This window comes from Schistocerca americana, chromosome 4, assembly GCF_021461395.2.
Source record: "Schistocerca americana isolate TAMUIC-IGC-003095 chromosome 4, iqSchAmer2.1, whole genome shotgun sequence".
NCBI lineage: Eukaryota > Metazoa > Arthropoda > Insecta > Orthoptera > Acrididae > Schistocerca > Schistocerca americana.
The window spans coordinates 190,966,995-191,111,173 of record NC_060122.1 but is presented as its reverse complement, the minus strand read 5'-3'; the positions used below and the strand labels follow the sequence as shown (position 1 = coordinate 191,111,173).

At 40.6% G+C, this 144,179-nt stretch overlaps 1 protein-coding gene across 2 annotated transcripts; it reads right to left on the bottom strand.

Moving 5' to 3' along the window:
- Positions 1-77,110: 77,110 nt before the first annotated feature.
- On the bottom strand, positions 77,111-138,864 carry LOC124612606 (glucose dehydrogenase [FAD, quinone]-like). 2 transcript variants are annotated; one of them, XM_047140899.1, is made up of 6 exons: positions 138,753-138,864; positions 111,911-112,221; positions 93,498-93,728; positions 92,291-93,367; positions 86,591-86,755; positions 77,111-77,481 (listed from the first exon to the last, which is right to left on the bottom strand). In XM_047140899.1, exons 2-6 carry the CDS (start codon positions 112,205-112,207, stop codon positions 77,221-77,223), a joined length of 2,031 nt encoding a protein of 676 aa, XP_046996855.1. In that variant the 5' UTR covers positions 112,208-112,221; positions 138,753-138,864; the 3' UTR covers positions 77,111-77,220. The 2 variants fall into 2 exon arrangements, with proteins under 2 accessions (XP_046996855.1, XP_046996854.1); XM_047140898.1 differs by lacking the exon at positions 138,753-138,864 and adding an exon at positions 131,711-131,732.
- Between the last annotated feature and the right edge of the window lie 5,315 nt (positions 138,865-144,179).

The window sequence follows — 144,179 nt, the reverse complement described above, 5'->3', positions numbered from 1 at the left end:
TATTTCATTGTATCTTATGTTGATCATTATGTGCTTTGACAGCTTTTCCTTGCTGTTGTCTTACATTATTAAAGTCATTAATTGTTATTTGTATTACCCCATTTTGATCCTGAAAATCCTTACTTTACGATTCGATTTCATGTTGATCCCTTCAATATATTAATGACTTACAAAACTTCTCGTTTTTAATCCCATTCCTTTGTTCCATAATCCATTTTCTTGCAACATCCCTCTGTTTTAGCTTCAAGACATGCGACATTTTGAACTTAGCGTTGAGGTATTCCTACATTAACTTCTCTTAGTCTCCCTCTTTATCCTCTAATTTTTCACACCCAGTAAGTATATTCTTTTGTGTTTTCCTTGATTCCTTCTTATTTTCTTTTTTTTACAAGTTTTTGTTTTTGCAAAATTAATTTTATCACGGACCTTATAACTGATCATCATCCGCCGGCCGGTGTGCCCGAGCGGTTCTAGACGCTACAGTCTGGAACCGCGCGACCGCTACGGTCGCAGGTTCGAATCCTGCCTCGGGTGTGGCTGTGTGTGATGTCCTTAGGGTAGTAAGGTTTAAGTAGTTCTAAGTTCTATGGGACTGATGACCTCAGAAGATAAGTCCCATAGTGCTCAGAGCCTTTTGAACCATTTGATCATCATCCAGAGTTGACAAAATACCAGTTGATGCTAATTAAAGTGCTTAACTCATCTGTTCGCTGATTGGTAATGACATCGTCAAAGTCATTTTCTCTGGCATCGTCATTCCGATCAATCACTTTATTTTTGGCTAGGTACCGCATATTCTGGGTTTACATTTTCAGTGTTATCATTATTATTTAACTCTACATTCCCTAATAAATCGTTCATGGCTACTTCAGAGTTCTTAATGATATCAATGGTTACTGAATTAACTATTTCGGATGCATCACTAAAGTTTGAACCTCCGTTATCCCTTGAATTACTTTTATTAAATTAGACACGTCATTAAACCCTTATCTGACTGCACACACCGAGCGAGGTGGCGCAGTGGTTAGCACACTGGACTCGCATTCGGGAGAATGATGGTTGAATCCCGTTTCCGGCCATTCTGATTTATGTTTTCCGTGGTTAGCCTACATCGCCTCAGGCAAATGCCGGGATGGTTCTTTTGAAAGGGCACGGCCGACTTCCTTCGCCATCCTTTCCTAATCCGATGAGACTGATGACCTCTCAGTTTGGTCACCTCCCCCTCAAATCAACCCCAACCACACTGACCCATTTCTTTGTATTTCACTTAACGGATCGTTACTACTACTGTAACACTGAACTCATTCTCCACTTCTAGTAGCGTATCTCACTTCCTTTTCCCCAGGCATTTTACTAATACTGATGTCCCAGTTACAGATCTTAGTCTGCTACATATGTACGCGCAACGCTTAACTCCACTTTTCTTCCTCGACGTTCTGCCGATGATTCTCGTAGCTGTGAGCTGCGCCGCTGGTTGCATCTCCGTTGTCGTTGTGTGCTGAATGTGACAGTCCAAACGCGCCCTCTACTGTTACCTGCGCCGGCCGCTGCTCGTTGCCGCTGCACGTGATTGTCCGCGGCCGGCTCGCGCTGTTCTGTGTACTGCACCTTCTCGTAGCACGAAGAAACTTGTAGTGATGATTTTCATCTTAATCCCACGGACAGCACAAACGCATTAACTTTTATTATTTTAGTACTTGAGAACCCTCTATTCCTGCTTTACAGCGATACTACATTCATGGTAATAGAAACTTGACCTTGTGGCGTTAATTATTATAGTTCAACCAAAGTTAAAAAATATTTCAAACACAGTTTACAGCCTATTTATCATAATTCTTATAGAAATCCCTAGTCATTTAGAGTTCACATGTATCACACTCATTACACATTTCGATGGTCGTTTACAGTTCACATTTCTCGTTAGTAAAATCTACCCTCATAATTGGAGGGTCCTATGCCAGAGTGAACCAAGTACAAATTACATGTCTCAAGATATTCAGCTCTAAAGTTCAACTACAGAAAAAAAATCTGATGAGATATTGAGGGCAGTAAATGATCAACAGATTGCCAATATATACTGAATCTTGTTTATTGGCATTTCAATCAAAATGCACCTATTACAGGTCTGAAAAAATGATGGTGATTGTGAGGAAGTGAAATAAAGTTTGAATAAGTACCTTGTCTCAGCACGGATGTAACTAATAAAACACTTATACTTCATCACACATGTTGTGTTTATAGCAGTCGTGTTTCATTCTTCAACAGAAAACGTCATACACTATAAGGAAACTGTGTCTGGTACATTTTATACAGAATTTTCGGGAATGTCATTCATCTTCTGATAACCTATCTTCACTGCAATTTCCAGCTATCTCTGCAGCACATCGCATGTTCTTGTAAAAATCATGGTAGATAGGGGGAATGAAGCACAGCATTGACTCAAGATCTTTCTTCTTTGCACTCGTAAGTGGTCTTCCTCTGGGATACTTGAGATTCAGTGCTATGTGGTGAAGATTGGGTGTCTGACCTCTAGCTCGTTTAGAGAAACTAACTTCATAGTACTCCACATCATCATTGTGTGTGTACTTGAACTGCATTACGTTGGGCGTCTCTTTGCTTATTCTGATGCATATTATTTTCATCCAAGCGACAGTTAGTCCATCAAATTTTTTCCTGTTTCTTAAAACTGATGTTAAGCTGTCAGAGCTGAAGAAATCATCACGTTTCATTTCCACCACACCGAACTTTTGTTTCTTGACTCTGCATGTTTTCATTTTGTTCTGGATTTCATGCATATGATAAATGTTTTGGTTGCATCTCATCTTGTTCTCAATATGACTGAAATCAGTGTCATTGGGCAGATAACTGTGGCCTGGGATTAAAACATTTTGAATTATTTCTTTGACACGCTGAGCAGGATCTTGAACGATACGCATTAGTATTGTTACCAGTTTGAAATTTCTATTTTGGCCACCACATGAGTCTGACCAAAACACAACAGTTTCTTCAGTAGTATTAGCATTTAGGTGTTTCATAAGACACGATCCTATCTCATCTGGTCTTCAACCTGCTACTCCCTCATGCCAAAGGTGCATAGTTCCTTTGGATGTACCCATATCATGGATACCCAAATTGAAGCAAGAAAGTTGACGTTTGTAATACACAACACAAGTGGCAACATTTGGGAGTGAAATTGTCTTTTGCAGATCAAACGCAAGGACTGTGCATTCACCATTTATTGCTTTCTCTTTGTCTTTTCGTAGTGTTGCCTTTGCAGGGTCAACCTGTCGGTGATGTAGCTCCCTTTACATGTTTATATCTTCAAGAGCTTTCAAATTGTCAGAAGTGTTCTCCAGTTCTTTTAGAGAGTTGGTTTTAATTTGAAAGATATCACATTTCTTGCATGTGTCTTTGTGTATCAATTTAAAAGAGAGGTTGAACATAGTTTGGAAAACTTTTGCATACAACGATAGTGACACAATGTCAGACTCTGCATTTCCTGCTATCAGTTGCTCTTTATACAGCCTGTACATCAAGCTCAAATTGAAGTGACAGGAGAGATACTTCCTATCGGGACTATCCTTCCGACAATAGTGGTTCCTACGGCATGGAAGTGAATTAATATGATCTCTGATGCGACGAACTCTTTCTTCGGGAAATTTATAATGCGGCTCATGTTTTCCTCTTCTGTCTTGTAGTTGACCAGACCTCACTTTCATAAAAGCTCTGTGAATCTTTGCACTGTTAACACAGAGTGTGTTTAGGAACATATTTTTGAAAACCTTCACATCACTTGATGTGGTAGGAATAAAGTAATGTTGAGTAAATATTCTTAGGGGATCTTCAGCATTTGATCTTCTGTCCTTCACAATGAAGGACTTTACAGTCCGTCCAATCAAAGCTGTTGGTGTTTCATACCGTCCATCACTGTAATACACATCCAAAAATAATTGTCGATCGTGCAGTGAGAGTTTTTCATAACATTTGCGACGACATGTACAGCGGTAGTACTTTAACGTTTTTCCCATTACTGTTTGTCCTGTCGATGATGTAAATGCGTTTCCGCTGTTTTTGCGAGTCTTCCGAACATTCTTGTTCCAGTTACCTGGATTACTTTTCTTTCGCTTCACCCTAATTGGTTCTTTGGATTCTGCAAAAAATAAAAATATTTCTTAATGTAAAACTATGGCGTACATATTCTCCACTTACATCATTACGAATACAATTTAGCAAGTAAAATAGTTAAATAAAAGTTGGCAACGGATGTGCAGTCAAAACGATGCGTTTTCGTATATTTCATTTGCCAAAGTATACCAACTACGTTCCTAACGCTGACGGCGTTCTCGATGTTCAGCGACTGTAATAATCGATCAGGAACATGTCCCTATCGGCAGTTGTGAGTATTCCACTACGTAGTTCGCAGTTTACTCCCTAGATGGTAGCACAGCACATCATCATGTAGTTAGTTCACTTTTGCATATGACAGTAGCCTTCAATAATCGCATGGTGTTGTACACCATTCTTAGCCAAATTTATGCAGTTTTAAGTACAAAACATACCTTCACTACTTGATTGACTTGAGGATGGCACATATTCATCGCTGGAACCACACTCAATGTCAACATTACTGTCATTTGACTCTTCTGAACTCCTGTATGCAACTTCGTCTGCCATCTTGTTACTGGATTTAGTTCACTCTGGCACCAGAGATAAATGTAGATCTGAGGCACTCCAGAAGCGCCAACATAAAAAACATCGCTCAGTGTCCCTCAACAGTCCTGGTTTGTTTTGCCATATGGATCTTTATAATTTTCTGCACCATTATCAAGAGCTAACCTAAAATGTCAAAATTTGTAGTTGGTTCACTCTGGCATAGGACCCTCCAATTCCGAAGGCCCTCGACTTCAAGATATTCCCACCAGGGACGCCATGTACGTCAAGTGAAAGTCAGTAAGAGGGAATTTATGATCAGTATCTTGCCACGAATATTTCCTGCCTTCATACATCCTATGTGCTACCACAGATGTTGTGTCACTTGTCATAATTGTACTTAGAATCGCGCGGTGCCTAGATGCTTCCACCACCCTGAACGGAATGTATAAGTTCTGGATAATGTTTACCAACCTACAGTCTTTTATAGTTGACCCCTATTCAGAAAACAGCACGTAGATAGTGAGTGCATTATCTTGAGGCTGTGATAAACTGTTAGGGAGGAGCTGGTATTGAAAAGCTAGGTAAATTTAGAACTGGTTTGTTTATATGGGACGCCACTGGCTTTTTTATTAACAGACCACTAGAAACTGCAAACTTACTTTTCGCTTTACGAATCTCAAATAATTTCCCTTCTTCGCACTTTCGCAAAGAATAAACAAAATAATGAACTGTGGATTTGCGTGATTACTATCAAACTAGTATGTCCAAAAAAATCAAAGACTGCTAATCAAGTTCTTAACCAGTACCGACCGCGGCAGACACGTCCGTCCTCCGAGACTGTCTTTTCTTACAGCCACCTCGCCCTCCAAGTTAGGCGCGAATCGAAGATCTCCCAAGTGCGTCGTCTGCCCTTTCGATGAGCAATTGTTTATTATTCTGTTGGTAATTAACAATTTTCAGATAATGTAATGGTAGCCTGCTGATGAGAGATGCTTTTGTATGAAATGCAGGTAAAGTCACTGTTCAGTTTTTCTAATAATATTAACAGAAGGTAATGTAAGTAGGCTGTTTAGGTTTTTTTATTGGTAACGCCACCTCTGTGTGAGAATCACTGGCTGTGCTGTGTGCAGTCTGTGTCTAGTTTGCATTGTTGTCTGCCATTGTAGTGTTGGGCAGCGGCAGCTGGATGTGAACAGCGCGTAGCGTTGCGCAGTTGGAGGTGAGCCGCCAGCAGTGGTGGATGTGGGGAGAGAGATGGCGGAGTTTTGTAATTTGTCATGAACTGCTATATATATTCTGACTATCAAGGTAAATACATTGTTTGTTCTCTATTAATATCTTTCATTTGCTAACTATCCCTATCAATAGTTAGTGCCTTCCGTAGTTTGAATCTTTTATTTAGCTGGCAGTAGTGGCGCTCGCTGTACTGCAGTAGTTCGGGTAATGAAGATTTTTGTGAGGTAAGTGATTTCTGAAAGGTATAGTTTAATGTTACTCAGGGCCATTCTCTCGCAGGGATTTTTGAAAGATTGCGTTGCGCCAAAAATATTCTATGTCAGTTTGAGCACAGTCATGTACAATTGTTCAAAGGGGACGTTTCATATGTCGACCCTTAGCCGAGGATACCTCACTGGAATCTTCTGATTTTTCCTTGTAGTTTGTGTAATTAGTGTAGCTTTTGTTTATTGCTAGCGCGTAATTATAGAGAGAATTTCCTTTGTAGTTGTAGTGTTTCATTGTTGTACACAGTTGTGGCATGAATGTAGATTTGCACCAAGTATTTCGCAGCTGCAATTAACTAGATATTATTTTCAGTGCTATGTTAATGTGTTCTCTTGTTTTTGCTCTTCAAATTGTGCTTTTCTGTATTATCGTGTGAAATATTGTGACAATAATGGCGTGTGAAAAACATAACACTAGGCTACAAAGTAAACTGAGAAATAATAGTGACGACGAGTGTAGCTTATCAGCACCACTGTGTAATGAATTAACAGACATTCAAAGTAGTAATTTGGTAATTGTGCATAGGGAAATGGAGCGGGCGGCAAACAATGGCGTAGGCAGTGAAACAGGTAGTGAACAGGGAAGCATTATCGATCGATCGATCGGCAACAGCTCGCCTCAGGAATACGAAATGACAGGACACAATCTTGCAAATACTGCAGATTCAGGTTTTGGGTCCCCACCGTTTTCTCAAATAAGTCAAGACACATTTTCTGCTTGTCAAAATGTGAATGTTGCCGGTGCAACTTCACTGCCGAAAAGCACTGAGGAACATGTTTCAGAAACCAGTGCTTTGTTATTACAATTAATGCAACAAATGGGACAACAGCTCAAAAAGTTAGACACAGTGGAACAAAACTCAAAAAGTTAGACACAGTGGAACAAAATCTTAAAAAGGTAGACACAATGGAACAAAATCTTCAAAAGTTAGACTCATTGGAACAAACTCTTGAACAAACACGTGAAGATTTAACTACTGAGTTACATAACATTGAATCGATATGTCAAAAAGTCTGTAATGACGTAAAAACACAAATTTGTGAGCATTTTCAACCTATTTTTTTGCGGCATGAGAATGCATTACAGAATCAAGAAGCAGCCATAAAAGAACTGCAAACTATTGTTCATGAAAATCATGAGACCTTGCAAGCTAAATTTGACTCAGTTGCATCTACCGATTCGGTTACGCAACTTGCAAAAACTCAGGAAAACTTAATTGACACAGTAGATACTCTGAAACTTGGTTCAGAAAAACACACTGAGGAAATAAGTACACTATCGGAGAAAGTAGCCGTACTTTCATATCAATTCACAAATTTATCTACGAAGGTAGATGATAATCTGAATGACACAAAACCGGCAGTCTTTAATGACACAGAAGAGAACGAACAAATTAGGAAACTGAAACAAAATCTGAATCAAATTAATACGCAACACCAAAGAGAAATCCGGGAAGTACAAGATCAGCTGACACAGGTAATACAAGAATTACGTATTTCAAAGGACACTCACGCTCCAGTACGGGAAGAGGGACATAGAAATACGGAAAAGCCGCAAAATAATAACACAGGGAATTTCGGAAGTTATGAGAGAAATTGGCAATGTGCACCGAATTTTGAGATGGAACGGCCGACACGACCTAACAATGACCGATATGCAACTCGCCGACATGATGATTTTGACTATAAGCTGTTCATTACTACAGGTAAATTAAAAACATTTAAGAATTCTGGCAACAACATTCATCCACAAGCATGGCTCCATCAATTCTCTCATTGTTTTCCTCCCAACTGGTCGTTAGAACACAGGTTAGAATTTACGTGTGGCTACTTAGAGAATGAACCAGCTGTAAGAATGCGATCGGTCATTCACGATTGCCACAGTGAAGGAGAATTTTACCATGCCTTCCTCTCAGCATATTGGTCTCAAGCCACACAAGACCGAGTAAAACATGGCATCATAATGATGAAACATTTCGAACAATCTGAATTCTCCAGTCTTGTGAAATATTTTGAAGACATGTGACACAAGAATCAGTATCTGTCAAACCCATACAGCCCCTCAGAACTCCTCCGCATTTGCTTAATCAAATTACCTGAACATTTACGACATATTATTTTGGCAGGGCGTTGCAAAGACGACATTGAAGCTTTTCAGGGACTCTTACAAGAATTAGAAATTGACTCTGACAGTCGCGGGATGCGAAAACAGGAAAACAATCACTACAGGTCACATCCGTCACAATTCCATGACGACAGAAGCAATAACTGGACACGACAAGGCTATTCTTACAACGCAAATCGTGACCCAAACAGACACCATCCATATGACAACCACTGGCAGAGTAATAATAGTTACAGTGAAAGATCGCATTTCCGTAGTAATGAATATGACAGAGACAATCATAGAAACAGACAATATGGTAACCAGAACTATTTTTATCAAGGGAGACAGAATACTTTCAGACGCAACAGTTCAGCGCGCAGTTACGATTCAGGAAGAAATTCTCCACCACATGACCGACAAGAAAGAAATTATGAAATCTTCCGACATGACGACAGACGAGATAATCATAACGACAGAACTGAATTTCATCAGAACTGGCGGGATTCAAACAGAGCAGGGCACTTTCGACATTGTGAATTTGTAGAAGCTAGGTCTCCTAATCCCAATAACGACGCGCGCCAACAAAGGAACAGACAATGACTCGCACCGCAGGCAGCCACCTGCGCCCGCCAGCTGGCTCAGAGAAAAATAACACAGACGCTAACCTTGAGAAAAGATTTAACATTCCTTACCGACGTATAAAACATGACAATTGCTTTTTAGTTGAAACTCTGCGTACTAGGAAGAGTAAAGGTTTACACCACATTTCACATGTAAAACCATTTATTGAGAGATAATCTGCTTTTTAACTTAGTCTTTGGTATAAAACTTTTCACTTCACATTTCTAGTATGCTTTGTCAGACTTAAGAAACTGTTAACATGCAACAATGTTTGAAGTTAAATATCCAGTCTAGAACCTAGGGAACATTTTTAAACAGAAATTACGAATGCATTGTTATAGTGAACAGACGTCACAGTGTTATTGTGTGTGTACATTCTTGCTTATTTGTTGCACGATTACGTAATGACTATAAGGTTCACATACTTAGAACTTTTACCAGTACTGCTAATGAGATTTTAATGCAACATTTTGGTTTACTTGAAATTTGGTGTATCATGAGGTAAGTACATTGGCTTCTGCAGAACGTAGCTTTCGGAGGAAAATAACTACGACACTTCCACAGAGATTATCTTACAGCAAGACGCACATTTAGCGCTACAGGACACGTATTTGAGTGATTAATTTCGCACTTAAAACATGCATTTTTTAAGATATTTGAAGTACAATGATAGAAGGGTTTTCTGTGATATATTTCATTCCATTGCTGTAATCTGTAACACCTGAGGGTATAATTACATTAATCCTCAGGGGGGTACATGCCTACTTTGTGTACCATGTGTTTGGCAAGCACAAGGAACCCTAGCTAATATGGTATTTGCTTATACAACTTTACACATCGGTACCATATTTCTCTAACATGTAAATTACACAGCTATCTGATCATTTAACTGAGAGAGACAAACATTTATTTTACTATATCAGTGAGAGATGTTTACGTAATTACACAGTTGGATAACTTCACACTTATGAAACTGTATTTTGTCTGTACTTTGTAAACTGTTCATATTTTTTCGGAACCATTGTGATACTATGAGAGCTTTGAATGATGTATTTGGTATGGGATCATGATTTTTAAAGTACGTTTGAGGCAGATGACACTATTGACATGAGCAGAGAATTTTTTTAGGTTTTGAAATTATTGGAGGAAGCTACGACGATTTTGAGAGTTGACTAAGATGTTATGATATTATTATGACGACGATGTGTATTATACTGTTGAGGTATGTTTATGATTAATAAGATGATGATACTGTATATGAGGAGTTTGATTATGCTACGTATTTCTTATGATGAAATACTGAAGAAGTGTCGATGAACAAGGTAAGGAATAATGAGTAGTGATAAGGGACTCTGATTTGTGAAAAAGGTTGTTGGAAACCAAGAATCGTACTTTAAGAGTTATGAAATGTGTGTATATGCGTGAATGTATCATAATGCTTGAGAAAATTTGTTGGACGCTGTTATATTTATAGGATTTTGTTTCTACACATTTGTAACGCAAATTTTCGACCTGTGAAATTTTTATATGAGACTGTCACTGTAGCGAAAACTGCTGTCGTAAATATTTCGGTAAGAAAGGTAAGTGAACGTGACGTAATTCGTTGTGAGCGGCCAGGTGTGCCAGCCGCCTTGAGAAAAAGCAATTAGGTGGTAGAAAAAAAAAGGGGGAGGCCATTATCCTCGCTATCGACATTCCTTTGTAGAAAGCATCGTAAATACGACACCCTCAAACTTGAAAACATGATTACACTGTAGAGTTCGTAATTTATGATATTTACTAAATTGTCTAATGAAATGACGAGAAATAGTTTGTCTACACACCTGACTATGACTACTGTCTCTCTAGTTGAGAGATTTTTCTACTAACTTATGAAATGCCTAATGACTACTGAATGATGTTCTTATGCTTTACTTTGTACATAGTTGCTTATTTCATTTGATATCTAGTTTCTAGCTGCACTGCAGCATTGGTTAAAATAAAATTTTATAGATGTACCAATATAAATATTTTCTGTCTACAGATCGAGTAAATAATAATTTATTAAAAAAAATGAGGGAGCACAAAATGACATTTACCTTCACAGGAACTGCATTCATAATTTTCTTTGGTAGAATAACTTCTTGTGGTGCACCACTTTAATGACATAGATATTAAGATGTGAATAGACATTTCCCTTATCTGCTTTGTTCTCTTTAGTGTACTATTTTCTCTGCGTAAGTTTTGTCATGTATAGGGATAAGTTTTTGCTTTCGCTTCTGCTGTTTGCCAGGCATAGTGCTACTAAATTTCACTTTACATTACTCTGTTAAGCCAGTTTTACTACTGATTTATTTTTCTTGTTTGCTGCGCATTGCCTCATATTAGTTGTAATGTTGAATTGCTTGGTAATTTAGATTTACTGTAGCTTGCTTTGCAAATTTCCATTTTTTTTTCATTGCTGTTTGTGTTAATTGTTTTGTACTGCTGCATTGCCTCGTCCCTTAGTTTAGCATCTGAGCTCAGTAGATTTAAGTTAGCTTAAGAGGGGTAGACTATATAAGAAACTGACTATGGAGAATAGGTAAAGAATGCGTTGCGAAGTTATATGAAAAAGATTTAGGCCAAAATGAGTATTGTACACTGAGAAATAATTATATTGAAAGAAATATGAATAGAATACAGAAAGCAGGTATAGATAGGACTTTTTGGGAATAATGATGAATGAAGAGAGATCTCCAAGAAGTAAAGGAAGTTTTGTTTGCAAAATACTGCAGTTAAACAAACCCTGTCCTTTCCTTTGGTATTATTCCGCTATATGTGTGTGTACTCTTGTGTATTTGTGTTTTTTCTGTCTTTATGTGTTTAGCTAATACGATTTATGTTGTAGAATTTTTATAGTACTAAGCTATATTCACTATGAGGAGGAATACTGTTATCCTCAAATATAAGTTGCATTAATAATATGTTATTTTCTTTGTAAAGTTGTTTACAATTCTGTTCTGTTTCAATGTTCATATGTGAAATTAATGTTTCGAAAACTATTCTCATTATTTTGTATATTTACTTATGTCATAATTCCTGTAACTCTGATGGATATGTTGTTTCGATTCTTTTGTAAACCGGTACTACAAATGTTATCTGTATTGTTATGTTCTTTAATGATGTATTTTGTACCTTTGTAATTTTATTTTCATGTTGTAAATTTATAATTGTATAGACACCAGTTCTTCAAATTAAGTTACATTTCACTGCACACATTTCTGTTGGTCATAGTATATGGACAATATGTGAGAAGTAGGGACTGTTAGTGTTTGCACGTGTGTTGATAATTCAGCAAGGGACTGGATAACAGCATTGCTGGTTCTAAGGACATTTCAAACAAATTTTTTGTGAGTGGACAAGTGGTGTTTTATGGACTTACTATATTATCTGCAAGACTCTTCAATGGTGATTGAGCACCTGCACAGTCACAGCAGATGGCTGCTTGCCATCTCTACAAGGACCACAGTGGGTCCACACGTTTGCTGACTCACCAGTACCATTATCTCTACAAGGACTGCAGTGGGTCTGCACCTTTGATGACCCACCAATACCATTATTTCTACAAGGTCTACAGTGGGTCTGCACCTCTGGTGGCCCACCAGTACCTTAATCTCTACCAGCACTACTGTGGGTCTGCCCTGTGATGACCTACCCACCAATACTCTTCAAAACTTCGACTGACTCCGCTGTGGGTTTGCTCTGGTGTGGCCCATGACCTGTCTGCATGTCGACAGTTAGCACTGTCTTTCCGTTGGAAGGACAACGCTACTTCTTCAAGACTGCATGGAAATCCACTAGTTCCGCGTGCATTTTCCTTTACTGCTCAGACTTTGAGAAAAACACTGCAACGTTACTGTGATGAATGATCAGGACTGTCTTTATGGACTGTGAGAAAATTTTAGCTTTTGACCAACATTGTATCAATAAGTGTGTGCATTTGATTTTTTTGTTATTGTAATTATGAAAAATTTTTTCAAATCTGTATTGGCCACTGCCCAAAACCATTTGTAAAATTTTTTGTGGGGAGCATGGGGGCTATGTAAGTAGGCTGTTTAGGTTTTTTTATTGGTAACGCCACCTCTGTGTGAGAATCACTGGCTGTGCTGTGTGCAGTCTGTGTCTAGTTTGCATTGTTGTCTGCCATTGTAGTGTTGGGCAGCGGCAGCTGGATGTGAACAGCACGTAGCGTTGCGCAGTTGGAGGTGAGCCGCCAGCAGTGGTGGATGTGGGGAGAGAGATGGCGGAGTTTTGTAATTTGTCATGAACTGCTATATATATTCTGACTATCAAGGTAAATACATTGTTTGTTCTCTATTAATATCTTTCATTTGCTAACTATCCCTATCAGTAGTTAGTGCCTTCCGTAGTTTGAATCTTTTATTTAGCTGGCAGTAGTGGCCCTCGCTGTACTGCAGTAGTTCGAGTAATGAAGATTTTTGTGAGGTAAGTGATTTCTGAAAGGTATAGTTTAATGTTACTCAGGGCCATTCTTTCGCAGGGATTTTTGAAAGTCAGATTGCGTTGCGCTAAAAATATTGTATGTCAGTTTAAGCACAGTCATGTACAATTGTTCAAAGGGGACGTTTCAGTAATACTTTTGGCGCATACACATACCGAGTAAATCGACTTTCACCCATACCTGACACCACATTACGTCATCTTCCCACTGCTGCCATCTCAAGAGGCTCTCCTGGTAGTGAATATGATGACTGTCAAGCCAGAAATATTACAGCGCCTTTGTATGGAATTGCCGAAATGCGTTTTCTTATTAGATGAAACACTTCGTATCTTATTCAATCACGAAAATAGTGACAAGGGACTTTTCTAGTGTATTGCTTGCAATGAGTATTTTATGTCTGTATGCACGTTTCTCAAAAATTTTCACATTCGTCACTTCAGCTGTAAAATAAAAACTGGGCGAGGAAAACCATGTCAAAGGTAAAGTTCCTGTGAAATGTATCGGTAGGCAACACGCTCTTTAATAAGCGTGGGATAGAAGATAGAATGTCTCCAACGAACTGTTCGATCATTAACTTCCGATCGGTAGCAAAATGGGTATCGCAGTGACAGTCAGTGACATTTCATCGGCAACACGTAACTACACCTTCCGCCTACTTCTCTGCATAGTCGCCACTTCGACTTAGACATTTGTCGTAGCTTGGTGCCAACTTTACAACACCCTTGTTATCGAAGGGAGTCGCCTGTACATCCCGCCAATTCTCTATGCTAGTCTGCAGCTCCTCATCTGTGCCAAAATACTGTCTTCGTAGCCAGCGCTGGATGTGAGCAAGGGCGAAAACCAGAGAGAGCCAATCCGGGCTGTATGGTGGTTGATCAAACACTTCCCATCGAAAACCCTGCTGGATTGTCTTCATTGTCCCTGCTGTGTGCCCCTGCCAACTGTCTCGAAGAAGGTAATGCGTGACAGTTACGTTAAGTGGGCTGCGTGAAATTGCACCAGATCCATCAGCATGTAATCGTACCTGGCAAAGGACATTACTTTCTAGGCAAATTTACGTGCTATTTGTGCACTCAGAACTGAAAAGAGCGACGTGACGCGATCGATCGTCATACCAGAGACACTTTTCAACCCATGTGTGCTAAGCTTCATCGGATTTTCACTGTGTTTTTCATTTCGCGACCGGTCGGATCTTAATAAACAAATAGCCCTCGTATTTTACGAACCACTGTTATTTTGCTGATGTTTCAGCTTTTTACTGTAGGGAAAAAAAGATAATATACATCACGTACAACAATCTAGAGGGAACAATGAGGATGAATAACTGTGAGCGGAGTGCTCAGATTAACTGTGACATCAGACAGAGAGGTAGTCTTTCGCCTCTAGTGTTCAATTAGTACATCAAAGAAACGACGACGGAAATAAAAGAAATTTTCAACAGTGGGATTATAATTCAAGGCGAAAGAATGTAAATGATATGGTTCGCTGATGACATCGCTAACTTCAGTAAAAGTGAGGAATAACTACAGGGCATGTTGAGTGGAATGAACACTCTCTCGAGTAGACTATGGATTCAGAGTAAACTGAAGAATGACGAAGGTGATGTGGAGTACCAGGATGAAATTGGCAGTGTACTTAACCTCAAAATTGTGGACCATGAGGTAGACGGAGTGCAATAAATCTGTTACCTTGGATGCAAAATTACTCGTGACGAACAAGGCAAAGAGAATCTAAAGAGGGCACGCCTTGAGAAAACGTATCTACTAGTACAAATATTAATAAATTTGAGGAATAAGCACGTGAAAATGAAGTTTCGGAGCACAGCATTCTTTAGAAGTAAATAAATGACTGTGGAAAAATCAGAAAGAAAGATAATCGTTGCGTCTGAGACGTTGAACAAGTGAACGGTGGTGAAAACTGGATGGACTGGTAAGAAACGGGAAGAAGTACATGTGGAAAGCATTAACAAAAACATGTGACGAAATGGCAGGACAAGTATTAAAATATGAGGAAGTAACTTCCATCATATTTGAGGGACCTGTAGACGGTAAAAACTGAACGATAGACATTGGAATATATCCATTGAGGACGATTAATGCTAGTGGAACTTTGAGAAGAAGAGGTTGGCACTATAGATGTATTAGTGGTGGTCTGTGTGAAACCAGACAGATGTCTTACGAGCCATAGAAAAAAGGAAAGGGGTGAATCTGTGTTGCCGGCCGCTGTGGCCGAGCGGTTCTAGGCGCTTCAGTCCGGAACCGCGCTGCTGCTATGACCGCAGGTTCGAATCCTGCCTCGGGCATGGATGAGTGTCACGTCCTTAGGTTAGTTAGGTTTAAGTAGTTCTAAGTCTAGGGGCCAAGTTTGCTCGTCCAAGACTCGGTGGGAAATTTGTATTTAATCTGTTACATTTCCGCGTGATACGTTTATTTCGCATAGCAAGAATTAATTTACCAAGACACTATGTCGTCATTTTGATGTACAGTTCTCGCGATGACGTCACAATCCTCAGCAGTAAAAGAAATGTCCTCCCCTTAAGACTGGAACTGAATCTTTACATACTATGTACGCGAGTGGCTGCCAAAATGTACATGAGACAGAATTTTCAAATTAACAGCAGTAATACAAGTTATAGTAATTTTGAAGATAATATCGATCTAAGCGTTTGTCTTTTGAACGATGAAATACACGTGTCACTTGTGCGATGTATTTCAATTATTCAGTCAGTGGCCTTAGTAGAAAATAAAACGCCTAACTAGAACTTGCAGGCACGTGCCTCTAGACGAAACACCGTTTTTTAATAGCCGAAGCTAAGTATTGGCTGTTACGTTGGGCTTACTTCCACTCGCTTGATACAGGAAAATTTGATAAACGATAGCAATACTTTGGTTATTCTAAAGTGAACGAAACTAATTCGTTTCTGTTAGTATCACATTTTACCGATCTCAGTAGGTAACAATAATGCACTGACAAGAAAGTGTTTGCCAGTAATTCGAAATTCTTTTCATCACACAGATTTAGCTAAATGTACATTGAAATAAAAAATGCACCAGATTGTGATTTTATCGCCTGTCACGTTAGGAATTGAATATACGATGTGCTGCTCATTTACTGCTTTTGTGCTAATGCACAAAAATTCACGTACTAGACATGCAAACCCGTTACGTAAATCGTAGAACACAGCTACAGAAACGAAGCGCAGCTGTTGATACCATCTGGAACTGCGCATATTGCTCGCAGGAAATCGCTTCGCATTACTCGCCACTAGTCGTCACCCACTCACATATTCCGACTCTCGTAGGGTTTTCCAACACAGAGAAAAGAGATCGAGGTGATACTGACAGTCATGTATTGCAGTACTTCACACGACAGGGCATCGATAATGTTACATTTGCGTGCTCCATTTTCGTTTACGTGAAATACTGCGGTAGAGTCGGAGCATTCAGATTGCTGTCAACGTGGTACAGTATCTCGATCGAAGTTGTGGATCGAGCACCCGATACCGTGTCTATCCAGTGTCAATGGCTCAGTATCCTTTGCGCTATATTCTTAACGTAGACAGCACCTTGCATTTGCAAGCACACTTAATCTCCCACCAACATATTGTATGCAGTAACACATTTCACGGGAATCAGATCAGGAAACGATACACTTAAAGTGGTGGATGAGTTTTGATATCTGGACAGCAAAATAAATGATGATGGCCGAAGTAGAGAGAAAATAAAATGTAAACTGGTAATGGCAAGAAAGTTATTTCTGAAGAGAGAAATTTGTTAACATCGACTATAGTTGTAAGTGTTAAAAAGTCTTTTCTGAAAGAATTTGTCAGAAGAGTAAGCGTTTATCGAAGTGAAAAATGGACCATAAACAGTTTAGACAAAACTTTCGAAATGTGGTGTTAGAGAAGAATGTTGAAAATTGGTTCAAATGGCTCTGAGCACTATGGGACTCAACTTCTGAGGTCATCACCCCTAGAGCAGAGAACTACTACAAAACCTAACAAACCTAAGGACATCACACACATCCATGCCCGAGGCAGGATTCGAACCTGCGACCGTAGCGGTCGCGCGGTTCCAGACTGTAGCGTCTAGAACCGCTCGGCCACTCCGGCCGCCAAGAGTGTTGAAGATTAGATGGGTATAGGTCACGTAACTAATGAGGAGGTACTGGACAGAACTGGGGAGACAAGAAATTTGTGGCGCAACTTGACCAAAAGAAGGGATCGGTTGACAGGACACATTTTGAGACATCAAAGGATCAGCAACTTAGTTGTTGTTGTTGTGGTCTTCAGTCCTGAGACTGGTTTGATGCAGCTCTCCAAGCTACCCTATCTTGTGCAAGCTTCTTCATCTCCCAGTATTGGAGAGAAATATAAGAGATAAGAATTGTACAAGAAGACCAAGAGATGATTACAGTCGGCTGATTCAGAAGAATATAGGTTGCAGTATTTATTCGGAGATGAAGAGGCTCACACAGGATAGCCGGCCGGTGTGGCCGAGCAGTTCTAGGCGCTTCAGTCTGGAACCGCGCGACCGCTACGCTCGCAGGTTCGAATCCTGCCTGGGGAATGGATGTGTGTGATGTGCTTAGGTTAGTTAGGTTTAAGTAGTTCTAAGTTCTAGGGGACTGATGACCTCAGATTTTAAGTTCCATAGTGCTCAGAGCCATATTTTCACACAGGATAGAGTAGCATGGAGAGCTGCACCAAACCAGTCCTCGGTTTGAGGACCATAAGAGCAACAACAAGATAGAAAATTTAATACAAATGCCATTCATTCAGGGAGCATTCTTGCTTACCACTCAATCACTAACTCAATTAATTCTTTCATACGAACGTTCAGAATTAAAACCAAGCGATATGACGAATGTCATCTTAGATTCTGTACTTGCTGAGACTTATTTACGAAGTACAAACATCACACCACTTCGTGCACATACTTTGTTATCCAACATTTCCTTTTGCAGCAAGACTTTTAGTAACACTTTTCTAATAAATACTGCATTTCCTCTTCAATTTTCCTCATACTCAGAAGTTCGTCTAGAGAAATATCGGCAGTTACCACTCCTCTTGTAAACTTTCTCTATGTCATCGTCAATTACTTAGGCGCAAGACTCAAGTTTCTAAGCACTGTCTCGCTTATGATAAAATGAAGGTGCTAGGCGTATTGTTTTGTTATTACCATAGAGGACTACACTTCCGGAAGAGTCGTCTCATATAGCTTCCAACGTATTAGTCGTAGGTATTGTTAGTCATACTATAGCTAATCTCCAGGTATACATGTGATACACCCTTGTATCGTGTTCTTCCGTTCTTTATTTCTTTCATACTACACTTTTAGATTCCTGATTTCCAATCTACACGTGTATCTAAAATTGTTCTGTGCTCTTCCAAGAGTTGAAATACTTCCATTTGAATTTTAGGATAAAGAGGGAGCAGCTGTTCATAGTGGCAATCGAAACCAATATTTAGATATAATATAATCTTCTTTGTATTTCCATCTTCCTACAGCCGTCCTTACGATGTTATTTATTACATAGCCATCAGTTTCGGTGTTTCAGTACTCTATCTTCAGACCTTAACTCGACGCTAACGGGGTTAACTCCAATCGTATGCACGATCTGATCAGTGACCAACATCTATGAAATGGTTTTCGCCTACTACCTGCAACAACGATGTTGTGTCTTCAGCCATTAACCGCGAACTGATAATTGTAGTTAACCCCTTCAGCGTCAGTCAAGGCCTGAAGATGTACTGAAGCATCGAAACTGCCATACAATAAATAACATCCTAAAGACGGCTATAGGTGTTCCGTTTTCTTACATAAAATGATCTTGTTAACCAGTTAGAGGTGGCCCGCGCTCTTCAGAATAGGCATCACGAACTGGTGACGTAGAGAAAACACATAACAAATATGGCAACACACGATTATGTTACTGCAGTTTAAATTAAATTTTAGTAAAATACGACCAGAATCAATATGTTCACAATTGTGTTCTCGGCTATACAATAACATTGTTAGAGTACGGTTCATGTATGTTACGAATTGAAGCCGTCGGGACATTTATATTTCTGCTAGGTAATAGCCTTTGTACGACATAAAATGTTGTAAACTGTTTTTCTTATACAAATATTCTTTGACTTGTAAATAAAGATTGTGTTAGAATGAAATTCGCTGTTTACTACTATCAGTCCACGACATAAAAATTGGTGCCTAAGCTCGGGATCGAACCAGCGACACAGAAACGTCCGCGGTGCCTGTGCACTGATCCAAGATGACAGTGCAGAAAATTTCGGCGACATGTCGATTCAGACGTTTGAGGAGACAAACCTCTTAAATGCTCGGAAACTGCAGCGAACATATGAAACTTTCTTCGGGAGAACAAAGCCAATTGACGGACAGGTCGCGACGATGGTCAAGAATTGATCGGTAACACTGCACAGCCGGCCGTTGTGGCCGAGATGTTCCAGGCGCTTCAGTCCGGAATCGCGCTGCTGCTATGGTCGCAGGTTCGAATCCTGCCTCGGGCGTGGATGTGTGTGATGTCCTTAGGTTAGTAGGGTTTAAGTAGCTCTAAGTTCTAGAGGACTGATGACCTCAGATGTTAAGTCCCATAGTGCTCAGAGCCATTTGAACCATTGTTTTGAACGCTGCACAAACATAACTACGAGAAGGAGAGCTTCGGATTGGCGGTGAGTTGAGATACTCGGCGCGCACTGAAGACGAGTGCATGGTGAGACCACACAACGTAGCATGAGTAAAGTTGTACGCTACTTACACTGTTGAAATAGTAATAGTAATCGTGCTTCCACAAACGCACCTAGAAGTGAGACGTGGCTTTGTTATCCTTTTGACCGGTGGTACTCTCTTCTTGCTACAAGCGAAGTGAATCATTGTGTTGCCGTGTAATACATTGCGGATGTACAGAGGTGCACGATACGCTCGTTCCGAAGCATCACAGAACACGTGAATCTGAACGTCGCGATCTTTGGTAGCTGATAACCATTATGGAATACTACTGCAAGACAATCGAGGTAAGTGGACACCCATGTATTCCACTGTGTTGCTAGATTGTTGGGTAGCAGTTCATTCCAATCAGGTCCAGTACACCAGATTTCCTGGAATAATAGTTTTGCCATATAACAAGGGAGAGAATAGTCCGAGAAGATTGTAAAATTTAGCTAAAGTTTGTAATAGTTTCCTTTTGGTTGTAGGTTCACCAGATATTTTTTCTGTGACATCACCCGTGTTAATGCAGGAGCTGTGCATTGCTGTGTTCCAGTATACGCCTAAAACTTGAGTAGATGAAGTAATATCTAATCCTTTGCTTCCCCATATGTCCTGTTGCTGATCTGAAATAGTAGCTGATTTCTCTAATTTAAAGTTCAATAGTTTCACAAGGGCCGTTAGCGCGTAATACATACCAACAGCTTCATTGTCGTCATCCGCACCAAACACGAAGTCATCCATGAAAACATTGTTGGCTAGTATCTGTGCGGCAACGGGAAATGTGGTGTCATGTCTAGAGGCGTGTTCTTTCAGCGTTGCCGAAAGTAGGAATAGACTGCATGTCAGGCCGTATAGAAGGCCAATGAAACGGTAAGTCATTACGTCGTTCTTCACACGGTAGTTTCCGTGACTATCTTGACAAAATTGTGCCATAGGAATCTTGTCACGTCCCAGTTGTGATTGTGCAAGATAAGCTGCAGGAATGCTTGCGTAATGTCGCTAATAACCGCCACAGAGTGTACTCGGAACCGTATCAGAACAGCAAGTATTTCTTGCAAAAGATTTGGTCCAGCATCTACAGTGTTGACAGAGTGAGCGTTGATCTTGTGAGAAGACGCATCGCAAGTGATCCTCCACTTTATTTTACCAATTTTCTCCTTCCTAACGCCATGATGTGGAAGCTAAAATATAGTGTTAGATGGGTCTTCGGAGGAGCGAGCTCTACGTGGTTCTTTGTAATGTACTGCGTCCTAAAGCGGTGGTAGGTGTCCTTTAAGCAATCGTTGCTAAGAAGTCATTTATGTGTACTTGAAATTACTTTTTGCGTTCAGTCGGTTAATAAAATATAAAATAATATTTTGTGCCTTAGGAAGACTATCGACTCTTCGATGATGCTGCACAAGATGATTGAAATTCTCGAAGGAGGGCAGTATCTTTACTAGTCTTTACCACATCATGATGCGCAGTTATGTAAATAGTATTTAGATCCCAGAATCGTCTCAACTGGTCATCTGCGGGAATTTGAGTCTGTTAACAACAGCTAAATTCGCAGAGACGACAGATCTGCCGTCACAGAGGATCGAACCGATTATATTGGAAAACAGAACGATGGATTTAGGAATACGGATCGGTAAATCATCGGTGACAGTCTTCCAGTAATGAACGCTGCAAGATAAAAGCGATGGGTATACTTTCTTAGGAACTTGCCTGTGGATAGGCTAATTGTACCGTGCAGACATGTGCTACATTCTCAGCGTCTAGTGGAACCCTGGGCTGAGGTGTGAAGTAGTGGTCACTTTCATACGCATTGATGTGAGTCGTGGAATTACTCCACACCCCTCTAATTTCAAACTGAAAGGGCTGCGCCTTGATGAGGAGCTAATATGAGAATCTAACGTGCGAACACTAAGTTATTGTTGGTCTAGGGCAGGGAATTTCAAATCTTCTACTAACGAGTTTGCTATGAGGGGTGCTTGGCTCCCATTATCTGGTACACATCGAGTGAGTTTACATAGTCCTGTTGGCCTTACGATGCTCACCTGAGAAGTTTTCAAGATGTTAAAGGTGGGTGTAGTTGCGTCTATTTTACTCACAGAAGTGACAGTACTCTGTGCTGTATTCTTAGACGTCGTACCTTCTATCAATATCGACTTGTGATTTTTTTTTTTTCAAGGCAGCCCTACCCTTCTTCCCGCAAACAGACATTTTATGTCCTCTGGTTATGCATGGAAAGCACTGGTTAGTGCATTTAAGTTTCTGTTTTGTGTCAGTGAGGTCAGTGGCTTTTTTACATCCTTGGGCCCAAGAGATAGGATCTTCGCAAAAGACGCAAAATGGACGGTAGTTTTAATTTCCTTAGGTAGTGTTTGTTTCTGATTAACGCGGATTAACGCGGAATTGAATTGCTGCAGTTGTGGGAGTGTAAATCAACGTTTTATTCACCCACTGGATCCTTCGCGAAGCAAATGCTGCGTCTATTTCCCTTGCTATAAATTCCATCAACTGAAGTTAATGTCCAACTCTGAAAGAATTGTTTGCTTGACATGAATGAGACAGTGTCGGCAAATGTCATCAGGAAACGCTCTGAGAATTTTTGGTGCTAGTAGACGACCATAAGCATTTATGTCTTCACCTAGCGAGTGCGAAAAGCTTCGTTTTGGCGGTTGCACTCGATAAATGTAGAATTGACGGATTCTGAATTCGGAAATTAAATGAATTTAATACATTCTAAATAATCCAGATGAGCTTGTACAGGTCTATTTTTATCGCCATAGCTTGCTGTGAGCATTCTCTTAGGTTTTTCATATGTGTCGGAGATCGCAGTAATACCGTCAACTAAATACCTTGGTTCCCTTTCTCAACAGCCACGCAGAAATATGTGTTTAGGAATCGTGGATATCGTGGGACCTTGATCAATCGATTGCTTGAATTGTTCCCAGTAACGAGACCAGTTCTAAACATTTCCAGCAAACGTCTCAAGTTTTATAGCGGGAGTCTGATATTAGGTGGTGCAACAACTGATGGTGGAGTTAGTTGATTTGCGGGAGGGAAGCAAACAATGAGGTCATCGGCCCCAACGGCTGAGGGAAGGATGGGAATGGAAATCGGCCGTGCCCTTTTGAAGGAACCAGCCCGGCATTTGCCCGAAGAGATTCAAGGAAGTCACGGAAATCGTGGCCGACGTGGTTTTGAACCGCCGTCCTCCCGAATGTGAGTCCAGTGAGAAGATGGAACAAGTGACGGAAGTAGCAGGTTGTTTATCACTGATGGTTGTGTGAGCCAAGGAATTCTTGTATCCTCTGTATTCCCCGTGACGCGCGTACAATAGCGCGTTTGCTTGCGTCCCTGTATTCGTCACATTTGAGCACATCAGCAACGTCGAGAAGATCGTGTATTTCGTTATGATTTGTTAGTACACACAATCGATCTCTGGAATATCATAACCTTGAATAATAGTTGTATAATTAAAATTGTGTACTTCATTCAAAATAGGTGAAATATTAACTCTCGCTCTCGCCCGTATTCTGTTCAAGCGTTGTAACTGATCGTTGCTATCAGTGCTTTCCGTGTCACCTATCGTGGAGTAAATTGCAGTTGTCTAAGCGGATCAAGATAGTAGTTTCGTAAACAAATAAACAATCGACAGGCATAGTGCAAGAATTGATAATCCGTTAAAGTGAGAACTGAGCACCTGCAGTAACAGTATAGAGCACAATAACGTAATAAACTGCCCTAAAAATGACTCTACAAAATGTGTTGCGCTATAATTTAGTTAATTGTGTGCGCAGATCGTTGTCGTCGGAAGTTTTTGTTGCCTGGAGTGACAAATCATTGCAGTGAGCTGCTCGTGGTAACGCCGAATGAAGTGCGCTAAAAATAATGTTGTCTGAGCGGCATTCCTGGAAATCTATCGGGTTCCGGCACCAATTTTTGTGCAGTGGAATGACAATAGTAAGCAGCAGTTTTCATTCTAACACATTCTTTATGTAGAAGTCAGAGAACATTTGTATAATAAAAAGAGTTTACAACATGTTATGTCTTACAAAGATATTACTAATAAGACATATAAATATAACAACGACTTCAATTCCCAATGGCGTATTTTTTATGAGTTACAGAGCCTAAGAGTAACGATCACTTCGTTAATGATGTTTATGTTTTTTTTTCGTAGGCGTCACTTCATTTTAGGTCAAAGGCTCCCAATAAATTACACAATGGATTTTTGCCGGCATTTTCTTAGCCGAACGAAGAGTGAGAAATGAAAAAATTGCGTATCAAGTACCAGCGTAAGATCTACTTTCGTAAAAAATATCTTTCATTGCCTGAAAGTAATCTGGGCTTCTTTTCGAGTTGTTAATCTTCTGACTGGTTTGGTGCGGCCCTCCCGGAATACCTCTCCTGACCTTATCGTCTCCGAGTAGCTGTTGCAACATACGTCCTCAACTATTTGCTGGGTGTATTTCAGTCTCTGTTTTCCTCTACAGCTTTTCCCCTCTACATTTCCTTTTAGTACCAACGATGTTATTCTCTGAATTGTTAACAGACGTTCTATTATCCTATCACTTCTTTCTGTCAGGTCCCATACTACACGTGGAAATCCATTACCATAATGATAGAATATAACTAAAGAAATGAAGGGCAGCTTTTCACGCCATCTGGAACTGCACATTTTGCTCGCAGGAAATGACTTCCCATTAATCGTCAGTTCCTATTCCTTTCCTCGTCGGTTCAGCGGAGAATCTCCTCATTCCTTACCTTACCAGTACAACTAATTTTCAACATTCTTGTGTAGGACCACATCTCAAATGCCTCGATTCCCTTCTGTTCCGGTTTTCCCACACTCCATGTCCCACTACGCTAAAAAGCTGCGCACCAAACGCACATTCTCAAAAATCTATTCCTCATATGAAGGCCTATGTTTTGTACTAGCAGAGTTCTCTTAACCAGGAACGCCGGTGTTACCAGTGATAGTCTGGTTTTTATATCCTCTTTGGTCTGTTCGTTATGAACTACTTTGCTGCCTAGGTATCAGGATTCCTTCATTTGATTTACTTTGTTCCTGTTGTTAAATTTCTCGCTGTTCTCATTTTTGCAACTCCGCATTACTTTCGTCTTTCTTCGATCTATTCTCAGTCCATATTCCATATAATTAGATTGTTCATTCCAATTAAAAATCCTGTATCTCTCCTTCACTTTCACTGAGGATAGCAATGCCATCAGGGAATCGTGAATTTTCATTCCACTCTCGAATATGTCTTTTATTTCCAGCATTGTTTCCTCAAGGTATACATGGAACAATACGGGTAAAAGACTACATCAGTGTCTTAGACCCTTTTTAATCCGAGCTTTTCGTTCTTGGTCTTCCAATCTTATTGTTCCCTCTTGGTTGTTGCATATACTGTATATTACCCATATTTCCCATCTTCCGTCCCATTACATTCTCAAACGCTTTTTTCAGGTCGGCAAATAATATGAAAGTGTTTTGATTTTTCTTTCTTCTTGCTTCCATTATCAACCGCAACTTGAGAAATGCATCTATGGTGCTTTCACATATCCTAAAGCCAAACTGATCGTTGTCTAACAGTTCCACAATTTTAGTTTCCTTTTTTCTGTATATTATTCTTGTCAGCAACTTGGATGGATGAGCTGTTAAACTAATGGTGCGATAATTCTCGCCCTTGTGGGCTCTTGCAGTCTTGAGAGCTATGTGTATGATGTTTTCTCTGGAGATCTGCTGACATATATCATACTTTCTGCTGACATATATCATACGTTCCGCACACAAACGTGAATAGTCGTTTTGTTGCCATTACCCCCAAATTAGAAATTCTGATGGAATTTTATCCATTCCTTCTGCCGTATTTGATCGTAAGTCTTCCAGAACTCTGATACTGGCTCCCCTATATCTTCACTACTGACTCCTGTTTTTTCTTCTGTAGCGTCAACTGACAAGTCCTCCCCCTCATAGAGGCCTTCAATGTACTCTTTTCACCTATCCGTACTTTCCTTTGCATTTAGCAGTGGAATTTCCATTGCACTCTTAATGTTTCCGTCCTTGCTTTTAATTTCATCGAAATCTGACAATCATTTGTTTTTCGAGTTCATCTTGTTTATCATGGAGTCATTTCAACTTAGCTTTCAGGCACTTCCTATTTTTTTCATTCCTAAGCGATTTCTATTATTGTGTTCCTGAATTCCCATGAACATTTTTTTATTTCCTTTTTTCATCGATCAACTGAAGTATTTCTTCCAGTACCTATGGCTTTTTCCCATCTACCTTCTTTGCACAATGTTTTTCTTTCCAACTTCTGTGGCTACCTTTTTAGAGACGTCCATTCCTCTGCAACTGAACTGCCTACTGAGCTCTTCGTTATCGCAGTATATATATCACCAGAGAACTTCTCCCGTATTACCACATTCCTTAGTACTTCCGTATCCCACTTCTTTGCTCATTGATTTTTTCTCAATATTCTCTTAAACTTCAGCCTACTCTTTATCAATACTAAATTGTGATCTGAGTCTACATCTGCTCCTTGGTACGCCATACAAACCAGTATCTGTTTTCGGAATCTCCGTATCACCTGAATGTTACTAACTGGAAAATTCATGTATTGTAAGTAGGCTGTTTAGGTTTTCTTATTGGTAACGCCACGTAGCGCTCTGTATGAAAATCACTGGCTGTGCTGTGTGCAGTCTGTGGCTAGTTTGCATTGTTGTCTGCCATTGTAGTGTTGGGCAGCTGGATGTTAACAGCGCGAAGCGTTGCGCAGTTGTAGGTGAGCCACCAGCAGTGGTGGATGTGGGGAGAGAAACGACGTAGTTTTGAAATTTGTAAGACTGGATGCCATGAACTGCTATGTATATTATGATTTTTCAACACTATTAAGGTAAATACATTGTTTATTCTCTATTAAAATCTTTCATTTGCTAACTATGCCTATCAGTAGTTAGTGCCTTCCGCAGTTTGAATCTTTTATTTAGCTGGCAGTAGTGGCGCTCGCTGTATTGCAGTAGTTCGAGTAACGAAGATTTTTGTGAGGTAAGTGATTTGTGAAAGGTATAGGTTAATGTTAGTCAGGGCCATTCTTTTGTAGGGATTATTGAAAGTCAGATTGCATTGCGCTAAAAAATATTGTGTGTCAGTCTAAGCACAGTCATGTACAAATTTTTTAAGGGGACGTTTCAGTATCTCCTGGTCTTTTCCAAGTATATCGCCTTCTTTTGTGATTCTTGAACGGATATTCGCCATTACTAGCTCAAATTTACTGCAGAACCCAGTTACTCCTTTTCCGCTCTGATTCCCGCTCCTAAACCCATATTATCTCGTAATCCTTTCTTCTAATCTCTTGCCTCACAGTCACATTCCGGTTCACCATGGATATTAGATTTTCATATCTCTCTTGCTGATACACTCGTCTGATATCCTCATTACTTTCTCTATCTCTTCATCTTCTGGTTGCGACTTTGGCATGTATACCTGGATTGTTGTTGTAAATATGGTTCTCGAGCAAGACGTCGGATGTTGTTGTCAAAGGTCCACACCTGAAGATGTCGGTCAGCTGCGATGTCGAAATATTGTGGAACTATCACAACGATGTCCGACATCTTGCCCGAGAATCACATTTACAACTAGAATCTTATTTATAACTAGTCCCTTGGGAAAGCCTCAAGCAACACATCCTATACGAGGATTGTTGTTGTCGGTCTTGGTTTCATATCGATTCTGATGAGAAAAACGCTATCATTGTATTGTTCGTACTAACTCACTCTCTACCTTATTCATTACGTATCTTAGTCCCGTTACACCATTTTGCTGTCGATGTTACCCTATACTCATCTGACTAGCAATCCTTATCTTCTTTCCCTTTCACTTCTTTGAATTACTCCCACTACATTCTGATTGAACCATAGCATTTTTCTTCACAGATTTTCTAGCATCTCTAACATGTTCAAACTTCCAACATCCCACGTCCCGATTCATAGAACGCTATCTTTTCGTTGGTTATTCGGTCTGCTTCTGATAGTCATCTCAATTACAGGCCTTATGTCCCGTGGATACACACTTTAACGTAGTGGTTTCGTTTGCCTTCTGCATCCTCATGCCGTTGATCATAGCTGACTCTTCCGTTATTAGGGGCAGTTTCCGAGCCCAAGGGCAGGAGAGTGGGCTACACATCTGTCCGCTCCTCACCCTGTTTTACCAGGTCGTTTACAGATGTCGTGAGTCTTCAGCCGTCTTTTTGCTAATGATTTTATTCAAAATTTATTCAAAATCATTCTTAAGATTTATGTAAAGAGGGTTTTAAAATTATTTATTGTTTGCGGTGGGCTTTGACATCGGTAGACATATTATCTCTTTGGTAATGTTTCAGTTTTTAAGGCATTTATGTATATTATTCTGGGCTAACAGCAGTTTTTGTTGTCATGTAATTGTTACATAAAATCTCTTGGAAATTACAAGCCACAGTTTGTGTTTGATTGATAATTATTGCCTTGCTTTTATTGAGTTAAAGTATCCTTGAGCGTGTGTACCACGTCTCAACAACAATCTGATTTTCACAACGCTATGTAATTATTAGCTGTGTTTAAAAATTTAAAATGTTATCATCCGCACATTAAGACTTTTAATGTTACGCTAAAAGCTTAAGACAATATGTGAAGTATTTAAGTTATAAACTGTGTGCGTGTGTTTAATCAGCCCATAGACCCGTGGTCTAGGGACAGTGCGTTTAATTAGCAGTCAAACCGAACCGTCTACGCTCCCGGGTTCTGAATCGGTCACTGCTTAAGTTTTGAATAATAATCAGCACTGGCAGCCGAAGACTTCCCGCATAAGAAGTCACCCTCATTTTCCCAAAGGCCTTGTCAAAGAGGGCAGAGTAGTGGACAGGGGTCCAGAGCACTCTCTCGCCCTTGGGGTGGGAAACTGCCCCTTAAGGCGAAAGCATCAGTAATGACCAACGGCATGAGGATGCAGAAAGCAATGGAAGCCACTGCATTACAGTCTATCTACAGGACATGTGGCCTGTAATTGAAGAAGTGTCATGATGGTCTCTCCATTGGCAAAAGAGTCCGGAATAGCGCCCCATTCGGATCTCCGAGAGGTGACTATGAGAAAAAGATCGAACAGCCAACGAAAGGATAACGTCCTACGAGTTGGGGCGTGAAATGTCAGAAGCTTGAACAAGGTAGGGAAACTAGAAAATCTGAAAAAGAAAATGCTAAGGCTCAGTGTAGATATAGTAGGAGTCAGCGAAGTGAAATGGAAAGAAGACAAGGATTTCTGGTCAGATAAGTATAGGGTAATATCAACAGCAGCAAAAAAATGTTATAACTGGAGTAAGATGTGTTACGAATAGGAAGGTAGGGCAGAGAGTGTGTTACTGTGAACGATTCAGAGATACGGCTGTTCTTGGCTATTCTTATCATAATCGACAGCAAACTATGTTCCATGAAAGAAAAACAGTTCATTTGACAATACCACTGTTGCTGAAAACATAAAAGTTGTCATTCGATTTCATGAAACTTTTACCATTCTGATGAAGATAGTCTTACAGCTGTCGAAACGTGGTTAATGTGTTTCTTAAAAAAGTAGTGTGCAACCGGTTGGCTGACGGTTACATTTTATATAATTACATACACTGTTGCTGAGCGTACAGCCACAAAATGTTTAAACCATGTAGTCATGTGGTAGACCGTTGTTCTCGTATTGTTAATCTCTAGCTTATAATCAGTATGAACAAGTCCATTTGGCAGAGCTTCTTAAATCATTACATCATAATAGCATCCCCTTTAAAATTTATTTGCACAATATACTCCTTGCCGCTTCATTGCGATAAACCTAGATAGTAGTATTGCACTTTCAGAATCCGACAGTGACTCTGCGAGGAGGCATAAAATTAGAAGAGCATATCAACATAACAGGCAAGAAGAATTCCTACTCGGCAGCTCACTAAGTCAGTTCAAAGACGGGCTGGATTAATCATCGCAAAAGTCGTGTGGGGAAGCGTGACCAGTTATACTGTATGAAATTGTAATGAAATCTAGACCTTTAGCTGCTTACAGGCGTTGATAAATATCAACGGGGACAACAATTGAAAAGTGTGTGCCACGACCGGGACTCGAACGCGGGACCTCGTGTTTACAGGGCAGACGCTCTATCAGTCTTTTTTTTTTTTAATCTCATTTAGTTCGTTTTCATTCGTTGCGTTTGCTCGAGGCGGACCTCGTAAGACATACGTTTAAGTTCGTCGTTGATTCATTAACTCAGTTTTTTTTTCTTACAGAGGGCAGCTAATACCGTCTGAGCCACCGAGGACACGGACGCTCCCCGTGAGACCCCACACTTTCCAACTATCTGTCCATGTACTACATTTGTAGTGCCCCTGCTCGTGAGTCTGCAGTCGCACTAACGTCTGTGTCCTCGGTGGGTCAGTCGGATAGAACGTCTGCCATGTAAGAAGGAGGTCCCGGGCTCGAGTCTCTGTTGGGGCACATATTTTTCAACTGTCCCCGTTGATATTTATCAACACCTGTAAGCAGCTAAACGTCTAGATTTCATTACAATTTCATTGTTCTAGAGCTGCAAGATCACCAATTATATCTGTACAGATACCAGCTTCATCTAGTTATACTGCACGCCCTTTATACCACCATGTAAGGACTCACTGGCTAAACTGAGACATTTCTGGCGGTTTTGTGCTAGTGGGTGGTTATTGCAACCTACACAGCCTTATTGTTCTCTTCCTGCACGTCTCGCAACAGAGAATGCCGCAATAGTTGGTTGTTAAGGCTTTTGACATGTGGCCACATTAATCTGACTGGACAGTACAGTTATCGTTGCACGGCGTGTGACCGAACTTGAGGGTGCAATTTATCAAGTAATGTCACCTGTGTTACATCACTGTGGAGTCAAGCAATTATTGTCTGACAGTTAATAACAACTGGAAGCTTGAAATAGCTACTTGCATCTGATTAACATTCACATTGGTTATACTGACACAAGCTCTGTGATCCAAAACTAATTTCGGGCTTATACTCCTGTGACCATAACTCTGCGTAAGTTTAGCGCTTGTGGCCTGGCAGGCTAGTGTGTCATGGGTAAAGACTCACGCGATTCTTCATATGTTAATGTACATCGTGCCAGAGACTAAGACACACTGCTGGCATTAGTCTCTGGCAAGATGTACACGTAACTGAAGCAAATATTTTATCCTGTGACTCCTATTACAATTCGATGTTGACAAGAGCCTCTACCTGGTGGTATTTACTAGTGAGCATTCATTCTGAAGTACGAATTATGTAATCTGCCTGCAGCCTCAAGCCATGGCTTGGGATAACTCTTCTTTTGTCAGTTCTGTATATTGTGACGCCCACGGATAGAAAACCCCAATTAATCAACTTTGTGGAAGCTTAAAACAGGGAAGTGAGTCATCTTGACAGTAACGGCAGCTGTTGATCATAAAATCTACACTGTTAATATTTTCATTGACACCTATATCATTCAAATACTGAGAAGAGCATACAAAAATGGGAGATAAAAGGAAAGGATTATCAGGGATTCTTTATCAAACATCTATAGAATAAATTTAAAATCCAAAGAAACGAAGTTTAAATCCAAGAAAGTAGTTCAATCAGTGATAACATTTAACATGGAAGAGAGTTGTAGACGCATCGAAAAGGAAATTCAACGCGACAACAATGAAACTCGGATATGCAAATGTTCAGTTAGTTAGTTGCTCTCGAGTCGCTCTAGAGTACTTTTGCGATAGTTGTCTGGATGCAAAGGCTATTAGATTGTTTCAGTTTTGGAAGTCTGATAATTCGCGAGATAGAGATTGAAGTATTGCTCAGTCATTCGACTGAAGAAAGTTAATCTTTACTGTTGTCAACGCGACGGTATAGAAAGACGAGTGTTACACTTCAGTTGAGTGATGTTGGTTTATCGGACTTTGCCTTCGTACTGATAAACAGCTACAAACCTTGAGAGCAATGGATCAACGACGGACAACAATTCGTAGTCTTGAGTAGGACACAATAAAACGAAGACACGAAGAAAGACAAATACGCCGATTAGTCTAAAGTTGCCGTCAGCGTGACGATTACTGAACTGAACAGAAGTTAATCTTGAATGACATATCGGTGTGCGTGTGTTCAAGGGACAAACAATTAAATACAGAATGAACAATAAAATCTGAGTCAAAAGATAAATCTTACGGGTCGCCTAACTCATTAAACGGGCATTACAATGTGTATTAATGCAAGTTGATTGACTCGTTAAACATTTTAAGTGACTAAATAAGTACATGAATAATGGGCAGTGAAAAGTGATTAGTTTAAAGCAATATTAACGGCGTATTAAAAAAAACATTTACTCCAACATAAGTTATCTCTGGACTTCCGTTGGACCGTTGTTAATAACTGGACGTAGCAACGGCATAGCAACGGAATAGTAGACAGCAAAATTTCATCCTCGCTATGTACGATGTGAAAAACGACAGTAATGATGAAATCAAGAATCAAGATTTCATTTCATCACATAGCTAACCGGGCATAAAAATAAAAATAAACGACTGCAGTTTACCAGGTCGCACAAGCAGAGAAGACTGTTGCCGACAGATCACAGAATATCTCTAAACCACGCGAGGAGTTGTGTTCTTACGAGAGTTACAGGTGCTGTTCTACGTCACACCAACGGGGACGAACATCGTTACGACTCACATCTCTTCCCGGTGATTGAAGAAGGTGGGAAGGGACGTCACAATACGGCAAGCGCTGCTCGGCTTGATCTAAAGTAATGTATCATCATGTGGCGTAACAAGGCCCACTCTTTCTGAAGAAGATATTTGTACAAATATCGAAACCTAGGTCAAGGGTTAATAAACCTTTGTTTGCAACTGGATGGCTCATTTTTCACCCTCTTCAGATTTACATATTTGCTGTTTCGCAGCCATGTTTAAGATTTTGAAATACGTGGCGTATGAGGAGCTGCTCAACCATTATATCGCATTATTTTACACTCGCAACGGACAGTCCACACGTTAGCTGAGCTGGACTGCTGGTAGCACTTCGGAAGACGCGTGTGATCCCTTTACGTCATTTCACATGATCTTTATACAACGACCGTTCGCATTGCTTGAAGATCCCTGTCGCACAGCACATGAGGGACGACTGGAGTTGATTTACCTGTACTTGCTCCTTCGCTTCGACACGGCTGAAACATACTTGATGGATTGGTTACTCAGATGACATCCATTGAGTAGCTCACATTTGAATTCACTGAGCCCTCCTAGCTACCTCGTTCAGCTGTTTCTGCCTGACTACTGACAATACAATACTCCCCGCCTCATTTTATACTTGCGGGTATTCCTGACCTGACATCCAATGGTCAATTCAGCATTGTTAGCCGTGTTGGGATACTTTTTTTCATGAGATAACATAGTTCCGTGCATGAGATAGATCAGTAAAATATTAATAACATGAAAAAGACATTTAACGAAATACTGTTGCAGGGAAAGAAACTGGTGATTTAGCGCCGGCCGGTATGGCCATGCGGTCCTAGGCGCTTCAGTCTGGAGCCGTGTGACCGCTACGGTCGCAGGTTCGAATCCTGCCTCGGGCATGGATGTGTGCGATGTCCTTAGGTTAGTTAGGTTTAAGTAGTTCTAAGTTTTAGGGGACTGATGACCACAGATATTAAGTCCCATAGTGCTCAGAGCCATTTGAACCATTTTTTTGGTGATTTAGCAAATTGAATGACCAGTACTAAAGTTTATCTTACCACAGGACAAATACTCGTGAAGATGGTCCGTTTCTTGTATTACTTAAAGGGACGCCTTGCTATGTGTATGTGTATGTGTATGTGTATACGCCTGTGTGTCTGTGTGTGAGAGAAAGAGAGAGAGAGCTTAAAGGAGATGGGCTGGTTGTAGATGTGTGCGTGCGTGCGTGTGTGTGTGTGTGTGTGGCTCTCATTTTCGCAATATCCGCCCACTTCCGCTTTATGTACATACCCGCGGTGAGCCTGTGCCGCTTCCATCCTCCGGGCCGGTCGCTCTCCGGCCTCTTAGCCTGATGGCAGGAGCGTGCAAGTCTCCCCCAGCCACATTCCTCTCTGAGTGCACCACTCTACTGCTCCAGCTGGCGTCGGGCTTCTGCTGCAACTTCAGTCCCGCGCTTAGCGTCTCTGTTGTCGGAGGTGGCGCTGAGCTCAACATCAGTGGTACCAGTGCCAGACACAACGTACTGGACGAGTGCTATTAAAGTGTCCAAAAATCTACGGTTAGAAACACTTATTTTTTGGCTCATCAGTCTTGTGGCTGGTGTGACGTGTTCCGCCATAAATTCTTCCCTTGTGCCACACCTTTCATTTCAGCAACTGATATTAAACTCTTGGCCATTAAAATTGCTACACCAAGAAGAAATGCAGATGATAAACGGGTATTCATTGGACAAATATATTATACTAGAACTGACATGTGATTACATTTTCACGCAATCTGGGTGCATAGATCCTGAGAAATCAGTACCCAGAACAATCACCTCTGGCCGTAATAAAGGCCTTGATACGAATGGGCATTGAGTCAGACACATCTTGGATGGCGTGTATGGGTACAGCTGTCCATGCAGCTTCAACACGATACCACAGTTCGTCAAGACTAGTGACTGGCGTATTGTGACTAGCCAGTTGCTCGGTTATCATTGACAAGACGTTTTCAGTTGGTGAGAGATCTGCAGAAATTGCTGGCCAGGGAAGCAGTCCAACATTTTCTGTATCCAGATAGGCCCGTACAGGACCTGCAACATGCGGTCGTGCATTAGCCTGCTGAAGTGAAGTGTTCCTCAGGGATCGAATGAAGGGTAGAGCCACGTGTCGTAACACATCTGAAATGTAACGTCCACTGTTCAAAGTGCCGTCAATGCGTAAAAGAGGTGACCGAGACCTGTAACCAATGACACCCCATACCATCACGCCGAGTGATACGCCAGTATAGCGATGACGAATACACGCTTCCATTGTGCGTTCACCGCGATGTCGCCAAACACGGATACGACCATCATGATGCTGTAACAGAACCTGGGTTCATCCGAAAAAAATACGTTTTGCCATTCGTGCACCCAGGTTCGTCGTTGAGTACACCTCCGCAGGCGCTCCTGTCTGTGATGCCGCGTCAAGGGTAACCGCAGCCATGGTCTCCAAGCTGATACACCACGCTGCTGCAAAAGTTGTCCAACTGTTCGTGCAGATGGCTGTTGTCTTGCAAACGTCCCAATCTGTTGACTTAGGGATCGAGACGTGGCTGCACGATCCGTTACAGCCATGCGGATAAGATGCCTGTCGTCTCGACTGCTAGTAATGCGAGACCGTTAGGATCCAGCACGGCGTTCCGTATTACCATCCTAAACCCACCGATTCCACATTCTGCTAACAGTCATTGGATCTCGACCAACGCGAGCAGCCATGTCGTGAGACGATAAATCGGAATCGCGATAGGCTTCAATCCGACCTTTATCAAAGTCGGAAACCTGATGGTACGCATTTCTCCTCCTTACACGAGGCATCACATCAACGTTTCACCAGCCAACGCCGGTCAACTGCTGTTTGTGTTTGAGGAATCGGTTGGAAACTTTCCTCATGTCAGCACGTTGTAGGTGTGCCACCGGCGTCAACCTCATCTGAGTCAGTTAAATTTCGCGTCTGTAGCACGTCATCTTCGTGGTGTAGCAATTTTAATGGCCAGTAGTGTAGTTGGACGTATTCCACTCTGTGTCTCCCCCTACAGTTTTCTCCTTATACTGCTCCCTCTTGTGGCATGAATGCTTTTACGTGATGTCTTAACACATCTGCTATCAACGTGTCCCCTTTTGTCGTCAGTGTTTCGCACACGTTCATTTCCCCTCCGGTTCTGTGCAGAACCTCCTCAATCCTTTACAGTCCACCCGACTTCCCACATTCTTCTGTAGCACCACATATTAAACACTTCGATTTTCTTCTGCTCCGTTTTCCCAACAGTCCATCATTCACTACCACGCAATGCTGTGCTCCAAATGTACTTTCTCAGAAATGTCTTCCGCAAATTAAGTCCTGTATTTGATACTAGTAGGCTTCTTTTAGCCAACCACGTCTTCTTTACCAATCCTACTTTGCTTTTTACGTCCTCTTTGCTTCGTTCGTCATGTATTGTGATTCCAAGGTAGTAGAATGCTTTTACTTCTTCATGATTCAACAGTGGAATTAAAATTCAAAGTGAAAGGATCTCAGTGACAAGATACGCTGATAACATTGCTGTCGTCAATGAAAGTGAAAAATATTTCAGGATCTACTGAATATAATGAACAACCTGTTGCGTACAAAATATGGATTGATATCAAATCGAAACAAGACAAATATAATGAGATGTAGCAGAAATTTAATTTTCCTTCCCTTGTCAAAACACACGATAATGTTCACAAACTCACCTTACTAATATATTACGCTGCAATTACTGCGACAGAATGCAGAAATAAAGATGTCACATTAAATAAGCATCTGCTGACCAGTGAATACCATATTTTGTTAAGTTACAATAACATACGTGAAGAAATGTCATATTTATTATCATACTAACAAATTTTAGTCTACCATACGTCGATAATTCGTGAAAATTACGCTACCACATTGAAAATGAAAATAAGAACTGCAATTACTGCTGTATCAAAATTGGTGAGAAAGTTTCTTGCATTAATTGTAAGGAAAAATACTCACCTCTTCGTATAATTAGTTTTCCAAAACTCGTTTCAGTACCTTGAACCGTTGTAGAGATGCAACTGATGAAACGAATATTACGTTCTCGGTCTATTACAGACATACACAAGAAGAAATGAACGAGCTACAACAAATCCATTTTCTTGAGATTGGATGGCACGTACAGACCTCCTCCCACGTTTAAAGAAATAGAAATTTTCTGTACGTCTAATATGAACATACACAAAATTATAGCTACTACCATTTTATAATGGCAAATTTTTCGAACTTCATGCAGTCTCTTACTTACATGAGAAATATGACAACGAGCGTGGCAATTAGCTGAAAGCTGTGCACTTGAGTGTGAAGACATACAGAGCTGTACACTGAGATGACAGAAGTCGTGGGATACCTTCTAGTATCATTTAGAACGTCCTTTTGTCCGACATACTGCAGCAGCTCGTTGTGGCATGGTCTCAATAAGCCGCTGGAAGTCCCTGCAGAAATATTGAGCCGTGATGAATCTACGGTCCTCCATAAGGGCGAAAGTGTTGTCAGTGAATGATTTTGTGCACGAACTGAACTCTCATTATGTCCCATAAATGTTCATGTAGGACTATATGAGTGAGCAAATCTTTCGCCCTGGGTGGCTAAATCACTCGCTCGAATTGTTCAGATTGTTGTTCAAACCTATCACGAACAGTTGAGGCCTGGTGAAAAGACGCATTATCATCTATGAAAATTCCGTCGTTGTTTGGGAACATGATGTCCATGAATGACTGGAAATGGTTTCCAAGTAGCCAAACGTAACCATTTTCATTGAGTTGGACCACAGGACCGAGTCAGTTCCATGTAAAATCAGCCCACACCACTGTGGAGCCACCACTAGCTTGCCTCGTTGATAACTTTGGTCCCTGGCTTCGTGGGGTTTGCGCCACACTCGAACCCTACCATCAGCTCTTACCCAACTAAAATCTGACTAATGTGTTGAGTCCACGGTTTTCCAGTCGTCTAGGGTCTAATTAATGTGTTCACGAACCTAGGAAAGCCGCCGCAGGCGATGTCTTGCTGTTAGCATAGACACCCGCTTCGGTCGTCGGCTCTCAATGTCACTGCGGTGTCCAACGGAGTAGTTCGCTGTACGTCCCATACTGTTTTTATCGTTATTAATTCACGCAGTGTTGCCAGTCTATTAGCACTGTCAACTGCTGCTGCTCGCGGTCGTTAAGTGAAGGCGGTTGGCCACTGTGTCGTCCCTGGTGAGAGGTAATGCCAGAAATTTCATATTCTCGACACATACTTGACACGATGGATCTCGGAATATTGAAATTCCCTAACGATATCCGCAATGTAATGTTCCATGCGTTTAGCTCCAACTACAATTCCGCTTTCAAACTTTGTTATTTCCCGTCGTACGGCCACAATCCCGTCGGAGAGCTCTTCACATGAATCACCTGATTACAAATGACAGCTCCGCGAGCTCACTGCCCTTGAGTACGCGATACTACCGGCATTAGTATACGTGCATATCGCTGTCCCTTAACTTTTGTTACCACAGTGTAACTAACAACTTTTTTTCCTGAATAGTTTCTGTAAAACCTTTTGAGAGAGACTGCAGTGCGCAACGTCTATTTGTCATGGCAATGCGTCGTCGCCGATGCTGTAAATCAGTGCCCCCTGCTTTCACGCTCGCTGGCAGACACGTGTCTGCACCAGACGGCGCCGCCAAGTGCTGCCATTGTGTGCCGCTCAGTTAGATAACAAGGGGTCATTCACAGCCCAGTTGCAAGCGGTCTCACGCTGGCCTATACTACGCATGTGACTCACCTTCTTTGAGTGCACATCCTAGCCAAGTCAACGGTGACCGAAAAAGGTAGAACACGGCAAAAAAAAATCTTGTAGTCGCAAATTTTTATACAGTGGTAAGACGTAGTGTCATGAACAGCATATTAAAAATCCTAATCGGTTGGGTACATGCGTGGAGTGTGGCGGGCGTTCAACGGCGACTTTTTGAAAGTTTTTCATTGATAACTCGAAAGCCGCTGATCCTAGTGAATATAATTCTCTGTACAAAATTAAAGCGCATCAAAAAATAACTAAATCTTTGTTTCTCTAGGACTAATAGGCAGTTCCCGCTCTGCAGGGAATGGAAAAACAGCAAATAGTGTTCGAAGCGTATAAAATTACTGTTTTTCGTTAAATGGAGTGTGTTAAAAACATACGTTCAGTATGTGAACCTCGATTGAGGGCAGTTCAACAGTATTATTGGACGTAATATGTTCTGAGACTTTAACAGGATGGAGACGCATGAGGGTGGAGAGTAGAAAGTCGAGGGAATGTAGGTCACCAGACTGTCACAGTGCACATCCCTCCATCATAAGTCTGCAGACCGAAGAGTGAGAAGGTGAGTCCCCACTATATGTACCGCAGTACGTCACAAGGAGCAAGTACAGGGTGTTTCACAAAACTGTACCGACCCCCAACAGCACGCACTGCGAATGAATGCCGAGCAGTGCACAGACACGCACAGTGTGGTGGGAAACGGGGGGGGGGGGGGGGGGAGGGGGGGGGGTGTTCGTTTACTTTACTGGCAAGGGGAGACCACGACGTTGGGATCACGGGATCACTTCAAATTTTGTACACGTTTTGTAGGCCATTAAAACAACACGATGTGCAAGAACACTACTGGCCATTAAAACTGCTATACCACGAAGATGACGTGCTAAAGACGCGAAATTTAACCGTCAGGAAGAAGATGCTGTGATATGCAAATGATTAGCTTTTCAGAGCATTCACACAAGGTTGGCGCCAGTGGCGACTCCTACAACGTTCTGACATGAGGAAAGTATCCAACCGATTTCCCATACACAAACAGCAGTTGATCGGCGTCGCCTGGTGAAAAGTTGTTGTGATGCTTCGTGTAAGAAGGAGAAATACTTACTATCAGGTTTCCGGTTTTGATAAAGGTCGGATTGTAGCCTATCGCGATTGCGGTTTATCGTATCGCGATATTGCTGATCGCGTTCGTCGAGATCCAATGACTGTTAGCAGAATAGGGAATCGGTGGGTTCAGGAGGGTAATACGGAACGCCGTGCTGGATCCCAACGGCCTCGTGTCACTAGCAGTTGAGATGAGAGGCATCTTATCCGCATGGCTGTAACGAAACGTGCAGCCACCTCTCGATCCCTGAGTCAACAGATGCGGACGTTTCCAAGAAAACAACCTTCTGCCCAAACAGTCCGACGACCATTGCAGCAGCATTGACTATCAGCTTGGAGACCGTGGCTGCAGTTACCCTTGACGCTGCGTCACAGACAGGAGCGCCTGCGATGGTGTACTCAACGACGAACCAGGGTGCACGAAAGGCAAAACGTCATTTTTTCGGATGAATCCATGTTCTGTTTACAGCAACATGATGGTCGCATCCGTGTTTGGCGACATCGCGGTGAAAGCACATTGGAAGCGTGTATTAGTCATCGCCACACTGGCGTATCACCCAGAGCGATAGTATGGGGTGCCATTGGTTACACGTCTCTGTCACCTCTTGTTGGCATTGACGGCACTTTGAACAGTGGACGTTACATTTCAGATGTGTTACGACCCTTGGCTCTACCCTTCTTTCGATCCCTGCGAAACCCTACATTTCAGCAGGAAAATGCGCGACCGCATGTTGCAGGTCCTGTACGGGCCTATCTGGATACAGGAAATGTTCGAATGCTGCCCTGGCTAGCACATTCTCCAGATCTCTCACCAATTGAAAACATCTGGTCAATGGTGAAAGATCAACTGGCTCGTCACAATACGCCAGAAACTACTCTTGATGAACTGTGGTTTCGTGTTGAAGCTGCATGGGCATGTACCTGTACATGCCATCCAAGCTGTGTTTGACTCAATGCCGAGGCGTATCAAGGCCGTTATTACGGCCAGAGGTGGTTGTTCTGAATACTGATTTCTCAGGATCTGTGCACCCAAATTGCGTGAAAATGTAATCACATGTCAGTTCTAGTATAATATATTTGTCCAATGAATACCTGTTTATCATCTGCATTACTTCTTGGTGTAGCAATTTTAATGGCCAGTAGTGTAGTAAGACGCACTACTGTGGCAATTCCGAGAAAATCGGAAGAAATTTGTTACTTGTCCATTATTTGACTTATCTATGTATGCAAAGTAACAGTTTCTAGAAAATCATGTTGATGTAGCGGTTAGCTTTTGTGCGTTACAAACGGTTCGAGGAGGAGTCCGCGGTTCGAATCCCTCTTCTGCTTAAGTTCGTAGTTAATATTTTCGGTCCGTGGTCTCATTTAATTTACATGTCATTTGAGAGCTAACGTAAGGAAAACAAACGCCCGAATTTTTATGAAGTTGTAGTGAATTTCATACGTTATTTATTTACTATTTGTAATTAAATTATCAAGGACGAAGGACAGGCTAGGAAAGCTCAAGTCAAACCTCGATAAATGGGAATGGAAGTGCCGCGTGGCTGGGACGTCCCGTCGAGTAGGCCGTCCACCTCGTCTTTCGAGTTGACGGCACTTCGACGACTTGCGTGTCGATGGGAATGAATTGATTGTGATAGGGGCAACACAACACCCAGTGCTTGAGCGGAGAAAATCTCCGAAAGATCGGTAAGCGAACCCGGGCCGTGATGAGGTATGACATTCCGTCGTGCTGACCACTCAGCTACCAGGGGCGTACTACCTCGATAAATAATGATGCGAATGGAGTTATTCGCAATTAGTATTATAGGACGTCACCATTCAGCAGATCGCTAGAATAGTGTAGAATTAGTCGTGCGATGTGCTCTATACATAACACGTTGCAGGATGGTATTTGTCATACGGACGTGGAAAACACAGAGATAGATGTGATTTTTTTCCAATATGTTATCTCAGAAATCTCATAAAAATTAAATAATGTTACGAGTGAAGAAAAAATTATTGATTACGAACGTATGTATAAACCGGACTTTACCGCCGCCCCGTCTACCACCCGCGTGTACTGGCGAACGCTAACCGTTTGACCAGTTTCACCTCTGGCGAAGGAACCCTCCGTGCAGATACATTAGTTACGTAATAGACCCGGAAAACTTCTGCGATTTTCTTGGAACTGCTAGAGTGGTGGGCCTTACTACCTGCGCATTTTCTTGTTTTAATGAATTACAAGAGACATACGAAGCTTGAAGTAAATTTGTGATCCCAACATCGTGGCCTCTAATTGTGAGAAGTCTATTGCAGGAGATACAGGCATGAGTTATAAATAATAATAGTAATAATAATAATAATAATAATAATGCAAGAGACCTCATAAGGAAACATCCGCAGTAGTATATGGGGCAACTGAGTCGCTTTTTTGATATTCCACTTCAACCGTCCGCTAGTGCCAGCTAGGCTAATATCGCAAATCAGCTGGCATACCGAAAAAGCGACTGGAACTGCCCACAACGTGCTCATGTACTACTTGATTTAGATTTTTTTGGGTACGTTGACCGCTTGTATATGCCAGCGGTAGCCTAAGAGAAACTTGCATTGCCCTTTGGCTGTGCAATAAATTTTTCGGAGTTTAGCTTGATAGTTAATGGAATATCTATAATCAGTTTCAACACAGGAAAACTGTCAGCAACCTTGCAGTCCGGTATTTTGAGCGACAAGTCAACTGGGGTTTAATGGTCAAAGTTGGGTCATCAGAAAAAATTTACTCGTTTTTAACCTATGGTATATTCAAGCCAGACATGGCCACTGCTGCTGTGGCAGTCGCCGGTAAATCGATTAATGTTTTATGCGAAAATTTTTGCATGTAGAGATTTCAACATCGTGACATTTGTTATCGCTTTTTTATGAGTTTTTTCCGTCCTTTATGTCTCAATTTAATATTCCGTTCTTTAAAAAAGCAGAAATCCAATTCGCTTGTTATTTTTCAATATCTGTTCAGTAAAATAATTTTAAATTCATCATTGAGTTCCAGAAAGGTTTCCCTCTGTATTGTGTACACAAACATTCCACCCTGTAATGCTATATAAAACATTTACTTGAAGCTCCCTATTCTTTTGAAAATAGTGTTCTGATTTATATTGAATGACATTTATATATGATAAAATTTATAAATAGCCATACAGTATCATGTCATAATTTTTGAGATCAATTTTTTTGTCATACTGGAATGAAAATTCTTTTTTAACTTGTTTTTTTTGACAGCTTTTTCGTTTTTATATCTCTAGTAATTTGGTAGAACTCTAATGATATTTGGTTCTTTACTTCATCCTCAGTTAATCTTATCATGGATTTGTCATTTAATTTTTGTAGATTTTTTTAGTTTAAAGTGAATCCCTTACCTGTTCTTATCTGTTTCTCCATCATTTTTCCCAAAACGATAGCTTTTAGGTCTGCCTGAAGCCCAATTTGTAATAGATTTATCTTCTCCTAATTCAATTCATCACCCATTTGCCTAACATACAGCCAGTTTCTACCGTATTTTCACTGTTCTCAGTGTATACTATACTGTCTGTGTCATAATGTATAACAGCTTCTCTGAAATTATCTGTCTTTTTGTGTAATGTTATTCTTGGATTTGCTGTAGAAATAATATCACGTAAAATCGTTGTAAATCTGTAACATATTCAGTTTTACTCACATTGTGGCTTTGTCCTAATTTTCCTCATAAAGAATTCAGACATATCTTAGCAACAGCTGATTTTTCAGAATTTATTTGATTGAGATCTTACTCAGTAGCAATTTTTTCTTTCACATATTTTTTATGCACCTTACATCTTCTAAATTGTGTTTACTGGTTTCTAATTTTCTTGTCATAAATTCTTTCATATTATCTTTAAACTAAGTATCACTTTTTGTATCAAAGTTACACACTTTGTAGATATATATAGTTTTTATATCTTTTTTATTGCTTTATTGACTTCATTAGCTGGCCTTTCTTCATCCTAGGATTACATTTATTTATTACTTTTACTGCACATTTGACATACAAAGAAAATAACAGTTTTCCATTTTTTGAATTTTTATTCAAGCTGTCAACACTGGTTGATAAAAGCCTTTTGGGGCCAATATTTTACATTTTATAAAATCATATGAGTCATTATTAAATTTTTGAGGTTTGTGTATTTTTTCTGGAGGATGTATGGGATAATAATCATAAACTGTTCAGTCAGATAAATACCACAAATATCAAAATACAGTATCTTCTTTTTATGATAACTGTTTTCTTTTCTTAAGTTTTTTATACACAGCAGAGTAAACCCAATTACATCCCCACATTTCTACTCAATTACATCCAGCTTTGTGTATTTTGGCATTTCTGATTATTATGTTTTGGTATCATTCACCCATTTTTCTTGAATTTGATTGTTAATTACCTCATTTTTAAAACATTTTTTTGAACAGTGCCAAAAACAGCTGTGATACTGGTAACCACTATTTGTTTCCTTATGAACTCCATCTGCATTTGTTCTGGCTATTTTTACTTCTCTGCCATTAAGTACATGTTGAATATTTTTATTGGTTAAACTATTTAACATAGCTATAGATTCATCACTGTAATTTTCTTTTTCTTCTTTATCAAATGCAGTGGTTTTTTTTTCAAGCAAATATTTTCGTTAGTAAATTGCCATACAAATTCCAGCAATCGTTAAATAACAGAATGGATGGATATTCGATATTTCTAGAAATAGTTTTCTTAGTTCTAAGCAACATCTTCTCAAAATATCTACGTCAGAATAATAATATTCGACAATTTCTTTTTTAATATTGACTACATAATTTTCTTTGACTTTTGATTATACCATTTCACAAATTCATCTGCATCTTTTGGTTTCATAGTGTCAGCACAGTAATGTTCGACACCAGGAATCAGTCCTACATAATTTTCCATTTCCTTTGCATTGAACAGATGTTCTTTCGAAGCAAACATTTTTGGAAATTTAATAAGTTCTGCTTGTACAAAACCGTTACTATCTATAATGTTCAGACCAAACTATCTGATCTACAATAGCATTGTTTAGTTCCACATTAGACAGTATATGGTTTCTTTGGGTTTTCAACACAATGCTTCAGATTGAATTATTAATCATAGCCTTGAGTATATGGAGCAATGAAGGTAAAATTTTTGTTTTCTCTAGAAATCAACTACTTACAGAATTCGTCATTTCATTTAAATTTATAAGCAGTATCACCATTAAAATTATAAGGAATTATGACATGTGGAAATTGTATTCCTGTTTCTTGTTGAATTTCATAATCGAAAAAGATGTATTTTTCAGTATACATGTTCTTAATTGTCTTCTGCTTTGCCTCCTCATGATTATTGTGTCATAATTGCAACATTTGAATACATAATATTTCTTAAATTCATTGTTAACAAAACAGCCATTTTTCCAACATTCTGTACAACGTTTGACTTTATATTCCTAAAATATTTTTCAATAAAGTCTCTTTTGCAAAGACTGCCATTTTAAAATTTGTATTGCAACTAACATGTATAATTTTTAATTTCTTCTTGTTGTTTGGAGTTTCTGTAAAATTTAAGACAGAATTGATGTTCTTTCAATCTTAAACAAAACTTTTTATCACTTTACATTTATAGGTTTTGTCACAAGCTCTTTGGTGATTGCTTAAACAGTCGTTATTATAAGAGAGTTTCTTACAGTTTTCACAATATATTTTATTTTCCACAGTTTTGTGTTCAAGTGTCTTGCATAACATAAATATTTTTTTCTTATATTTTGCACTCGTGTTCCTTCTTGTTGAAGCTTATTACACTTATCACAGAAATATGATGATCCTAAGAACAGTAAATATTATACAGATGTATAGAGTGTTTCATAAGTGACAGTCATTGTTAAGGATATGATGGAATTATCATTTGAAACAAAAAAGTCGAGTTAACATTAGTTCTAAAACATATACCTTAAGTGCTATGAGCTATTCTTGAGCTTCTATACTGCAAAACAAATCTGTTCTACTGCAAGCTCTTTCTTTTCCATATTTTGGAAGGTGGTAGATAAAGAATGTAGTCTAAATAAGGTCATGCTGAGGGAATTAGATTAGGAAATGAGACACTTGAAGTAGTAGATGAGTTTTGCTATTTGGGGAGCAAAATAACTGATGATGGTCGAAGTAGGTAGGATATAAAATGTAGACCGACAAAGGCAAGAAAAATGTTTCTGAAGAAGAGAAATTTGTTAACATTGGGTACAGATTTAAGGATCAAGAAGACTTTTCTCAAAGTACTTGCATGGGTTGTAGTTGGTAACTATTGAGGAGGTACTGAATAGAATTGGGGAGAAGAGGAATTTGTGGCACAACTTGCCTAGAAGAAGGGATCGGTTGGTAGGACATGTTTCAACGGATCAAGGGATCACCAATTTAGCATTGGAGGGCAGTGTGGAGAGAAATAATCGTAGAGGGAGACCAAGAGATGAATATGCTAAGCAGTTTCAGAAGGATGTTTGGTGAAGTTGTTACTTGGAAATGAAGAAGTTTGCACAGGATAGAGTAGCATGGACAGCTGCATCAAACCAGTCTCTGGACTGAAAACCACTACAACAACATCAACTTGAACAACTTGTCTAGCATTATTTGATGCTTTATAGCTTGTATAAATTGAATGAGACATTCTCCGAATTGACACTTTTATGTTCAGCTCATCTCCTTTCCGAAAATTCGTTGTTCCTTTAGCTACTATTGCCACAGAAATAAGTGCTTTCATCATTTCATCTGTTCTTTTGCTAAAAGATTTGAGTTTACTAATGTAATTGCAGTTAAAAATTAGTTTATATTCAACAGTCACAGCTTCAAATTTGTCATTAAATCTTGATCTGATAATTCAAATTTCGGCAGCTTGTTCTTTTTTTCTTATTTGAATGGTTTACTAATGAATGGATAAATTTGATCAAATCACACTATTTTTTCTTGCTCGCTGAATGTGTTTTTCCGAAAACGTGATCATCAAAACTGTAAAAATAATGTATATTTGGCACTTGTTTTGTTCTTGTTCTTGTCTTTTTGAATAGTTCTCGATGAAATGGAAATTCTTGTAACAAATCTGAAGTAATTAATTCTGACTCAGTCATTTTGAATAAATCTTGTAACATAAGTGAATTACTTAATTCTGGTTTATTTAGTCTGTAATAGCCACAATTGTTGAGATTTTTCTTATCTCTGAATTAGGTAACTTTGAAATTACTGAAAGTTCTTGTTGGAATACAAAATTTATTTGAAGTAACTAAATTAAGTGAATCATCTTTTCTTTATGTGGTTTAATTAGTTAAATTATAACTTCCCCAATAATCATAGAGTTGTGCAAGTGTGAGTTTGCACCACATGTCATCCATTTTAGTCTTCTATTTGTAATAAAAAATTATAATTAAAAATAGAAACAAATTGAGATTCTTTTGAATTTTTGTTTTTCACATATTATAAAATGAATTATTTTTATTTGTTACAGCGTTTATCTATATGAGATGCCTTTCAATCAAAGCAATTCAGATGTTTAACTTGTTGACAAACAATACATTTCTTTCCTGCTATTTCATTTTCTTGTTTTTCATCTCTGTTTATCAACAACAATATCTTCGAATGTTCTTCACTCTGAACTCACTGTGAGTGAGTTTTATAATAATATACAGAACTGCTATTTTCTGCAGATACTACAAACTCATTTACCATTATACACTCTTATTTGATACTCATTCATACATTGTCAACACATTCTTCCATCTGCAGAATTTGGGTTGGCCACAGGCCAGAGCTTGTTTCAGCTGGCATTTGATGCAATCTGAAGAGCAGTATTGCTTCTTTAGCTGACTTCTGTTGATATATAAAAGATTTCATTTATTTAAATATAAAAGTGAAGATTCAACTGCTTTTTCCATATTTAAATTTTATACAGCATTCTTAACGATTTTTGTATACATCTAACACACAAAACTGATTCACACTTTTTTTGGAAGGTGACTAACAACAGCCATTAAGTAATGTATGAAACGCATATTTGACCATGAACCACTTTTATTTTAGCCCCAGCCATTGACCTGTTACAGTCATAGACCACCTTCAAGGGAAAGAGTTAAAATGGATTAAGATACAAGGTTACATTTGTCATTACATAAATGAAGCGTAGAGCATGTCATGAATTTCAAAATACCACACAGGACTTTTAGAAGCAAACATACTGACAACAAGTGTACACAGAGCCACTTTTCTTATTAGTATACTTGCTTCTGAAAGTACTTCAATTTCAAATATTTCTGATGATCAGTCGGCTGTTTATCCATTCTTTGAGAGTACCTTTCATTTTTTGATTTTCACTTTGTCACCTATTTTATATTTAGGCCAAGTATATGGAAAATTACATACATAAACAGTGTTCTTTCAGTTTGTTTACTCATAGCTTTCAGTTTCATTTTTATCATTTAATGTTTTGTATTGCTATATTCATCAATTACATTATTAACTAAATCGATCCATTTAAAATTACGGTTAAGAGGAAGTTTTTTCCACATTCTTTCTTTCAATGTAGTGTTAAATCTTTCTACACCATACACTTTTAATTTAAGAAAAGTTGAATAGTTATTAATGCTGTATTTTTCACAATTTCTCGAAACTGTATATTACACAATTATTTTCTAATTTTCGAAAGCATCAACTACATCCTTACATGTTCAATCTTTAGCCATAACAGCCCAAACAATGTGTGGAAACACATCAATAATGGTTGTGAAATATTTATATTCTTTATTTATTTTCGAAACTCCTTTTAAATTGACTGAATCCATTTCAACAAAATAAATCATCAGTACCTACAGAAATGACACTTCCTCTTTTAAAATTGGTTTGTATAATTCACTAAAACAGAGGTCATGCCAAATGTAATGCCTCCTATTTTTTGTAGTGACTTTGGAGCTCTGTGCCAGATGTCATTAGTGTAGTGCTGAAGCTTCAACTTCACTCTTTCATTTACGAGTGGTCCTGTTGTGCTGTGGTAGTTGGTGCCAAGAGAGGAGTGGTCCAAAATGATGTCTCATGTGGACACAGGCATAAAACATCGATGTGTGATTGAATTCTTCACTGCTGAACAAACTGCAGCAACTAAAATACATCGACCTTGCTAATGCTGTAAGAAGATGACACAATAGATGTGAGCAATGTGAGGCTATGGGTAAGGCAGTAAAATTGGTGGAAAGTGTGTGAATGACAAGCCACAGCCTGATCAATGCTGAACAGGTGTCATCGCTCGAAATGAACAGCATCTTGATCAGAGCGTCTGTGATGATGGCGGATAACGACCAGAGAATTGTGTTGAAAAGCTGAATGTCGGTTGTAATGCCTTGGAAACAATGTTGGAACATATTGGTTATCGCAAAGGCTGTGCAAAGTGGGTTCCACAGACGTGTTGCGGCCACATGTAGTAAGCATTGCTTCACACAGTGGACAATGGCAAAATAGAGGCACGCCGGCGACCGAGGCGTTGCGAAATGTGCACGTGCAGATAGCCTTGCTGACAGCAGCAGTCTACCAACAGACTGATGCAAGGACGCACACACACCAAGCGCCGAGCGAAGCCAGGAGAGTGCTGAGTAAGGGGAAGTGAGGCCAGCACACTAAGTTACGCCGCAGTATACTGTGGGAGTAATAACAAAAAGCTTCCACTGAGGGTAAAAAAGTCCTCCTGCCTCATATAAATAGTGGAGGGCATGTAACAACAGACAGAAGCCATTAGGAAGCATTTCGGATCTGAGGACGGACGTGGTCCATGTCCGAATGTTTAATCTTTGTAGGTGACGATTCCGGACGTCTATTCCAGCTCACAGGAGTCATCCTTTCGCCGCCAGATGTCAACTTCAGCTGTGAAGGTCGGTCAGAGATAGGTCGGTACTATGCCTGATTAACTAACTTCCAGCAGGACCGGCCGCAGCGCGGTCTTGGTCACAGGCACCGCCAGGGACTGACGCCAGGACTTAACGGTAACCCGGCCCTAGGCCACGTGGTCCGTCCATGACGGGTCCTCGCGGACATCTCAACTGACGGCTTTCCAGCCGCCAGTGCAGCAGGCGTTGGCAGCAGACCTCACGGCGACGCGGCTCCATGGGTATGCCATACTGGGCGCCGAGCGGCGACGAGTTCATCTCAACCACAGGGCATCCTGGCTTCAGTGGAGCACTGGTGGCCTGAGGCTCCCGAGTGCGATCAGCGGCGCACGTTGCGCGCATTGTCGGAGAATCTACACAGCAGCACCCAGGTGGAGGGAAGCGACAACGAGGGAGTCTTTGGCGAAACCACTGTGTCTGCTGCTAACAAGTGCTGCAGAAATCGCAACAGATGTTAACAGGAAAAAAAACTCATTGAATGGAATTTTGTCATGACCTGCTGGACCAATCTGAATCAGAAGAAATTTTTTCTGAGTTGTATCATCACCAGAGATGACACATGGTGTCTCCACTGCAAACCGAAAACCTAATGACAGTGCATGGAATGGCGACATGAGCATCCTCTGTCAAAGAACAAGTACAAGTCACAGCCATCTGCAGGCAAAGTGATGTGCACTCTCTTCTGGGTTACACAGGGTGTGGTACTTCTGGATATCCTTGAGCCTGGACAAACTAATTCCAAGCACTACAAGACGACACCTGTGACATGATAATGTCAGGCCTCACATAGGTTTTTCGACAACAGAACTCATTGAGAAACTCGGCTGGACTGTCTTACCACATCCGCTATTAGTGATTTCCGACTTCCATCTCTTTGGGCCTCTGAAAGAGGGACTACATCTCAAACATTTTCAAGACTCGAATGCTGTATTCATAGATGTAAGGAGGTGGTTGGCCACACCCAGTCCAAATTTTTACAACCACAGCATGCAGGCTCTGGTTCATCATTGGCAAAAGTGCATAATGAATTATGGTGACTATGTGGAAAAATCATAGTCTGTGGCTGAAATATTCCTCTATTTAGCTGTACTGTTGTGATTTATGTATCTCTTGCAGTTTCCATGAATAAAAATGAAGGCATTGCTTTTGGAACAACGCTCATAATTTCTTCTCAAACAGTAACGGTTTTCAGGACACCACCTACAATTTTTTTAACGAATTTACTTTCTGTAGTTTTACATAATCTGCAAAGACATTCAGTTTTTATCTACTATTCTTCGATGTTTGCGTATTATGTGTGTCAGTAAATTTTGTGCATTTCAGACGCTATGTGGTATAGTAATAAGGAACTCACAGACTGTCCATTTACACAGATTAAAAATTAAGTAATTATTGTCACAGTCGATCATCATCACTTGATCCTAAAATCAGTTCACCAAACATGAGTAATTCCCTTGGAGTAGGTACAATTTTAACAGATTCATTTAGTCATATTAATGTTTTATCTTACATTCCCATTTCAAGTAATGGATTATTTAACTTTGTCAGTTATAATATTTGTGTCGAATGTAAAATTTACTTATTTATGGTATTATATCTTTTATCTACTTTAAAATCATAAATCGATGGGCCAACATCTATATTGGATCCAGATAAGATAATTCGATTGACTTTTACCTTGTATTCAAATGTGTTTTTAAATATTTCACCACTCTTAGCAAAATGTAACTTTAGACTGAGTTCGTCATACATTCTTTTTTGAAGATCGCTTGATTTACTAAGTTATGGTGCTAAATGTACCTCTGAGAAGTGTCTGACAGCACTTTAAAATAACCTTTCTTTGTAAAGTACTTAGTTAGATTAGTTTTGAAAAGTTGTTGTTATTAATTTTATTAAGTTCATTACTGCATTAAAATATGCTGTAGTGACATTATTACTGAATTTGTTAGAATACGTGAGTATTCAATTTTTTATAAAAAGACTGGCTGACCAGTTGCTGACTGAAGTCTGCTTTAGCTGACACAAAGTCTCCTTTAGCTGGTGCTAACTCATTTTCTAAATATTGTTTAGTAATAGCATCATAACCACTAATTGATCATTCACTTCTACTAATCATCTATCTTTAAAAGAAATGTCATCATAGTTGCTTTGAAAAACTTACATAAACAATTTGGAAATTGTTTAATGATATTTACTATTTTTGGATCTATTTTTATTAATACCTGAATCTAATGAATTTAATCATTTATTAATGTTTGATTCCACTTGCTCATTAAACTTAGTTCTAATAAATGTACTCATTCATTAACATTTGGTTCCACCCCCTGACTAAGTCAGAGATAAAAGTATGTTGTAGCTGTTGCTAGGTCCTATTTTACATATTCTAGTGGCTGACTGAAGTTGTCAGTAACTGATACAAAGTCTGCTTTAATTAATGCTTATTGTTTATTGATATTTGATTTTCAGGATTCTTCTTGCTGACTTCATTTCTGACTAAGTCGCTAACTTAAGCCTGTAGTAGCAGATGTTAAGTCCCCATTAGTTGACGCTAATGACTGAAAAAGTCGCAGATTTAAGTCTGTGGTAGCTGATATTAATTCTTGATTCATTATTTTATCCACAAAATTCATTAAAGTTGTAACCATTTGATAATAATTTAAACATGAATAAACACAGATGACCTAAAATAAAATCGTTAAAATTTTCTATTCCTTATATTGTATATATCACATTTCCCTAAATAATTAATTAATTCTTCCAGTAAATTACCATGAAATGAATCAAAAACTAAATTTGTATTTTTCGATTTATAATAGTGAGTACTGACATTATCAAAGATATCTAAATTAACTACCTCATGTTCATATTCTGTGAGTCGAATAGGCAGTTCATCAGTCATGAAAACACCACAAAAGTGTTTAGTTTGTAATTCCTTAACAAGGTTTTCTATATCAAAATCACATAATGCATTACGATACAAATGGATTATTTCTTCGATTTTTTTTTTTACTTTTTCAGGCCAGTTCTTCTACACTGTTGTATTATGTCTCTTTTTTCCCATATTTCTTTATGAGCTTTTTGCTTATTGGTAACAGATAACACAATAGCAGCTACACCACGATCTAATGAACCAATTACTTTCATTGCCGCCAATAAGAAAACAACATTCATGTGTTTTTATCCCCTAACCTTCTCTCTTTTTCATTAGATATTGAATATTCTTTTCACAACAGTAATACCAAATGTTATAAGCAAATATCGGACAATTTTCTCTGTCTTTCCATTCTGAGCTTCAGATAAAAATTATCAGTGCTCTGTAACTGTTCATCATTGAGTTTAATTTTAATTCCCCTGAGTTTTGCTGTGCCATTAGGTAGCAAAGTATAATCAATGCTGAAGTTATTCATTTATGTACATTAAAAATTAATAAAGAATTTTTATACCCCCATCAATTTTCATCAGTTCCAATACACATTCCTAGTGTTCATTTTCCGTACATTATCCGTCTAACCGCAGTTGCCGATACTATTTCACCAAATGAAGCATCTTCAGCATGCATTCCGCCTTTTGCAGCTTATTCAAGTTCTTTACAGGCCTTGTGTCTTTTTCGAAAACCTTCATTATCTCTGTAGGCAACATCATGGTTTTATAACCTCCATCTAATTGATTATTTGCTTGATCACCACAGGCCAATCTTTCTTCTAATTTTGTTCCTTAACCACAATAACTGCATTTCAAAAGCCAATTTGTGAATTAAAGTATTAACCTCTTCACGGATATTGGCACATATGAGGCCATTAACCTTATGCTATATATACTGAAGAAAATGAGGTCCTGGAATGGGCAGTGGTTATATTTGTGGCCATTGTGTTCCAATAAGTTGGCTACCCTGTCCATACTTCATTGTCCCTTATTGTTATGGAGTGAGATATTTTTATATCTGTGGATAGTCAGTGGCTGCCTGTTGTTTAGTATGTGCATTTGAAATCATAATTTACACTTTTTTACAGGACAAGTTTTGGTCTATAATTTTTTATTTTGTGCTTTTCACATTTATTATTGTAGTGTTACTTTTGAAACAGTGATATCTGGGAACTATTTTGTATAACTCGACTGTTTACAAACGTGCACATTTGTGGACACAGTGCAATAGGTAACACAACTTGAAATACAACATAAGCACCCTGTGTGTCAATTATAAAATACAGTTTTTGTCATTTTGTTACTTTCATTTATTTTACAGCTTCTCTTCCAACATTGTTAAAAGTGAATCTAAGGAAAACATTGAGCCCAGAGGAAATTATACTCTTATTAGGTTCTATTGATGATGCCAATTGTTCTGATTTGGATGTAATTACAAGTGATGATGACAGTGATATTCCTGATGACGATTCTGATGATGATAGTGTTGTTGGTGATGACGTTGTTGCTAGTGGTGATATAGCTGTTGATAGCACAATTCAGTCAATAATGGTAACGATAAATAGTGCAACTATGAGTATAAGTTCCAATTCTCCAACATCTTCACATATGGTATTCAAATAAGGACAATGAGTTCATTGACAACATTCCGGCAACATTCTGTGGCGTATACAAAAGTAACAGTGATCCTTTAGTAGAAGAGACATCATATTTTTACAACTGCAACATGTTCATTCCTGAAGCACTGGATGTGATTGGTAGAGAGACAACACAGTATGTTTTTTCAAATGGTGAATGCAATTTCTCTGCTCAGTAAGTGAAATTCATTGCTTCTTAGCGATTAATTTGATTATAAAATATAGATGAAGTACCCAATCTGCCGTATGTATTTGTCAAGTAACCCGGATTTGAGAATGGATCTTATTCCAGATATTTTGTCAGTAAAGAGGTTTGAGAAAATAAAAGCGTACTTACATTTTGTGGACAATGACGAAATCTGTGAAAACAACACTGACGTTTTTGTGAAGGTGGAACTCATTTTGGACATACTGAAAGAGACATTTTCAGGGACAGTAACTCCTACTGAATATCCAACTATAGATGAAATTATTATCCCCTTCAAGGTTAGAAGCAGGGCAAAACAGTATACTGAGTCCTAACCCAAAAAGTGGGGATTCAAGGCATTGGTACGATCTAGCTCAGATGGATACGTGACATTTTTTGAGATGTACCAAGGGAAAAGACAGGAACAGAGTAACTAACTTTGGCCATATTAGGAACACTGTCGTAAAATTGTGCCAGGGGCTAGAAGGAAAGAATACCAAGATTCTGGACAATTTATTTACTATAACCCCATTGCTTTCATATCTGAAGCCAAAGAAAAGTCGTGTATTGGGGACCATAAGGTCGAACAGAGTGAAGGATGCATAGAGTAAATTGACCAACAGCAAAGCTCTAATGAAATTAGGTCGAGGTTTGATGTCTATTGCTGCTTCTAAAGACAATATTACAGGTGTGCGATGGGTGGATAGAAACATTGTCCACATGGTATCCATCTATGCAGGAGGACACCAACTAATACTGTCAAAAGATGGGCCATGAGGAACCATGCTCACATAGATATAGAGAGGCCATATGCTATAGAATGCTACAACAAATTCATGGATGGCCTAGGTGTTGAGATAAAAACTGTAAAAGAAGAACAAGATACATTTGCAAAAAATGGAAGGCTCCTGTTTTCCCAGGATGTATCTAGTTCTTTCATAATACATGATCTGAATTTGAATTTTTCCATTAAGTATCACATTTTTTGGTTTCTTTATGTTTTCACCATGTTTTCTCTTATGTAACCTACTATGCACCATGTACACAAACATGGTCATTTCCTATTTTCATTGTTGTACAGTAAACTGAAGCAATTGCTGAGAGAATATATTTGTAATGACATCTCAAAAATAGTGTTAAAATAATTGTCATACTTGAAATTATTAAAAAATGCATCACTGATGAGGTTAACTAATTCTTTTCCATTTTTCTTCAATTCCCAAAACGTGTGAGGGAGACTATTCAAATATCTAATGAAATGCAGAATTCATTTTGGATTATTAATAATACAATAGTTAAATTCATTTTTTAACATTTTATCAACATCTTTTTCATTGCAATTATTATTATTGCCTGCTGACTCTTCATCAGAAATTACTGCCTATGTATCGATTAATTGACAGATATCATTCATCCAAACACTTTTGATGGGCTACTCTGTATATTTTTGGACTAAGCGCATGCCTGTCCTTTTATTTGCATTTGATTACTTCATATTTTGTACCAAAAAAGACATAATATATTCATCCATTTATATTCCTTACTTAATTGTATTTATTCCTGTCAACATCATATTTGTCATAAAATAAATTTGTGTTGATTACATTTTCTTTATAGTTATTTAAATCATATTATGTTAATCACTATTGTGTATAATCAGTATCATTCAATTATTTTCCTGTTACCAGTTTCAATACTTCATCTGCAATAATCAATTTTTTATCTTTAATAATTAAATCACCATAATCAAATGTAACCTTCGCATTTCCAACAAAATAATCAACACTCACAGGTGTAATTCCAAAAATGGTACCTTTAGCATTCATCAGACATTTATTTAAATTTGGCCCAATATATACAGCACTTGATGAAATTTTTAACTGCCCTTTTTTCATCATTTTTTCTTTCTCCCTTTGTTCAGTTTTTTCTGATGTTTTCTCCAAATGCTTCTTTGTTGTTGCTGGTATTAAATCATTGTCATCAATTGGAAATAAACTGTTTTCAAATGATGATTCAGATGGTGCTGATGGGATTGAAAACATGCCATCATAATTTTCATAGTAACAAGGAACCATTCGTTTTTTAACTTCTCCATGTTCTTAAATTGCTTGTAACATATTATCAGCTCATCCTTCTATCCCTTGTTTAACTTGCTCAGTTCAACCAATAATGGGTTGATCTCCTTTTTCAAATTTTTCATGTTCTGTTACTATTTCTTTTTTCAATATTCCTTTAATTTTTCTATTCCTTTTCTATTTCATTTAAATTTTTTGACAATGTCTGGGTAATATTTTGCAAACATTTATTAAGAATAAAAATTGATCAACATTTACAATTCATATTCTGCTTAACATTTTTTGGCTTGTATCTATTTAATGGTCTTGTTCAAAATTCTTGTTTAAAGTTCTTATTTAACATTCTTGTTTAATGTTCTCACATCAGTTTTATATTCAAGGCTCTATTTTAAAAAATTCAATCTTACTTCTGTATTTACCAGATATATATTGTAATAAAGCCAAATTCATCATTATTCTTGGATTTACCATGCATTTCTTTAAAATCATCAAATATTAAATCGCCTCCAACAAACATGTGACAAATATGATTTGTGTAATCCTTTCTAAAAGTATTTAATAAATTGAGATCACTTTTGAGGTTAGAATTGCATGGAGAGCTGCATCAAACAGTCTTTGGACTAAATACCACAATAACAATGTCTTTAAGCTAAATAAAAACAATCTATTCCTTTTTGTTGTCCTCTAGTAAAAAATTTCTAACTACATCTTAATTTTCAATAACTAAATGATCAAATAAAATAACTGAATTATACTCACATTCATCTAACAGAATAGTTTCATCGCTGTTTTAATGAAAGTAACAGTCTTCTCATTGTAATTATCTTCAATTTGTTCACACCTTTCCATAAATTATTGATATTTTGGTATATCTAAACTTTTAGAATAAACATACAAATGACTAACTTTAGTCTAATTCAACCAACCAGAAGCCAAACTATCATTGTTGATCATTAATGTCGTTTTTCCACATTCACCTGGACCAATTATAAAACATTAAATAGAATTTGGCAAAGGCTTGCCAGGTTTATTTTTTGGTCACTGCTCTGGAATTCTTATTTTCGGTTCTCGATCTGGTTTGCGACTGCAATAGCAGTCTTGGTTGCATTTCATTTGTTATTACTGTGCTCTTCAGTCCAAAGACTGCTTTGTTGGAGCTCTCCGTGCTACTCTTTCCTGTGCAGGCCTCTTTATCTCCGAGTAACTACTGCAACCTACATCCCTCTGAATCTGGTTACTGTATACATCCCTTAGTCTCTGTTTACGAGTTTTACTCCAGCCCTCACCTCCATTCTTCCCTCCAGTACTAAACTGATGATCCCTTGCTGCCTCAGAATGTGTCCTACCGACCAATACCTTGTTTTATTCAGGTTATACCACGAATTTTCCGTCTCCCCAATTCTGTTCAGTACCTCCTCATTATTAACATGATCGACCCATCTCATTTTCAGCATTCTTCTGTAGCACCACATTTCAAAAGCTTCAATTCTCATCTAAACTGTTTGTTGTCCATGTTTCACTTTCACACATGGCTAGATGCCATACAAATACTTCCAGAAAGGACTTCCTGACACTTAAATCTATATGTGATGTCAACAAATTTCTCTTCTTCACACTCCCTTTTCTTGTCATTGCCAGCCTAGCATTTCATTTTTGTTCCATTTAATTACAATAATTTTTATTAATGACAAAAGTGGTAAATCATCCATTCTCAAAAAAATATTAACTGTTCATGTAAGAGATACTTATAAAAATGTTGCACTAGGCGCTTTTTATGCAACTTTTTAACACCTCAAACAATAAATTATATTGTAATGCAGAAGTAATAAAAATCCCTGTTGGTCAATATAGCTTGAAAAACTTGGATATACTGATTCAATCATTGAATCCTAATATACACATTACAAAGAATGAAATTTTAAATAGAGTTACTATTGGAAGTGTTGTTAAATTATATATGGCAAAAAAATTAGTATTGCAAGTGCTCTTTGATTTACTAACCAAGTTGTTGGAATTATTAAAAATACTGTTAATGATGTCCCTATAATTAATCTGTTCAAATTAATTGACATAAAATTTTATTTGACCAGCAGTATTATTATTCATTGAGAAAAAATAGTTATTGCTTCATTCAAGTTAAATATGGAACCAATAATTTATTAATTATATTATCTTGTGTATGTTGGAATTTTTCAAACTGTGCAGGATTGACTTTATCACAGTCACCCTAACAGGTAATTTAAAAATGTCTTAATAATTGTTTTCTTTTAAAAATGAATAAGATTGAAAGTTACCAGTTTGATTCATTCCCAGCGAATAAGAAGATAATTTAAATGTCACTTGTAAATTAGTGGAGATTAATATAAATATTGCAGACCATTAGATTCACACTAATCATGCATATTATTGAAGCTGATGGTACAGATGGTGCAGAATATGATGGAAACTCCAATAAAATTTAGCCGCTAATTATGTAGCAAAGTTGTTTGAAGTTATCACAATAAAAAAGGGAAAAACATTTTGTCTAGAATCGAACATCCGTTTATTTCTACATCCACTGTTATTTGATTAACTGTGAAAGGTCATATTCTTAATAACACAATAATAAAAAGAAAAAAAATGGAAGTAACTTATCCATTAGAATTATTCTGTGAAGTATTTAAAGAAATAATTTGGAAAGCTGATTTAAGAGCAATTTTTTCTTGGAGTTTAAGGGCTATTCTAAGATGGCCTGATAAAAATCAGACAGGTGTTGAAATAAATGATACGCTTCCAAAAAGAAAAAAAAATGTTGTGGAATCAATGGAAATCCGTGTTCCTGTGGTTAAATATGAAGCTAAATATTCGCTTGAACTGAAACAAGAAAGACCAAAAATCAAAAAATCCATATCTTTCCTTGAATCTGAAACTTTGGAGATTGCAGGATTAAGTGGAAAAGGAAATTGTAACAGGGATATCACTAATTACTGTAGTTCCACAGAATTTGAAATGCTGCATTTCAACTTCGTTGTTTTCCAGAAAAAGTGAAGAATAATCAACTGACTGATTCTATTATTCAGATTACAGAATATCTATATAAAGAGCTGTACAAATAAAGTTTTCCTTCAATAATTATGAAATCTAGAATGGCTAAAAATTTTTAGAAAATTACGACACTTTTACTGATTTTAAAAGAGTAACATAATTCAATGCTGATATTAATGTAAACCCATTCAGTTTTCTAGGAAGTTATCCGATCTGTGTTATAAATATGACTCAAAGAATGAATGTTCTGGCCTTACAGAAAACAACAATGAAATCATGTGCCATTTAACGATAACATTTTCCGGATGACACAATTGTGTCTACAATTGTGTATCGTAATAAGAATTTAACTTACGATTCAAAACACATCATTGTAACTGAAAATTTTTAATTATAGTAACTTTTTGAATTATTAAAATCGAAATATTTCCCAGCTCAGCGGCGCAAATAGTATAGCTTCTGCACGGCGCAGCTTTCTCAAGCGAATGACGACTGTGAGATCTGTAATCTGTAGTTATCTGCATGTGACCGATCGAGCTCTGTTACCCCTGCCCTGTCGCACCTGAAGCGCAGCCAATGTCCTAACGGTCTGCCGCTGGTAGTTGGTTAGTTTATTAAGAGATGGCGCAGTGGCTGCAGTTGTTCAAAACAGTACTGTAATATACTTCGCTTTTCACATAAAATACTCTTTTTCAATGTTCAACTGAGTGTTGTAACTGGCATTTACGTGTTGGTTACAATTCATCTCTTCAAATAAAGCACAATACCAGCGAGACTATCATCTATTTACATCTTAAATATACTGATAAAAATGTAACTCGAATACCAAATATATACACAAGTCGCTGACCCGTTTCCTTTCACCTTTTTTTTTCTCTTACTCTACATGGGTACGTGGAATGAAGGATTGTTGCTGTTATTAGCAGGCCGGAGTGGCCGTGCTGTTCTAGGCGCTATAGCCTGGAACCGCGGGACCGCTACAGTTGCAGGTTCGAGTCCTGCCTCGGGCATGGATGTGTGTGATGTCCTTAGGTTGGTTAGGTGTAAGTAGTTCTAAGTTCTAGGGGACTGATGACCTCAGCAGGTAAGTCTCATAGTGCTCAAAGCCATTTAACAATTTTTTTTGCTATTATTATAAATACGAACTATGTGCTAGCCATTCAACAAAACGTTCTCTGTCCCTCGCTTATGTGCGATTCATCGCCATCTGCCGTGTTTGTTACCTGCGATAAAGAAGGAGTGGTGTGTTTCAGCCCGAATTAAGCAACGTTAAATCAGAATTGGTCTCCATGAGGCGCTGACGCGCAGAAGACCAGAGGCTGGTAGCTCAGTGAAGGAGTTGGTGATCACTGAGTAGAAGAGTTCGATAGGGAACGTTTTGCGCTTCTTGAAAATAAATCTAACTCAATAAATTCATTTCGTTAAATATTAAATTTTATCAGATTGGGCCTCAGAAAACCGATGGGTTACTCCTAAAAATACTGGGAAAATAGTATGTGGGGTTGCTGTGCGCAGTTGCAGTCGCTTTTTCTATATTCCAACAGATTATCGATATTAGACTAGCAGGCGCTAGCGGATGGGTGACATGGAATATCAAAAAAGTTACTGCGATTGCCCTGAAGTGCCCCATGTGGTACTATCCACCTCTGCGAGCATTTCTCGCTTTACATTTTGCAGCATTTACTGACTAATTCTGTTTCGTGTGGAGAGGAACTATTTTCAGTTTCAGTTTCTGAAATGAGTATTTGTTTGTAGTTGATATGTGAGTTGCTATGTAAAAAAGTCCAACAGCTGGAGCTGTCAACTGTCTACCATGCTGAATAGCCTGTCACAAGTGTATATCCTCTTGTCAATATGTATTGAAAAATGCCTTTTTCACTGTCCCTGCCATCACCGGCGGGGATACATTTCACAGCATGAATGTATCAAATGCATTACCCCAAACTCAGCTCTCAAACGGCCCACAAGTTTTATATATCTCTCTCTGCAAAAGAAAGAGACTGAGGTGACATTCAAATATACAGACGGCAGTCACATTCCCGTACTCGAGTTATAAAAGGACAGTGCCTTGGCGGAACTCTCATTTGTACTCAGGTGATTCAGGTGAAATGGCTTCTGATGTGAGTATGGACGCACGACGAGAATTAACAAATTTTGAAAGCAGAATGGTAGTTGGACCTAGACGCATGGTACATTCCACATCGGAAAGCGTTAGGGATTTCGATATTTCGAGATCCACAGTGTCCGGAGTGTACTGAGAACTCCAAATTTCAGGCATTACCTCTCACTACGCAGTGGCCGACGGTCTTCACTTAACGACCGAGAAAAGCAGCATTTGAGTAGAACTGTCTAGCTAACAGACTAGCAGCACTGCGTGAAATAACAACAGATATCAGTGTGCGACGTACGACCAACATATCTGTTAGGACAGTAGGAGAAATTCGGCGTTAATGGATTATGGCAACAGACGGCCGACGAGAGTGCTGTTGCTAATAACAAGACATCGCTTGCACTCGCTGGAATAGTAACCATATCGGTCGGACAGTAGACGATTGGAAAATCATGACCTGATCAGATGAGTCCCGAAGCCATGGACCCAAGTTGTCAACAAACACTGTGGAAGCTTGTGGTAGCTGCATAATGATATGGGTTGTGTTTACATGGAATGGATTTTGTCCTCTGGTTACGTTCGGCTTCTTGGAGACCATTGGCACCCATTCATGGACTTCATATTCTCAAAAACAGTGAAATTGTCACCGGCCCAGAATTGGTTTGAAGAACATTCTCGGCAGCTCGAGCAAATGATTTGGCCCTCCTGATCGCGTGGTATGAATCCCATCGAACATTTATGGGACGTAATCGAGAGATCAGTTCGTGCATTAAATCCAGCGCCGGCAACGCTTTCGCAATTATGGATAGAGGTATCATGGCTGACCATTATGGCTGACCATTATGGCAGTGACCTGTTGCATCCATGCTGCGTCGAGCTACTACTGTACGCCGGGCAAAAGCATGACGGATTACACTTGTAGACTCGAACAAGAAGTCTAATTCCATGATCCATATTCACACTCCCTTTAGAAGGTATACTGTGGACGCAGCCCACCTAACAAGTGCCGGCAATTCCTGAATGGAAGCGATTTATGCGGTCTACACAACTAATGACGAGATAAGTTCAGTAATTTTCTGCCCAGACCTTAAGTCACCAAATAATTCCACAACTTGTAAAGTTTTTTAATTGATCTTCTTTGTCTGTGCGTTGAATGCAATAAGTGTAACTTTCTTTAAAAATCTTCCTTGTAATACGTTTGATGACCACTACGGTCGCCGGTTCGAATCCTGCCTCGGGCATGGATGTTTGTGATGTCCTTAGGTTAGTTAGCTTTAAGTAGTTCTAAGTTCTAGCGAAACGATGACCTCTCAAGTTAAGTCCCATTGTGCTCAGAGCCATTTGAACTATTCTATAGCGTTATTCTCTTGTCTTTCATGAAGAAGAAAAAAATATACTAGCTATAAGATCAGCGGTGTGCAATGCTGTCAGTAATACTTTAAAATGTACATGAAATTCTTTGACTGATAAATGAAAACATTTAAGGAAAATTCAATGTCTTTGAAAAACATATGACCTGGACAGGGAGACGGTATTGATTTGGGTCCATTTCTAACACCGCCTTTTCAATAGTGAAATTGTATTCAAAGTTAAGTTTGACTTTCCAAAATATCTGACAGCTGAAATTATATTACTGAGAAAAATGACATTCTTTTTACTAATTGAGTCACAGACAATGTGATTCATACAGCACGTATTATCTAACTTCACTAAAAAACATAAAGACAAATCATAAAATAATGTATACCTGTGTTAAGAAATCTTACAAACATTACAAAGGGGAAATATCTATAACTAGCCTTTACATCAAATCTGTTTACGAATATTATGGGGCTTCTCAAGAATGGCCGATTATAAGCCTACTCATCTACATTAACGCGCTGGAAAAACGAAAGTAAGAAGTATTTGACATATTGACTTTGCTTGCGAGAACACTTCTGCTTCCACATTTGCATTTCCAGTAATACATGTACTCGTAATTCCTGCATTATAATCTAACACTTGGTGGCTTTACAGAGCACACCATAAAAACTGCCTACCCCATCCTCTTTCGCTCACAGTGCGCTCTCTTACACCAACACAACAATCTCAGACCGGAAGCATCTTTGGAGTTGTGGTGCTGCTGTCAGGGATCCGCTTTATAGAGCCCATCTGAGATATACATCGTTTATAATATAATGGTCTAGTTTTAGTTTACATTGGTATTGTAGAAATACTCTGGCGCCACATATAATTGTACCCAAGTAGACTCTTTTCAGACTTCACAACATGCTGTCAGCGACAGGCAGCTGCAGGGAGCCACATTTACCAACCCGATTCCTTTCCCACCAACACTACAAACCTACAATGCTCACTGATAACATCGCACTTACAAGTTACCTTTCTCAGCCGTTTTATCAGAACATAATTTAGATAAGATTTCACTTAATAACTGCAGCTAAGGACTCGTTTAACAAAAAGAAAATAACTCGGGTATATGAACACCAGCTCAGTGAAGTTACTGAGTGAGCTCACATAAGAGAACTGGACTGGAAATGCTGGGGATGTACAGTGTGTCTGCAAAATGAAAGGCAAGCAGAGCTCGTGATTGATTGCCTTTCGAGCAGGAATGCTGCAGCTGTCGTACAGGATGATTATGAACTAATTTCTCCTCTAGCAATGCAGAACAGTGTGCAGAGATTTAATTAGTTTCTGTCCAGATACGTTTCTTGGCTACCATTATCAGTAACTCTTGTCTTTATACGTTGTAGTGTTAATGCATGTTGTGGAAAATAAGGCGAGTACACCGTTCGCTTGTTACACATTTTTGCGAGCTTCAAACAGGTACAACTTATTTTCAGTTATCTGGGTAGTTACTATTTTATTTTTGTAATTTCTTGCGTGTTTGAGTGCCTACTAGACACAACCGTTTATTTTAATAACAGTGTAGTGTACAGTATCGCCGTTGCTATCGACCCTCGTATCGTACAGGCTTTTGTTTGTTTGGTTAGAACAGCTCAGTGTCGGTTAGACCGTCAGTGAGAGAGCACTTCGATTTCCCGCTGCTAATAAGGCGAGTACACCGTTCGCTTGTAGGGTAAACATAGTCATGTGTAGGGACTGTGGTTGTTGTGAGCGGACGCAAGGAGAATTGGCCACTCTTCGGGGGCAGGTGGAGGCTTTGTCTGTTAGGCTCATCGAGCTCGAGGCGCAGGCGTTGGCTCGTAGTGGCGTTGGGGCAACTGTGGTGAGACCTATGCCTACTTCGGTGGCCTTGGAATCGCATGGAACCCCCGATGTCGCTGCGTCTTCCGGCAGTGAGCATCTTAACGGTCAGCCATCACTCCAGGGTGAATGGCGGACAGTGGTGGGCTCACGCGTGCCTGGCCGAAAGGCGAAGGTGGGATCTGGCCGCGTGGCAGCTGCCTTACCCCTTTCCAACAGGTACGGGGTGCTTCCTAGTGGTGATGACATCGTTTCCGAGCCACCACAGGATGCCTCGCCTGTTGGGCCAGTGGCCGATTCTCCGGCAAGGTCCCGACAGTCACAGAGGGCGGGCCTATTAGTTATAGGGAGCTCCAACGTTAGGCGGGTTATGGAGCCCCTTAGGAAAATAGCGGGTAGGTCGGGGAAGAATGCCTGTGTGCACTCGGTGTGCTTGCCGGGGGGTCTCGTCCGTAATGTGGAGGAGGCCCTTCCGGCAGCTATTGAACACACTGGGTGTGACCGGCTGCAGATAGTAGCACATGTCGGAACGAATGACGCCTGCCGCTTGGGTTCTGAGGCCATCCTTGGTTCCTTCCGGCGGCTGGCTGATTTGGTGAAGACAACCAGCATCGCACGCGGAGTGCAAGCTGAGCTTAATATCTGCAGCATAGTGCCCAGAGTCGATCGCGGTCCTCTGGTTTGGAGCCGTGTGGAGGGTCTAAACCAGAGGCTCAGACGACTCTGCGACTATAATGGTTGCAAATTCATCGACCTCCGTTATTGGGTGGAGAACTGTAGGGCCCCCCTAGACAGGTCAGGCGTGCACTACACACCGGAAGCAGCTACTAGAGTAGCAGAGTACGTGTGGCGTGCACACGGGGTTTTTTTTAGGTTAGAGGGACCCCCCCTTGGGCGAAACGATAAAATACCTGACGGCTTACCAGAGAGGACATTATCATCGTCGATAAAGAACGTCCGTCCTCAGAGACCAAAAACAGGAAAAGTCAACGTAATATTGGTAAACTGCAGGAGTATCCAGGGCAAGGTTCCTGAATTAGTATCTCTTATTGAAGGAAATAGTGCGGATATAGTATTAGGAACGGAAAGTTGGTTAAAACCGGAAGTGAACAGTAACGAAATCCTAGACACAGAATGGAATATATACCGCAAGGATGGGATAAACGCCAATGGTGGAGGAGTATTTATAGCAGTAAAGAATTCAATAATATCCAGTGAAGTTATTAGCGAATGCGAGTGTGAAATAATCTGGGTTAAGTTAAGTATCAAAGGTGGGTCAGATATGATAGTCGGATGCTTCTATAGACCACCTGCATCAGCAACCGTAGTAGTTGAGCGCCTCAGAGAGAACCTGCAGAACGTCGTGAAGAAGTTTCGTGATCATACTATTGTAATAGGGGGAGACTTCAATCTACCAGGTATAGAATGGGATAGTCACACAATCAGAACTGGAGCCAGGGACAGAGACTCTTGTGACATTATCCTGACTGCCTTGTCCGAGAATTACTTCGAGCAGATAGTTAGAGAACCAACTCGTGAAGCTAACGTTTTAGACCTCATAGCAACAAATAGACCGGAACTTTTCGACTCCGTGAATGTAGAAGAGGGTATCAGTGATCATAAGTCAGTGGTTGCATCAATGACTACAAGTGTAATAAGAAATGCCAAGAAAGGAAGGAAAATATATTTGCTTAACAAGAGTGATAGGGCACAAATCGCAGAATATCTGAGTGACCACCATCAAACGTTCATTTCTGAGGAAGAGGATGTGGAACAAAAATGGAAAAAATTCAGAAACATCGTCCAGTACGCCTTAGATAAGTTCGTACCGACTAAGGTCCAAAGCGAGGGGAAAGATCCACCGTGGTATAACAATCATGTACGAAAGGTACTACGGAAACAAAGAAAGCTTCATCATAGGTTTAAGAGTAGTCGAATCATAGCTGATAAGGAAAAGCTGAACGAAGCGAAAAAGAGCGTAAAGAGAGCAATGAGAGAAGCATTCAACGAATTCGAACATAAAATATTGGCAAACAATCTAAACAAGAACCCTAAAAAGTTTTGGTCATATGTAAAATCGGTAAGCGGATCTAAATCCCCTATTCAGTCACTCGTTGACCACGATGGCACCGAAACAGAGGACGACCGAAGAAAGGCAGAAATACTGAATTCAGTGTTCCAAAACTGTTTCACTGCGGAAAATCGTAACACGGTCCCTGACTTCAGCCGTCGCACGGACGCCAAAATGGAAAATATTGAAATAAACGATATCGGAATTGAAAAACAACTGCTATCACTTAGTAGCGGAAAAGCATCCGGACCAGACGAGATACCCTTAAGATTCTACAGTGATTATGCTAAAGAACTTGCCCCCTTTCTATCAGCAATTTATCGTAGATCGCTGGAAGAACGTAAAGTACCTAGCGACTGGAAGAAAGCGCAGGTCGTTCCCATTTTCAAGAAGGGTCATAAATCAGATGCGAATAATTATAGGCCTATTTCGCTTACGTCAATCTGTTGTAGAATAATGGAACATGTCTTGTGTTCTCGTATTATGACGTTCTTAGATAATACAAATCTCCTTCATCATAACCAACATGGATTCCGCAAACAGAGATCATGTGAAACTCAGCTCGCCCTATTTGCCCAAGAAATTCACAGTGCCGTAGACACTGGCGAGCAGATTGATGCCGTATTCCTGGACTTCAGGAAGGCATTTGATACGGTTCCGCACTTACGTTTAGTGAAAAAAATACGAGCTTACGGAATATCGGACCAGGTTTGTGATTGGATTCAGGATTTCCTAGAAGAAAGAACACAACATGTCATTCTTAACGGTTCAAAATCTGCAGATGTAGAGGTAATTTCGGGAGTACCGCAGGGAAGCGTGATAGGACCTTTATTGTTTACAATATACATAAATGACTTAGTTGACAACATCGGTAGCTCCGTGAGGCTATTTGCAGATGACACGGTTGTCTACAAGAAAGTAGCAACATCAGAAGACTCGTACGTACTCCAGGAGGACCTGCAGAGGATTAATGCATGGTGCGACAGCTGGCAGCTTTCCCTAAACGTAGATAAATGTAATATAATGCGCATACATAGGGGCAGAAATCCATTCCAGTACGATTATGCCATAGGTGGTAAATCATTGGAAGCGGTAACGACCGTAAAATACTTAGGAGTTACTATCCGGAGCGATCTGAAGTGGAATGATCACATAAAACAAATAGTGGGAAAAGCAGGCGCCAGGTTGAGATTCATAGGAAGAATTCTAAGAAAATGTGACTCATCGACGAAAGAAGTAGCTTACAAAACGCTTCTTCGTCCGATTCTTGAGTATTGCTCATCAGTATGGGACCCTTACCAGGTTGGATTAATAGAAGAGATAGACATGATCCAGCGAAAAGCAGCGCGATTCGTCATGGGGACATTTAGTCAGCGCGAGAGCGTTACGGAGATGCTGAACAAGCTCCAGTGGCGGACACTTCAAGAAAGGCGTTACGCAATACGGCGAGGTTTATTATCGAAATTACGAAAGAGCACATTCCGGGAAGAGATGGGCAACATATTACTACCGCCCACATATATCTCGCGTAATGATCACAACGAAAAGATCCGAGAAATTAGAGCAAATACGGAGACTTACAAGCAGTCGTTCTTCCCACGCACAATTCGTGAATGGAACAGGGAAGGGGGGATCAGATAGTGGTACAATAAGTACCCTCCGCCACACACCGTAAGGTGGCTCGCGGAGTATAGATGTAGATGTAGATGTAAACACGTCCCCCCCCCCCCCCTTTGGCATGTATGTGCAGTGTCTATTCCGCTGCGGAGGCTCGGTATAACTTTATGGAACACTCTGTACTTGCTTCTTATTACGAGGCGGGGTAGATACAGTGGGAAACCAACTGAATATTCTTCAGTTTGCACACCTGTAAAGGACAGAAGTGAATTACGACAATCCGTTGACCTGTATTCCCTCACTCTCGTATCTTCCAACCCCCCCCCCCCCCCCCTCCACCATCTTTCACACAACCAGAACACATTTTGTCATTTAATATAGCTCTACTGCAGTTAGACGTGGCATACACATTTAGTGTTTGTTCATAACTCACTTCATTTAACAACAAGCATTCATTTTATACTCTTAAAACCCTATTTTTAATATATAGAAAATGCATGTTTAACCACCAGCTGCTTTAATTTTAAACCCAAATATCGACCGTTTTCAGTCATGAACCATCTTGACGGATAAGGGTTATAACCGTTTAAGCCACAGCATCACACCTGCCATTACTTCAGTACTGCTCTGTTCACTCTTGGTATTAGTACGTGTACTGGAATCAATGACATTTCCTATAGAGTATTTAAGAAACGACAGGTATGATGCTGTGGCTTAAACTATTCTAACCCTTATCCATGAAAATGGTCCATGACTGAAACCGGTCGATATTTGGATTTAAAATAAAAGCAGCTGATGATCAAACTTCAATTTTATATATTACTTGACGGCTGTTGTTAGTCACCTTCCAAAAATGCTATTTTTAATAATCTGCTCTTTTTACATTGCCCTTCAACACAGAAATGTTAGTGCTAGAGATAATACGATTAGAACATGTTTTGTAGGAATGATTAGAACATGTTTTGTAGGAATTTAATGTAATTTAATTTTGTACTGAGATACATTATCGCTAGAGGCCGGAATTGTCGAGTTATTCAAGAAAAACAATAAAAATTGACCTAAAATCCCCACCAGCCGCGACTCTCACACTCCTCGAGTGGGTATTGGGGATTCTTTGTGTGTTGTTCACGACCCACTCTCCTACCATTCTCCAAAAATTTGCGACTGCACTATCTTTATCCCCGAATTTTCCTTCTTTGGTTAGACTTTTGTGGGGGTTTTCACCGATGGCATGGCGAGATGGGACAATCATGAAGGGAAGCAAATAGTGACCAGAAACAGAAACCAACCTAGAAAGGCGCTTTGCGATTTTCCCGGAAAAGGTACGTTAGTTCTCTTACCCGCCCTGTTCCTGTCTTCTGACTACGAGAAGAAGTGTGTCTCTCGGTCCACAACTATAACGGACAGCGTTATTTCCTTAGTGTCATTTCCTCAATGTATATTCGTATAGAAGCGCTCGTTCATGTTTAAAAAACTTACCTGACCTATCCAACTCATCTCACCGGGGATGGGACACCTACCGTTTATCATGGAATCCGAACCTCATATTGTATCTACTGACTTTACACATCTTTGAGAGGTGGAGTTTTGCTTAGAACGAAGACCAAAATATCCGTGGCCCGGCCGGGATAAGATCCCGTGTGCTTGCGGGTTCCAAGCACGGTGTACACCACTAGCCCACGAGCTCCGACATTTACACAAGATGGTAAGAAACAATTTGGCCGGCTTGTAAGGGTGTTGCAGGTTAGCATGTGCTGAGAAAAAATTCGAAACGTTGCACTGCTTCCGAATGAATTAAGAATGAAGTTAGCCAATCAGACCGTTGCGCGCATATTCACGTTATCCGGTAGATAAAATTAGTGTCAGTTGTTCTCATGGCATAGATGACAGCGCACGAGACGTCTCATCCTTTTTCTCGTGTTCGATTCTTACTACCGCTCCATGTCCAATTTTAGTATCGCCTTCTTATTCGGTTTAGCGACACCGTCTATGGTGGCCGCCTTAATTTTCGCGCGCAACGGCCTGATTTTCTAACTTCAGTGCTACTTAACTCGCAAACGGCGCAAGGTATCGATTTTTTCTCTTAATAATTATTTCTCAGGACAACCTCAGCCGCATCCTTAGAAGCGTTACAGACTGTTTCTGCCTGTACTTGAGAAAAAGCGGTCTTCACATACTGATAGACAGACGAAAGGACAGCAAATGGAAAAAGAAAATATTTCATGTGCAGTACGAGGGCATGCCTCCCAATTTTCTAAGGGAAAGCGAGGCTTTTTAAATAAACGCTGTTAATGCGCTATATCGCCGTTCTTCATGTCTGCATATTTATTTCTCAGACGATGAATACAGTTGCCCCAACGAGAGATCAGTTTGTTATACCGTTGCTTTAGAATGTTCGATTTTGTTGACGGAGGCAACAGCTTCATCACTATCAAAGTGAATCTTTCTAGGACGATCTTTAAATTTTGGAAACTTATGAAAGTTCGTTGGGGCTTAGTTGGCACTGTATGATGGATGATCGATGATAGTGAACCCAAGGTATCGGATTTCTGCGGATGTCTCAGCGCACGTGTGTGGTCTGACGTCACCACGATGATGAAGAGGGTGCCCCATGCGCTGACGAACTATTCGAATACGAAACTCGATTACAGCACGCTGTTCCTCGCGTGCCGACGCACTTACGTTAACATCGACATGTTGCACGCTACAGCACGGAGCCCACAAGCGGAAGAGGGCTTCAGATGTGTAAAAATGAAGAATAAAGATGTAGGAGTTATTAACGTTTGCTTTATTTATTTTTTTACATAACGAGTTCTGAGCAATTATTTCCCACACACCCAAGTAATTATAATTAAACAGTTGTCGGATGTTTTTCTTCAATTCTACTGTGAAACCTTGTTTACTGCTAAATTTTATGATTCTTAGTCAATTGGAAGTAACCTATAAGTTTTGATGAGGGAGTTTGCCAGTGTCCAAATATATTACGTAAAAGGCGGTATCTTTTTATAACACCGGCAGAGAAGCTTATATTTATACATCGTCAAGGAATCATAGACTTTAATACCTGATATAAATTTCAACTTCATACCTCTATCGGTTTCTGAGAAAAAGGGGTCTCAATAGTCGGACAGACAGACAGACAGACGGACAGACTGACTGAGGTATGCAATCATGAAAATTGACGCTTTATTCTGTCTGAGAACTGATTCAAGACTGTTTGACCCACAGTGCTTCAAAATATTTGACAGAATGATAAGTGAAATAGAAAACGAATGTAAGATACAGGACGTTTCACAATTCTTAGTTCAGTCTTCTAGGGTTTGTAGATGGGGCTTAGCAAATAAAGTATCGAATTGGAAGTCATGTGCAGCAATGTATAGTTTTCATTCAAAATACGTTTGACTATTTGATCGCTTTCAAAATGATTTACCATTTTCACGGAATGGAAGATGAACTCTGCGCTCAATTTGAGACCCTGGCAAGGACAATGTTTTGAGTACTCGTCACCAAGTTGTCTTCTATGTGACTAAGAACGACCTCGTCCACGTCGGGAGTGTGGTACGACCCCGGAGCGACATAGTTAATCTTCATAACTGTACAGCCCCCCCCCTCCCCCAAATTTTTATGTCAGTAGGGGTAAAAGATTTTTCCCCATGCAAGTAATTCAGAAATTTTGAATACATTGTCATTTCCTTATCATTTCCCCCTACTGGTTTCTAAGACATACCTTTAGTACCCGATCAGTGTGATAAACATACACAATGTAACTAAATAAATATTACATTTATAGTAAAACTTATTTTACATTCCCAGAGTTCTGTACCCTATGTAATCGGTTCTAGGTTGGGATGCTTTTTGGCTGCAAGAAAGTCAGAACGATAGCGTAATATAGTGACTGCCATGTACCTGTAGAGATCCGAACTAATCCTTTTAGGACTGCCGAATAGACTATTAGTAGTCCAGTTTTCATTAAATGACTGTATTACATACACTCTAACATTCTGCGTGATTTCTGTTTGTTCTAAGTCGTGTCTCCCTACCACTTTCGCGCAACGACGCTCTGAGCGTGTTTTTTAGGGAATTGACTAGTTTGAACCTGGGATATGTTGCCGGTAAGGAGACGCCAGACCACACATGACATATAGAGTTCAGCAGAGTTCAGTGAGACTAGAGATGATATAATCAAATACTTAATGATTTCAGCGTCAGCTCCACTGCACTCCCTGTAAAAGAATCTTAATACTAACTACATTTAGTGGAAGGGGTTCAAGGCTTTCCTATTTTTGGTTAGCTGGTAAAATAGCGTCGAAAAAGCAGATAATTTTACCATTGGAATTTTTATTCTACGCAGTAAACATTGTTTATAAATTGCACTATTGATAAAAGGAAATATTTTAATACAGGATGATAAAAACCAACTGCGTTCAACAAAAATGTGAACGAATATTCCCTGAATGGGTTTCCAAGTTCTATAATGGATCGAAGGATGAGCTATGCCATATCACATCTATTATCCAGGTTTAAGTTAAGTTTCATAAAAGAGAAAACTAACAAAATGGTCAACAGTGACCCTCAATTATCTTTAATTACTTATTTAACTTGTCGTGAATTAAAGTGGCTGATGTGGCATCTCAATAGTTATATAATAGAAAAATCATCGCGTTTCAGATTTTATCTTCTAGTAACAAATGTAAATACCATGAGCTTTAATTGACGATCGACTCTAGTATTACGCAAAAAGGGGATTTATCAGATGAGACTTGTGCACTTGTGAGTGAATCCTTATGCACTCTTATGCAGCATCGCGTGCGTTCATACCTTGTCGGTGGTTAGGCAGCGTCAGGGAGCAGCGGGCGGCGCAGCTCCACACACCTTGTCATCTCGGTAGCAATTCTCTCTAACCTCACCTTACTACAGTTTACTGAAGTGGGTTTAAGAAAAAGGTATCTGGCTGTGTTTTCAACTGACCAATCAGGGTCTCAATGTTAACCTTAAGCTCCGCCTACAAAAATTCTGTCTATCCAATGAGAAACGTTATACTTTTCGTGGTGGGGCAATGTTTTTAATATTTGCTACGTAAGAGAGACACGTATAGTCTCACGATAAAACTGTCAGCCGGTGTGGCCCTTTTAGTGTTATCGTAAGATCTATATTGTTCTTCTGGAGGGCTCTATCTTTTAACATGCGCTGGGGGTGGTCTTGGCGGTCGGCGGGCGATGTGTGTGTCCGTCCCTTATCGTAGGGCCTTGTAGCTTACACGATTCTCCTCTCGGCTTCTGTTCTCGTTTCTCCCCTCGGCACTGTTTCACGGTGGGGAGGTATGACATGCATAACGGCGTTCTTGTGTTAGTCTGTGGTATTCCATTTGCTCACTCGCTGATCGTATTACTTTGGTTAATTTAATGTCAGAATTTATTCGGAGCTATGTGACATAATGCCGGGTTTGCTATCATGTCAGGGTTTTCTTGGAAGGTGCTGGATTTGCCTGACACCTTACAATATGTATGACATATATTATGCTATCATCTAGTTCCATTATGATAGATATTAAGGAGATTGTGGGCAAAGTTTAAACAGAGTGTAAAGTATACTCTGGAGAAGAAAGTGACGAGTGGGTGGATGAAGGACGGAAAATACCCACGGTAGCTCAACAAAGAGAGAAGGTGCTGGGAGGGGAGGGGGTAAGTAGCGGAAAGGAGAGATATTCGGCCATCCTTACACAACCCATGCTCCCAATCCCTTATCTCATGGCTCATACCCCTGTAATAGAACTAGATGCAAGACCTGATCCATACATCCTCTGACCACTACCTACTCCAATCCGGCCACTAACATCACCTATCCCATCAAAGGTAGGGCTACCTGTGAAGCCAGTCGTGATTTACAAGCAAAGCTGCAACAATTGTGCTGCATTATATGTAGACATGACAACCATCAAGCTGTCTGCCTGCATGAATGGCCATCGACAAACTGCAGCTGATCTGGCTGTCACTTTATACATTAGAGGTTTAGTCAAAGAATGCCGAGATTGTAAGAAAATACAACCAAGTACCTCCCTGGCTAGTGGATTCAAACAATGGTTCAAATGGCTCTGAGCACCATGGGACTTAACCTATAAGATCATCAATTCCCTAGAACTTAGAACTACCTAAACCTAACTAGCCTAAGGACATCATACACATCCATGCCCGAGGCAGGATTCGTACCTGCGACCGTAGCGGTCACGCGGTTCCAGACTGTAGCGCCTAGAACCGCTCTGCCACCCCGGCCGGCGCTAGTGGGTTGCTGCAGTCGGAATGGAAAGAGCATCCGTTGGACAAATTGTTTGTTGATTATGTGGACCCACTTCCCGGATGGAAAAAGGCTGTTTGTGTATTCTCGTAGTGGTGGACGCCTTCTCCAGGATAGCTTCGTTGATACCTAGCCGGGATGCGACCGCTCTTATCACCATCTCTCATCTCACTAATATATTTAGGTGCTTCAGGCCACCGCAGGCGTTGGTTGCCTCGCTGGCAAGGTCGTTTATACAATTCTGTTTCGGCAGTGGGATAAAACATCTTACCACCACACTGCATTATCCTCAGGCTTCATTCGCGTAAAGGATTAACTGAAACTTGAAGTCAGCATTGATTATTTACCACCATAAATCGACCAAGAAGTGGGATACCACCGTGCCCTGGTTAAACTTAGCGTTTAACTCCGCGCGGCATAATGCATCCCAGGCGGCTCCAGCTAGCCTAACGCTCGCATAACCCATGAATTCACCACTCTCCAATTTATGGGAGATAAATGATCTTTTACCTTCATCCATCACCCTGGAGATTCTTAGGGAGAAATAGGGGTGAGCTGAGGCAAATATTAGGAAGGCTCACTAATGTCAAGTCTGTCGTTATAATGGAAACAAGCGCTCCTTTCAAAAGAGAGACAGGAATTCATTTCAACATGAGGAATGTCCCTGGGAGAACAATCCGAGATAAACGCTTAGGGAAACTTGCCCCTCTTTTCCTAGGTCCATATTCCATTGTCAAAATTTTTAGCCCGGTCAATCTTTTGGTCCTTGAACCGGGAAAGGGGAAGCTCATAAGGGTTCATCTCAGTCAGATCAAACATTCCAGTGGAATGAGGGGTTCTTAGCCCCGTGCGAGGCTTGTTTAGGTTTAAGAGGGGACGGTATAATCGTGACGACATTGTGTTAGTAGACCATAGTTTCCGGTGCCACTGGCTCATATCGAATATCCCTCTTGCAGTCCCTTTGCCATATCTGTGAGGAAGAGTTGGTTCTGTGGGTTGTGTCCTTAGGAAGTCTATGCTTGGTGATTTATATATGGGGTTCACTGGCCCCAGAAGGAGCCATGAAGTTTGAGGATTTCGGTAGCGTCGCGACAAGACGTGGTCACGCTGTCCGAGCGGCTGAAGCCATGAGCTGTGCAAGAAGGGGCCTGCGCAAAGCGAAGCTACAGTAGTACTTCACCGAGGTTGGCGTCGATTACAAGCAGCAGGCTGACATCCCGTCGGTTGGTTGGCTACATTCGTGTCGGACGACCGCTCGTGGTCTGGCTGCTCTCATCTACCTGGCTTCCATCTGCACCACTTAGTAACCGCTGCGACGCACTGTAAATCCAGGGAACTGCAAGCTCATAAAGGGGAGTATAATTCTGTAATCCTCGTGGTGATTTGTTTCATTGTCTACTACCATCCTTATTTTTTCTGCTTTGTACCCGACCCCTAGTTTTACTCCGTCGGCTCTTTGGTCGTAAATACAGGCAGTAGTATTGTACTAAGACACTAGTTGCCATTTGAAAATTAGTCCAGCTATTATATTGCCTTTCCTTTCTGTTTTTCACCCGATCATTTAAGTTCTGGTTTAATGTCAGAAGTTTTGCAAATTTGTTCATTTTGTTAAAGAAAATTTGATGGTAAAATGCTTCGATTATCTGTAAAACACAGTATATATATTGTTAAATAAACAGGTTGTGTGAAAAGAAATTTATATTGATGGGCCCTCCCTTCCACGTTTTCCGTATTTCCAGTATGTGCCACGTATCAGTATTAATCCAGAGTGTACTTTCCAGGAAAAATAAATAAGGACGTGTGCATATGTGTGTGTGTGTGTGTGTGTGTGTGTGTGTGTGTGTGTGTGTGTGTGTCTATGTGTGTGTGTGTGTGTTTGTGTGTGTGTGAAAGAGAGTGAGTTTTTTCCAAGAAGAAGTAGTGTAGGATCCACTCACACATACACATACACATACATTTATACGATATTACATAGTGAAAAAAGATGCTGTTAGCAAGATGAACAAATCCATACCACTTAGCAGGAGGCAGTGTATGTGGAAACGGTGTTTACCAATATACCAACAAATACTACAAGTTTAGCCTTGAAAACATGATTATTGACAGTATCGAGGACGTTCACGTTAGATCTTCGTCGAAAAGAACGAAATGACATCCGTAGACTTGTCCCAAAGGTTTCCTGGAAACGAGCAGACCTTACAATTTCGAAATACTGGAAGGGCAATAAATCATTTTACTTTTCTCTTATCCAGCTGGAACAAATCAGCAAACAGAATGTGTTCCGTATGTTGAAACATTTTTATTTTCGCTGTTCCCATTACAATAATAGCTATGTTACGTAAGACCGATACTGAGCATCCTCCCAACGTCTCTGTTGATGCGAGAAGTCAAATTGGATTCCCCCGGTGCTTTCGCTGCCTCTTTCCCTGCTGTTTTCCCAGTCGTTTCCGCTGGTGATTCTGCTGAGTTCTTCCCTGTCGACTCCGCGGCGGACTGGCGGTGCTCGAGCTCTGCTGGCCGCTCCAGTCGCTCTTCACGTAGTCCGCGGCCTTCTCGGCGACCATCGTGACAGCGGCGTGGATGTTGCCGCTTATGGTACTGGGAATCACCGACGCGTCCACAACACGTAGGCCTTCCACGCCCAGGACCTGCGTGACAGGACACGCCCGCTTCAGAAACCTAAACTCCAGTAGTTTAAAGCTCCTCACCTTTACAAGGTGTCCACAAACCATTAGAACAGTGATTTAAGGCTAAGACAATGCAATTCGCCATTCAATAAGGTTTAATGCAAGAGTATAGCTGTAAATCATTTAAGCAAAAAGTTAATGATTGTGTACATACACTACTGGCCATTAAAATTGCTACACCACGACGTTGACGTGCTACAGACGTGAAGTTTAACCGACAGGAAGAAGATGCTGTGATATGCAAATGATTAGCTTTTCAGAGCATTCACACAAGGTTGGCGCCGGTAGCGACACCTACAAAGTGCTGACGTGAGGAAAGTTTCCAACCGATTTCTCATACACAAACAGCAGTTGACCGGCGTTGCCTGGCGAAACGTTGTTGTGATGCCTCATGTAAGGAAGAGAAATGCGTACCATCACGTTTCCCATTTTGATAAAGGTCGCATTGTAGCCTATCGTGGATGCGGTTTATCGTATCGCGATATTGCTGCTCTGGTTGGTCGAGATCCTGTGACTGTTAGCAGAATATGGAATCGGTGGGTTCATGAGGGTAAAACGGAACGCCGTGCTGGAAGCCAACGGCCTCGTATCACTAGCTGTCGAGATGACAGGCATCTTATCCGCATGGCTGTAACGGATCGTGCAGCCACGTCTCGATCCCTGAGTCAACAGATGGGGACGTTTGCAAAACAACAACCATCTGCACGAACAGTTCGACGACGTTTGCAGCAGCATGGACTATCAGCTCGGAGATCATGGCTGCGGTTACCCTTGACGCTGCATCACAGACAGGAGCGCCTGCGATGGTGTACTCAACGACGAACATGGGTGCACGAATGGCAAAACGTCATTTTTTCGGATGAATCCATATTCTGTTTACAGCAACATGATGGTCGCATCCGTGTTTGGCGACATCGTGGTGAATGCACATGGGAAGCGTGTATTTGTCATCGCCATAATGGCGTATCACCCGGCGTGATGGTATGTGGTGCCTTTGGATACACGTCTCGGTCACCTCTTGCTCCCATTGACGGCATTTTGAACAGTGGACGTTTCATTTCAGATGTGTTACGACCCGTGACCCTTCATTCGATCCCTGCGAAACCCTACATTTCAGCAGGATAACGCACGACCGCATGTTGCAGGTCCTGTACGGGCCTTTCTGGATACACAAAATGTTCCACTGCTACCCTGTCCAGCACATGCTCCACATCTCTCCCCAGTTGAAAACGTCTGGTCAATGGTGGCCGAGATACTGGCTCGTCACAATACGACAGTAACTACTCTTGATGAACTGTGGTATCGTGTTGAAACTGCATGGGCAGCTGTAACTGTACACGCCATCCAAGCTCTGTTTGACTCAATGCCCAGGCGTATCAAGGCCCTTATTACTGCCAGAGGTGGTTGTTCTGGGTACTGATTTCTCAGGATCTATGCACTCAAATTGCGTGAAAATGTAATCACATGTCAGTTCTAGTATAATATATTTGTGCAATGAATACCCGTTTATCATCTGCATTTCTTCTTGGTGTACGATTTTGAATGGCCAGTAGTGTATAAATTATAAGTTTTACTGGAAACAGTTTCCTTCAGTTTCTGTAGCATTCTGACACATACGCGGAACAGAGTGTTGTCATGGTACACTGTAAAGACTCTCGCTACTACTCATTCTTCTAATATAAGTTTAATATATTTTGTTATTCAATTTTTCTATGTCCTGCAGTCTTTTCCTGAAATTATTCAGGAAAATTAATGTTTCTTTTTTCAAATTTGAAAACACGTTCCAAGGGACAATATGGTCATGCACCTAGGAACAAATATTCAACTGAAAATTAAAAGTGCCGCTATCGATAAAATATTGTCAACACTCTATTCAATTGTCCATAACAATATTACTGCAATATCGAAAAAGATCCGCGAGAAACAATAAATTTAGCAGAACTATTAGTAAAACCAAGTTTCAAGTTGAATGCATTTTGAAACAGAACCTGTTGCACACTAACGCCAAATTCCAGATTGTAAACACGTAAACTTTTAAAGACATTAAAGAAATTAAGCTCATTTGCAAAGGTTTCCTGTTACATGATAAAAGAACTTATTTTGTTTCAAAGTGCAAGTGGTGCACAACTGGCCAACTATGGCTTAACTATCGTTTTATTTAAATAGTTCTGAACCTTGACAAGATTTCTCTTAGCATAAAATTCTGTATCTGTACAATTAAGAACATACTTCAAATAGCTTAGTTACGTAATACAGTACATAAAAGCTTAGAAAGCGAAATATCCACAAATGCTGCACAAAAAGAACCTCGCGTCTGACAGCTCCATAAACTGTACAGAATGGTGGTAACTCCTTATGACGGTTTCTAGTTGTACATTCCTTCACGTGATTCTAAAATCAGTCACCCAGCTGAAGTATCGACCAAATACCAATGTGGGTTCCTCGTACGCTATCGCCTACTCACAACACTGTCTCATGTTAAGTCCTCACACTGTACCCACCTAACTTGTGTATTGTTCAGGTGTGTTTCTGGAGACTAAATCGCGCAAAAGATTCTAGAATGAAACTTACATTCAGGGTGAAACGGTATCAGTGATGAGATTCGCTGATGACGTTGCTATTCTCAGTGAAAGTAAAAAAGTACAGAATTTTCTGAATGGAATGAACAGTTTGAGTACAGAACTTGGATTGAGAGACGAAAGTAATGGCAGCAGAAACTCAACATCAGCATCGGTGATTGCGAAGCAGATGAAGTTAAGGAAATCTGCTACCTACGCAGCAAAATAACCCATGACGGACGTAACAGGGAGGACATAAAAAGCAGACTAGCAATGGCATAAAGGCATTACTGGCAAAGAGAAGTCTACTAATATAAAACATAGGCCTTAATCTGAGGATAAAATTTCTCCGAACGTGCTTTTGGAGCACAGCACTGTAAGGTAGTGAAACATGGACTGCGTGAATACTGAAAAAGAGGATCGAGGTTTTGAGATGTGGTGCTACAGAAGAGAGAACTAATGAAGAGATTCTCCAGAGAATCAGCGCGTTAAGGAACTTATGGAAAACACTGACAAGAAGAAAGGACAGGATGATAAGACATCTTTTATGAAAGCAGTGCTGAGCGAAATCAAATCAAACCAGACAGAAAACGGATAACTCAAGTAAAATAAAGTAAAAAACTTGTGCAATGGGATATCGTATATCTTACCTCTTATGTCACACTGTCTTTGATAATGAGTGAAGTTGGGTGATGTGTGAAACACAATTATAATTTTATCTACCTAGAATTTCTTATTGTAATTGGTCTAATGTGTTCGACAGCATGCATTTAAGCAAACTTAAAGATTACGGAAATACGTGATCACACACGATACATCAGGAGGTATTAACGACCGACGTCTTAACTGGTAGCGCTACAGTCGCAGGTTCGAATCCTGTCTCCGGCATGGATGTGTGTGATGTCCTTAGGTTAGTCAGGTTTAAGTAGTTCTAAGTTCTAGGGGACTGATGACCTTAGAAGTTAAGTCCCATAGTGCTCAAAGCCATTTGAACCTTCTTAATTGGTGGAGAAAATTTTGTTCCATTGTTTCTTTTATACACTTTCAAGCAAGATATATTTCCCCATGATATAACTAGATAATAAAGTATAGTAAACATGATATCTGAAGGAACAATCAACGAAATATTTTGAAACCCAAATACTGTATGTTTTTCAGTAGATGCAAAGCACAAATAATACATTTCTCATTACATTTTATACACGGCAGTACATAGAGGCTCAAAAAAGAAGAAGAAAATCAGTTGTACTTGGGAGAACGTAAACATATTAACCGTAATAAAGTCTCTGGATATGAATATGTATCATAACATGATCTGGAAGTGAAATATTACACTTACAACCAAGGCCAGGGATTTTCTCTGCCTCGTGATGACTGTGTGTTGTGTGTTGTTAGTTAGGTTTAAGTAGTTCTAAGTTCTAAGGGACTGACGACCATAGATGTTAAGTCCCATAGTGCTCAGAGCCATTTTTTGAACCTTACAACCAAATGCCTGATTTCACAAGCCCTTACGTGTAATTTTTGACTATAGCGATTCAGGTGTCGGACCTGTAGCATAATTACCACACCTCTATTCCTTTTTATCGTATGGCAATTCCACATTTAGGCAGGAAATTTTTCGTTGCACGGAAACTTGTCACTACGGTCACATCTAGGGTGCATTCGTGAATATCAGGGTAACAACTGTTAAAATTAGGCATACTAATAACAGCGACACAATACGGATATTCTCTTAAGAAGATTCTCGGGACTAAGCATTTAAGACAAATAAGAGAGTAAGAGTAATTACTAATGTGATCTCCACTAGCAACAACTTAAACTTTCTCTTGCGGAGAAAAGGGGGACAAAACTATGCCATCACAACAAAACTTGGCCTCTTAAAAAAATTAAAGCTGCTCATGAACACTGAAAGAACTGAAATTATTTATGTGTGACAACTGTTAATGTACAGAGGAATTTCTGAATATTGTCTATGTGGCATCTGCTTAATTGGATTATATAAACCTTTTCAAAGTAAACCAAAATATAGAGCTTTCATATAACGCTTAGTTGGCGTAGCTCTTTGAGCCAACCGAAAGACACTTCATTCTGCGTAGAGAAACAACTGGAAGAGTTGAAAACAAGTAAGTCGCCAGGTTCGGAAAAAATATAAGTTCGGTCTTAGAGAATTTAGGTACTTTATGGCATTGGCCACTTACTTAGCTTGCATTTATAGGGAATCTCTCGCCAAGCTCAAAGTCCCAAATGAGAGGAGAAAAGCGAATGTGACACCTGGATATAAGGTGCAGAAAAGAACGCACCCGTAAAATTACAGACCCGTATCCTTAACATCAGCATGCTGCCGAATTATGGAACATATTCTAAGTTCGAATATGATAGATTTCCTTCACACGGAAACGTTTGTGTCCACAAATCAGAACGGTTTTTGAAGCATCGCTCGCGCGAAACTCAGCTGCCCGTTCCTCACTTGATATCGTCCGGACCATGGACGAAGAGCAACCGGCGGATTCCATAGTCCTCGATTTTCGGGAAGCTTTAGATACGGTGTCCTGCTTGAGACTGTTAACGAAGGTCCGAGCGTACGTATTACGTTCCCAGACATGTGTGTGGCTCGCAAACCTCATAAGTAAAGGAACCTGGTATGTTGTCCATGACGACGAATGTTCATTAAAGAAAAAGGTATCGCCAGTATTGCCCCAGGAAAGAGTGATAGTACCGTCCTTTTCTCTTTGTATGTAAAGAGTTTGACGGATAGGATCACCAGCAATCTGCGACTCATTGCTGATGAGGCTGTAATATACTGGAAAGTATTGTTGTTGAATGACTGTGGAAGGATATATGATGACTTAGCATTTCTATTTGGTATGTGAGCGGTAGGTTACTGTAAATGTTCGGAGTGCGGAAGTGTAAAAAAATAATCCTGTAAATCTCGATTACAGTATTAGTGGTGGACTGATTCACACAGTCACTGTGAAAAATTTCAGGACACAACGTCGCAAAGCGATATGAACGTTATATGTGGCCAACAAAAGAGACTATTTAGAACACTTGTGCGACCAGTTCCTGATTACATCTCTAGTGTTTGGGAACCTCACCATGTAGGTTTAAAGGGAACATTCAAGCAAATCAGAAGTGTACTGCTACATTTGTTATTGGTATGTTCGATCAAAATGCGAGTGCTACAAAAGTGCTTCGTGAACTCAAATATGAATCATTACAGGAACAATGTTGAGAAAATATACAGAACACGCATTTCCAGCTTAGAGCAGAACGAGTTTACTAGCACCAATGAACATATTGCTCACGAACTACGAAGATAAGATGCGACCCGACGGGGACATATACTTAGGCGTTTCTCCATCGCACTGTTTGCGGGTGAAATAGGAACGGAAGTGACTAGTAGTGGTAAAGTGTACACTCCACCACACACCACAAAGTTGTTTGCTGAGGACCTATGCAGATGTAGAGGTTCATGCCGAAATGTAACCTCGTTCTGTTTGTGTCTGTCGCAGGTTAGGTGCATCGTTTCTGGACCACACTCTTCGTGTTCGATAAGCACTCTAACGATGACAAATGAAATGATCAGCATGCATTACTGGCCGGTAGACCTCAGTCAGGACTTGTTCCGCCACCTGATGCAGGTGTACATCTACAACTACAACTATATGTATATTCTTCAAACCACAATAAACTGCATAAACGGAGAGAATGTCCCTGTGTTGTTAGAGTTCCTTCCCGTTCTATTCACTTATGAAGAGCGGAGAGAACGATTGTCTGCCCTTTACTACAGCGCAGCTGTGAAGTGTGGGCTCTGCTGCAGCTAGGTTTGATAGAGGACATCGAAAAAGTGCAAAGAAGGGCAGCTCGTTTTGTATTTTCGTGAAATATGGGAGTACATGAAACGGATATGATATACGAATTGGGGCTTTCTTCGTTGTGGCAGGGTCATCTCACGAAACTGCAGTGAGTAATTTTCTCATAATAATGTGAAAATACTCTGTTGAGGCGAACCTTTGTAGGAAGGAATAATAATCATAATAAAAAAAGAGAAATCAGAGCTCTTACTGGCTGAAGTGTTCGTTTCTCCCATGCCCGGTTCGAGATTGGAACAGTAGAAAAATAGATTGAAAGAGGTTCTTGTTACCCTCTGCGAGTCACTTAATTGTGAAATGTAGAGTAATCATGTAGATGTAGATACAACTGTGCGTGCTTTAATTAACCTAAACTTGTCGTCACTATTACTATGTGAGCGATACGTAAGGGGTGGTAGCATACTCACACAGTCGTCATATAAAGCCGTTTGATAAAATCTTTCTCAACATAGTTTATCTTCAAGAGTGTGTCAGTTTAGTTTCTTCAGCATCTCTATGACACCCTCTCACGCGTCAAACAAGCCTGTGACCACACGTGTTGCCCTTCTGCGTATACGTCCAATGTCCTGTGTTAGTCCTATTTGGCACTGGTCCACACACAAGAGCAATAGTATAGAATAGAGCTCACAAGTGGTTTCTAAACAAATTCCTTTATAGACAAATTGCATTTCTCCTGTATTCTACCAATAAACCGAAGTCTACTGCTTACTTTAACCATGGCTGAGCCAATGTGATCATTCAATTTCGTATCGCTACAAAGTGTTCCACTTAGGTATTTGTGTGAGATTCCAACTCACTGATATTAGAGTCATAGAAAACCACTTTTTTCGGCCTCCGACTAAGCCGTTAATCGAATACGGGGCCCCACCATCTAGATGCAGCGGCGATAAACACTACACCACCAAATGTGGCCGGATTGGTGTTAAAATAGTAGCCTAACGGACAAACATTCTTCACAGTATTTCAAGGAGTCCGCCACAATAGCTGAGTGGACAGCGCGCCGGCATGTCACGCGGGGGAAGCCCGGGTTGGATTCTCAGCTCGGTTGGAGACTTTCTCCGCTCAGGGACTGGGTGTGTGTATCGCCTTCATCATCATTTCATCCTAATCGACGCGCAGGTCGCCGAAGTGGCGTCACCTCAGAAGATTTGCACCAGGCGATCAGCTCTAACCGCCGCGAGGCCATTGCCGCACGGCATTTAATTTCATTTTCAAAGAAATTTGTCAGTTAAATGTTACATAGAGCTCCATTTACTTTATGTCTTCTCTGCAACATTCTGTAGCTATTCAAACGATGAACACATATTTACTATATGTCATCAGCCATTTAGATGCTCTTATCTTTATTCAAACCAGAAAACTCTTAATTAATTCGTTGGAAAGTGCTGAAAGTGTTGGAAAAAAATTATGAGTATCTTCAGTAACGGTCGTTATAATATAACATATCTTGTTAACATTTATCGTAATTTTGTAATAAACTTTTGGCGTAATGACTTCGTTGCTAAGTGGTAGGAGACTGAATGAATACCGACCAGTCGCAGAACAAGTACGTATTAAGATTATCAGTACAATGATAACATTTTAGCATATTCAATATTGTACTAAATTGAAAATAAGCCAACCAATACCACCAAAAGATCTTATTTGAAGTATCAAACTTGTTGCGCCCATTTTCACCGAGCATGTGTCCTTTTCCACTTCCTGCAAGTCAACACTTCTTCCATAGATTTAGTACAGTACTGAAGCTCATCACACACAAATTTTTTTTATTAAAAGCACGGGTAACATTTACCACGTCTCCAATCATCTTTGTACTGTCTAGTATTTTTCTACAGCCGTAGGTTTCATTTTTTTCCCTTTCATAGTTGATCTATCACGATATGGCGTGGTAGGTGTGTTAGTAACCTGTTCCATTTCCTACTTAAGGCTTCGTACGGTGTTTTGCTTTTGTTCTCTCACCTATCTGTCACCTTACCATTTTTATTTCTTCCATGAAGTGTCTAGTGTGATTTATTTTCTTCTATTCCTCTACACGTGAAATGATGTCACTATCCCTTATTCCGGGTTTTCCATGGAGCACATTCCAAAGCTGAGTCCCAGACGAACAATTTTGCTATTCTCCTTACATCTACTACCTCCTGCTAACGTAATAAATCGTAATTCTTAAATTACGTCCTCTTAATCCGTAATCCCCTTGTCCTGTATTGAATTAAGGAAGTGAAATTATGCAGGCACTAAACATCAACCCATCTTTGATACAAACGTAGGTTACTAATATGGTTCTGTACTTCTTCCCCCAGTAGTCTCATTCGGTACATCTTTGCTTAAATAAGAAACACGTTTGGTATTGCCAAAGTCTGAAAATAACGATAATGTTAGAAACGATACACGAAGAGCCGCCATTGATCCATCACTAATTTATTGACCTATTTCTGACGGAAGTAAGCTACCTGAAAGACTTGGAATTGTTTCTATACACGCACACGTCAGTCGTGAGGTACTAACAGATATAGCACTCACGAGCAAAAATACTCATGCACCAGAAAATATTTGGATGCCTGACGGTGGAAAATTAGTTTAAATCAGAGAATTTCAACAGACGAAGAATCTGAGTGGTACATTGTGTATCTTGTGGCTTACCTTGAGCGTTGGGTCGACAACGGCCGTACTGTCGTTGGAGACTCCCATCTTGCAGGTACCCACGGGGTGGTATATGGTGTAGCCCACATGTCTTACACCACACTCCCAATACTCTTTGCTCGTCTTCTCGTACTCTGAGCACGCCTCCAGAGTAAGAATTTTTACCTGTCAAAAATAAATGCGTAAATATAAATCCTACCATTTAAAAGGTGATTGTCTTTCTGTAAACTATTTGTAATACATAATCGTCCAGATATCCAGGTATAAGTTTTAGGAAACTTACGAAATGTTTTGATAACGTTGTTGCTTTGTAAAAGCATCTCCCGATTTCCTGCTGTGTCGAACTGGAGCCTGGGTTTCACCAGAAACTACTAACATCTTCAACAATGTTAAAAACTCGAAACCAATTCTATCTAATTTCCTATACGTGTAAGTGCAACCAACAACACTTCCGCAGGTGGCAACTGGCAGTAGGTTTCGGTATTCCGTCTGCAATTTAATATGATATTAGAGGCAATTTGTACAAAGGACGATCAAAAAGTTTCCGTCTGAAAGCCTTGCTGCCTCGTATATGCTACCCAGCGCGACTTTGATGTAGCCATACAAGCAGGGACATGTAGGCAAGGGATTATTGTGGCATTTGTGTCTTTCCGACGTGCATGCGGTAAATGCGGGAACTTGAACTATGGCGACGCTATTACCAAATGCTACCAAACAGGAGCAACGTGGTGTTATTCTTTTCTTGGCTACCGAAGGACAAACAGCGGTAGACATATATCGGAGAATGAAGAATGGTTGTGGAGCAGCATGTCTGTCGAAAAGCACCAGTGTGGAACAGCATGGCAATTTCGTGTTGGTCGCGGTTGGATGCAAGACACCGTCTATCTGGGAGGCCAGGATCCATTAACGGGAACAATGATGCAGTTACGGCACGTCGGTACATGACCATTCCTCCAATAGCCAAGGATCGCGACATTAGCTTCGGTAGCGTACAACACACTATCCAGCAGGAATTAGGATATCGTAACGTCTGCAACCAGTAGGTACCCTGCGTTCGCAATGCCGAACAAAAAGATAAACGAATAAATGGTTAGCTGAAGCACCTGACGAGTTTCAATTGTGAAGGCAACACGTTTATTGAGCGTATTCTTGCAGGCGACGAAAGCTGGAAAGCTGGTGGCACCACTGGGAACCGGAGTTAAAAGCGCCGACGATGCAGCGGTGTCAGCCACCCATCGTGCAGAAGTTACGCAAACTCAAGAGCACCCTTTCTATCCGTTGTATAGTCCTGACCTCTTGCCAAGCTATTACGACGTCTTCAGTCCCTTAAAAAAAAAAAAAAAAAAAAAAAAAACGGAACAGTCGACCATTCCTTTCGGACGAGGAAGTGCAGCAGTCAGTTACGGACTTCTTCACGCAGAACGACATGGTACTATACCAAACAGATATCTTCAACCTGATGGGGAAGGATGGTGTGATTGCTTCATGGTCGTTTTATCTGACTGGAATGCTTGTTCTGGACTACACGGCCGTGGAAAAGAACTTTTAATCACCCATTATACTAAAAATTTGCGGTTGTCGTAAATACAACGACGCAGAAATAAACAGCGGCTTTCTGAGTTTGACTGAAATCGTTCTGTGCACTCATACTTTTTCTAATTGATTTTTATATAATATTACATGTAATTTTTAATTTTTTTTTAATTTATGTGTCTAGACTATCGTATATCGTTCTGACGACAACAAGTTATTGGTGATATGGGATGCGAAAGCATGAGGCGTGAGGTCTGCGTAACCGAGGGTAGGGAAACCTCTGAACGCAAACATCTCGGTAGCCAGACAGACATTTGAAGCACAGATCTTCTGAATCAGAGTTATGTGTCTTATCAGCACCCTGAATCGCTAAGGACGAGTAATCTACAGGTCGCGCTAAGCGGAAGGGGCTGCTCACTAAATTCCGAAATCCGGTCTTCACTGAGGATGTAGAGCATATATTATTACCACCAACTTTCAAATCGGTAAGTGATCACCATTCCAAGATAAGGGAAATTAGAGCTCATACTGAGGCGTTGAGACAGTCGTTTTTCCCTTGCGCGATCCGCGAGTGGAATACAGGCGAGAGGGGGGGGGGGGAGGGGGGGGGGGAAAATATGACTTTGGCGCGAATTGTGCCCTCCGCCACACACCGCTTGGTGTGTCCTTCACGACAGCTACTTCTATTTTTGAATTCAACCGACACATATGTGAAATACTGATGAACAAATACTTGTTGCTCTTAGGAGAAACTGCAACTGAGATGGATGGACCATCTTAATCGTTTAGTAATATACAGGTTGTCCCAGAAATGTTGCGACAAACTTCGAGGAACTACAGGATAGGATCCCGTGTCCAGAAGCATCATTTAACGGCGATGCTGATAGTTAAGATTACAGGCGCCAGCGCCTACAAGTGGACAACCCGTTCGGCAGCAAACGTATCTTCATAGGCTGACGGACCATAGGCCGAACATTTCGCAATGTTCTTTGTATTCTCGAACTGTGTCTGATTGACACGATGACCAGTGGAGAGGATGGAACTAGCTGCTGCCTACAGAATCCTCGTCTCCTGTGAATTCAATCCACTGTTAGTCTTGGTGGATGACGGCTTCAGACATGGATTTCCACCTGCTGCAATTTGTTTTTCTCTTGCCTACCGAAAAACAACGGAGATTTTAGAGAAATCCAGGAGGAAAATAAACTGCAGATAGAAACCTGTATCCAAACCACCATCTAGAAACCTGTATCCAAACCACCATCCATTGAGACAACATAGCATAGCATTCATAGGACACAAGGCATTTCTAAGCAGCAGCTAGATCTATCTTGCCCACAGTGGCAATTAGTAGCGATCACTGAATAATGAACAACCTAGCGCCGGTGTCTTTAACTTCGACGCTCTTTACTATCGTTAGATTATGTTTCTGGACACGGGTTGCTGTCCTCGATATGTTCCTCAAGACATTCTGTGAAGCCCCTTGAAGTTTATCGTAACATTTCCGGGAGATCCTGTACATTACTAAACGATTGAGATAGTCACTCCTATCTGTGTTCAAATGGTTCCAAGCACAATGGGACTTAACATCCAAGGTCATCAGTCCCCTAGACTTAGAACTAAGTAAACATAACTAACCTAAGGACATTACACACATCCATACCCGAGGCAGGATTCGAATCTGCGACCGTAGCAGCCGCATGGTTCCGGACTAGAACCACTCGGCCACCGAGGCCGGCCTCTTATCTCTGTTGCAGATTCTCTGATCTACGATACCGAAGAGCAACAGATATTCGTTCATCACTATTTCGTCTATCCATCGGTTGTCTTTAAAAATCGAAGATGCTGTCTTGATCAACTAATCAGCAGGTATAAACATACACTAAGGTTTTATCGCAACAGGTCAGGTCGTCGTTATGTACTGGGTAGAGCCGTACTGTCCAGCCTTGGAGGTGCCGGGTTCAATCCCTGATATGAGTGGGGACTTTTCTTCGTCCCATTCCCTCCATGGAGGGCCCACATCCACTCAGTTTGCTATGAGGCGAGAGCCGGAGTCCTTTCCTCTGGGCAGAAAGTGACGGTGCCTTATGTTCGGCACCCATCCCCGCCTTGTGCCGTGACGATAAATGCAGTCAGGCTAATAGTCCGGTCATGGGCCTTAGACACTAAAAATAACAATAAAAACTTCGGTATCTTGCACAAATTTTTAATGTCTAGTTCTTTACCACGAATTCTGTTTGCATCACATTTTACAGATAGTACCGACATATACCACTGAATTTACCAGTGAAGTTATAACATATTACAACTCAGAGATCATGGGATATATCGTCGTAGATATTAAGATGCGTGAAACAGTATCGTCCCTTTGAAAGCAGTTGTTAAAAAAATGGTTCAAATTGCTCTGAGCAATACCGGACTTAACTTCTGAGGTCATCAGTCCCCTGGAACTTAGAACTACTTAAACCTAACTAGCAGGATTCGAACCTGCGACCGGAGCGGTCGCGAGGTTACAGACTGTAGCGTCTAGAACCGCTCGGCCACCCGGTCCGGCAGTTGTTAAATAATCGGTGGTTTGCAGATACTTGTAATGTGCTATTAACTGCTGGTTCTTTGTCCTTAATTTACAAAATTTCCGTCTCCATCTTGGGCAACGTAGCAAATTGTAGGAGAATTCTGAAGACTATCTACGTGATACCTGTTTGCGTTGTTGCTTGAAATCTGACAATCTACAAGAACATCGTTAACCCAAGTATTACACCAAATGTTACAGTTCAGTCCGCTTATGATCTTCTTTTCTGTTATACATTGTGAGTCATACTGTAAGTATACACGTGGCAAAAGTAGTGACTAATTTCCTTACCGCTTCCAAAATGGGGAACCAAAAAGAAACACCATTACTGAAGGAAGAACGGAGTAACATATTCCGTTGGCTGGCACAGTATGCAGATAACTCATGACACGGTGGCAAAACGTATCAACAAATTCAAAAGGACAAGTTCCGTTGCCAGTGCAAGTAGATATGGATGACCAAAGACGACAACAGATCGAGGTAAGTCAGCGGAGGCGGTAGCAGCCAGTCAGGAGTCCGACAGAGCGGACCCGTTGCGTCTCGGCGCAAATGGGAACCAGCCAAGGCAGTGTTATGCGCGTTAAGCATTGAAATGTGTCAAACACACGAGCTACAGATGCTGCAGAATCTGATAGTAGACGATCCTGATCGTCGGGCGCAGTTCTCTGAGAGCGCTCTGAATGGGCACGAGACTCTTCCTGGTTTTGTTGATTCCATCCATTTTTCCAGACGAGGCAAATATATACGTCAGTGGCGAAGCGAACAAGCAAAACATCAGGTATTTGATCTGGAACAATCCACATTGGATGTCACACTGTAACAGTCAGTGTGCCGAGAAAGTCATGGTATGGTGTGGGATTTAGGCTGATATTGTTTGTCCTTTTTTCACTGAAGGGGCCACAAGGCGATGGTCTACATCGACATTCTGGACAATGAAATCTTCATGTCACTCCTGGACGAAAGTTGATATTTCCGTTCTTTCTTACAGCAAAACGCGCCACCCCAGCATTACTGCATTGAAGTGAGCCCATAGTTGGCCCAGTATTTTGCTGTAAATTGGCTCGGTCTATGTTCAGTAGAATGACGGCCTATGTGACCAGTATTCATACCAGTAGATTTACATCTGGGGCGACTTAGAACAGATTGGTACCATCAGAAAATCTATAATTTGGACCATCTGTAAAGAAGAATTTCATTAACTTATTAGCAAATAACAGGAGAAATAGTATCACGTGTTTGCCAACACAGATTCGAGCGACCGTCATTTTGTGTGTACATACAAGGAAGACATGTAGAATACATCCCGTAATTGCGTCATCTTATGACAATAGAAACAATAGTCACTGCCTTCACCCTTTGTTTGGAAACCTATGATTTATCCAGAATGTATTCGGACATTTTCGATTACAGATCACCAGAGGAAGTGGAGGCTGTGTTGCGCATAGTCTTGAGAGTAACTCTTCAGTACAAGTATCATTGCTACTCAGTAAGTCTAGATCGATAGGAAGGTAGTCACAGGTATAGAGAACATGTTGTAGAGGGAGTCAGGTTATTTTTCAATAATTATGGATCTCTATATTTAGATTTTGTGAGATTACCTCTGTTCCAATGTTCTTCATAGCTTCAGTGTTGCCAAACTTTATGGCGTACTCGTCACCGCCCAGGAACGCCTGAATGTCTTCATCTCTGGTCAAATATCGCGGGTCGATTTTGGGTGGGTCACGCGGATTAGAGCTGTTAAGAGAGATTTTACCGACGCTTCGCGGGTGTAGTAGCGTCATGTACGGAACCATAGTCATGTCACAGCTGTCGAATATCTCATTGTATCCACGCCTGGCGTCTTCTCCGAAGCCTGCTTTATCCAGGAAGGCCTGACGTCCACCGTCGTCCGTTTTGTTCACACAGGACAGTTGCATCTCGATGTCTGGGTATCCTTCTGGACAGTACTCATCTGGCGTAGAATTTGTCCTGATGAAACCTAAGAAATTGTTACAAGACAGAGTTGCAAGTGGACCCGTTCTTCCTTTAAGATACTGGTAAGTTTTGTCGTCACTGGTTAACTCCGATTGATCTCTGCGGTACTTCTCGTTGTTTATGCAGAATGTGATTATTGGCGACTTGAAATGATCCAGGAGATTAGCTCCGACATTATCATTCGCTACAATCGTTGTTATATTCAAGGATTTTAGTTCATCTTCAGGGCCCACTCCAGACAACATCAGAAACTGCGGAGACTGCACAGTCCCTGCAGACAGGATGACCTCCTTTGTAACGTTAGCCGTCATTTTCTCGCCGCCATGCATAAATTCAACTCCATACGCCCTTTTGGTTTCCGGATCGATAAGAATTTTCGTTACGAAAGCGTGCCTCAGCAGATGTAGATTTGACCTGCGCCCCGCCGGACTCAGAAAAGCCTTCGCATTGCTGCACCTTTCGCCATCTCTTATGTCCCCCAAAGACTCGGAGAAAACGAGGAATTTGTCCGCGACAAGGTCGACTACGAATTCGTGGCCTGTCTCTCTGACGGCTTCCTTCATTGTTTCATAGACGCTCAAGTTGGCCTTTATTTGGCTGACAGTGTAGTAGCCTCCAAAGCCGTGGTACTTGTGGACGTCTGGTTCTGATGCTATTAAATCCGAACGTAGGTCCTCCGATTTCTTGAAGTATGGCAGCACCTGGAAAACAGAACGTGTTTTGTAAAAGAAACGTAATTGGAAGGCTCGTTTCTCAATGTGTGTGATGTGAATAGTCGGAAACGCGGCATTTCGAGAAGCCAGTTGGTTAGTGTCTTCTTATGGTACTCACTTTGTCGTAGCTCCAATCGGTGAGACCCTGTCGCGCCCAGCCATCGTAGTCACATTTATTGCCTCGCACGTACACCAAGCCGTAGAGGTTGCTGGAACCACCCACCATTTTCCCTCTAGGCCAGAGGCACCTACCAGGATCCTCAAACCCGAGACAGGCCTGTTGTTGCTCCTCGGTGACAAACTGCCAGTCTTCATAAGTACGCTCCACTCTATTCTGTAGCGCTGGTACCTGTAAATGAAAGTGTTTGGAATCTATGACAGTATGACGAGATCAGGAAGTGTGCTACTTGTAAAATACTATGCAGAAAAGGATATTTAATGGCTTTGTCAGAGAGGACGGAGCAGCGAAAAGAGTTTCTGGGAATCTTTTTGTACTTGAGATGGAAATTTGTGCCTTAAAAGCAGACCAATCGCCATCGATCAACGGCTTAAGGAAGCAGAAGGCAAGGGGTGCAATTGCCAAACAATTATTGAATAACCGGTACCAGAAAGTTGACTGACTGAAGTTTGAACGTGGCTGGGAAAGCAGTAATTCTGAAAAGAGAAACGCAAAGATTCAATCTAGAGAAAGTGGGGATTACTGAAGTGAAACGGAAAGATGAACACGCGGTAGAACATCTTCAGCAGAAAACTATATAAGGGGTAGTCAAATGGAAACTATACATACGGAAAGAAGAGTAGTTAAGTGTTCATTAGTTTAAAAATAAGCTTCATAAATATTAATACACGTGTCGTACTGTGAGACAAAATGGTCGTCGCCGTGGAAAAATGTCTGAATTTGCCTACTGAATCATGATTGTAACCAGGCGTGCACCCTTCGTCCGAATCAAATCGATGGCCAGTAATGTCTTCCTCCAGGGCACCAACAGTATATTAGCGTAGGGAGAGGTCGTGACTCCATGGAGGATGTGTTAGAGCTTCCCAGCGAAACTTCTGCAGCATAGTCGAAACAACTTTGGCAAACACTTGCACAGGCCCGGTCCCTCGTCATGAGATTTCCATATTTCTGGAGCCCTGAAGAAGAACTTTCGTGGGCGTCGATTTACATCGGGCAAGGAGGTGGACGCGTAGGTACAATTACAATTACATAGGGAACAGCAACCTTTTCTCCATAAAGTCAGTGACCGTCTTACCTCACAGTCTGATAAATGTCTTAACAGTTACGGCGATTACTTTTGAAATAATAGTTTACATACTTTTTCTCCATCCGTCTTGTTTTAATTTGTCTGCATTTTATATAAAGAGAGTAGGAATCGTCATGAGAAAGAACCTATAGTATTCACTGAGTAACACTGAAAAGATAGGAGATACAATTGTTGTCATTACAAACGATGACAAACCAACTCCTACAACAATAGTTTAGGTATAATGCCGACGCCACAAGAAGATGACGAAGACGTAAAGGAAGTATAAAATAAGAATATAGAATGGGTAATTACATTACAGACCATTGTAATCTCATAATCACACTGGATTTGTAGAACTATGGGAGGATATGGGCTTGATGTTAGGAGTTAGAGAGGAGAAAATCTGAATTTCGACATATAATTTCCATAGGAATGGGCATAATAGTGTCCAAATATCGGAAGAGGAGAAAGTATAGTAGGAAAATGCCAGGAGACACGGGAAAATCTCAATTTCATTACAGCACGGAAGGGCTGGGATCCTGGAATAAAATATTGGAATGTAGGTCTTACCCACGAGCAGCTGTGGACTCGGATCACAATTTAATAATGATTAAATGTAATCAGGAAGGAAAAATGTGCAAAGAAACGGCATACTTGAGTACTGAGAGAGGATGAGGTGAGTTTGAAGTTATCTGAGGCTAAGGGTACTCGATAATGAATACCATAAAGGCAGTTCAGGTGGTTAGGAATGGACGTGTCTAAAAATGGCAGTCACTGAAATTGCACAGAAAAAAGTGTAAGGTAACAGCAAAGAAATCTCAGGTAACTGAAAAAATACTTCAGTTGGTTGACGAACGACCGAAGTACAAAAACGTTCACGGAAAACAGGTAGGGGAGTTTTTACATGGGGAAGCGTGTTACATGCGACTTTGAGTTAATCACTATTTGCAACAGACATTCTTTTCAGCTGATTGTAGCAGCTGATAGTACATTTCCTGCTGATCGCTGGAAAGCGAGCTCTGACTATTAGAGAGAATGCGAAAGGAAACGTTCCTCCGTAAGTTTCCAGTTACTTTTTCTGCAACTCTTTCTTTCATACCAACGTAGGCTTTTGTAGATCAGTGCAAATGCTGTGTTATGTGGATTTCTTAACTTCATATAAATAATAAAATGTTTAAAATTTCTCTGCAGCTGAAACCGGATGCTTACTGGCAACCGTGTATGAAATGATGGGGTATGGGGTAATTTCCTATAATTTCATTGGGACTAGTTGTTTCGGTGCGAATGTCATGTGTAGCTTCTTATTACGTACCTCATTTGTGAAGGCGATATGAGATAACACGAAAAGAAGACAACACAAACACAACGCCCAAAGAAACATAAACATACAGCAATCAGAAAAAATGTAATGTCAGATTACCAGTAATTTGAGAAAAATGAAACAGATTTTTCGATTATATTGACAACATATTGCACGTACTAGAAACAAAAAATAAATAATATGAAACTGTAATTTTTAATGAATGCTTAATGGTGCGCATATAATGTAACAAATTACTTCATCCCTGTAACAACATTCCCCATTAGGTGTACAGCGTTGAGATGTACATGACCGGAAATAGTGTCAAATCAGCGATATTCTTGATAGGAGAACATAAAGAAAAATATTAAATGCAGTGAATGTATAACAATGATGCTACATTGTAAAGTATATTTCCTTAACTTAGCTCTACAACTTAATTCTACAAAAATAATTAAATGGAACCATAACAACAAGTCTCGGCCATCTCTGTAAGACTCTACGAGTCACAGGAATGAAATAAGCTGGATGTGAAGGAAGACAAAAGCAAAATGCCTGCAGGAGATGAGTGGGAAGAACCTATAAAGAAAAAGTCTTCAGAAGAACTTTTTGAGTATATAGAAAACTCAAAACTACCTTCAGGGAAAGTTAAGGTTGTCGACACTAACACTGCAAAGTGAATTGCAGTGGAGAGGGCAGGGAGGTGAAATGAGTAAATTGAAGAGTTCTATAACGGAAAAGACTTGTCTGATTATGTGATAGATGAAATGGCAGTCGATATGCAAGACATATTAGAGTGCAAGACAGTATTAGAGTCAGTGTCGAAAAGACATTTGGAATTCATGAGATCAAGTAAGACGGAAGGCACAGATAAGACGCTAATGAGAATAACATAGAGAGGAACTGAAATGAAAATTAAGGATCTGTTAGAAGACGATCAGTTTGATTTATGGGACTTTGTTTTATGATTCACGTACACTGTGAGATATTGGTGCCGAGCGATGTCCATCCAGAGCAATCTCATGCTGCAACACAGAACTGGGTGGTGGGCACCCGCTTTGTTGGAGTCTGCGACTGAAAGAAGATTGACGTCGGACGGTAGCGTCATCGTCGGAAATTGTTACGACAGTAAAAAATCGGAAAGACCATGGTAATTATATTTTGTCAGCGGCCTTTGAAGTGCGTTTACTTCTAAGTAAAATTTTTTCAGTTCAACTACATACAAGTTTGTTTAAATAGTGTTTTTTTTAGAATAACGTAATTAGATGGAGTTTGTAGTACTGCTTTGTAACAGAATAATATTATATTTTACAGAAGTGGATAAACTGAACAGAAGAATTTTTCGTAAATAAATTAACTAGATATTTGCCGATGAAAGTAAAGTGATGCAAAGTACACTATATTGTGGTTACACAATACTATTACATAAAAATTCTTCCCCAGAGATATGAATACGGTGGTTTAAATTTACTCCGTCAACAGTGTCGGAATACGCAAGCATTGATCTACCAAGGCATCGACATATCCGGTGATTAAATTCTCAAAACAGCCTGACAAAGACAGAAATTTTTCAGTAGTTTTCCAAAGTGAAGTTGTACAGCAGTATAAAACATTTTCTCTGCATCTGTGTAGGTTATCCCATATCAACTTTCTCAAAGACACTGATGTAAATATGGTGGCTTTTACAAGTCTTACAACTGAATGAATTTTTTTATATTAACTGTGCTGATATTACATTACCTGACCTCAAACGGCACTTTTCTACAGTTTATCAGCGAAAGGATGTGAATGTGACATACATAAAGTGGTGCTGTAGCACTGAAGATTGTAGTTAAGAACTGAAGAAAATCAGAAACTGTTGGCTATGACATCAGGACATGGCAGTATTGTCGATGGATTGTGGGAAACAGCACATTGCCAAACTACCATAGCGCCCGTAACATGACAGACAAATGACTGCAGACGTTCGCTGTTCTTTTCAATCTATACAACAAAGAAGCAGTGACAGAAATAAAGACAAAGTTGCAGGTATTTGTTTAAAATTTGGGGTTAAAGGGTATTAATGAGAAGATCCGCACATGACATTAGTATCTTCAGTGAAACTGGAGGACAATTACAGGACATAAGATTTTTATGAATCCAGATGTCGATTGAGAGTAAAACGAAGAAAGAAGAAAAGTGGAGTGTAGTAGTAGAAAAGAAAATGGCGAGAACCTTAATATCAAAATCGGTGATCAAGAACTAGACGACGGAAGTCTTCAAACTTCAAAGCAAAATAGCCCATGAATGGTTAAGGGAAGAGTATATAAAGAGGGCAATCTGGGCCGAGCCAGATTACTAGAATCAGTAATGTAAAAATAAATAGTCGTATACTATCGATACGAGCTTAGGGGAGCAGATGCAGGACTGCTGCACTACCGAACATGACAATGTACACTACTGCCCATTAAAATTGCTACACCAAGAAGTAATGCAGATGATAAACGTGTATTCATCGGACAAATGTATTATACTAGAACTGACATGTGATTACATTTTCACGTAGTTTGGGTCCATAGTCCCTGAGAAATCAGTATCCAGAAACCACCTCTGGCCGTAATAACGACCTTGGTTCGCCTGGGTATTGAGTCAAACAAAGCTTGGATGACGTGTACAGGTACAGCTGCCCATGTAGCTTCAACAAGATACCACAGTTCATCAAGAGTAGTGACTGGCGTATTGTGACGAGCCAGTTGTTCGGCCACCATTGGCCAGACGTTTTCAATTGGTGAGAGATGTGGAGCATGTGCTGGACAGGGTAGCAGTGGAACATTTTGTGTATCCAGAGAGGCCCGTACAGGACCTGCAACATGTGGTCGTGCATTATCCTGCTGAAATGTAGGGTTTCACAGGGATCGAATGAAGGGTAGAGCCAGGGGTCGTAACAAATCTGAAATGTTACCTCCACTGTTCTAAGTGCCGTCAATGCGAACAAGAAGTGACCGAGACGTGTAACGAATGGTACCCCATTCCATCACACCGGGTGATACGCCAGTATGGCGATAAAGAATACACCCTTCCTATGTGCATTAACTGCGATGTCGCCAAACACGGTTGCGACAATCATGACGCTGTAAACAGAACCTGGATTCATCCGCAAAAATGACGTTTTGCCAATCGGTCACCCAGGTTCGTCGCTGAGTACAACATCGCAGACACTCCTGCCTGTGATGCAGCGTCAAGGGTAACCGCAGCCATGGTCTCCGAGCTGATAGTCTATGCTGCTGCAAACGTCGTCAAACTGTTGGTGCAGATGGTTGTTGTCTTGCAAACGTCCCCATCTGTTGACTCAGGGATTCGGACGTAGCTGCACGATCCGTTACAGCCATGCGGATAAGATGCCAGTCATCTATACTGCTAGTGATACGAGGCCGTTAGGATCCAGCACGGCGTTCCGTAGTACCCTCCTGAACCCACCGATTCCATATTCTGCTAACAGTCATTGGATGTCGACAAACGTGAGCCGTAATGTCGTGATACGATAAACCGCAGTCGCGATAGGCTACAATCCGACCTTTATCAAAGTCGGAAACGTGATGGTACGCATTTGTGTCCTCCATACAGGAGACATCACAACAACGCCTGCGTATGAGAAATCGGTTGGAAACTTTCCTCATGTGAGCACGTTGTAGGTGTCGTCACCGGCGTCAACCTCGTGTGAATGCTCTGAAAAGCTAATCATTTGCATATCTGAGCATCTTCTTCCTGTCGGTTAAATTTTGCGTCTGTAGCCCGTCATCTTCGACGTGTAGCAATTTTAATGGCCAGTAGTGTTCCTACTAATGGAGACGGTTTGCTGTTGCCTTTCTCGGGGCTATTGTGCAGTGTTAAGTGTGTATTTGTTACGACTGTTATGAGTGCTTGAATATAGTAATGTTTTGGTTGTGTTGTTATGGATGAAAGGAAGGGTGGAGGTAAAATCTGGTGCCGGCACATAGCCTGCTCGTGGCGAATAGCTTCAATGGGGCAGCAGAGTGTAACGTCCCCATCCGACAGATTGGTCACCATCAACAGTGTTTCACATACCCGCACATCGTGGGACACAGCAGAGAGGTTTGGGATTTAAACTAGGATATTGGCGCAGAGTCTGGTGATCAGGAACTTTACGCCACCACCTCTCCTCCACTTGTCGGCCAAATACTGGCAGTGAAATCTCATCTGTTACCAGGGCTCGAACCAGCTTACCTCCAAGCCGACTGCCACCACACAAGGGTGTGTTAACGACCTTGGCTATAGAGGAATTGTATCAAACGTAGGCCTTATTCTGAGGAACAAATTTCTGAGTATGTATATTTGGAGCACACCATTTTATGGTACTGATTCTTGGAATGTGGTGACGTTGAAACACAAAAGGATCGAAGGATTTGAGATGTGGTGCTACAGAAGAACGTTGAAAATTAAGTGAACTGATCAGGTCAGAAATGAGTAGGATCTCCACCTTGTTACGGAAGCAAGGAGTACTTGAAAACAACTACAACAACAAGGGACAGGATGACGGACAAATATTAAGGCACCAGGGAATAACTTCTATGGTTCTAGACGAAGTATTAGATGATAAAAACTGTGTAGTATGGTAGAGACTGGGATACAACCAACAAATAACTGAGGATGTAGGGTGGAAAAATGTGGTACTCGGAGGTTATGAGTTTTCCACAGAAGAGAAATTCGTCATGGGATGTGTCAGATCAGTCAGATGACTGAAGAGAAAAAAATTAAAATGAAGGTTGGATGTGACACATTTGGGGAACATACTATCTGCTTGTTGCCTGAAATTTTTTCACGCTTCATATCATTTGGTGCAGTGTGTTACGACAGATACAGGAGATACATTCAGTGATACTGTCTTTAAGGGTATAAGGGATGCCTTATGACTACAGTGTTATTCTGAGCCGAAATATAGGAACATTTCTGATCAGGTGTTGGGATAAAATGCTTGATTTCTTGACAGAACACGGACATACGTTCTGTTTTTCCTACAGAATTAATTATTTTGGTAAAATGAAGATTTGAGGCATTTTGTTTCTTCTAAATGTAAAGTTATGTATTTTAACAAGTATTTTAAAATACAAATTATTTAATACGAAATTATTTCACAAATATTTCAATTCAACTATATTACAAGGCATTAAAGAACAACTCCCGAGAATTTCATCCTTCTACTATAAAAAGGCTCTGCGAAAATGTACCTTATATACAAAAATATTAAGATTATGGGAAATGATCGAAGATTTTCGTTCATTGCATGCCTTCTGCACAGCTAGCATCATCCGAATTATCCAACAGATTCCGCTTGGCTCTCCAACGCAGTTTAGCCATCCTTGGATAGATTTTCACTGCAGTATCTGAAGACCCGAGCCGTTCCTTTTCCAAACAAAGCACAGCTGATGAAACTTGTAATCCTATACAGAGCCCATATTCTGCAAAACTTTACACTATGTTCTATTGCATATTGCATATATGAGGAAACAGCAGCTTAAACACCACAGTGAAGAGTCTTTATACCTACAAAGGCAGTTTACGTAGCTCGTTCCATTCAAATGGTCATGCAGTTATTTGGACTTGGAATCCAACTGTGAAAACATTTCATTAGTAGACTAATATCTGCGAGGTTTATTTCGTACATTATGGCTGATGGCAAATGATGAGGGTCATTGTACTGTTGTTTAGTTACCTTGCTTCTATTGTACTTGTACGAACTATGTTCTTCTTTTGGACGTAGCCCATGTTTGGGAGTTGTCTTGCTTTGTGTGGGAAAACAGAGCCCAGAGTGCTCATCTCATTAACTCAGCATCTACTGTATTCTACCTAACCTGTAGACCATAGCACTTCTGAATGTGGTCTATTTGTCAATCCATTTTTCGCATCTAAAGTTTTTTCATTCGTGAATTTCTTGGCCCTGATGCTTGACATGAACTGCAGAAGTCTTGATCCCATCCTTTTCGGAACTTCGCCAACACACTCTAGTTTGCAAATATTCACTTTATTTGCAATGGGTCTCAATTACTAAATGTCTTTGAACGCCTATGGCTCACTGTCTCCAAGGAATTTATATATCTTATTTAACTGAGTGTTGCTAAATAGTTCTTACTCCAACGACTTTCGTAACAAAAGTTGAATCATAACAATTTGCTATGGACTCATCATCAAATTTATTTTTCATTCTATCCTTGCATCTGCAATGCTTGGAAACTACCTTGCCAGTGTCCACACTTCTAGCTGTACCAGCACGATTCAGAGATATTTAGCCTCTCATCTGCCAGTTCACATCAAAGCTATGGACAAGTCCCGGTTATTATTATTTTCAACAACAGCTTCCTCAACAGCATTTTTCAGATTTTCCTACGCCATTTCAACAGAGACCAAGACAACAATGTGTTGGTGAAATTTTGAGGATGAGAGTTATAAGGGGACTTCGTGGGAGAGTTAAAAGGCTGATATTGGGGAGAGGTGAATTTACTTGTGGGGACCGAGGTTTAAGAGTATGGCGTGAACGCCCCAGCCAAAGCGCTGTGGTCAGTTGCATGTGTTAGCAGACACCACAGTTGAAAATAGAACCAAGAGATGCTTCTGTGAAGAGGGCGTAAATAGCATATCACATAACGCCAGTACGCTTGTGCAAGAATACTAGGTTTTTTACTTATGAACAAACCTTTATTTGTAATTATTGTGAATGACCTGAGTGTCATCGAATATTGTTAACATTTCTTTATTAAAATATTGTTGAAATATACTACTTGTGCCCAAGAACTGGTCACGATGAGTCAAATCATGTTTACAGAATGTAAGAATGATGTATTTTTGGTGGGGACAGCCTTCACTCCATACAAATGCAGACAATAGTGGAACGCTAAGGTAGTCAAGCGGAGACTGGAACTTTTCGAGTGATAAGCTCAACGGAGCTATTCTGGACACTTTGTGTAGAACTGCCTATGGAAACAAGCGTGATTCAGTCGTACAGGATTGATTCTGTGCGGTGAATGGCCGCTATCATCGTTTTTGTTTAGAGAGATTTGAATGTGCTTCAATGTAGGACACTTTTGCTGCATGATTTAAGGAACTGAGACTAGACAGAGTATAAGGTACTGTTCTTTGTATCATGTGTGATAATTTGTGAATCATGTTGAATTTTGAACTGTTTTGAGCTGTTGTGATCACAAAATGAACACATCCATGCCTGAGGCAGGATTCTAAACTGCAACCGTAGCAGTCGCACGGTTCCGGGCTGAAGCGCTTAGAACCGCTCGGCCACCGTGGCCGGCCACATATCTTTCATGATTATTTAGTTTGATGATTTTACAACCATTCTCGTAACTTTCTCGAAGTAACTTTATTGCATTTGATAAGGATATTTTCTGTCTGTATTTTAACTGAAAAACTTAGGACCCATTCCTGTTTATTTACCCATAGAACATAATCCATAAACCAGACTAATGTTAATATCGTACAGCATATCTGTATCTGCAGCAACGTATGAGAAACTGCAAAAAATAACACTATGTTTGCAATATTGCACATCAACTGTGTAGGTTTGTATTCCGGGAAACATCAGATTTTCCACAATGTTTGAAACACACATTTTTCTCCAAAAGAAAAAGAAAAAAACATAATAAAGGCACATAAATTATATACGGCGATCCCAGCATTTAGATTCTTTTGTTGTTCTTCAGTTCTAGCTAGTTTCCTTTCTGAAGCACTTTCACATGTAGTGACAGCGGCATCTCTAAATGTATCACTTCTAGAGTAGAGGTTAGGCACTATTGGGACGTCCGAGGCTGAAGTAGAAAACTGAGTAGCCTGTACTTCCTTGCATCAATGTACATGGTTTTCAAACAACATGAGACTACCTCACGATATCTTGCAGGAAAGGAAACTCAATGAATTCACCAAAACGACTTTCACAAGAAGCACATGTATTTGCTCGCAAAGGAATGAATACAAATGGTTTAAAATCGATTGTCAACTTTCTTACAGTGTAGCCAATATAAAGGGTAACTATCTTGTGCTCATTTACGTCTCTGGCAATTCATGAAAAATCACGCATGTTACACGTTTCATAAACAGGATGCGTAAAATCCTGTGCAAGTCATCTCAATATTTTGAAAACGAATTTTCACAAAGGTCGATTTCCTCACTGAAAAACTTATTCTGTACAACTTTAACACGAAAACTATCGCACGCGTTAGGTTGGTACATGTATAGGCGCTGATAAATGTTTCCTGTTTTTTTAATCATTGAGCAGTAACTTACGTAAACGATCGCCGAAAAAGTGTAGGAAATGAAAGAAACATATGGTACAAAAAAAATTGAAGGCTAGGATCACGATATCTCACCATTGTCTATAGTCTGAGATGGGGAGCTGCTCCAGTGACTGTGTGAATATTTGCAAAATTTTGACTGCAGGCCAATACAAATTTATGTCGTGAAATAGGTGTGATATCAGTAAATGTAACATGACGAGTTGTAGTGTAATGCGACAAGGCACTCGGGGGGGTTTCTTTTTGATATGGTTGGGAGCAGGATACAGGGGCTGCTGTAGTGGAAGGCTGAGCAACAAACTGAGGACAGAATATAAAATTAAATTTATTACGCAAGAGTATTCATATAAGGTACTGGTAACAACATAGTGACATATAACTTGTTCAATTTAAATGTACGTCAGCTGATTTAACATGAATCATCAACAAGTTATCTAACATCAAACAATCTGCAAATATGAGATTTAAACTTTCCCACAATTTTAATGGTTTTAAAATGTTATTACGAAATACTGAAAATTACCAAACTGGTCACTGTATTTGAGGATTACATAACCTAATGAGCACAATGTCTTACAGGCAATAATATCACAGACGTATAGCAATATCTGCCCTCTACAGCACTGTCTTACGTGACCTTGTGTGCCACAATGATTCACAGAACCAACTCATATAGTTAAATGGTAAATATTTCCCACAATGGCGCTTGCGTTATAATCTTACGTAGCACACCGATTTACCAAGACAATGCAATTAATGCCAAGTAAAGTCTGGTCCAGAATAACGAGTGCCCTACCACTGATTAAACTACTCAGAATCAGTAATGAACTGTTTTACAAGGCAAGCACATTGAGTTCAGACTAGTTAACAAGGCAGTGCTTCCATTTGAATATTACCACAGAAATCCATCAATAGCCGTATGCCGGACGGTGATTCGAAAAGGATTGATAACAAGTTACCTTGCTGTTGGCTGCTGGCACTAAACCCCTGGCGTGCGATGGATGTGTGGGCCAGAAACCCCGTTGCAGCAGAAGCCGTTAACAACAGTACCCACAAAACTCTTTCTAAAACCACTCCGTGAAATGACATCTTAGTGGGTTCCAAAACAGTTTAACACTCAACAGTAGTGAGTAAGAGACAAGGACGAAAAAAAAAAAAAAGAATAACACACACGCACGGCACCTACAGTTAGCCTTGAATTATTCCTAGCTGTGGTTAAGATTGAATTAATTTAAGCAAACACGCCCACAGAGGCACTCCAGTTCATACGTAAATCAACCAGGGCACAAGTCAGTATTTCGACACGCAGCAGCGCAAGCCAGAATACGACAGAAAGAAGTCTCGCTGTAACTCCACCAGATGAAGATGCACCAAACAAACAGCTCACCTTTAACAATATTAATCCAAATGCCGCTAATAAGGTAATGGCCAGAATAACACCAGCCCGTAGCCACAGCGTGAGAACGGTTGAACTAGTAAACAGAACGAACGACAGCGAGTCACTGCAGCACCTCCAGTTCCGCCGGTCGGCCGGCCCCAGTGCAACTGCCACACTCACACCACTTGCCGCCGCGACTTCCGCGATCTTCCGGCGTCACTCCGCCCAGGCCCGCTCGTCTCTCCCTGCCCGAGACCCCCTTTCGGCTTCCCGCACGGAATCCCAGAGGCGCAACAACCCGCGCACCGCTAAGCGAATCGAAAGAGATCGAATACACTACACCGGAACAATCAAATCGCAGGAGCACAAAGCACACTTTTCATTCTTTGGTCTTCTTTAACTGTGTTGATGGTGGGGAACTGTATTAGCTTAATGAAATATATACCCATATTTTCACCGTGATGGGATGGGATGAATTCACTTCCTGTTCTTAATTTTCTTAAAGCTTAACTTAGTACTTTCTAGTTTCATTTGCTTTCTGGGCTTACTTCAGAAGCGACGACCGCAATGTACGTGAAGGTGCTGTCACACTGCGAGGCCTAGCGGAACGGCGCTTCACAGAAATAGGGGGGCCGTTGAAGACAGAGCGCTGGTGGATAAGCCGTTGTCCATTAATGATGGTCAGCGAGTGGCACGAGATAGAAAGGACTTCGATCCAAAATATGGAACTCTACCAGTGGACGATAGGTGTCTGGAGCTTGTGAAGTAGTATAGTTAGGGACATAAACATCTCCTGAATCTCCTACAATTCTCGAAAGTAGCGCTGACTTACTCTGCAAATGGATTCTGTAACATCGTCAGCTACCAGCCACGTTGCAAGCTCTTCATGTTTTCAAGGGACCCGTAAAGTGAGGCAAGCTGATGGCAGAATGAGCACCGATTGGCGTATTAGTGGTGACACCATGTGGAAGTAACACATGGTAGCCATTTTTTTAGAAAAGGGGAGTAAATGTGATTAATTAGATGGTTGTCGCGAAATCACGCCTATGAAACCAATACGCTCTTGGGTGGAACTAGCAACTTTTTCGAGGATTCATGAGTTCATTGTGTTGGCGGGAAGACCACAGAGAGCTTAATTTTTAAAGACGTGTAACACAAAATCGATGGAAAGACGAGGCCAGATTTCTCTGCCTCGTGATGGCTGGGTGTTGTGTGGTGTCCTTAGGTTAGTTAGGTTTAAGTAGTTCTAAGTTCTAGGGGACTGATGACCTAAGATGTTAAGTCCCATAGTGCTCAGAGCCATTTGAACCATTTGAACGAGGCCACAGGGAGTCGATGGGAAGACATGGACAAGGAGAGTCGCGTCTGGGATGTGGAAGAGAGGAGTCGATTGAGAGATGTGGAGGCTAGATTGTGGCTGATCTCTCTGGTCGCTGGATTAACGGGTCTCCATTCTGTTCACAGGTCAGAGAAGATTATGGTAAGCATTGCTTACAACTCTGGCATATCATGGAACCTGACAGTGTTAGCTTCATTTGCAACATAATTGCCACTGGCTCATTTACCAGCGTTTCGTCACTTCTGTGGGATCTTTGGGTGTTAGTTCCAGACAAAATGTCATCGTGACCATCACACTATGGCTGCTGACCCTGTCTCACAGAATTAGATCCTAGATCGGATACAACTCCTCCTCTTTCAGTAACTTACCCCACTCAGCTCGTTAGTTGCGAATATGTACAGTGCGGAACATCCTTGTAACGTTCTAATCATTGTATTTTACTGCATTGACATTCATTATCGTAACAAGTGCCTTCAAATGATAATACACTGAAGAGCCAAAGAACTGGTACACCTGAATACTGTAGTGTAGGGACTGCGTGAGCACGCAGAACTGCTGCATAGACTCGAATAATGTCTGAAGTAATCCTACAGGGAACTCACACCATGAATCCTGCAGGGCTCTCCATAAATCAGTAAGATTAAGAGGGGTGGAGATCTCTTCTGAACGCACGTTGCAAGCATCCCAGATATGCTCAATAATGTTCATGTCTGGGGAGTTTGGTGGAAAGCGGAAGTATTTAAATAAGAAGAGCGTTCCTGGAGTCACTCTGTAACAATTCTGGACGTGTGGGGTGTCGCACTGTTCTGCTGGAATGCACAATTGACATGAATGGATGCAAAGTCATATCTAGACTTATCAGAGGTCCCATATCACTCCAACTCCACACGCTGAACGCCATTACAGAGCCTCCGACAAGTTGAACAGTCCCCCACTGACAAACAGGGTCCATGGATTCATGAGATTGTCTCCATAACGGAACTCGTAAATCCCCACGATACACTTTGAAACGATACTAGTCCGAGCAGGCAACATGGTTCCAGTAATCAAAAGTCCAATGCCAGTGTTGACGGGCCCAAGCGAGGAGTAAATCTTCGTGTTGTCCGGTCACCAAGGGTACACCAGTGGGCCTCTGGCTCCGGAAGCCCCGTATCGATTATGTTTCTTTGAATGGTTCCCACACTGACGCTTGTTGATAGCCCAGCATTGAAATCTGCAGCAATCTGGGGAAGAGTTGCACTTCTATGAAGTTGAACGATTCTCTTCAGTCGTCGTTGGTTCCGTTGTTGCAGGATCTTTTTCCGGCCTCAGCGGGTCCGATATTAGACGTTTTACTGGATTTCTGATATTCACGGTACACTCGTGAAATGGTCATACGGAAAAATCACTACTTCATCGCTACCTAGGAGATCCTGTGCCCCATCGCACGTGCGCGTACTATAACACCACATTAAAACTCACTTAAATCTTGATAACCTGCCATTGTAGCAGCAGTAACCGATCTGCGCCAGACGCTTGATGTCTTATATAGGCGTTGCCGACCGCCGCGCCGTATTCTGCCCGCTCTTCAGTGTACTATATCTATTCCTCACCTTCACATATTCTTTGCTAGGGCTGTTTTATTAAAACATAGTAATTCCGTAACGCACACTAAATTTAGCAGTGGGTTTCTACAATTTACCTGGTTCTAAATTAATATGGGATCTAGACAGATATCACATTTTCCTCTCACAAGCAGTTTTTGCAGTAGCAATGAAGGGAGTGAAATTTAAGTTTGGATAAGGAACAAAAGATGAATGCGGGCACCAATACTAAGATCTGCAGAACACATACCCATTCAGGTCGGATGCAAAATAGGCTATGGAGACCACATAAAAGGAATGAATTGTATAGTCAGTACAAAGCATGAATTAAGTGTTAAGAAGGAAAAATAAAAGGTAAATAAATATAGTAGACAGGGCAACAACGAATTGCTTCAAATCAAACTTGCAAATGTGACAGTAGAGAAAGGAGTTAAACGATTCTTCTTTCTAGGAAACAAGATAACACAAAACGGCAGAAACAAGAGGGATGATTAATCAGCTGATATTCGCAAGGGGATAGAATATATCATCAAGAAAATGAGCTATGTTTGTGTGTGTTAAAGATACGGAAATGAGGAAGAAGCTCCTGAAAGAATACATCTGGTGCACAATATTATAAGGAAGTGAGACCTGGACTGCTGTATATCAACTGAAGGAGAAACTGGAAACATTTGTGATGTGTTTATGTCGAATAATTTCAAAAATTAAGTGTACTAATAGAGTATAAGAAGCAATGAATCCCAGCTAGAGTAAGTGAGGAACGAACTGGCAGGTTCTCAGGACTCCTGCAATAGCAGCTACGAATAGCTTAATTACAGCTGTAAAAAGTACTAGGTTCTAAATATGGGATAGAAACATCAACAGCATAACACGCACGAAACATGACAGGGGATATTCCATCCAGTTCTTTGCTCACGTACTTTAGTTAGTATTCATTACACCTTGTACCATATTAGTTCACTTAATTTTAGGAATTATTCGACAGAAACAGATTAGAAATGCTTCCATTTTCTGTTTCTGCTGATTTACAGCAGTCGAGGTCTCACTTCCGTCCAATTCTGTCCTCCAGATGTGAATTTCGGGAGTTTCTTCCTCATTTCCGTGTTTTTACCTCACAACATTATAACTCATTTTTTGATTATATATTCCATCCCATTGCGGATATTCGCTGATTCATTATCTCTTTTATTTGGGCTGTTCTGTGTTATCTTGTTACCTAGAAAGAAGAATCCTTTCACTCCACTCACTACAATCATATTTGCAAGTTTGATTTGAAATAATTCCTTGTTGCCTACTCTGCTGTATTTCTTCACCTTCTAATTTTCTTTGTTAACACTTAATTCACGCTTTTTACTGAGTATACAGTTCATTCCTGTCAGCCGATCTTCACAGCCTATTTTATATCCGAAAATAATTAACATCAGACAGGAATAGATTGGGAATACTATCATAGTAGTCATATAGTGACGACTTAAAAATTTGAGAATCATCTGACACACATAATAAACAAGCAGTTTCTATGGCTTCATTGTGCCGGTCTATGTAGTCACTAGGGACATAAAGAGCTAATTTTAGAGGTGGAAGTTTTGGACAAAAGCATATTTAGTCACGAAACCAAAGATCTCTCATTGCCTATTGCTTTAGTATGTATTTTCAGCTTCAAAAAACAGTTTGATCAAGGGTTAAGTTCACACTTAACTAAGAGGTATTTATTCAGTTAACCGCAGTAAGATGTTCCAAACTCTAAAGTGGTCCTCAAGATACCTGTTGAAGTAGCATCCTGTTTTTTAGTTACAGTTAGCGTAACCGAAAACGCTGCTTCTGGCGATACTACAGTTGCTCTATAGTTGCTCCCAACTTCCATCTCAGACGAAAATGGTCAGAAATGTGTAGCATGAACATGAAATCCCATGTAAACTACACAAGATAAGTTCAGAATCCAACATCAATATTTCGAAGGCTTTTGAGGGACGTTTCCTGAGTATTTTGATATAATGCACTTACGGTCCCCGGTGGTTCGTTTCACAATAATTACCTCAGTCCTTACTCAGATCAGACGTTCTGGTATAGCTCTCATGGTCAGTACCTTCCATTCTACCTCCGGAGAATCCCTTCACACGCAGCTATCAGTATACGGACGCAAGAGTAATCTGTTGTGGCTACCGTCACTGCGGGAAGACCTTAGTTGAGGAGATCTTCCATTGGTTTCGGTGAATCCTCGCAGGGGTTACATATCGCCCGTCTCTTTATTAGTAAACCTATCCATCGCGCTGTGTATCACTGTCAACGTGCAGCTAACACTGCCGGGAATTAACGGCGAGACAGGAACGAGTAATATTGAACGCAAGCTTGAGGCAAAGATCTGTGACCTGCAAGTACCTTGATCCAATGGAGCAAGTTTCCTTCAAATTAAACGCACAGAGCATGCTGTCGACATCTGCATAGTTGTGCAGATATTTTCAGTGTGAATCAGATACGAAGGTATAAGAGGGCAAGAAATCAAACGAAATATACTTGCTCTGAATGAGTCACCCGAGATGAAGCATTCCTTACACTCATAAAATAACCGGGGGCCACCACCACAATTTTGTTGGTGGAGCTCGGGTTCTCTGTATATGAAGAACATAGAAAACAGAAATAGGTCATTAGTTATACGTAAATATGACGCGAATTTCCACTTTTTGTGGAAATGCTTTCCAAGGAAAATGTATAATATCTGAAAAAAGCAATTTTCTGGATGGGGAAAAAAGGTATGGGAAACCAAATATGGTGGAAACATATCACGTATACTTCGTAAACATTGTAGACAACTGTGAGACAGAATACTTAATCTATGTAGGAAAAAAGGATGGTAAAATGAATTTTTTTTTTTTGCGGTAAATGTAAATGGACACGCAGTCGTTAAGTTTGCCTTTCAACATGCTTTATCGAACCACTTTGGTTGAAAAAAATCGGAAATTTCTGGTAAGGCCTTATGGACCCAAACAATTGAGGTCATCATTCCCTAAGCTAGCGCTCTGTCATATCTAACTTAAACTAACTTACGATAAGAACGTCACACACACTCATGCCCGATGAAGGATTCGAACCTCCGACGGGAGGAACCGCGCGGACCGTGACAAGATGCATCAGACCGAGCGGCTACCCCGCACGGCCCACTTTGGTTGAATGAAAAGTTAACACATAATCGAGAGAACCATCGGGAGTGGGCCGTAACCACGTTCGTCCTTTCAGTTATAAGTTTCCCTTCATATTGACTGTGCATAGAGGTGACATGGCACCTACATTTCTGTAATTCATGTGCCAATTATAGACCGTGCACACCTTTGGCTACGTAAGAGGGATTCGAGGCTTAAGGAACGAATAACGCAACTGCCTTAGCTTACATACCTCCGTTGTGATTGAGGGATCACCACCAGCTTCGAGAAGGAGCACATTCCAGCCAGCGACCTCTGACAGTCGACTGGCCATAACTGACCCGGCTGAGCCAGCACCTATGATGATGAAGTCGTAGTCTGTGGTGATGGGCAACTTCGGCTCCCGAGGATAGGTCAGCGGTTCATTCGTGAGATTCCACGCCGACTGCAGCACGGAGGTCACCATGCCGGTGAAGAGCATTCCGAACGCCCCTGACCCCACAGGGCAGCTTTGGAGGCCCGATGCATCCACAGGGCACATATGGTGCATGTCTGCGACGGTACCTGGTGGACAAACGAAATGCAGGGAATATTTTGAGCAGTCCAGCAGGAGGAACGTCTGTTCATCTTCCGGAATTATTTGCACTACTCACAAGACAGGAATGCCATAGCTCTATATTGTCTGCAGTTGTGTCACGCCACTGGGAACTACGCAAGGAAAGGAGAGTCGGAACTGTGCAGCAGTGGTATATTTCTGTATGTACTACCATAATTTTGTATCTGAGGTTGGGAATGTGCTTCAGACTGTGATATTCTGAGTTCAGAAACAGAAATCAGTCGTTATTAAGTGCTAACGTAGTTGCCCAAGAAGAGCAGTTGAAACGATGTTAGTAACACATTTCCGTCTTTGCATAAAGTCTTCATCAAACACTCAAATTTTCATACGCATGCCATGCATAATAACGCCTACAAAGCTTAATGTTAATATAATTCCAATAGGAAAACGCATTGAATAATAGCTTAAACATGTTTCTATAGATCTTTGCAGCACACTCCTTTTGTAGTGTGTTTATAAACCGACTTGTGTGAGTGAAGTCCTACTTGGCGATAGTATAGCAACCAGTTTCATGTAATGTAGGAAAAACAGAGAAGAAGGAAATTAAAAACAGTGTATATAACAATGTAGCAGCACTTAATGATTTATATTACAAAAACAGCCTCACACCCAGCTGTAATGTAGGAAAAACAGAGAAGAAGGAAATTAAAAACAGTGTATATAACAATGTAGCAGCACTTAATGATTTATATTACAAAAACAGCCTCACACCCAGCTGTAATGTAGGAAAAACAGAGAAGAAGGAAATTAAAAACAGTGTATATAACAATGTAGCAGCACTTAATGATTTATATTACAAAAACAGCCTCACACCCAGCTGGGCTCTCATGTGTGACCGTGAATGGCAGTCACAAATTGTGAAAAGAAGGTGGGACGTTAAAGCAAGGGCTACTGCACTTCACCGATGTCGAACTGTATCACGTTCGCTTACGATATAGTGCGACTGTCGCAGAATTATTGATCAGTCCCTAAAATCTTATTTCCTAGTCCCAAATGAGCAGGAAATATGGAGTGAAAGAAAACCATAGAACCACGAAAATATGTAGAATTAATACGTATAAAGTCACAGAGGAGCTCATCGACACATCATGAAGGAATTCTGCTGAATAGCAAGTAAAATAATGTATGGCTGGAGACGCTAAGAGAACGTAGTGAGTAAATTATATGAGGTAAAGGTATCATTCCCATCCAACCGAAGAATTAAAAAATATTTCATGCGACTGTCAACAGCATTCATACTCTTGCAGAAATGCATGGTGCACACTAACAAATATATTTTATTCACAACTGGTTTCGATCACCAATCATCTTCACAGTCGAAAAATATTGTGATAACTTAACATGCCATACAAGCTATTTAACTACAAAAGACGCCACAGCTGACTTGCAAACGTCAGGAACAGGTACTTCCCACCATAATACCGGCTTCAGCAAACAGAAAACATTGAATACCTAATACTATGTCCAGTAAGTCATACCATGTTACAGCAGTAAGGCAGCCTTGCCTGAGCAGTGGTGCTTGGCACTTACATGTTGTGGATTACAAGCTGAATGTGATCCATCTTCAATTAAATTATTTGCAACTGTGGCTGAAGTAATAACATTACGAATCATTACCGATGGCTTTGACTATGTAATACGTTTCTGCTGCTACAAAACCAAATTTATTCCCTTTAATACTGTGCTGCTACGGCACAATACTGAAGTGAAAGATTTAATTCTTTTTTATACACACTAATAATCCAAAAAATAATAACCACTGCCCATTGCGACATTGGATGCCGTCTGGTAGCGTTTCCAGCAGGCGACGCGGTAAGAGCAGGCACGGATGGGGCATCACCCTAGCGAAGATGTTGGCTTCAAACGGGGAAATCCATTGAGATAAGCGAGTTTGACAAAGAGCACATTACGCACAGCTTGTGAACGAAAACTCTCGAAAACGGCGAAGCTGGTGAATGTTTACATGCTACTGCTGTGAGCATCTACGGAAAAAGGTAGAAGGATAAACTACAACGAGGCGTAAATGGTTGGACGTCCACGACCATTCACAGAACGTGGGGTCGGAAACTTGTCTGCTCTGTAAAGTAGAATAGATCGTGATCTGTGGCATCTCTGTCGAAAGAGCACAATGCTGGTGCACGCACTAGTGTTTAGAAACACAGCGTTCGCCGTACATTATGGATCATGAAGCTCCGCAGCAGACCGCCTTTACGTGTCCTCTTGTTGACACAACGATATCGTCAATTATACTGCAGTGGGCATGGGGCCATCGGGGTTCACCCGTAGAAGAATGGAATCGTGTGGACTCTTCGAGTGAACCACATTTTTGTTACACTAGGTCGAGTAGGATATCGAGGTGAACGGCGACTCGAATCGGATAGCGAACCACAGACGCAGGCTGGTGGGAGCTATGTTATGGAAGACATTCTCCTGCGCTTGAGTGGGACCTGTGGTAGTAATCGAAGACACGGTGACAGCTGCGAATCACATGAATCCCTTCATGTTTGATGTCTTCCCCGACGGCGATGGCATCTTTCAGCGGTGTAATTGTCTGTGTCTCGGAGCCGTAATCACGCTATTGTGATTTGAGGAGCATTATAGAAAACTCACGCTGGTAGCTCGGCGACCAAATTCGCCTGACGTAAAGCCTATGGAATCCTATCGGGTCGCTATCGGGCGCCATCGGCAACAAATCAGCGACCCGTTATTTACGCGAATTGGGTGACCTGCTAGTAGAAATTTAATGCCATACATCTCCAAAAACGTACCAACAAACTGTCGGAGTCGTGACACACAGAATCAGTGATGTACTTCGTTGCCAATACGGCGAACCAGCTATTAAGCAAGTGGTCATAATGTTTTGGGTCATCAGTGTACAGTATTGTCTGTAGCAGTTATGCGCATCAGGCATTTAAAAAGTATTTAGATAAGATATTGATTACATTGTAACATATTTCCCCACAGTTTCTGATTTCAGCTAAATGTAATCGAAGACTAAAAGTAATTGAATAACTTACTTCTTTACGAGGTCAGTACAATTTATTCGATCTCTAAGTTTTGGGCCGAGCACAACTGGCCTCATGCGCCTATGTTTTCTGCAGCTTCTGTTTTCTGTTAGGGAGGACCCCTCACACTGGACGTGGTGATCACATGGTGCTAACGTTACACGATAGGTTTGTCAAAACTGCCATTTACTGTATCAGACATCATTAAGTTGATGAGCCTAGCTAATCTAAAGTAATTCGCAGTGAGAAGTGGAGAGTATCGTCAAAGTTACCATCAATGATTGCTACAGCTATCTAATAAAACGCCACATTGATTTCATGTCCTGCATGAGAGTTTACCCCTTCTAATATCAAGTATTTTTTGTTACACTGAGTACCATTGGGGTCTTTAGTGACCCCAACGGAAATTATTTTTATTAAGGTTAGTTTTAATAATGGTAGAATAAAATCACATCCCTTATTTTTTCCACAATCTAAAACATGATGTCAGTGACATTACATTAAATTAAAATGCATATTTTTTTAAATTATTTATTTCCGTAAAATTTACAAACGATTCTCATGAAAATACAGACATTTTTGATTAAATTCCGAATTGCATTTATGACGCATTACACTTACAGCGATAAATTGCAGAGTGGTTTTTACACACAGAACATCCACATTTTGAATATTTATCGGTGAATTTTCTATCCTCAGACCTTTTGCAAAACGGACACCTTCCCCTTTTTTTTGTCTGTACTGATGGTGGAAGTACTGGGGTAATAATTTTGTCTGGCTTTCTTCCGACGAGCCGCTTTCCTAATTCTATGAGGAATGCCCTTCTCTAGTACTTGGTCCTTCCTGCCCAGTCTGGTGTAAGATATATCCATATGATAAATGCATTCAGTGCACTGATATCAATCATGTTGTAAAATAATACCATTGGCCACCTTCTGCTCATCCTCTTGGTAGCGTACGTTCTAACTAGCTTGTCCATGGTATCTACACCTGATTTTGTTTGATTATAATCCAGAATCATTACTGACTTGCATTCTTCACGATCTTCCACTTCCTTGAATGCATTGTACTGAGCAATGTTTTTCGGACAATACGAAACAATTGAAGCATGCTCTTGGAATCCAAAAATAGATGAATATTTGACTCGACCTTTGGACTGAGTGAAAGCTTGTGGTAGTTCTCCTATATTTTTTCTGATTGTTCCTAAGAGTGTGAGATTGATTTCAGAAGTTCTCTCGCCAAACTAAGGCTAGTGAAAAAATTGTCAGTTGTTACATTTCTGCCACTGTTTTCTAAGCCGTTCGCCATATCTAAAGCAACTCTCTTGCCTTGATCAACTTTACGAGGTTCATTTTCTTGTCGACCAGTGTAAACTTGGAGATTGAGAACGCAAGACGTTGCGCTATCACATACAGCCCATAATTTCAACCCATATTTTCCCGGTTTTGAAGGAATATATTGCCGAAATGGACATCCACCACGAAATGGCACAAGTTGTTCTTCAATTGTTACGTTGCTGTGAGGAACATATGCTTCTCGAAATGTGTGTACCCACATTTCAAATATTTCTCTAATGGGAGCCAGCTTGTCAGGAGCATGGTTGTGACGTCTCATATCTGCGTCATCAAATCGGATGCAACTTGAAATTAGCGTAAAGCGATTTCTAGCCATTGCTTCACTAAAAATGGGTCTACCAACCTCTTTGTTCCAAAGATGTGTAACTGCTTCACTATGGGCCTTGTAAGCACCTGCTAGGATCAAAACACAGATAAAGCACTTCAGTTCCATGGCATTTGCTGGTTTCCATTTACTACATTAAAAATATTGTTAGTCCACTTTAGAACTACATCAACAATGTTTCTCCTAAGAAACAACTGATAAGGTGATTCTATGGAGTCTACATTTTTCACTGAGAATTTTGTTGGACCTGGCTTTACTCGCATTGTGTTCCATCTCTCTTCCACAAGCTCTTCTCAACTCGTGTTTGTGCCACAATTCTTTTTTGTTTTTAGACCTATACAAAATAAAAAAAATTAAAAATACAAAGGGCATATCTTGGCGCTAGACCCTAATGCACATTTACCTAAATACAATGTGTACTTACATATAACAGTCAGAAATACGTGTTACTTACTGTTCAGGATGACATCTGGGCTGTCCAAATCCCAAATCTTCTTTACAACTTCCGTCTGATTGAGGAATACTCTCTTCTAAGACGTCAGTTTCTCCATCGCTGCATGAGACATCAGAAACTGTATCGCTGATATCACTATTTGATTCTCCAGGTGGAGGATTATCCTGCAGTAATATTTCAAGCACTTTGTCTTCGGAAAGGTGACGAGACATTTTCCACTAAATGCAGCACACACAACAGTAGTGTCCACTTGTATGGAACAAGTAACTGTCGGCTTACAACAATATTTAAAAGAATAAAACATAGGAAATACAGCAACAGTTACGCATTCAATGCAGCATTATTGGATAATAATACCGCAAGAGAGAAATGGGGTCGCATTTAACCCCAATGGTATTCAGTGGTTCTCTCTTGATTTTCGGCAAAACTAAATATTTTCAAAAAGTTATATTAATATATTACGAACCCATTACTTAATTCAGGAAAAGTCCGAATTTTTCATAATTTTTAGCAATAGGAAATTGGGTATATTTTACAGACATTTACGGCCTGGGGTCATTATAGACCCGACGGTAATAGGAGGGTTAAACGAGTAGTTGGGGTTCATACTGAGGCATGATGAACGGAAGTCAGAATAACGGCGCAGTGAAAGCCAGTATCGGGACATTAGGGGGCTAGAATGAGATTTTCACTCTGCAGCGGAGTGTGCGTTGATATGAAACTTCCTGGCAGATTAAAACTGTGTGCCGGACCGAGGCTCGAACTCGGGACCTTTGCCTTTCGCGGGCAAGTGCTCTACCAACTGAGCTACCCAAGCACGACTCACGCCCCGTCCTCACAGCTTTACTTCTGCCAGTACCTCGTCTCCTACCTTCCAAACTTTACAGAAGCTCTCCTGCGAACCTTGCAGAACTAGCACTCCTGAAAGAAAGGATATTGCGGAGACATGGCTTAGCCACAGCCTGGGGGATGTTTCCAGAATGAGATTTTCACTCTGGATCGGAGTGTGCGCTGATATGAAACTTTGTGGCCTGCGTAAGGCAAAGGTCCCAAGTTCGAGTCTCGGTCTGGCACACAGTTCTAATCAGCCAGGAAGTTTCATTAGAGGGCTGATCTAAGGAAAAGATACGGGCCGCCACTACGAAGGGGAATAAGGAGCAACAATGGTATACTGCGTGTGGGCCGAGCTCCGCTAGATAGGCGCCGTCTGTGTTTATATCCCAAACGACAGGAAACTGTCGTGTAATTAAGCAGCGCCAAGGTACGTCCTACAAAATTGGACTGCGCACTGCGGGAAGGTCGTATTCTGGGAATCGCTGGCACAGGACTATTGAAAGAGGAGATCCATAAGGTAGTGTGAAATTAGGACATATGGCTCTTTTGTGATTAAGAATGCGTTGCCAGCAACCACCATGCTGGTGCCAAGCTAATTAAACTGTTGCTGACACTGCCAAGCAACAGCAGGGGAAGGTACAATTGTCTGATACAAATAAATTCTGGCGTGCGGCAACAGAACTCGCGATTGCGTACAAGGAGACGGTCGTATTGACTGAAACACTATATAGGACGGATAATGGAAGTCAAACGTTGCTTTTTTCTGAGCTCCAACACTAAAACTCCCGACGATCGGTTAATTATATTAAAACTGAGCTCGGAAGAGAGGCTGTTTTGTTATTAGAATGGATCTGTGGCACTCGGAAGAATCTCTGTCATTGTTGATTAAAATTATGCACATGTCTCACACTCAAAATGTAAAAATGTAAGAGAAACACTTCAGCTTCTCGCTGGCAGCTCTCTGTACAACGTCATCCATCCTATACTCGGTGGGGTTTGCTTCAACTGAGAGGGGGACTTTTCTTTTTGGCTGTGAGGGAAAAGCTGCCGGATTACTTACAAATTAGCAGAGCCACAGCAGCCACCAATGGGCACCGGTAATGCTAAGTATTGTGGGCAACAGAAATGTTCGTAAATCGAGTTTTAAGAGGAACATTGTAAGAGTTCCATGATTAAGGAATTTGTTGCTAGCGCACTCGAGCAGCATTTAGATGGATTGCTCACGTGCTGCCTGCGATATGTAAGCTATAAGAGAATCTCGGACCAGAGAGCAGTGTTGTCAGTGGAACTGTGTAGCAGTTGTAGTAATAGTAGCTAGCAGTTGAGTGGAGTTGGCTGGGCCGGTCGTGGGGAGCGATGGCAGAGCCTGAGCATTGTAGCATAAGGTAAAAGCAACCTCGCGCATATGTAGTATTGTTATATCAAGTCCCATGTAAATGATTTAAAAAAATCTCTTAATAATAATCTTTCCCATAAAAAGTAACTTTTGACAATCATTCATCTCAATTTAAAGAATTTACTAATTTCTCCAATCCATGGTCATCCCGATTATTGTAAAGAAAAATCAGTTGTTTTCTTTTATACATGACAAATCTATCGGCCAGCACTGCACCACTTGGCTGTGCCATGTGCCCCCCCCCCCCCCCCAAAAAAAAAAGAAAAAAAACTTCTTATACGAGCAGATATATATGGGATATGCGTTATCCGGCGACCTCATTGAGGTAAGAATTTTCAATTTATTCAGTATGAATTTTCAGGGCCATGACGCAGCACTGCTGACGTCCAAAATTTACGTTTAAATTCACAGTCAATTATTGAGCCACAATTTTATTGAGAGATTACTCAAATTGTATTTTTGGTAGGTTATGGAATTGGGAGGTTACGCTAAATGTGAATTATAAATAATTATATTTTTTTATTATTGGTAGGTTACGGAATTTATCTGTTGCTTGGTTAGGCTGAATGAATACGAATGTTATTGTTTTATCTGTTGGTAGGCTACACAGAATGTGAATCCTATATATATATATATATATATATATATATATATATATATATATATATATGTGGGAGGTTACACTTGTCGACAACCGGCCAGGATCGTATTTCTTTGTGAATTTCTGAGTAGTAGTCAGTTATATATCTGCTCTTATTTACCTAATATTAAATGTAGTTTCCATCTGGCGCAACGCATTAACTAACTTGTCCGCTTTCTTTCACAGATCATCGACAATCTATTGGTCTTTGTTGTTGTTGTATTTGTTATATTTTTGCTTTGTCTTTGTTTGATTTTGTGCTTAACTTTGACTTGTGAAAATGCCGCGAAAAACTGCTAACAGTACATCGCGATGTGTAATGAGTGAAAAAGTCGACTCGAATAATCTACATCTACATCTACATCTATACTCCGCGAGCCACCTAACGGTGTGTGGCGGAGGGTACTTATTGTACCACTATCTGATCCCCCCTTCCCTGTTCCATTCACGAATTGTGCGTGGAAAGAACGACTGCTTGTAAGTCTCCGTATTTGCTCTAATTTCTCGGATCTTTTCGTTGTGATCATTACGCGAGATATATGTGGGCGGTAGTAACATGTTGCCCATCTCTTCCCGGAATGTGCTCTCTCGTAATTTCGATAATAAACCTCTCCGTATTGCGTAACGCCTTTCTTGAAGTGTCCGCCACTGGAGCTTGTTCAGCATCTCCGTAACGCTCTCGCGCTGACTAAATGTCCCCATGACGAATCGCGCTGCTTTTCGCTGGATCATGTCTATCTCTTCTATTAATCCAACCTGGTAAGGGTCCCATACTGATGAGCAATACTCAAGAATCGGACGAACAAGCGTTTTGTAAGCTACTTCTTTCGTCGATGAGTCACATTTTCTTAGAATTCTTCCTATGAATCTCAACCTGGCGCCTGCTTTTCCCACTATTTGTTTTATGTGATCATTCCACTTCAGATCGCTCCGGATAGTAACTCCTAAGTATTTTACGGTCGTTACCGCTTCCAATGATTTACCACCTATGGCATAATCGTACTGGAATGGATTTCTGCCCCTATGTATGCGCATTATATTACATTTATCTACGTTTAGGGAAAGCTGCCAGCTGTCGCACCATGCATTAATCCTCTGCAGGTCCTCCTGGAGTACGTACGAGTCTTCTGATGTTGCTACTTTCTTGTAGACAACCGTGTCATCTGCAAATAGCCTCACGGAGCTACCGATGTTGTCAACTAAGTCATTTATGTATATTGTAAACAATAAAGGTCCTATCACGCTTCCCTGCGGTACTCCCGAAATTACCTCTACATCTGCAGATTTTGAACCGTTAAGAATGACATGTTGTGTTCTTTCTTCTAGGAAATCCTGAATCCAATCACAAACCTGGTCCGATATTCCGTAAGCTCGTATTTTTTTCACTAAACGTAAGTGCGGAACCGTATCAAATGCCTTCCTGAAGTCCAGGAATACGGCATCAATCTGCTCGCCAGTGTCTACGGCAGTGTGAATTTCTTGGGCAAATAGGGCGAGCTGAGTTTCACATGATCTCTGTTTGCGGAATCCATGTTGGTTATGATGAAGGAGATTTGTATTATCTAAGAACGTCATAATATGAGAACACAAAACATGTTCCATTATTCTACAACAGATTGACGTAAGCGAAATAGGCCTATAATTATTCGCATCTGATTTATGACCCTTCTTGAAAATGGGAACGACCTGCGCTTTCTTCCAGTCGCTAGGTACTTTACGTTCTTCCAGCGATCTACGATAAATTGCTGATAGAAAGGGGGCAAGTTCTTTAGCATAATAACTGTAGAATCTTAGGGTATCTCGTCTGGTCCGGATGCTTTTCCGCTACTAAGTGATAGCAGTTGTTTTTCAATTCCGATATCGTTTATTTCAATATTTTCCATTTTGGCGTCCGTGCGACGGCTGAAGTCGGGGACCGTGTTACGATTTTCCGCAGTGAAACAGTTTCGGAACACTGAATTCAGTATTTCTGCCTTTCTTCGGTCGTCCTCTGTTTCGGTTCCATCGTGGTCAACGAGTGACTGAATAGGGGATTTAGATCCGCTTACCGATTTTACATATGACCAAAACTTTTTAGGGTTCTTGTTTAGATTGTTTGCCAATGTTTTATGTTCGAATTCGTTGAACGCTTCTCTCATTGCTCTCTTTACGCTCTTTTTCGCTTCGTTCAGCTTTTCCTTATCAGCTATGATTCGACTACTCTTAAACCTATGATGAAGCTTTCTTTGTTTCCGTAGTACCTTTCGTACATGATTGTTATACCACGGTGGATCTTTCCCCTCGCTTTGGACCTTAGTCGGTACGAACTTATCTAAGGCGTACTGGACGATGTTTCTGAATTTTTTCCATTTTTGTTCCACATCCTCTTCCTCAGAAATGAACGTTTGATGGTGGTCACTCAGATATTCTGCGATTTGTGCCCTATCACTCTTGTTAAGCAAATATATTTTCCTTCCTTTCTTGGCATTTCTTATTACACTTGTAGTCATTGATGCAACCACTGACTTATGATCACTGATACCCTCTTCTACATTCACGGAGTCGAAAAGTTCCGGTCTATTTGTTGCTATGAGGTCTAAAACGTTAGCTTCACGAGTTGGTTCTCTAACTATCTGCTCGAAGTAATTCTCGGACAAGGCAGTCAGGATAATGTCACAAGAGTCTCTGTCCCTGGCTCCAGTTCTGATTGTGTGACTATCCCATTCTATACCTGGTAGATTGAAGTCTCCCCCTATTACAATAGTATGATCACGAAACTTCTTCACGACGTTCTGCAGGTTCTCTCTGAGGCGCTCAACTACTACGGTTGCTGATGCAGGTGGTCTATAGAAGCATCCGACTATCATATCTGACCCACCTTTGATACTTAACTTAACCCAGATTATTTCACATTCGCATTCGCTAATAACTTCACTGGATATTATTGAATTCTTTACTGCTATAAATACTCCTCCACCATTGGCGTTTATCCTATCCTTGCGGTATATATTCCATTCTGTGTCTAGGATTTCGTTACTGTTCACTTCCGGTTTTAACCAACTTTCCGTTCCTAATACTATATGCGCACTATTTCCTTCAATAAGAGATACTAATTCAGGAACCTTGCCCTGGATACTCCTGCAGTTTACCAATATTACGTTAACTTTTCCTGTTTTTGGTCTCTGAGGACGGACATTCTTTATCAACGATGATAATGTCCTCTCTGGTAAGCCGTCAGGTGTTTTATCGTTTCGCCCAAGGGGGGGTCCCTCTAACCTAAAAAACCCCCGTGTGCACGCCACACGTACTCTGCTACCCTAGTAGCTGCTTCCGGTGTGTAGTGCACGCCTGACCTGTCTAGGGGGGCCCTACAGTTCTCCACCCAATAACGGAGGTCGATGAATTTGCAACCATTATAGTCACAGAGTCGTCTGAGCCTCTGGTTTAGACCCTCCACACGGCTCCAAACCAGAGGACCGCGATCGACTCTGGGCACTATGCTGCAGATATTAAGCTCAGCTTGCACTCCGCGTGCGATGCTGGTTGTCTTCACCAAATCAGCCAGCCGCCGGAAGGAACCAAGGATGGCCTCAGAACCCAAGCGGCAGGCGTCATTCGTTCCGACATGTGCTACTATCTGCAGCCGGTCACACCCAGTGCGTTCAATAGCTGCCGGAAGGGCCTCCTCCACATTACGGACGAGACCCCCCGGCAAGCACACCGAGTGCACACTGGCATTCTTCCCCGACCTACCCGCTATTTTCCTGAGGGGCTCCATAACCCGCCTAACGTTGGAGCTCCCTATAACTAATAGGCCCGCCCTCTGTGACTGTCGGGACCTTGCCGGAGAATCGGCCACTGGCCCAACAGGCGAGGCACCCTGTGGTGGCTCGGAAACGATGTCATCACCACTAGGAAGCACCCCGTACCTGTTGGAAAGGGGTAAGGCAGCTGCCACGCGGCCAGATCCCACCTTCGCCTTTCGGCCAGGCACGCGCGAGCCCACCACTGTCCGCCATTCACCCTGGAGTGATGGCTGACCGGTAAGATGCTCACTGCCGGAAGACGCAGCGACATCAGGGGTTCCATGTGATTCCAAGGCCACCGAAGTAGGCATAGGTCTCACCACAGTTGCCCCAACGCCACTACGAGCCGACGCCTGCGCCTCGAGCTCGATGAGCCTAACAGACAAAGCCTCCACCTGCCCCCGAAGAGTGGCCAATTCTCCTTGCGTCCGCTCACAACAACCACAGCCCCTACACATGACCGATAATACTAGCGACACTCAATTACAGACAATCAGTGTGTGCCGACCACAAGTAATGATTTTATTTCAAATGATGAACAAAGAAATTCAGTTATTTCCACACTAAAATTAAAGACAATTGATGACGCGACACGTTCCGATACAATGAACGCTGTCCAGTTTGACACACCTGATTTGCAAAATTTGCACAGTGAACAAATAAATGTTTATGACGGAGATGAACAATGTAGTCGAAATATGTCAGATTTCTTTGATTCCGATCTAGTGACCAACAGCGCACATCGAATAGGCAAACCTTTTCAAGAATCAGAGAATAACCGAATGGTTACACAAAACGTGACAAATGCAGATACACCATCACACAGCACAGAGAAAAGAGTAGGTAATATTGGCATAGATCAAGTTATGGCATTATTGCTACAACTTAATGAAAATCTCAAACAACAACTTAATGAAAATCTCAAACAACAACTCAATGAATCGAACAAACAACTTAATGAATATCTCAAACAGTCGAATGAAAAACATGACAACAATTACAAAGAACTTAATGAAAGTTTCAAACAGTCGAATGGAAACCACGACAGGTCGATCAAACAAATTAACGAAAAACTTGACACCTATATTGAACAGCTTACTGAACAGATAACAGCCGTTGCGGAGCAATGTAATGAAACTAAAAAACAATTACGTGAGGAAATTAAGGCCTGCGCAGGAATAATAGTGAAGTGATACGCAATACACATGCTGCCACAACTAAATTACTTAGAGATGAAATCAGTGCAGTCGCTAGACAATGTTCAGAAAACGCAACACAGTTACGCGACGAGTTTAAATTAATGTCAGCTGAACTTTCACGCACACTGGATGCGAAAGTCGACAAGAAATTGGAACAACAGAACAGCCAAATTGACGAACGTTTTAATTACCACTTATAAAACAGTGAAACGCGTTACCGTAGATTCATGCAGGAACAGAACAAAGTAAAGAAACAAACAGTGAAACGCATTACCGTAAACTCATACAGGAACAGAACAGGGTAAAGAAACAAGTCATGGAAACAATTACTGCACAGAGACAGGAAGATAAGCGTAAACTGTTTAGGAAAGCAAAAACATACGTAGACAACAGCACAGTTGCAGTATCAGACGAAATCAATACTATCAAACAGTTGAACACCGAACTGCATGATGAAATCTCTGATCTAAAAACAATGACACACACACAGTAGACTTTCAGGCAGTGACCAGCAGACTTGAACAATTGGAATTAATACAGGATCCCGATGCCATTAAAGTAGACGTTAAGAAATTGAACAAAACCACCTGTAAAATCCAAAAACATATTAATGCTTTCGACACTAAAAACGACGATCAAGTAAAAGCACTGACTGAAAAATTTGATCAATTGGCCACTCGTATTGACGTTATCGAAAATAACATTGACACCAAATCAGACGATAAGTCACCAGTTTCGTTTAATCAAACACCTGAATTCTAAAACATACAGCAAACAATCCGTGAGATAGGTTCGTCTAATAATATATTACGTAGAAAATTGTCATCTTTACAGCAAGAAGTGACAGAGATGAAAAATGTCTCAGCCTCTAACACGACACAGCATACGCCACTTTCCGAACATTTCTCCCACTCACACAGCCAGTAATTTACAGAGAGTACGTGACTTAGATTCCGAACAGACACAGACAAACAGATTATCATACAATCCAGAACCTGCTCAGACATTCAGAGACGATAATTTTGATAATGAGCACTTTCCATCAGTTAGAAAATTTAAGGTATTTAAAAATGACAGAATACAAATACACCCTTTGGATTGGATACAACGATTTACTTTTGAATTTTCACCGGCATTGCCTGTAATGCAGAAACTAAAATTTATTTGCAGCGCGTAAGTGACCTCAGGGGATTCATTACACTTCGATGAATATGTGCTGTAGACTGCACAGGGCCCCGAGCCGTAGTAGTGCTATTTCATCTTTAGTTTTCTGCACTGTTGCTTTCTCTTTTACTATCCTTTATATCTATCAGAACAATTCTTCAACTATCGATCTAGCTAGGATTGGGAATGTGTAAAGAAAACCTGATATGACAAGTTTTACCGAAAGTGACAACTTTCAGTATACACTCCAGAACTACCAGCGTAATTTTAATAACAGACAAAATTTTAATCATCACTATGTACAAAATTTTCAGCAATCGCAGACACATTTTTAAAACAATAGAGGGTTTTCACCACAACAGCAACAAGACCAGCCGGTTAGCATACCTAACCAACAATCTAACGTGCAAAGTCAACCAAGCTTTAATGTTTCGCCGCCTAAACGTATAGCGTCGGCCCCACCAAATAGTAACGCACAGCAACAAGGAAATCAGTACGTACAGAAAATACATTTCAGTTCCAATCGCAATGCGTCGTATAGCAATGATTATTATGAAAGAAATAAAAGCAATGAGCATAGTTTTCAGCGTAACAGTCAGTCTTACCAGCAGCAGAATCATCCGCAACAACAGATTATCATGAATGAACCAGACAGTCGGTATCATACCGAACCAAACGCGTCAGGACGAAATAACAGAACAGTATAAATAGTTGAAATGCCTCAGCATTCTCCCGCAAATAAGAGCACGTCAGAATGAATTTGACAAGATACAGTACAGGTTGCATCTTTCAGCAACGTAAGTAATACTTTTGACACACAGAATCTTGTTCACGAAAATGTTATTACTTTTGACGACATCCGAGACACACATTTACATGAAAACCAGTTATACAAAAAACTGTTTCCCACCCTGTCATTGAAGTAAAGATTGGACCATACACATTTTCAGCAGTAGTCGATTCTGGGTCGCCCATGTCAGTTATAAATGAGGAAACTTTCAATGAATGTAACAAAGAGAATACCTATCCTACGTTACCATTAGGCAAAACTAAACTAAATGGAGCAGTATCTGGTAAAGGAGTAGATGTAAAACTACAGACACACTTATCGTTATGTATTGCTGGTCATACGTTGCACTCAAATTGTTGGATTGTTCCCTTATTGACAAGAGACGTTATTTTAGATACGAGTTTTTTGGTACAACATGACGCAGTTATTGACTTTCAAAATTCCTATTTAATGTTAAAGGATGAGAATGTACAACTGGCATTAGAATTTCAGCACGCTTTATCTGCAAATGAACAGGCAATTAATCGAACAGAGGTCTTTTCTACATCGTGTAACACGGACTGTCATTCCACATTGTTCACAGATACGTACGTACACAACTATAATACGACAGACGAAGTTGATTATCTACATCTACCTTTATACTCCGCAAGCCACCCAACGGTGTGTGGCAGAGGGCACTTTACGTGCCACTGTCATTACCTCCTTTTCCTGTTCCAGTCGCGTATGGTTCGCGGGAAGAACGACTGTGTGAAAGCCTCCGTGCGCGCTTTAATCTCTCTAATTTTACATTGGTGATCTCCTCGGGAGGTATAAGTATGGGGAAGCAATATATTCGATACCTCATCCAGAAACGCACCCTCTCGAAACCTGGCGAGCAAGCTACACCGCGATGCAGAGCGCCTCTCTTGCAGAGTCTGCCACTTGAGTTTGTTAAACAACTCCGTAACGCTATCACGGTTACCAAATAACCCTGTGACGAAACGCGCCGCTCTTCTTTGGATCTTCTCTATCTCCTCCGTCAACCCGATCTGGTACGGATCAAACACTGATGAGCAATACTCAAGTATAGGTCGAACGAGTGTTTTTTAAGCCACCTCCTTTGTTGATGGACTACATTTTCTAAGGACTCTCCCAATGAATCTCAACCCGGTACCCGCCTTACCAATAATTAATTTTATATGGTCATTCCACTTCAAATCGTTCCGCTCGCATACTCCCAGATATTTTACAGAAGTAACTGCTACCAGTGTTTGTTCCGCTATCATATAATCATACAATAAAGGATCCTTCTTTCTATTTATTCGCAATACATTACATTTGTCTATGTTAAGCGTCAGTTGCCACTACCTGCACCAAGTGCCTATCCGCTGCAGATGTTCCTACATTTCACCGATATTTTCTAATGCTGCAACTTCTCTGTGTACTACAGCATTATCCACGAAAAGTCGCATGGAACTTCCGACACTATCTACTAGGTCATTTATATATATTGTGAAAAGCAATGGTCCCATAACACTCCCCTGTGGCACGCCAGAGGTTACTTTAACGTCTGTAGACGTCTCTCCATTGATAACAACATGCTGTGTTCTGTTTGCTAAAAACTCTTCAATCCAGATACACAGCTGGTCTGATATTCCGTAGGCTCTTACTTTGTTTATCAGTGCGACAGTGCGGAACCGTATCGAACGCCTTCCGGAAGTCAAGAAAAATAGCATCTACCTGGGAGCCTGTATCTAATATTTTCTGGGTCTCATGAACAAATAAAGCGAGCTGGGTCTCACACGATCGCTGTTTCCGGAATCAATATTGATTCCTACATAGTAGATTCTGGGTTTCCAAAAACGTCATGATACTCGAGCAAAAAACATGTTCTAAGATTCTACAACAGTTCGACGTCAGAGATATAAGTCTACAGTTTTGCGCATCTGCTCGACGACCCTTCTTGAAGACGTTATGCAAATGATTTCCGATAAAGTAAAACAAAACAGTGCAAATACAGACGACGAACGTACGCAACTACGCAAAATTCTTTTACAGCAAGCTCCAGTTTTTGACTACATCCCTGGTACTATGTCCGGTTTTATGTATGAATTTCAAGTTAAACAGCACGATACATTTAAAGCCAAACATTATCCCATTCCATATATACACAGAGAACAAGTTAAGAAAGAATTGCAAGCTATGCTTGAACAAGGTATTATTTAACCGGCAGTAAGTCCGTACATAAACCCGCTCCATATTGTTAAGAAAAATAATGGATCATTTAGCCTCGTACTTGATTCGCGTCATGTCAACGAAATTATTATTAATGAAACAGACTGCCCACAAACACTAGAAGAACTTTTACAGAAATTTCATGGTACTGCTATTTATTCCACATTAGATTTGAAATCGGGATTTTGGCAAATTCAGCTCCATCCGAACTGTAGAAAGTACACAGCATTTCTCTATTTTGGTTACAGTTATCAGTTTTGCAAATTAGCGTTCGGTTTAACAATTTCTTCAGCAGCATTTATTCGCGGTTTGAATACTATACTTCCGATAGAACTTAAAGACAGAATCACAACATATGTAGACGCCATCCTTATCGCAGAAGCTAATTGGTCTGAAAACAATTTGATTATGGAACAACTGTTGCAAACTTTTCGTGCACAAGGACTCACAGTTAATCTTAGCAAATCACACTTTGACAAAACTTCTATAAAATTTCTTGGACATGTAATATCAGCAGAAGGCATTGCTCCTGACCCGGGAAAACTTCAAGCTTTATGTGACATTACTGTTCCAACAACGAAGAAACAACTACGCAGCTTTCTGGGTTTAATTAACTTTTTCCGTAAATTTATTCATTCCTCTGCTTTAGACACCCCTAGATTATGCCAACTGACGGGTAAAAACGCTGTTTGGTCCTGGGATAGCGAAGCACAGTCTGAGTTTGTTAATCTGAAATATGCCTTGTTAAATGCACCACTTTTATCACACCTAGATCGAACCAGAAATTTTTCCATTGCCACCGACAGTTCTAACACCCCTTTAGGCGTATTTTCCAGGAAATTGAAGACAGTACTATGGTAATCAAAAACATCGCTTTTGCAAGACGAATTCTGTCACCTGCTGAACGCAATTATTCTGTTACAAAACTTGAAACATTATTTGTTGTATGGGCATTTACCAGATTTAGGCATTTTCTTCATGGAAGACATACCACCGTTTACACAGATCATAGACCTATACAGTTTTTACTTTCCGCTAAATTTACACACGACAGGTTAAGCAGATGGAAACTTTATTTACAGGAATTTAATTTTACAATTATTCACATTCCCGGTATACAAAAATTGTAGCAGACGCACTATCCGGCTCTCTCAGCAACAATCAGCAAAACATCGCATCCAACTTCAGCCAAGCAAATTCTAGCGTCATGTATATTCAACAAGTTGCATTTGAAATTTTCATTTCGTCGTCATTAGGAGACATAGTACAAGAACAAAACAAAGACAACGTGTGGAAAGAAATTAAACACCTTTGGCTAGTTAGGAATAACGTTACCATTAGAAACCATTATACTGCACGCAAGAACATTCTGTTTTGCCGCTCTCATCCTGACAGCAACAATTGGTTATTATGCATTCCTGACGAACTTGTTAACAAATTAATTAGGTATACTCATTTAAGTTACGCACATTACGAAGCCAGAACATGTATTCTTATACTGAGACAGAACTGTTATTTTGCGAACATGGAGAAACGTATTCGACGAGTTTTAGCGTCATGTAAAATCTGCCAGAAAGCTAAATCAGACACGACTTCACATATTCCTCCGTTACATACCATTGTACACGTTAAACTGAGACATATGGCCGCTGTAGACATTTTTAGTCCGATTCCCAGATCTAATAGAGGTTTTTGTTACATCTTTGTCGCTGTTGAACTCACTTCGAAATTTGTTACCTTCACTCCGTTACGCAAAGCTCCTGCTAAATCTATTTCGACTGCATTTCTAAAACAATTTCTATTTCATGTAGGGCATGTATTGAAAGTAATTTCCGACAATGGACCACAATTTCGATCTGTAATATGGACACGTATGTTACGAGCAAAAAACATTTCTCCGATCTATATATCCAGGTATCACGCTTTTTCGAACGCTTCTGAACGACTGATGAAAGAAATTGGTAAAGTATTTAGAATATACTGCCATAAAAGACATATTTACTGGGATACACACATTCTCTCATTCCAGGATGTAATTAACTCCATACCAAATGAATCTAATAAGCTATCTCCGACTGTTATATTGAAAAATGTTGAACCACCTAACAGAATTAAAGAATTAGCATCTTTTCCTACATCTCGTCGACTACGCCACCATGAAATAATCGACATTGCCCTCAACACAAACGTGCCGCAGTGCGCCGGAAAAGACAGCACATGCAGGTTTGTACACGCCGTGACTTTCACATTCGACAGAAGATATTAGTACTCACACATCATTTATCCAACAGAGGAAAGAGTAGATGCAGTAAATTTGAGCTTCTATACGCAGGTCCATAAAGAATTCGCAGCATTCCTCACCCCAATGTAGTACATGTCGAAACTCTGACAACCAGAAAAAGCAAAGGCAATCACCATGTCTCCAATATTAAACCCTTTATTGAATGAACATACTTTAAGATTTATCACACTGTAATGCCATTTCCTGATATTTATATGACCACTTAAGCAATTATATCTGTGTGACTACTTACTGATGAAGATTATGTTTTTTCTTGGCAAGTGCCCGGCAAGGTAAGGTTAGCAGGTCACTTTTCTTGTCGTTACATATCAGACCGTGCACATTTTCAATTTTTTTATATGTATGATTGTTTTCCTATGGAAAGTGGAATTTTTCTCTGTATGCACTATGAAATCTTTAAAATGTAACAAACACCAGTTCACTTTGATATTTCTGTCTTATGATACCTCAATATTTTGACTATTCTATATTTTTTAGGTACTACATTATGATATTTTGTGTAAATTTTTTGCACTTAAAAATTGTCTATGCCTTTGACCTAATACGTTTTCTGTCATGCTATGCTGTATGCTTAGTCATGTCACTAGAAACAAGTTTTCATTTAATGGGTATATGATTTAAACGCAAGATATTAATCCTTATTCATCGTTTTCAGAAAGCAATATCGTGTAAAAGAAATAAATTAAACAAACCGCAGTGGTTTACTAAGAAATGGAAATTTCACCATTGGAATGAACGAAAGAAAATGCAATACCTCGTCATGAAGAGTAAATGGATCAGAATTAACAAGCACCAACAAGAACATTGTATACACACTGTATAATAGCAGTCTTAACCAATTATTTTTCTTTCAGAATACGACGCGATTGAAGCAAGTTCTCAGACAGAACTACACATGTTATTTTTAGTGATGAAATACGCTAGAAGTAAGAAACTCTATACTATGAATAGTTGTATGAAGTAAAAGGTAATATGTATAATGAAGGGGATTTTTTTTTCAGATGATAATAAAAGATGATGAATAATTATATGAAGACTATGGTAATATGAATAATGGAGTTATGTAGAGAACGTGGCGTCGTTGTCGGAAGCGCAAAGTGAACCCTTGTAAAGGTATACATAAATTTGAACATCGCTACCAGAGACAGTGTAATGAAAACTTATTGGTAAACTAGCTCTGGAGACAGATTCGGAAAGGGGTCTAGAACAGAGTCCAAAGTCTCAAAAACTTGCTGACTTCTAACTTACATGTGTCCACGTTTCATTATGTATTTTGGTGAAATTTAATAAATACGATGATATTTGACAAGGGAAAAGAAGTTTCCCAGCTTTCCCGATTGGAAGCGGGTAACTTTCAAAATATTACTGTATTATTCTTAAAACCAAAGTTTGATATTAGTAATTGGTACTTTTTACTCTTCTGAGACGTAAGGAGCTAGAAAATAAAATTTACAATCCAAAGAAATAAATTTTGACACAATGTCTTAACTTATTTCAATATCAACGTGATGAGAAAACGTACATGTATAATTTAGGAGGCGACATTTTAGTAAATATTTGTTCAATCAACATTTTTGTGAAACAGATTAACCTATACTCCTTGCTGATAACCCATTTCTCTAGCAGAAAGCAGTAAAGTAAAAAGCTGTAGAGATATTTATGGAGGCATACAAAGTATATGAAATAGACAGGAGGCGGAGTATGCATTTCAGTCGACAAAAATTGAGCCTGACTGAGAATTCATCTGGATGCGTGCAACATGTCTTGCTAAACTCAGTTATTAGATAGTTTAAGAATCAGTTAAAGTAAGTTTACACTTAGTAACGCAGAAATACCAAGATGACACAATATTACTTGGAGGCAAATTTAACCTACTGAGTATAGACTGAGATGTCTATGGATTAATTTCAGGTTGTTCAGACAGGTAGTCTCCTGAAATGCTATTGAAAGCGTTTCGCGAAAATTGTAAGATCAGCCAGTTCGGCAGCTCTCGCGCAGTGGAAATATTTTACACACTGCATTCTTATCGACAGTGTCGGTATAGCTACAGGATAGTTTTATTCATTGTGGTTTAATAACAAAATTCAAAAAATGATGATGAAGCAAAGACTGCTGCACTCCCGTTTCAAAAAAGAACGCACAAATGACGACAGGTAAAATTTAGTAGATATTGGAGCGCATGTGAAACTTAGCAAAAGGTCTTTCCGAGAATCCGAGAAAATTCTTGTTCTATGTAAAATCGCTAAGCGGCGCGAAGCTTCCGTCCACTCAATCGTTAACCAGTCGCGTGTGGCAACAGAAAACCACAAAAGGAGCGCTGCAGTTTAAAGAAAAATGTCATTAACACAGAAGGATCGTACAAAAGCACAATCGTCTGCTCGTCGTAAAGACATCCATAGTGAGTAAATAGTAATAGGCGTACCTGGCTTAGAAAGCAAGTCACAGAGTTGAAAATAATGAGTCGCGAGGACCAGAAGTTCCATGCGGCTTTTCGCGGATGAAGCTGTAGTATACAGAGAAGTTGCAGCATTAGAAAATTTCAGCGAAATGCAGGAAGATCTGCAGCGGATAGGCACTTGGTGCAGGGAGTGGCAACTGACCCTTAACATAGACAAATGTGATGTATTGCGAATACATAGAAAGGAGGATCCTTTCTTGTATGATTATATGACAGCGGAACAAACACTGGTAGCAGTTACTTCCGTAAAATATCTGGGAGTATGCTTACGGAACGATTTGAAGTGGAATGATCATATAAAATTAATTGTTGGTAACGTGGTAGCCAGGTTGAGATTCATTGGGAGGGTCCTTAGAAAATTTAGTCCATCAACAAAGGAGGTCGCTTATAGAACACTCGTTCGACCTATACTTGAGTATTGCTCATCAGTGTGGGATCCGTAGCAGGTCGAGTTGACAGTGGAGATAGAGAAGATCCAAAGAAGAGCGGTGCGTTTCGTCACAGGGTAATTTGGTGAGCGTGATACCGTTACAGAGATGTTTAGCTAAATCAAGTGGCAGACTCTGCAAGAGACGCGCTCTGCATCGCGGTGTAGCTTGCTCGCCAGGTTTCGAGAGGGTGCGTTTCTGGATCAGGTATCGAATATATTGCTTTCTCCCTACTTATACCTAACGAGGACAACACGAATGTAAAATTAGAGGGATTAGAGCGCGCACGGATGCTTTCCGGCAGTCGTTCTTTCCGCGATCCATACGCGACTGGAACAGAAAAGGGAGGTGGCTTGCAAAGTATAAATGTAGATGCGGATGGGATCCGAAATCGGTCTTGCAGAGAGTGCTCCACGGCAGCGGCCCCTCAGTGAGATTGCACTTATTGCAATTTTCTCGCCCAGCGTAAAGTTCCAACCCTATTTGACCCTTGTGCATGAAGGTGTAAAAGAACGGACGAGCAAAATTACAGACCAACATCCTTAAAAGTGGTTTGCAGTAGAATATTTGAACAGATTCTCAGTTCGAAACGTGATAATTTTTCCTTGAGACAGAAAAGCTCCTGTTCTCAATTTAACACAGATTTAGAAAGAATCGATCGTGCGAAACTCAACTTGCCCCTTTCCTCACATGATCTCCTGCGAATAATGGATACAGGGCAGTAGGCAGGTTTCATATTCCTAGATTTCCGGAAAGCATTTGACGCGGTATCCCCGCCTATTAACAAAGATGTGAGCATACAGAAGAGGTTCCCAGACATGTGAGAGGCTTGAAAACGCATTAAGTAACAAAGCCTAGTACGTTTCCTTTGACCGCGAGTGTTCTTCAGAAACGAGAGTATTGTCAGGTCTGCACCAGGGAAGTGTGATAGGACCGCTATTAATTTCAGTGTACATAAACAATCTGATGAACAGAGTGAACAGTACTCTGCAGCTGTTTACTGATGATGCGGTGGTATGCGGAAGGGTAACGTCGTTGACTGAGGATACAAGATGACTTAGACAAAACTCCAGTTGGTGAGATGACAGACAGCTTGCTCGTAACTTAGGCAAAAAAAGTTAATGTAGGTAAGTAGGCAAAATAATCACGTAGTGTTCGAATACAGCATTAGAAATCTATCAGTACTGCTTGACGCACGCACATCAAATGGTTCAAATTGCTCTGAGCGCTATGGGACTTAACATCTGAGGTCATCAGTCACCTAGACTTAGAACTATTTAAACCTAACTGACCTTATGTCATGACACGCATCCATGCTCGAGGCAGGATTCGAACCTGCGACCGTAGAAGCAGCGCGGTTTCGGACTGAAGCGCCTAGAGCCGCTCGGCCACAACGGCTGGCGCACGCACATCGATTAAATAACTGGTTGCAACGTTGTAAAGCGATATGAAATGGACAATAGCAGGTAAGACGAATGGTCGATTTCGGTTCATCTATAGAATTTTAGGAAAGTGTGGTTCATCTGAAAAGGGCACGTCTATTAATTTGGGTCGAAGGGTGGGAAGGGGTCCAGCAAAATCCCACCAAATTTCGTTTGAATGTATGGGGGTGAGGTGTAATGAAAATCTCAGAACGTTTTAATCCATAGAACTTATCTAGATATAGTGGATCAGATTTTGTTTTACAAATTAAACCCTAAGCTAGACAATATTACACTGACCACCAGTTTTTTTGGCCTCTTTGAAACGAATTGAATGGTTTACACTTGTGCATGCCCGGCTTTTCCCATTTTGAAACAAATGCTGTACAAGTAGCGGATTTCATTCGGGCGCCGCGGCACTAGAGATGAATGCGTGTCAGTGAGATTGCCGTGATATTCTGGAACTCATAAAAAGCCGATTTTATTCTGTTCAACACGAATTTCTACATCTACGTCTTCATGAATACTCTGCAAATCACACTTCAATGCCTGGCAGAGGGTTCATCGAACCACCTTCACAATTCTCTATTGTTCCAATCTCGTATAGCGCTCGGACAGAACGAACGCCTTAATTTTTCCGTGCGAGCTCTGATTTCACTTAGTTTATCATGGTGGTCGTTTCTCCCCGTGTAGGTCTACGTTAGCAAAATATTTTCTCGTTCAGAGGAGAACGTTTGGAATTTCGTGAGAAGATACCTCCGCAACGAAAAGTACCTTTGTTTTAATTATGTCAATCCCAAATCCTGAATCATTTCAGTGACACTCTCTTCCCCATTTCGCGATAATACAAAAAGTGAACTTTTTCGATGTACTCCGTCAATCCTATGTAGTAAGGATACCACATCGCGCAGCAGGACGGATAAGCATAGTGTAGGCAGTCTCTTTAGTACATCTGTTACATTTTCTAAGCGTCCTGTCAATAAAATGCAGTCTGGTTAGCCTTCCCAACAACAATTTCTATGTGTCCCTTCCAATTTAAGTTGTTCATAACTGTAATTCATAGGTATTTAGTTCAATTTACGACCTTTATATTTTACTGATTTATCGTGTAACGGAAGTTTAACGGATTCTTTTTAGCACACTTTTGGATGACCTCACACTTTTTGTTATTTAGGGTCAATAGTCAATTTTCGCACCCTACGTTTGTATCACTACTTTTACAGTGCGTTTGTTAAAGAGCATACCTACGAGATGAAACACACGTGCTAGCAAGTTGGTCGTTTGTGGGAGAAAGCAAAGCTGAATGTCACCGAGAAGAATTTTCATAAAATGGTTCAAATGGCTCTGAGCACTATGGGACTTAACATCGGCGGTCATCAGTCATCTAGAACTTAGAACTACTTAAACCTAACTAACCTAACGACAGCACATACATCCATGCCCGAGGCAGGATTCGAACCTGCGACCGTAGCGGTCGCGCTGTTCCAGACTGAAGCGCCTAGAACCTTTCGGCTACACCGGCTGGCAGAGTTTTCATAGAGATCGTTCAAATCAAGATATGGAATAGCTATAGGATCATACAGATTAAAACAAGGTAAAAACAATGTTATTTCTCATCTGCAAAGTAGCTAAAGGATTAATAAGAGCTGATGTGTTGCGCAATATTATAAAAAATGTCAATATTTCAGGAATGCATAAAAATAGTTGATCCTGTTTTAGTGAAGCCTATTTGTAAGAATATTTCTCTCTGTTTCTCCATCCGAATACTAGTTAGGACTGGTATACTTAAGATAAAGTGCTTTTAATCACGCATTATAAGCAATGTTTATGTGCTTTCTAAATAATACATGTTTTTATTAAAGTGTTCTAGTCAATGTTCCATTAAGTTTCGGGTGTGCAGCGGCTGCACACCAGAAACTTTTGGAACTGTTCTAATCAATGTTTAAAACTAATTTTAAAAATCTCATTTCCAGGATTTTTACACAACTTTTGGGGCAAACGTCATATCATGGGGACGGCACGTCCCACCACCTCTCGCTAGATCTCAGCAAGGGAACTGGGGGAGTCCAGGTTGATGAAAAAAACTTTACCTAACTAATGGACTTCTCCAGAGGAGTCCGGAACGAGAACACTAGTGCAATCCCTTCTTGAGTGCTGTACGAGTGTTTGAGATTCTCACCAGGTCGGACTAGAGAAATACATCAAAACAATCAGTTGCATGCTGCTAGATTTGTTACCGGTAGATCCAATCATCGGGTGAGTGCTACAAAAATGTTTCAGGAACTCATATGAGGTTCCCTGGAGGAAAGATGACTATCGTTTCGCGTAACACTACCGAGAAAATCTAAAGAACCGGAATTTGAAGCTGATTGCACAGTGATTCTACCACCGCCGACGAACTTTTCGTATAAGGACAGCGCAGATAAGACATATTAGGGCTCGTTTTCCCATAGCTCTGTTTGATTGTGGAACAGGAAAGGAAAACGGCTATCAGCGGTACAAGCTATCCTTCGCCGTGCAACGTACGATGGCTGGATAAACAGTTACAGTACAGCAGAAATCACTCCGTTCCCTATAACAATAACTTACTTCTATCAGAGAAGGGACTGAAACACTAGTTTCTTCATCAAAACAAAGCTAATCTCTCACTATTTTTCAGAGAGTAGCAACGCAAGTCAAATGGACAGACTGTGAAGAAGGACGTACCTTAACACTGGTTGGTTTGGAACACCTCTTGTGTGGACCTGCCTACAGCAAGGCGCGTCGACCTGCCCATATATACTGCCATACTCGCTGCTGGATGACCATCTTCACAGCAAGGGTATTACCCGTTTTCTTATCGTGCGTGCTAACGAGCTGTCATGGTGCCCTGTAATTATAACTGTTAAGACTTGTTGTTCTTGAGGAAGGAGTGGCTATAATTATGTGAGCGATAGGATGGCGTACGATACTTGCGCAAAGATACTAAATTTAGACCGACACTTTTCCTCTATGCAAATATCCGCAGTACGAAAAGCTATCTCAATACTGAAAGGAACTTGCAGGTTTCTCGGAACGAATGCCTCACTATATTGCAGAGCCTTACTGATACCTGATGTTCATGATCAATTTTTATAACGACTATACCCCCTTTAGTTTACATACGATCCACTAAACGGTCATAGGAACTGGTTTCTGCGATATATCTGAGTATACGGATATCATTTTTCTTTTAGGTTTCTCTTGTCTTCAGTGCCGACTTTAAGATTCTATGCACTGTGAATGTCTGCCTGTATTTTGCATTAATGACTGTGTTCGTGCATATCAACTTCCGGTGTGAGCTAAAACACGTTATTTATTCTTACGATTCGCAAAATTATCCAATCGCGTCAGTATATTTAAAAATTTAATACAGCTAATAACAGACGCTAATCTTTCAGACCAGATGCTCTTTGAGGAGAGCACACACACGATCACATTTGTAATACGCAGGAGACGTCAGAGTAAGAGCAGAGTAATGGAAACACTTTTCAGACTCTCGCCTCCAGCCACTCCTGATTCCATTTTGCAATCATAGCATTTGCTTTAGTTGTGCAGCAATCTATTTCTGACACTACAAAAATTACTCGGGTAATCGGTTGTTCCAAATGTAAAATGCTGTTGCAGGGTACAGCATTGTCATGTACCTAGGAAAAATATGCTACCCAAATTCAATAGTTTATGTGTTGCGTTATTAATCTGATACATACCATAGGTGAAGTGATAAGGTTAGGAGTGGGGAGGTTCTCCGCAGAATGGGGGAGGAAAGGAATATATGGATAACACTGACAAAGAGAAGGGACGGATGACGTCTGTTAAGACAGCAGGGAATAACTTCCATGGCAGCAGAGGGAGCTTAAGAGGGCAAAAACTGTATAGGAATATACAGATTGGAATATATCCAGAAAATAACTGAGGACGTAGAATGCAAGTGCTTCTCTGGGATGTAAAGCTTGGCACGGGACAGGAATTCGTTCGGAACAGACGCTGTTGTCAACTTCTACAAATTTCCATTTTAGATACAGGGAAAATTGTTAAAACATACCACGTGTTTCATATGGGAATGTAGGCTTTCCCGATGTATACTGCTGATGAAATGTTCTCGGGCTTCCACCTGTATAGCTGCTTCGAAAATCCGCGAAGTTTCGATGAGTGTCATTTGCTAGAAGATGATGAGAATGACATCGAAACGTCGCGGATTTTGGACGCAGCTACCCACATGGAAACCTGACAAGATTTCATCAGCATACCACGTGTTTCAATGTAAAGAGGTCTTTCGTTCCAAGAGACATGATAGTGCACGACTGACGAACTACAGATTAAAATGTAATACATATTGTGATAGTTTTTAAAAATACGCAGAATTTCACTCACCATAAAACTCTGAAGAATTAATAGTGTTAGCTATAATACTTTGTACATCGCTGAGCTATTTTACAAAATCCACACAGAACCCACCTTATTTCTCACAACATAACAAACAATAGAAAATACTGGAAACTGCTTATAGTGGTCTCCAGTGCTTCATGTGATTCTCCAGCTGGTCACCAGACTGAAATGTTCACCAGGAAACAACATGTGTTCCTAGCTCACTATACTTCCACATACAGAACATAAACATAAACCCATAAAAATAATTGGAAATCAGCGTGTAGGACTCTACAGTTAATGTATCTTAGAGTAAAAATGAATCACTGACGATAGCGAGTTATCCCTGAAACTATTTTGGGAATAATAATGACAATTTTTGCATCGAAATGAACACAAATCTTCCATAACTTATAAATTGGAGGTTCTCATACGTTAGTCACTGTAGTTTTATTGAGTAAATTGTTATCGTTATGACTGCAATATTATTTTAAAATCAGTTATTTTCTCCTATCTGTAAGGAAGTTCAAGAATTTTAAGATAGATTATCTTAAAAATGGCCCTATAAAACAAAATCTTTGAATACCGACTCTAAGTTTAATCACATTGGCATGTATAAATCCCACATCGAAGGAAATTCTACAGGTGTTAAAAAACAGCTGTAGTGTTGTCTTTAGTCTGAAAACCAAAATTGACATTATTGATGTATCAAAGAAAAGTTTAAACAACACATATCAAATTTATTTGATGAGTCGTTGTGAAATGACTAAGGGGCCATTTTGAATCCATTCCACTGCAGTGCATAGTACTGACGGAAAAATGTCGCAACACCAAGAAGAAGTTGTGCGACATAAACGTACGTTGGTAGGCGTGTTTTTCTCAGGTTCGGTTTATAAACGCTGTAACGTTCGTGATCGTTAGATAAAAAACGTTTTGTAACCAGACTGACGTACAAATTCACAGTCAGAGTGCGCGGGATAACCACTAAATGGTTCCTGATGTCATATGAAATCGCAACCCAGACCATGACTCCAGTCCAGGTCCTGTGAGGCTAGCACGCAGACAGGTTGGTTGCAGGACCTTAACTGCCTCCTTCCAACCAATACACAGTCAATAGTGGCACCGAAGGAAAACCAGCTTTCATCAGAAAACACAACAGTCTTCCACCCTGCCCTCCCCCCCCCCCCCCCCCCCAAATGAGCTCTCGCTTGACACCACTGAAGACGCAAATGGAGGTGGTTTGGAGACGGTGGAATGCACGCTACAGGGCGTCTGGCTCAGAGCAGTCCCTGAAGTAACCTATTTATAACGTTTCGTTGCTTCACTGTGCTGCCAACTGCTGCTCAGTTTACTGTTGCAGATGCAGTGCGAAGCACCAGAGCCATACGCCGAACCCGATAGTCTTCCTTTTCGGTGTAGAGTCACGTGGCCATATGGAGCCTGGTCTTCTTGTCTTCTTGTGACCGCATATTCTCGTGACCACTGCTTCTTGCAATCGAGTACAACGGCTACATTCCTGCCAACTATTTCGGCAATATCACAGGAGGAACACCGGTATCAATACGGGTGCAACGCATATTCATGGATTCACTATACTATATTATGTAAGAGTTATTTTGTTTGAGTTTGACGGAAGATTCCTTTGGTTTCCATACCCTCGAACTCCATCGACAAGCCCACCCACAATAGTTTGGTTTTTAAATAATCGTATGGTTGACCAAGTGTTAAATGACTCACTGACAGACTGTAAAGAAAGGATTGAGAGCCGATGATTTTTGTATACATCGGAAGTCAAAGTAATTCTATACTCAGGGAACGATGGTAGGGAAGCAGACACATTCACCTGCATCGCCGCTCTTGGCAAAGTTCTAGTGATGATGGTTCGCAATTTCCTGCCTTTGATCTATTATGGAATGTCAAGTTTGCATGTGTGTCATGTAGATGACTGTGATGAGTGCTTGTACAATGCAGAGTTGGATATCTTAGATGTCGGCGGTCATTCCTCTTGCCAGTTAGACGACATCCACTTTCTAAGTAGGGGTATCATGCCTGCGAGAGAGAACTAGTAATCTTTACTAGCTTTATGCAGAGATGCTTTCCTTGCTACGGCATCCACCTGTTCATTTCCAAGTATCCTAGAGTGACCTATCATCCATACCATTAAAAACCTGCGACAGTTCCTCAGCACCCAAAACATAACGTCGAAAGTTGCTGCAACTGTTGGGTTGGTAAAACTATTATGATGGATTCTGATCAGTTGTAGCGCTGACATAACATCAGAGATGATGACTATTGTGCCTACTGTGATTGTCTACACGAATAGTAGGTCTCCAAAAATGGCAAACAGCTTGGCAGATATAACAGTTAAGTATGGACCCAGGTTGTGTAGCCCTTGTTGTTATTTCGGGGTACCGAATAAGCATTACCAGTGCCTTCACTAGATTTAGACCCATCTGTGTACACCAAGCACACATTGTCGTAGTGAGATAGGAATTCCAGTCCCGTTGCATTAGTGCGTCCAGGTTTTGAAACGTTAAACTGATCCTGGCGTCAGTCTGCCGAATAGTAGTTTCGTACGGACTGTTGTAACGCGGTATAAGAAGAATTTCCACACATACTGCCTTAGTGCCTGCATCTCCCTATAATCAGCCGTGACGAGTGGAAGTTGCTTTTATCCGGTATCGGCCCCTCAAATTGTGGAATGTTAATTCCCGTTTTTCTCGTTGAGGGGCCCCATATTCGTCGAGACTGAGCCGCAGGAGCAATTTCTTACAGATGAATGTCGGTCACAGCATTAAGGGTAGTTCATTCGCTTCAAACAGTAACAAAACTGGTAAGGTTGACATGAACGCCTCAATAACCATACGCAAGGCTTTGTACTGCACAGTGTCGATTCTATGGTGCGTGCTGACTGATGGTGGTACGTAGCATTGGTGCTCATAATTCATGTGTGACCTTGCTAGGGACCGGCGGAAAGTCATCGCTTCCCCACCATACTCCTGTCGTAGCTACGATGACATTGCAGACTTTTTCACATCTAGTAATTATGTCTCGATTAGGAGGACACCATCTTGGTTTATTGTCGATAATCATTCAACGATATTGAGTTGTTTTCGAAACCGGAAAAGTATGTCGTCCCAGTTGAAATGTATGGAGAAGTGAAAAACAACGGCGAGTAGAAATCATGAGAATAGACTTGCTGTCAGAGATTTTGCAGCCACTTTCTGTACACCACTCAGGCAGACGTACGACTGCTGTGGGCATTATCTGTATACTGGGCTGCAGAGTATTATCTTTGGAATACACGCGTACGTCGTCTGCGTACTGCAATATTTGGATGTCACTGGTAAAGGGGTTATGAAGGCCTACAACATGGAGATTGAAGAATGAGGGAATTCTCTGCAAGTTTCTTTGGGTCCAAGTGTAGCTCCGTGTACCAAAATTACTGTGCTCCTATTGCTTAGAATATTTACAGTTCCACATGAGTAAATTTGGAATCTCGAAGGCCAACAGATTTTTACGCAAGACTGACGAAACGACGTTTACTTGTGCTTTAGTGAAGATTATGAACGCAGTTATCATACGATTAATCCGAGAGAAATTTACCTGTATTTCAGTCACTAAACGTAAAAAGATTTCAGTTGTTCAGTTGTTCGAAACCCTAGTTGTTTTTCCGGTGGTATTTTCTTGTTTTCGCACCACTATTCTGAGCGCCGTTTTATGATACCTGTCATTACCTTCGTCAAA

Coding starts and splice junctions, on each gene's coding strand:
- LOC124612606 (XM_047140898.1), bottom strand. Junction 86,756..92,290: donor TGAAGAACATTGGAACAGAG/GTAATCTCACAA, acceptor TATTTTTGACAG/GTAAAAATTCTTACTCTGGA. Junction 77,482..86,590: donor TTGTCGACCCAACGCTCAAG/GTAAGCCACAAG, acceptor CCTGTCACGCAG/GTCCTGGGCGTGGAAGGCCT.